At 49.3% G+C, this 135,175-nt stretch overlaps 10 protein-coding genes, 1 long non-coding RNA gene and 2 other non-coding genes across 27 annotated transcripts in view; 9 read left to right on the plus strand and 4 right to left on the minus strand.

Moving 5' to 3' along the window:
• The first annotated feature begins 1,687 nt into the window (after window positions 1-1,687).
• On the plus strand, window positions 1,688-7,622 carry LRRC23 (leucine rich repeat containing 23). Its single transcript, XM_069490881.1, has 7 exons — window positions 1,688-1,769; window positions 2,446-2,608; window positions 2,693-2,802; window positions 3,243-3,496; window positions 4,441-4,571; window positions 5,271-5,407; window positions 7,313-7,622. The coding sequence occupies exons 2-7, from the start codon at window positions 2,483-2,485 to the stop codon at window positions 7,587-7,589; spliced, it is 1,035 nt and encodes a 344-aa protein (XP_069346982.1). The 5' UTR covers window positions 1,688-1,769; window positions 2,446-2,482; the 3' UTR covers window positions 7,590-7,622.
• A 1,240-nt stretch (window positions 7,623-8,862) lies between these two features.
• Window positions 8,863-16,847, plus strand: ENO2 (enolase 2). Of its 2 annotated transcripts, XM_069489574.1 has the most exons (12): window positions 8,863-8,942; window positions 10,089-10,185; window positions 10,662-10,757; window positions 10,896-10,954; window positions 11,257-11,326; window positions 11,750-11,883; window positions 12,115-12,337; window positions 13,201-13,398; window positions 14,812-15,013; window positions 15,277-15,385; window positions 15,564-15,622; window positions 15,919-16,847. In XM_069489574.1, exons 2-12 carry the CDS (start codon window positions 10,101-10,103, stop codon window positions 15,986-15,988), a joined length of 1,305 nt encoding a protein of 434 aa, XP_069345675.1. In that variant the 5' UTR covers window positions 8,863-8,942; window positions 10,089-10,100; the 3' UTR covers window positions 15,989-16,847. The 2 variants fall into 2 exon arrangements, with proteins under 2 accessions (XP_069345675.1, XP_069345676.1); XM_069489575.1 differs by lacking the exons at window positions 8,863-8,942; window positions 10,896-10,954; window positions 11,257-11,326 and having other exon boundaries at window positions 10,101-10,185; window positions 15,919-16,812.
• A 3,865-nt stretch (window positions 16,848-20,712) lies between these two features.
• On the plus strand, window positions 20,713-32,697 carry ATN1 (atrophin 1). 6 transcript variants are annotated; one of them, XM_069489495.1, is made up of 10 exons: window positions 20,713-21,194; window positions 25,413-25,606; window positions 25,760-25,897; window positions 26,040-26,153; window positions 26,814-28,825; window positions 29,065-29,287; window positions 29,670-30,366; window positions 31,269-31,412; window positions 31,764-31,944; window positions 32,120-32,697. In XM_069489495.1, exons 2-10 carry the CDS (start codon window positions 25,580-25,582, stop codon window positions 32,151-32,153), a joined length of 3,570 nt encoding a protein of 1,189 aa, XP_069345596.1. In that variant the 5' UTR covers window positions 20,713-21,194; window positions 25,413-25,579; the 3' UTR covers window positions 32,154-32,697. The 6 variants fall into 6 exon arrangements, with proteins under 6 accessions (XP_069345596.1, XP_069345592.1, XP_069345595.1 ...); XM_069489491.1 differs by having other exon boundaries at window positions 26,811-28,825; window positions 32,120-32,696; XM_069489494.1 differs by having other exon boundaries at window positions 25,429-25,606; window positions 26,811-28,825; window positions 32,120-32,696.
• Window positions 32,698-33,554: 857 nt separating this feature from the next.
• LOC138397747 (U7 small nuclear RNA) lies at window positions 33,555-33,616 on the plus strand. Its single transcript, XR_011235861.1, has one exon. It is a non-coding gene; the product is annotated as a U7 small nuclear RNA (small nuclear RNA).
• C16H12orf57 (chromosome 16 C12orf57 homolog) lies at window positions 33,591-35,633 on the plus strand. Of its 3 annotated transcripts, none has more exons than XM_069490225.1 (3): window positions 33,591-33,947; window positions 34,231-34,407; window positions 35,402-35,633. In XM_069490225.1, exons 1-3 carry the CDS (start codon window positions 33,896-33,898, stop codon window positions 35,551-35,553), a joined length of 381 nt encoding a protein of 126 aa, XP_069346326.1. In that variant the 5' UTR covers window positions 33,591-33,895; the 3' UTR covers window positions 35,554-35,633. The 3 variants fall into 3 exon arrangements, with proteins under 3 accessions (XP_069346326.1, XP_069346327.1, XP_069346328.1); XM_069490226.1 differs by having other exon boundaries at window positions 34,231-34,320; XM_069490227.1 differs by lacking the exon at window positions 33,591-33,947 and adding an exon at window positions 33,954-34,039.
• A 549-nt stretch (window positions 35,634-36,182) lies between these two features.
• PTPN6 (protein tyrosine phosphatase non-receptor type 6) lies at window positions 36,183-50,764 on the plus strand. 2 transcript variants are annotated; one of them, XM_069489286.1, is made up of 16 exons: window positions 36,183-36,348; window positions 41,049-41,171; window positions 41,438-41,632; window positions 44,138-44,327; window positions 44,487-44,603; window positions 44,705-44,818; window positions 44,978-45,074; window positions 45,417-45,496; window positions 45,684-45,833; window positions 46,914-47,045; window positions 47,178-47,332; window positions 49,436-49,503; window positions 49,602-49,753; window positions 49,849-49,940; window positions 50,280-50,420; window positions 50,606-50,764. In XM_069489286.1, exons 1-15 carry the CDS (start codon window positions 36,335-36,337, stop codon window positions 50,392-50,394), a joined length of 1,794 nt encoding a protein of 597 aa, XP_069345387.1. In that variant the 5' UTR covers window positions 36,183-36,334; the 3' UTR covers window positions 50,395-50,420; window positions 50,606-50,764. The 2 variants fall into 2 exon arrangements, with proteins under 2 accessions (XP_069345387.1, XP_069345388.1); XM_069489287.1 differs by lacking the exon at window positions 36,183-36,348 and adding an exon at window positions 40,802-40,964.
• Window positions 50,765-54,651: 3,887 nt separating this feature from the next.
• On the minus strand, window positions 54,652-59,511 carry PHB2 (prohibitin 2). 2 transcript variants are annotated; one of them, XM_069489319.1, is made up of 10 exons: window positions 59,176-59,438; window positions 58,929-59,013; window positions 58,562-58,641; window positions 57,481-57,665; window positions 56,799-56,928; window positions 56,602-56,705; window positions 56,093-56,170; window positions 55,683-55,759; window positions 55,185-55,190; window positions 54,652-55,014 (listed from the first exon to the last, which is right to left on the minus strand). In XM_069489319.1, the coding sequence occupies exons 1-10, from the start codon at window positions 59,300-59,302 to the stop codon at window positions 54,987-54,989; spliced, it is 900 nt and encodes a 299-aa protein (XP_069345420.1). In that variant the 5' UTR covers window positions 59,303-59,438; the 3' UTR covers window positions 54,652-54,986. The 2 variants fall into 2 exon arrangements, with proteins under 2 accessions (XP_069345420.1, XP_069345421.1); XM_069489320.1 differs by lacking the exon at window positions 56,602-56,705 and having other exon boundaries at window positions 56,093-56,160; window positions 59,176-59,511.
• LOC138397813 (small nucleolar RNA U89) lies at window positions 56,261-56,533 on the minus strand. The gene has a single exon (XR_011235913.1). It is a non-coding gene; the product is annotated as a small nucleolar RNA U89 (small nucleolar RNA).
• A 105-nt stretch (window positions 59,512-59,616) lies between the features above and the next one.
• On the plus strand, window positions 59,617-66,093 carry EMG1 (EMG1 N1-specific pseudouridine methyltransferase). Of its 2 annotated transcripts, XM_069489415.1 has the most exons (6): window positions 59,617-59,851; window positions 64,100-64,201; window positions 64,311-64,452; window positions 64,847-64,905; window positions 64,986-65,135; window positions 65,466-66,093. In XM_069489415.1, the coding sequence occupies exons 1-6, from the start codon at window positions 59,684-59,686 to the stop codon at window positions 65,577-65,579; spliced, it is 735 nt and encodes a 244-aa protein (XP_069345516.1). In that variant the 5' UTR covers window positions 59,617-59,683; the 3' UTR covers window positions 65,580-66,093. The 2 variants fall into 2 exon arrangements, with proteins under 2 accessions (XP_069345516.1, XP_069345517.1); XM_069489416.1 differs by lacking the exon at window positions 64,986-65,135.
• Window positions 65,983-99,365, minus strand: LPCAT3 (lysophosphatidylcholine acyltransferase 3). Its single transcript, XM_069489414.1, has 13 exons — window positions 98,940-99,365; window positions 72,098-72,205; window positions 71,481-71,587; window positions 70,824-70,917; window positions 70,634-70,671; window positions 70,035-70,213; window positions 69,136-69,244; window positions 68,260-68,346; window positions 67,998-68,161; window positions 67,085-67,232; window positions 66,854-67,012; window positions 66,620-66,748; window positions 65,983-66,380 (listed from the first exon to the last, which is right to left on the minus strand). The coding sequence occupies exons 1-12, from the start codon at window positions 99,088-99,090 to the stop codon at window positions 66,632-66,634; spliced, it is 1,461 nt and encodes a 486-aa protein (XP_069345515.1). The 5' UTR covers window positions 99,091-99,365; the 3' UTR covers window positions 65,983-66,380; window positions 66,620-66,631.
• On the plus strand, window positions 69,251-71,470 carry LOC138396292 (uncharacterized). Its single transcript, XR_011235689.1, has 3 exons — window positions 69,251-69,662; window positions 69,812-69,991; window positions 71,413-71,470. It is a non-coding gene; the product is annotated as an uncharacterized lncRNA (long non-coding RNA).
• Window positions 99,366-114,087: 14,722 nt separating the features above from the next.
• On the plus strand, window positions 114,088-123,251 carry C1S (complement C1s). Of its 3 annotated transcripts, XM_069491317.1 has the most exons (12): window positions 114,088-114,251; window positions 115,103-115,268; window positions 115,516-115,723; window positions 115,929-116,106; window positions 116,958-117,083; window positions 117,558-117,754; window positions 117,973-118,126; window positions 118,499-118,614; window positions 119,023-119,101; window positions 119,626-119,754; window positions 120,753-120,827; window positions 122,078-123,251. In XM_069491317.1, the coding sequence occupies exons 2-12, from the start codon at window positions 115,246-115,248 to the stop codon at window positions 122,872-122,874; spliced, it is 2,082 nt and encodes a 693-aa protein (XP_069347418.1). In that variant the 5' UTR covers window positions 114,088-114,251; window positions 115,103-115,245; the 3' UTR covers window positions 122,875-123,251. The 3 variants fall into 3 exon arrangements, with proteins under 3 accessions (XP_069347418.1, XP_069347420.1, XP_069347419.1); XM_069491319.1 differs by lacking the exon at window positions 115,516-115,723 and having other exon boundaries at window positions 114,089-114,251; XM_069491318.1 differs by lacking the exons at window positions 114,088-114,251; window positions 115,103-115,268 and adding an exon at window positions 114,637-114,659.
• Window positions 123,252-133,259: 10,008 nt separating this feature from the next.
• The window catches only part of C1R (complement C1r), a 10,117-nt gene continuing 8,201 nt past the window's right edge, over window positions 133,260-135,175 (minus strand). For both annotated transcript variants that reach the window (XM_069491163.1, XM_069491162.1), the window contains exons 10-11: window positions 134,556-134,630; window positions 133,260-134,166 (exon numbers count right to left, since the gene is read on the minus strand). In XM_069491163.1, the coding sequence (XP_069347264.1) occupies window positions 133,400-134,166; window positions 134,556-134,630 (842 nt within the window). In that variant the 3' untranslated portion in view covers window positions 133,260-133,399. The remainder of the gene's footprint in view (window positions 134,167-134,555; window positions 134,631-135,175) is intronic.

Consider the following 135,175-nt stretch of genomic DNA (forward strand, 5'->3'; position numbering starts at 1 on the left):
TGTTGGGTGTCATTATTATACCATCTGTACATATTACTTGTGTATTTAACCCTATCACTAGACTATACACCCCTTGAAGATAGGAACTGTGCTTTGCTGTCGCTGAATGCCCAGCATTTAGAGCCTGGCACAGAGTAAGCACTTAGCAAAATGTTAAATAACACCTTCCTAATTCTTACATCACATCTTTTCCTCCCACCTAATGTGTCTTCCTCTTTCTTCTTGGCCAAGGAAAATCGTATCTTTTCCCTTTGACTACATCAAACCACGTGGATTTTTCCTTTCTCCACATTCCAACAATACAGTAACTTTGATTTGCATAGCACTTCTAACTCTGCAGAGTGTTTTCATATTTACTCTTTCTTTTTCCTCACAACAACCCCAGTGTTGAGGAAACTGAGGCAAGGTGTGGGGAGGAGCAGAATAACATTTACTGAGGGTAAACTAAATGCAAGGCAATTTACCCATATTATCTCTTTTAATTCTCTAACCTACCCTTTGTGGTGAACATTTTTATCCCGATTTCATAAACGTGGAAATTAAACGTAGGTAAAATTATATAACTTGCAGAAGAACACAACAGCTATTAAGTGGTAGAGCTGGGTTTTGAATCTGGTGTCTCTTACTTTAAAGCCCCCGTTAGTTCCATGATACCAAATGAAACAGATGTGTCTGTTAGCTATATTCCTCTAAGCTGGACAAGGCAGGATTTAATATTTCCTGATTTCCAGCTCACCAAATCTTTCATCAGACCACTGTTTTCTAAAGTCTGCAATTGCACAGCAACAATTAATTACATGATATACCTTGTTACCTAGTTGTTTTATTTACGTTAGCCTCTACAAGATTGGTAACATCCCCCTTTCCCCAGGCAGGAATTGTGTCACAAATATTCACCTCCCTAAGTCTTAGTTTCCTCTTCTTTCAAATATCTATCTAATAGGATTGTTGTGGAGATTACATATCATTCATAAAGACATTTGACACAACGTCTGGCACAAACGCTCCAGAAATATTTGCTGCGTTATCAACCTATCTCTTTTTCATCTCCTTCAACACTGAATGCCTGGGTTTGGCTGTATCTGTTCTTGTTGATCCTTGATATAACAAAGTTGCATCAGGAATATTTTAGTGGGCAGATGCTGGATTTTTTCTCCCTTCCTATTCTCTAAAAGGTTTGCTCAAACCGGTCCAGGACAACTCATACTGGATCCCTGTCAGTTGGTATATTAAAGCTTATTTTACAGATGAGAAAGTGGAGTCTCAGGTAAAGTGCTAGTAAACTGCAGATCTGCCAAGACTGTAACCCAGGTTTAAGATACCTGGGCTTCTCACTAGGATGTTGTCTCAGAAATTTAAAAAAGAGAGAGAAAGAAGAAACCTGGGTAGGCTCCTTCCGTCCACCAAAGGTCTACCTGAAAATAACTAATGGGCAGGGCCTATAACCACGAGAACAAGACTCCTTATCTTCGACTTTCTTGCTTTTCCTTGCTCCCCCGACCCCCGCCCCCCCCTTTTGCTTCTGGGGACGGGTTTCTTGTGAATTCTCGCCACTTTTGCATTGAGGACGTCCGGACCCTTTAAGGCCTGGCAAGCGAGACTGGCGCCCTCCCGCGCTCTCTTCGCAGTCCGGCCCCCTGTCTTACGTCCGCCGCCAACCGTCGCCCAGAAGCCCTTTCCGCGCCTCATCCGGGTTCCTGGGTTTGGGACGGTGGGCTCGTAACCAGGCAACTACTGATCCACCTCCTCTGGGGCGGATTGGCGGATCAGTTAGTTAGTCCCGGCTCTCCTCTAAACGGCTGGCGGCTGCGGTAGCCAAGGGCCACGCCCCCGTTGCCATAGCAGCAGTACACAGTCCTTCCCCCTTGCCCCTCTTCCAAAATAACCCTTCTCTCTCAGGACCAAGACCATCTCCAGAACTGCTTCTAGTTAAGCAGAACCAGGATCTGCGTCCCGTGGCGAAGGGGGATTGGGTGGGAGGGTTGGAAACTGCGCGTCAGGCTGGTGTTGCAGAGGGGACAGGGAAATGGGGCCCAGTGAGAGTTAGAAGAAATGAGAGGAGCAGGGATTAGGGAGGGAAGAGGGAGGGGAGGGAAGGAAGGAAGAGGGATTGGTAGGAGAGATTGGAGAAGGTGGCCTTAGGGGGAGGTGGGAAGAACTGGAGAGAGGCAAGCCCAGGAAGCAGGGGGACTGGGCTACTGGAGGAGAGTTGGGGCCACCGTAAAGGACAGGAAAGGTCGGGGCTGTGGGAAGGCATCCCGAAGGGAGAGGGTCCTGGGTGGAAAGTATGAAGTGGAGGTTGGGAGTCTAAATGAGATGTTCACGGGGGAGGAGGAAAGAAGCCTAGTTGGGAGGTCAGGGGTCATGAGGGTGCTGGGACGGGCACCTGTCACTGGAGGTGAAGGAGCTGCAGTTGGCGGGAGCTGAGGAGACCTTCTTTCTCAGGGTGAGGACTGAGCTTGATCTTCGGGCAGGAAGAAAGATGTCAGATGAAGATGATCTGGATGACTTTGAGCCAGACCAGGATGATCTTGAAAAAGAAGATGATGAGAAGGATATAGAGTATTGGGAGGACTACCGAAAAGAGGGGGAAGAATACTCTGAGGAAGTGAGCGCTGGGAAAGGGAGGGGTCCCCGGGCTGAGGGACAGGGCTGGCCAGAAGGGGATGCCTTACTCCACTTCCTCCCGCAGTGGATGCCCACCCTGCTTACGGAGGACATGATGAAGGAAGGGCTTTCTTTGCTCTGTAAGACGGGCAATGGACTGGCTCATGCTTATGTGAAGCTGGAGGTTAAAGAGAGGTGCGTTTACGGGGGACCAGATGAGGACTGTGAGACTCTAGGGCCCCATCTCCTTTCCCACCCTCATTGCTGGGCATTTTGGGTGAGAGTTTGGATCTCTCTTATCCTAGTGGGAAGGGAAAGATAGAATTTATTTTCCAGGAGCTCTAAGACTCCCCATGTCAGAGCTGACCTGGGGAATTAGACACTGAGACTATTGGGGGAATTCTTGTTGGACTCTTTCACTTGTCCTTCAGAGTTTGGGTTCTCTGCCCTTCACAGACACAGGGCCTCTGCCTACTATTAATGACCCACCTACCTTCTCTTCCTCTTCCTCATCTCTCCCATTCTTCTCCCTGTTATAAGCCGTCTCTGTATCGCCCTTTGCTTTAGCACCTCTGCCAGTTCTTGCTGGGTTCTTGGCCCTAACCCTGGTTCTCCCTCCCTCTGCCATCTCCTAGGGACCTGACAGACATCTCCTTGCTGCGCTCCTACATCCATCTGCGCTATGTGGATGTTTCTGAGAACCACCTGACAGACCTGTCTCCACTCAATCACCTCACCCACCTGCTCTGGCTCAAGGCTGATGGCAATCGGCTGCGCAGTGCCCGGTTGAATGAACTGCCCTACCTGCAGATTGCCAGTTTTGCCTATAACCAGATCACTGACACTGAGGGCATCTCTCATCCTCGTCTGGGAAGCCTGGATCTCAAAGGTGGGTCCTTAGGGCCAGGTGCAGTGGCACACGCCTGTAATCCTAGCACTGTGGAAGGCCGAGGCAGAAGGATCACTCAAGGTCAGGAGTGTGAGATTAGCCTGAGCAAGAGCAAGACCCCTGTCTCTACAAAAAGTAGAAAAATTAGCCAGGTGTGGTGGCTTGTTCCTCTAGTCCCAGCTACTTCGGAGGCTGAGGCAGGAGGATCACTTGAGCCCATAAGTGTGAGGTTGCGGTGAGCTATCATGATGCCACCACACTCCAGCCTGGGCGACAGAGTGAGACACTGTCTGGGGGAAAAAAAGGTAGGTCATTAGGATGGGCTACACAAGATTCTTTTCTTCCTAGCCTGGGGCTGACAGAACTTGGCAATATGGTCTTTGGCTATGGCACACAGCAATCTGCGTTCATTCATTCATTCAGTCATTATGATTCATTTTGACATTCATTGTGACTGTTCTATGTGCTGGAGATATAACAGTGTCCACAAAGAAAATGCCTATTCTCTTGTAGTTTACATTCTAGTTGGGGGAGATATACAATTAACAATGAACACAGTAAGTAAATGCTATGAAAAAATAGAACAGGGGAAGGGGAAGGGGGGACACAGGTGGCAATTTCAAACAGGTTGGTTAGGACAAGCATCACTGAGATGACATTTGAGCAAAGACTTGCAGGAGGAACAGGAGTTAATTAGAAATGTGGATTGCTTGGGCACTCTTCATTCACTCCTCAAAGGCTTAGGGAGGCATGTCCATGAGATCCTTGGACTAGCAGACCACTTGCCCCAGGGCCCTGGAGATGTTAAGTTTGGAGCTGTCCTTCTTTACTATCTACCCTGCATTAGAGGGAAAGGATGATTCAGAGGTTCTTGAAATTCAGGCTCAAATACTGAACACTCGAAGTGGCCCTTTGAGCTCTTGCCACCCACTCTTCCTCCCCAGGGAACCGCATCCGCTTTGTGACAGGTCTTGACCCCCAAAAGCTGATCAGCCTGCACACACTGGAGCTTCGGGGGAACCAGCTGGAAAGCACCGTGGGAATCAACCTCCCTAAACTGAAGAACCTCTACCTGGTAGCTCACTGGCTCATAGGGTGGTACAGGGAAGAGGGCACTGTCCTGGATGTAAGAATGCCTGATTTCTAGTAGGCTTAGCTACCAACTTCATCACCATAATGACAACTGGTATCATTTATTGAATCCTTACTTGGTGCCAGATGCTGTGGAGATGCAAAGTTTGAACAGACAAGTGCTTACCAGGCTAGCAGGGCTGATAATACAGTGATTATCTACAGTGTATAGATACTGATTATCTACAGTGTGTAGATAATACAGAGATAATTCACTTAGATATGAGTAGCAGCAAAATGTGGCATAATTGAGGTACAGACATCAAGCTAAGGAGACCACTGAAATGCTTAGTTTTTAGACGTTTGAGCCTTATCATTCTAGGATGGTGCTGATGGCACTTCTCAGTGGAGGAGGGGGCTCCTGGGAACTGGGGGTGGGTTGAAGCATCTCCTCCTTCACCTGAGGTGGCTTTGGTAGGGTGGGTAGTAGGGGGTCACTGTTGACCTTTCTCTGGGGTGGGAGCTTCTCCTGGACTTCTTTACTCTCTATACTCTCTATATCCATCTCTATATCCATCCATTTGCCTTCCCCACCCCTCCCTCTCTACCTCTTGGATTTCCTTCTTTGCTTTATTTCTTTCTGACTTCTCTTCCCTATCCTTGATCCCCTCTCTCAATCAATCTACTGTGTCCTGGGGTCCAGGCCCAGAACTTGCTGAAGAAAGTGGAAGGCTTGGAAAACCTAAGCAATCTTACCACTTTGCATCTTCGAGACAACCATATTGAAACTCTGAGTGGCTTCTCCGGGGAAATGAAATCACTGCAGTACCTCAACCTGAGGTATGCACCCCCCGCCAAGCCCCACCTTGCCCCTACTCCTGACCAGGAGCAGCTTTTGAGCCTGTGTTCCTCTCTGGCCCCATCCTCCAGTCCTCGCCCACAGCCAGGTCCTCACTCCTGCTTCCCATACTTTCTTCTGCATTTAGTCCTAATAGCAACACTAGGACTCCTGAATCCTTCCTTATTCAAACCACAATTATTGAGAATGTGCTATGTGCCAGGCCTTGTGCTGTGTTTTGGGAACACTGAAAGGAATCAGAGGTGGTCTCTGTTCTTAAGGGGCTCACAATGTGGCTTTGGCTCTTTTCCCAGCCCTAGCCTGTGTAAGTGTCCATTGCCCTTCTCTATCCCTGGGCCCCAATGCCCTTTCTCATTTCCTGCCTCTTTTCTCCTGAGCCCCACCTATAAGGGACAGCCCTCTTACTGATATAAAACATAAGATGTACTCAGATTTAGGGAGAGAAGGGTTTTTGTAAGAAAATCGCCAGGTAGGGCCAGGTTCAGTGGTTCATGCCTATAATCCTAGTGACTCAGGAGGCTGAGGTGGGAGGAATGCTTGAGGCCAGGAGTTTGAGGCTGCGGTGAGCTATGATTGTACCACTGCACTCTACCCTGGGAGATAGAATGAGACACCATCTCTTAAAAAAAAAAAGAAAGAAAGAAAAAGAAAAAGACAATCTCCAGGTAGAAAGGCACAGGGGATCAGCAACTCCTGTTTGATGGAAGATTTTATGTGTATTTCTTTAAGCTAAGATATAAGGAAACTGCCACCTTCCTTAGTCAACAAGACCAAATCCTTGAGCTGGCAATGGAAAGAGAATCTTTAAGTAGGACAAGGTGGTTGTGTCTTGAAGCCCTAACTCTCATCCAGAGCCCTGGGGCAATCTCTTGTTAATGAGCTCTGTTGCCTGGCATTGACCTAGGAGGATGTGTATATGTTCCATTACCTATTAAAACTCTAGACAGGGATAATGGACCCTTGGCAGTGACTGTGAACTAGGGATGTTTGGAAGTAAGTAGGGAGTGTGGGGGGTGGGGAGGGGCATGTTGTTTCAATGACTGGGACGTACCTCTGGGGCCAGAGATGCTAAACATCCTGCAATACACAGGACAGTCCAGTACAAAATGCCTGTAGCTTGTAGTTCTCCAGGTGAGAAACACTGCATGAGGTTTAGCGTGTCCATTGAGATCAGGCTGAAACATTTAAATATGATTTCATAAAGGCTTGAAGACAAGTTAGCTGGGTATGGTGGCACATGCCTGCAGTCCTAGCTACTGCACTCCACTCTACCCTGGGCAACAGATCGTCTCTTTAAAAAAAAAAAAAAAAAAAAAAGAAGAAGAAAGAAAGGCTTGAAGACAAGAACATGAAAATAATGAAAATAAATACCAGGTATCATACAATAACGCCTACTAAGAGATGACAATTGGCCTTTAGGCTGGGAGGCCCCAACCCATCCCTAGCTCTAGATTCTTTGCTGTGGGAAGTTCCAACATAGTACCCAGGACCTGAACCTGTGCTAAGATCCTACTTCCTTCTCCACTGACCTAGGTCCTACCTTCTAACCTTTGACACAGAAAACGTGTGTCCGTTCAAGGGAGATTTGTCCCTTCCCCAACTACAGGACGGCTTACAGCCTAGCTTTGCTGCTACAAAAGGATAAACAAACACATTACAGAGTAGAATATGGCACTTAGAGATTCTTCGAAGGGCAGCAGCAGAACGGGTGGGGCTGGACAGCACCTCTGCAGCAAATCTGGCAACGCTTGGCAGGCTGGTACTCACAGTCAGTGTTTCCAGGGAATATGGAACCCCATGGATGAGTCCCCCAGAGGCCCCATTCCTAGAAGCTGGCAACCAAAGCCCATTATTCCTGGGTGAACCCTTGTTGACTGCACCGATAGGGGCAACATGGTGACCGACCTGGGGGAGCTGGCCAAGCTTCGGGACCTGCCCAAGCTGCGAGCCTTGGTGCTGTTGGACAACCCGTGCACGGATGAGACCGACTACCGCCAGGAGGCCCTGGTGCAGATGGCACACCTTGAACGCCTGGACAAGGACTTCTATGAGGAGGAGGAGCGGGCTGAGGCCAGTGAGATCCGTCAGAGGCTGAAGGAGGACCAGGAGCAGGAGGCTGATCCTGAACATGATGAGGAGTCAGACCAGCCATCCAGCCATTGACGTAGCAGAAATTCTTCTGGCCTCCGAAGATAGTAAGGAAGCCAGCAGGGAGGCAGTAAGAGGAGGCCAAGGGCTGGGCAGGGCAGGGAAGGGGCAAGAGGGCAAGTTGCTGTGGAAGGAGGTGAGTGAGGAAGGGATGAAGGGATAAGGAAAGGAGAACCCTTGGAAAGATCAGGGTTAGGAGTCAGGGTCTCAGCATGAGGAGAAAGGACCAGAAGAGGGGCCTGGAAAGAGTTGAGAAAAAGCTTAGGAGACAAGTTAGGAGGCCAGAAGAGTCTGTGAAGAGAATTGGGGTGCAGGCAGAGGGGTTGGTGGGGGGTGGACACAGAGTGGAATCTGCTAGGAAAGGACATGTCTGGTGCGTGGTGGGGGTTGTGGGGGACAGAGGTGGTTGGCGATGTATGAGGAATGCAGCTGGGCCTAGGAGAGAAGGCAGAAGAGGAAGATCCTGTACTAAAAATCTGAAGTTAAAAATAACAGGACACAGGGTGGGGGGAATAAAGGAGGGCAGGGTGAGGCAGAATTCTAGACACTGAGATGAGTGTGGCAGCTGGGCATTTCAGATGCGGGCAGAGGCTTTCCTTCTGTACTCTTCCTCCAGGAGATCAAAGATGCTGGTCCCCACGCCCGACCAGTTCCAATGAGGGGCCATGGCACTCAGACCCCGCCGGTGGAGACAGGATGCCTCCTTCTGCCCCAGATCTCGAAACTCATTACAGCCTAAGGCCCAGGCTCTGTGCCAGTCACCTGGCCAGTGTGGGATGCAGTGTGGGGTGCGCGGGGCTGAGCTCTGCCTCGAGCCTAGGCAGGGGGCAGCCCTCAGCTAGGTGCGGTGGGAGCCAGGCCCTCGTGCCCCACAGGAGTGCAGGTAGGGCAGGCTGGGGTGTTAGGAACAGTTCAGTTTTCCAATAAAGAGACATTTTGATACCCTTGTGTGTGACTGCGTTTGTTTCTTGGGTTTCTCTGGCAGTGTGGGCCTCAGGATCCTGACGACTGGGGCGAGGCTGTGCCTGTCACTCTCGAGTGGGTTAAGGCGTGAGGATGAGCGATGAGCGGGGGAAGGGGGCAGGTATTGGGTCGCCGCATCCCCTCCCCCATCGCTTCCCCAACCCTCTCAGCCAGCGGTTCCCCGCCACTGGTCCCCCACCCGCGCTCGTACGTGCGCCTCCGCCGGCAGCTCCTGACTCATCGGGGGCTCCGGGTCACATGCGCCCGCCCGGCCCTATAGGCGCCTCCCCCCGCCCGCCACTCGGGAGCCGCAGCCGCCGCCGCCGCCACTCCCGCTCTCTCTGCGCCGCAGCCGCCGCCGCCACTTCCACCGTCACCGCCACCGCCTGAGTCTGCAGCCCAGAGGTGAAGCCCTGGCCGGGCCCGGCGCCCCTCCGGCCCGCTCCCCTCGCCGCCGCGCCCCCGCCCCTCGCCCGGCCTAGCGCATCTCTCGCCCCGCGGCGCTGCGCACCTGCTCGGTCACCCGCGCCCGCCGGCGCCCTGCCGGGCCAGCTCCTTCTCGCTTTCTGGCTCTCGCCCCCTCAGCCCTCTCCGCACCTGTTTGCCCCTAACTGCGCCTCTCTCCATCCCTGCCTGCCTCTCTCTGCATCGCATGCCAGTCTTCGCCTCTGGGTCTGTCGATTTGTTTCTTAAGTTCGGATTCTCCCTGGGCTGTGCATTTGTACCCTGGCACGTCCCTTTTGCTTTGCATTTGGGGGAAATGTCTTCTCTCACCCTTCCTCAGCTCCCTCAGACTTCCCTCTCCCGCTCCTTCCCCACGTCGCCCCTCTCCTTTCACATTTCCTCCTCCCAGCTGCTCGAGGGAGGAATGGTACGAGGGTGGATTTGTCTGCGCGCAGGGGAGAGGACGCGCCCAGCCTTGACTGTCCCCACCGGGTCTCTCATCCTCCTCCCTCCCCCTAGGGACTGGAGGGTCTTCCCCAGGACCCTCTCCCAGACCCTTCTTGTACATCTCTCGGGAAGAGGAGGGACACTCGTTTGAGAGAGAGACTGGGATCTTGGGGTCGGGGCAGAGTCCCGGCAGGCTGGGGGTGTCAAGTTGGGGAGGGATGGGGGCTCTGGAGAAGAGGCCCCAGCTTCCCAGGCAACCCATCCCCTTCTTCCTGGGTTCAAGGAGAAATGCAACCCTGGCAGCCATTCTACTCTGAGAAGAGCTGGGGGAACCCCACCTGCTGGCCCAGCTGCTGAGGGGCCTGGGAACCTCTGCTCTACCCCTCCCCTCCTCACTGCGGTGTTCTCCCATCTCATCATTTGGTCGTACCCGCCCCCCACTGCAGTGACCTCCCCTTCCTCACTGCATTGACCTTCTCTCTTCACAGGGGGAGGGGGAATCCCTTTTAAGGCCCAAGACTGCAGCCAGCTCCTCCCCACCCCCCACCCACTGCAGTAACCTCTTTCCCATCCCGCCCAGTCTCTGGCCCCTCCCAGTGATCTCAGGCTCCGCCCCTCTAAGCCTCTTATCTTTCTCCTTCCTTCCCTTCCACCGAGGAGATCCCAGCCATCATGTCCATAGAGAAGATCTGGGCCCGGGAGATCCTGGACTCCCGTGGGAATCCCACGGTGGAGGTGGATCTCTGTACTGCCAAAGGTAATGGGTGGGGCGTGAGCCTTCCCACAGCCCCCTACTTCTCCACCCCCATGCTGGATTTGGCCTGAGTTGGGAGGCTTTCCTTGAGACCCATTGGGGATGGGGTGCTGGGCCAGGCTCAGAAGCCAGACTGTGGGGGTTGGATCCTCCTTGTCTAGGGGAGCCAAGCCAGGCAGGTCTGTGCTGGAGGCTAGTGTGTGAGACATGCCTGTGCGCCAGTGTGTGCATAGGGGTGCTGTTGGGCACAGCTTAATTTCTGTGGGCTCCCACTGTGCATATGGGGCCTCAGATGGGTGGATGAGGAGGCTACTACTTGTGCATCTGGCTCAGAGTGTGTGTGTGAGTGTGTGTGTGCGCGCGCATGTTAGGGAGCAGGGTAGGGAAAGGGATGGATTTGGCAGGCAGCTGGAAGGCTGAAGGAATCCCTGGCTCCCGCGGTGTCCTTCCTCCCTCCTCATTCCCTGTTTCCCTCCCAGGTCTTTTCCGGGCTGCAGTGCCCAGTGGAGCCTCCACGGGCATCTATGAGGCCCTGGAGCTGAGGGATGGGGACAAACAGCGTTACTTAGGCAAAGGTGAGGCCATTTCTCTTTTCCAGGCTTTCCCACCCCTCAACCTTATACCTTGACCTCTTCTAGCATGCCTTCCCCCTCCTCTCCCTTTCCCTGCCTGCCCTCCTGGCCTGACCCAGTCCAGCCTCTTCCTCTCCCCAGGTGTCCTGAAGGCTGTGGACCACATCAACACCACCATCGCACCAGCCCTCATCAGCTCAGTGAGGCCTGCTCTTTGCTGGGGATGGCAGGGCTGGAGTTCTGGAAGGAACCCTGGAGCAGGGGAGGAGGGGAGGGAGAAAGGCCACCTTTCAGGAATATGGTTACAGAGGAAGGGTGGGGAAAAGACTACTTACTGCCCCTTGCTCCCACAGGGGTTCAGGTCCCCTAATCTAGGCAGGCAGCTGTCACAGGGACCTGGGTGGACCCTGGCCAGATGTAAGCCTGTATGTAAATGGGGGGACCCTCTGCCTTAGGGCCCAGCCTCTATCCTGGCCCTGCATGATGGAGGCTCTGCCCACAGGGCCTCTCTGTGGTGGAGCAAGAGAAACTGGACAACCTGATGCTGGAGCTGGATGGGACTGAGAACAAATGTAAGCCGGGGCTGGAGGAAGTGGGGAGGCCCACGGGTGAGGAGCATGGAGCAATGCTGGGGAGGTCCTCAGGAATGACTGTCAGAGGACTTCCTCTGTCCTCCTCCCAAAGCCAGAGCAAGAGAAGACTGACAACTGCAGTGGGAGGGAGGGACATTAGACAGGAGGAAGAACTTCCCTGTAGCATAAAGAGGAGGGATCTGGTGTGAGATAGTTTAGGAAAAGGTGTGGCTCTCTGCTCTTCCCAGTCCCCTCCTCCCCACCTCATTCTATTTTCAGGAGAGAATGGGTGAGAATCGTTGCTGGGGTGAGGAGGCAAGAGGGGATCTCCTTTACTGGCTCCTTTTGGGGAGCATAGGTGGAGGCAGGGGCTAGAAGGGAAGGGGACATTTGTGCTCAGTGCCTTCCTCTGTAATCTCCCAGCCAAGTTTGGGGCCAATGCCATCCTGGGTGTGTCTCTGGCCGTGTGTAAGGCTGGGGCAGCTGAGCGGGAATTGCCCCTCTATCGTCACATTGCTCAGCTGGCCGGGAACTCAGACCTCATCCTGCCTGTGCCGGTGAGCACTGCCCACACCATGCCTGTGCTGCTCCCAGGGGTGGGTGGGGGCGGGAGCAACCTTGACAGGAATGATGGGGGAGGGCAGTGAATTGGGGCAGGTAAAGAGGAAGGCTGGAGACATGAGATTCTGAGTCGGGAAGCTGGGGGAAGTTTGCCATCTTGGGTTCACACTCCCAGGGGCGGGGAGGAATGGGCTCTTTGACCCTTGTGTCATTCTGTGGCTCCCCAGGCCTTCAACGTGATCAATGGTGGCTCTCATGCTGGGAACAAGCTGGCCATGCAAGAGTTCATGATCCTCCCAGTGGGCGCCGAGAGCTTCCGGGATGCCATGCGACTCGGTGCAGAGGTCTACCACACACTCAAGGGGGTCATCAAGGACAAGTATGGCAAAGATGCCACCAATGTGGGTGATGAAGGTGGCTTTGCCCCCAATATCCTGGAGAACAGTGAAGGTGAGGCCAGGAGCCCTATTCCAGCTCTAAGTCTCACTCTATCCTAGGATGTTAAGAAGGGCCACACACTTCACCAAGTCCTGACTATGGATAGAGGGTCCTTGAACTCCTACAAACTTTAAGAGGTATCAGCCCTTGGAGTGGCTTTCAGAGGGCCTGCCAAATTCACATGCAGACCTAAGAGGACAGTCTTTTACCTGCCCAGCCACATCTGTTAGTATCTGTAAGTTGTCACCGGGCCCCTGGGAATACTGGGAGTTGGTCTAGGTGACCAGTGGGATCCATTCCATCCTCCAACTCAGTTTGACGAACTATCCCACACTCCAGGGAATCCATTCCAAATCTATCCTATCTCCACCTCGACCTGTTAGGCTTCTAGGTTCCCTAATTTTTCTGTGCCCCGGGAGAGACTGTGTAGAGAATAGAAACAATATAGGTAGTGGTTATGAGTTAAAGTTCTGGGGCCAAATTGCCTGGATTTATATGAACCTTGACTTGAAGAGTTACTAGCTGGTGATCTTTCTCATTTAACTTCTCTGTGCTTCATTTTTCTTATGTGTACAATGGGAATAATAACAGTATCTACCTCACAGCATCATTGTGAGGATGAAATGAGATCATATATCTAAAGTGTTGAGGTCACATGATACCAATGAAAAAGCAACAACTATTATTAACAGAATTCCATTCCTCTGTCTTTGCAGAAGATGGCCTTTCCCCATCTTTGTGATAAGCCCAGGAAAAACCTTAGCCACGCTTTGCCGGCAACAGTCCTCCACCTCTGCTCTGAGTTTCTTTTCTTTCCCTCCCTCCTTGCCCACTCCTCCTGCTTATACTAGAATCTCACTATATTCTGTCCCTAGCCTTGGAGCTGGTGAAGGAAGCCATCGACAAGGCTGGCTACACAGAAAAGATTGTCATTGGCATGGATGTCGCTGCCTCAGAGTTCTATCGTGATGGCAAATATGACTTGGACTTCAAGTCTCCTGCTGACCCTTCCCGATATATCACAGGGGACCAGCTGGGAGCCCTCTACCAGGACTTTGTCAGGGACTATCCTGGTGAGGGGAAGGGGTGTGGGAGAGAGAGCAGGGGGAGGCCGGGGGTGGGGACATGTTGGGGCAACTCTGGACCTTATGGGGTGCTGACCCAGGTGCCAGGTAGAGGCGTCCTAAGAAGACCTGAGAAATAGGGTGACGGCAGATAGCTGCCTGCAAAGACTGGGTTTTGTATGTAGGGTAAATGTGCAGGTACCCGTGACGAATCTGTTCCCTCTGCTTTCGATCCTGATTAAAGTCTTTGGTTCTGAAAGCTACTGGGGTTATAAGGAGGGCTTTGGAATGGTGAGAGGTTACTGGACCTAGCAGGGAACAGCACATTTCAGTATCTTTTTTTTTAGAGACAAGTTCTTGCTCTGTTGCCCAGGCTGGAGTGCAGTGGTGTGATCATAGCTCACTGCAGCCTCAAATCCCTGGGCTCAAGCCATCCTCCCACTTAAGCCTTCCAAGTAGTTAAGACTACAGGTGTGCCGCCATGTCTGGCTAATTTTTTTTTTTTTTCTTTTGAGATGAAGTCTTGCTATGTTGCCCAGGCTGGTGCCTTGGCTTCCTAAAATATTGGGATTATAGGCATGAGCCATTGTGTCCAACCACATTTCAGTATCTTTGATTGATGAAATTGTGGATGCTGAATGGAGCTGGGACTCATGTATAAATAGGAAAGAGGGCTGAGAAGGAGCTGAATTACCCTTTCCAAGTCTGCTAAGGGCTTTTATCCTGGGATGGGGGCAGTGGTCTCCATCTTCCTAAGACCAAGCAAGAGAAAATAAGCGTAAATTTCAGAGTGGAGGATTTAGACTGGTAATGAGAAAGGACTTCCTGGCAGTGAGAATAGGAAAATGCAAGGTTAGGCTGTGAGAAAGGTTCTGAAACCGTTGTTATTGAAGGTTTTAAGAAATAAGAATCAGGGCTAGGCGCGGTGGCTCACACCTGTAATCTTAGCACTCTGGGAGGCCGAGGTGGGAGGATTGCTCGAGGTCAGGAGTTCGAGACCAGCCTGAGCAAGAGCGAGACCCCATCTCTACTAAAAATAGAAAGAAACGATCTGGACAGCTAAAAATATGTATAGAAAAAAATTAGCCAGGCATGGTGGCACATGCCTGTAGTCCCAGCTACTTGGGAGGCTGAGGCAGAAGGATTGCTTAAGCCCAGGAGTTTGAGGTTGCTGTGAGCTTGATGCCATGGCACTCTAGCCCAGGCAACAGAGCAAGACTCTGTCTCAAAAAAAAAAAAAAAAGAATCAGGATAAGAGGCAGTTAGGGTTGGGTTATTCTGGGGGGCTGAGGTTGGGGTAGTAAGGATAAGCAGGTTTAGTTAGCCAGGGACCTGTCCACTTCAGGGAATCAAAGGGGGGTGTTCCTGCCTGATGCAGAGACCCAGGGAGGATTAACAGCTCCCTCACCACTCCCTCTGCAGTGGTCTCCATTGAGGACCCATTTGACCAGGATGATTGGGCTGCCTGGTCCAAGTTCACTGCCAACGTAGGGATCCAGATTGTGGGTGATGACCTGACAGTGACCAACCCAAAGCGTATTGAGAGGGCAGTGGAGGAAAAGGCTTGCAACTGTCTGCTGCTCAAAGTCAACCAGATCGGCTCGGTCACTGAAGCCATCCAAGCGTGAGTGACTCCTGGCTCTCTCCTGCTCAGCCCATTTCTACATGTCCCCTCTTGCAAGTGCTCCCAGCCTAATCCTACCTGGGGATGCTGAAGAGAGCAGGGAACCTGGAGTTATTATCATTATCACAGTTCTCTTAACTCTGCCCCCTCCATCCCTGATTCTCATTCCAGATAGCTTCCCTCCAGATGTTTCTTGACAAAGACCAAGGCTGGGGCTGGGAAGTGTGGGGGGCTGGGGAATCAGTCCTGGTGTATGGATACAGGTGCAAGCTGGCCCAGGAGAATGGCTGGGGGGTCATGGTGAGTCACCGCTCAGGAGAGACTGAGGACACGTTCATTGCCGACCTGGTGGTGGGGCTGTGCACAGGCCAGGTGAGTGGGAGCAGCCGGTGAGTGAAGGGAGATCTTTTTGGGATTAGTGGGTTCTAGCTCAGGTGAGTCTCTCCTTCCAGGTATTTGAGGGTATCAGGGGAGTTTCAAGAGAGCAGAAGTTTCCTTTCAGGGGATGAAAGGGTAGCCACTAAGCTACATGTCTTTTGGAATGTTTCAGATCAAGACTGGCGCCCCATGTCGTTCTGAGCGTCTGGCTAAGTACAACCAGCTCATGAGGTGAGGGTACCTGGAGAATGGGAATCCATGGCTCAGAAGGTTAAAAGCCCCCTTTGCCTGCTGGTCCACCTCCAGTGCCCAGGGCCTGGAGAACAGCACATGTCCAGAAATAATTGTTTTTGTTTGATGGGTTTACTGATGGCTCGACTGACAAAGCCCTGAGACCACATGGGAAAGCCAGGCAGTGCTTACCCTGAGCATTGGCGTGAGGGCAGTAGGAGTCTGGGTGGGACTCCTAGAGAGAAGCAGGATCCTCCTGTGTCCCTGACCACTTCCTTTCTGGCTCATTCTCTCAGAATTGAGGAAGAGCTTGGGGATGAAGCTCGCTTCGCTGGACATAACTTCCGTAATCCCAGTGTGCTGTGATCCCTCTGCTTGCCTGGAGACGTGGAACCTCTGTCCTATCCTTCTGGAACCTCTTTCTTGCTGTCCTGATCTGTGCTAGTTCACCCCCTGAGGTCCCCTGAGCCCCAGGGTGCCCAGAACTTCCCTGATTGACCTGCTCCGGCTGCTCCTGGGCTTACCCAAGGCACTGCTGTCTCTGCTCTCCCTCCTCTCTTGGCCCTATTGCTAGGGTTCCACACTCTGCACTTCTCCATCCTTTCTCTCCTCCCTCAAAAACTGGAAATGGGAGTGAGGATTATAAGGGGGTCCATGGAAGAATGATCAGTGTCTGTGACGAAGCATTAGGGTTGGTGTGTTCAGAGAGGGACCATGTGTCACTTGTGCTTTGCTCTTATTGCGTGTGTTTTCCATGTTGCACGTGAGCCATGAACTGTGCACAGTGCTGGGGTGGAGGGGAGTGCTGGGTGTGTGGTCATGCCTGGCTAAGGCGTTGGTGTATTTATTTATTTATTTTTATTCATCTTGTTAATTAATCATTTTCCCGTAACTGGCCTGACTTGAGGGGAACCATATGTCTGTATTTCATGTGGCTGTAGACCCCAAGATGACCTGGGGTGGGAGGTCTTGCTAGAACAGGAGGGTAACAGAAAGGGCCTTGCCGTCAGTTCCTTTGTATGTACTAACTGAAGCCTGGGTCGGTCCAGGGTGGAGCGTGTGCCTGGGGGACTCTTCCCCTGTAAATCTCTCCCCAGCCCTAGGTTCCCTTTCTTCCTCCAGCTGCACCAGAGCAACGTCTCATTCCCCCTGCAATGTTCCACAGTTGCCACCACCTCTGTGGCGTTGAAATGAGCACCACCATTAAAGTCTGAGTCACAGTGCACTGTTGTGTTGAGTCTTACTCTAGTCCGTGTGAGGGGAGAGATGATGAAGCAGTCGGCATTTGGTGAAGCTGGAGAGCAGGGCTGGGGAGGGCACAAAAAAAGGAAGACACATTGAACAAATATGGCCAAGGTGGTGGTACTGCCTACCTCATCCTGGCTAGGTGGGGTCCACATCACCTCTACCTTCTCAGCAGCAAGCCTGGCCCCTGGACCCAGGTGAATTAGGGGTTGTTAACCTGGAGTTCAGGAGTCCCTAAAAGCATCAAAAATTGTGTCTGTGTGTTTGTTTACTTTTTGGGGAAAAGAGTCTTAAGGTGTTTTCCAATACCCACAGGGTCCTTGACCAAAGAAGGGATAAAGCTATGGACTGCAGCACCTCCATACTGGGCCTTTCCTGACAGAATCCTGGCTGGTTCTGGAATGGAACAGAACTTCATGGGCATCACGCCCTGCAAGATGGGGAACTGGGGAAGGAAGAATGGTACCAGGGTTTACGGGAGGCCCTGAGGAAACTGAGTCCTCCAGCAAACTGAAAATTCAGGACCTGAAGTTCTCAACAGGCCCCTGGCTGGGTCAGATTGCAAGTCAGGTGCCATTTTGTGGCTAGAGACCCGCTACCTACAACTCAGCACTGTGGAGCCTTGGCATTGAGATGCTCAGCTCAGGGACCACCTAGGGGGACAACTCCCCTTTTAGTGGCTTAGATACAGGACACATCGCAGCAGGTAGGGTCTGCAGCTGGGAGCTATGGCCACTAGAGGGAGTCAAGGCTCCGCAGTACTCCATACTGGATGCCAAGCAGGAGGTGGGGTGGGAGGAATTTTAAGGTTGTCCCCTCTGTGGGCCTCCCACCCTGCTTCTTCCACTTTCTAAGCTCTGGTTCTGGTGCCCTCTGCCATCCTGCCCAGCTCCAGGGCTAAAAGAGGATTCCAGCTCTGTAGGGACAAGGCCCATTTCTCTCCTTGCTCTCCTCCTTCCTGGATCCCTGACACCTCAGCCATTTTCAGTTCAAAGAGCTTCTTGCCCCCTCTCCTGTGTGCTTCTTAATTTCAATGCAGGCATCTCATCTTTCCCTTCTCTCCTATGTTTCCTGGGGCCCCTTTCTGTCTCCCTTGGGGTTTACCATACTTTTCTCTGTGCCTCTCAGTTTTCTCTGGGGTCCAAGATACCCATCTTACCTCAGTAACTCCCAGACTGACCAAGACTATTCTAGTTCGAGCCACATTTTTTAACCTCTGTCCTTTCCTCCCTCCTTACTAGGTGGCCTTTTCAGACAGTCATTCCCCACCCCCCACCAGGTACTGGGTTGGATTGGGTTACAGCTGGCTCTGCTGAGGCCTCCCAGGCCCCTCTCTCCACTTTCTCTTTGTGCCGTTGCCTGGAGACCAGTGGGTTGTGGGGAGCTGGGTGAGAGATGGTGGGGTGTGTGTGTGATGTTCCTGGCTGAGCTGTGAGCCTTGCCCTCAGGTAGGGGAGGAATTGAAGAGGGTAGGTAGACCCTGGCTTCTTCTCTTTGACTCTCCCCATCCCTGATCCCTTCCCATGCCTAATTTTTCTTTTAGGTTCAGACAAGTCACCATCCTAGCTGATTCCTTGGTTTAAAAATAAAGGAGAAGGGCTCAGCCTGAAAGGGATTTAGAAAGGGTCTGGCCAAGGCCCAGTAGGGGACTGAACTGAAAGTGCAGAGAGGACGTGCAATAAGGAGGGGGTGAGGGGGAAGGAGGAGTCTTGGAACAAAGTTGGGGGGTGGGGAGGAGCTGGGCTCTCCTAGAGCACTGGGGGAGTGGGGAGCATAGGGATTGAGAGCAGGTCTGGTCTCTGGGAGGCCCTGGGAGGGGCTTGGAAGGTGCACATGGGGTGGTAAAGCTAGTACCAAGCAGTTGCAGGGACTTCAGAATGGTGATTCATTCCTAGGCCAAGGAAGTGTTCTAGCTCCTGTTCCCAGTTCCCCAGTGCTTTGGAATCTGTTTAGAGCTTTTGGTTAGTCCCAGAACTTGGCTGAGTCTGGCCCAAGGATTGTCAGGCAAAATCTACTGAGCTGCTACACAGCTAACCTTCCTTCCCTGAAAGCAGGTGGGATCCAGCCAGTTCAGGGCCCAACCTTGGCCTCCAGCTATACTGACCCCACCAGTACCCTACCCCCACCCCAAATCTGGAGTGCTACCAAGGGCTCCCAATCCAGACTCCAGCTCCAGCTCTTCCTGTTTTCCAGCCTGCCTTCCTCCCTTTCTCTGGCCTTCCCAATTTCAGCAGCCAAAAATCACCCTGTGTCCGTTCTTTGTCCTGGGAGACGTTGCAGCTTAGTGTGGGGCCAGGGAGGGAGCCCAGAAGGAGCCGGTGGTGGACTGGTGGGAGTGCTGGCTTCAAGGCTGATGCTGGGCATGGCTGGCAGACAGACTGTCTGAGGCTGCCCAGAGGGCAGTGGAGGGAGAAGGCAGGCTTGGGAAAAGCCTGTGTCTGTGGTGGGGATTGTCTCCTCAGAACAAATGGGACTGAAGAACCAGGACACCGAGGGATTAGGGTCCACATTGAGCCTAATTCTCATCTGACCCCTTCCCTGTGACCCAAGGTACCATCATCAGTGATGGCTTCAAACAGATTTGAGAAGGAAAATGGAGATGCCACTAGATAGAGGGGCTTGAGGATGGTATCCCACTCCTATAAGTCACATCCCTTACCGAGCCTGGGGTCTGCCATGCCCCATTTCAATCATTTCCTTCAACTACCCTCCCTTCCCCTCTCCATTCTCTTTCCTTTTCCCCATCAATCACCTTCCCTCCTCCATACTGCCACCAAAGGCCTTTTTCATCTTCCACTTCCTTCCAGTCTTCTTTAATCCTGTCTCCCCCATTCTATCTGCCAAAGGAAATCCTCCTCAGCGCTGCTGGAAGCCCCCACCCCCAGGATCCAGCCACCCCTGTGTCTCCAACCCTCCTTTCCCACCATATCCCAGGCTCCCCCTAGAATACACACCTGGGTGCACCTCCTTCATCCCTTGTTAAGGTTCCATATACTCTCCTTTCTCTCTCATTGACACCTCCTATGGACTCTCTCCAGCTCTCCTTCATCACCCCCAATTCTTATATTTTTGACTTTTTCCCAACACCAATCACCCCGAAACTCTTTAATCCCTTCCAGAAACCCCACTGTCTTTTATGTCTTCATCTTTTCAATTTTTACCCTTCCTTATGAAACCCCAAACTCCCATCCCATTCTAACAGTCCCCCAAACCCCGCCCACTTCATGTCTGACAGAGACCCCTCACCCCAAGCTTCTCTCTCCTCTCCTCACCACACACCTCATTGCCCCCAAAGCCCCCATGCAGCTCCATCTTTTCAATCTAACCCCATTATCCCAGGCTCTGCCCCGGTATCCCCCAAACTCCTCCTATCTCACCTCTGCCACAAACCGTCGCCCCCAAACTTCTCCAGCCTCCCCCATACCTGTCCTCACAACCCACAGCCCCTCCCACTCAGCCCTCTCCCGCGCCAGGCCCGCGGGCTCCCCACATTCCGCCAGGGCGAACCCCTCCCCGCGCGCGCGCCCGGGCCCCCTCAGCCTCGGCCGCGGCCAACTCGCACAGCGCCTCCCCTCTCCGGATCCCCCTCTCTCCCCCCTCGCAGCTTGCCTCGCGCTCCCTCCCTCGCGTCTCCCTCCTGGCCCCTCTCTCCTCCGTTCCTCCGCGCTCCCTCCTTCTCCCTCTTCCTCCCTTCTCCCATCCCCCTCTCCCAAGCTCCCTCCCTTCGCCGTCCGCTTTCCTGTGCGAGTCGCCGGACGCGCCGCCCAGCCTGTCCGCAGCCCGGCGCCGGGCCGGGGCCTCGGGCCGGGACCCATTTCGGAGGGACCGCCGCGGGAGGGGCGGGGAGGGGGCGAGGGAGACGACCGCCCGGGAAGGGGCGGGGGCCGCGGGCGAGGCCGCCGAGGGGGCCTGGGATCGCGCGAGTGCCGGCTGCGCGAGGCGGGCGCGGGCGGCGGCGGGTCAGAGCTGCGCCGAGGGCCGGCGGGGCCGCGGGGGCGAGCGGCGCAGCGGGGGCGGGCGGTGCGGCCCGGAGCATTCCGGGCGGCCGGGGGGAGGCGGCGGGCCTGGGGAGGGAGGAGAGGGGGTAGAGCGAGAGCGGGGATCGAGATTTGCTCCGGGGGCCGGCGGGAGATCCGGGCCAGGTGGGGGAAAAGGGGGGATGGGGGCCACCCTCCGGGGGGGTCGGGGCCGCCGCCGCCGCCGTCGCGGCGGCGACTGAAGCCAGGAAGAGGAGAGGGGGGCGGGGGAGCTGCTGCCGCCGCCCCCCGGAGGCGCCGGAGCCCGGAATCCCGCTCGGAGCCAGCCAGCCGTCCCGAGCTACAACCAGGTAAGATCTGCTGCCGCCCGGGCCCGAGCCCGCCGAGGTTCTGGCCCGCCCGGGTTCCGGCCTACGGCTCCCCACCCCCACCCCTCCCAGTTCCCCCTCCCGCCGCCGCCGCCTCCATTTGTTATTTTCCCAATCCGGTCCCCCCACTGCGGGCACTGCCTGGCGGGAGGCTGGGGGCTCAGGGGGTGGGGCCCGCCCGAGGAGGGATGGGAGCCGGGGCTTCGGGAGGTTCGGGAAGGTGGGGAGAGGGGAGGGTCTCAGGAGGAGGGCTGTGGGGCTAGAAGGTAGCCAGTACCCGCGGACCAAGAGAGGAGGAACACCAAGGTGGAGGGTTGGAAAAACCGGGGATGCTGTGAGGGGGGTTCGGGGCGAAGACAGAATGGATGGGGGAGATGGCAGCGAGGCGGGGCATGAAGGCTCCAGGAAAAACCCCAAAGGCCCAGAACCGGGGTTCCAGAACCGGGGTTTGGGGGTGGTAGGAATAGACGGGAAGTGGGAAAGGGGTGTGGTAGGTGTAAAGGGGATTGTAGCTGATGAGGAGGGGAATTGAAGCTGGGGAAAGGGAGGCTCAGAAAGAGAGGGGCAAGGAGAGGTCCGTCTTTGAGAAGAGCCGGAGATTTTCCAGCGTGGAAGTGGGAAGGACATGTCTTTGTGACTCAATTTCCTTTCCCCTACTCCACGTCACCCCTGACCCTGTTTTCCCAATCCCAGACGTAGTTACTTCTTGGAGAGGGGCATTGGGGCCCAGTAGTGTGGGTCCTCTTAAAGCTAATGAGGAAGACAGGAACACTGAAGGGAGAGTTTAGAAAGAAAGGGTTTCTGGGAGGATGGAAAAGAGGAGAGAATTGGGCAATCTTACAGGCACTCCTAACAAGTTGAGACCTCCACCCTCAAATCCCCAGAGCATCTGTTGCCCTTCTATGGCTGTGATCTCTATAGGGAGGCCTTCATTACTCTTTGAGCTCAAAGATTTCCCTTTGTGCATGGGCTTATTTCTACTGGGGTAGGTACCCTTAAGTTCCCTTCCCTGAGGCTGCTGTAGGAGGGTAGGAGTTGCCTTGGAGGGGGAAGCTGCCAGATAGACCCCTGGGATGGTCCCTTGAGGGGCATGTTGTGCTATTTGGTTGCCATGGCAGTGATCCAGTGGGATATCCAATAGATGGGACTTCAGAATGTTGGACCTCAGCCTGTGCCTATGTCCTTGGGATTCTTGGCTGGATTCTGGAGGATGTTTCTGGTGCTCCTGGTGGATAGGAGTTTCCCCAGGGGGTGCACCTCTTTCATCCAGCAGTCTGTTGGAACAAGTGGATACGTTCCTTGCAGGTCATAGGTGTTTCTCCAAGTCACTCCACCAAGGCATGGTGGGAGGGTGAAAATGCTCCTGTTATATTATACGTTTTGGCTGTTGGTTCTGGCCTCTACCTCCCTAATTTTTATTTTTTTGTACGCAGTAGTCTTTTTGCTTCTTTGCACTAATATTCTTCCATTTTCTTAAACTTGAATTCCTCTTTGAATCTCATTTCCCAAGTATCCCTTTTTCTCTTTCCCAGACAGTCTCCATGGTGACCCCTTCCCTCAACTAACCTTTGACCTTCTTCCCTGACCTTGTAGGAATAGCTGGGCTCTCCAGGCCCATCCTAGGTGAGGGTGGCTCAGGGGAGAGGGCTGTGAAACAGCCTTGTGCAGTGGAAAACTCTGGAATGGCAGCCTAGAGACCTGGGTCTAGTCCTGACTTTGCCTATGTGACCTTGGGCAAGTCTCTTCTTTTTCTTTGAGCCTTGGCTTCTTTGTAAGGTGAAGGGGTTATAGATGAGATGATCTTTGAGGCCCCTCTGACAGCCCTGGATTCTAAGAAGGCTTAGGCCGGTGCATTGTTATCTGCTGGTCTGGGCTGCATTGTTATCTAGGAGTCACTTTGGACTGGTTTGTTAGTCAGCAGGTCCAGAAAGATGATGGGGGCTGGGCCAATGATCCTGAAATTCACCCTGCAGGCCCTTCCCAGACACCCTGTAATGCCATTGTATTCCTTCTGAAATCCTTCCCATGTTTCTCTCTTGATTTCTTTTCCTGTTCTTACTTAGGGGCTGTTTTCCTATTTCTCACATTTCTACTTCCCCAGTCTAGTTTTAATCATTTTCTTTTTGCAGTAAGGTAATGAAGGTGAATGTGCTTAATGTGTTGCCAGATACATAGTAGGTGCTCTATAAATATTAGCTATGGTGACTGCCTGCTAGGGCAGGGTGGAGATAGCTCAGCTAGTTGGTGCTAAAACATGGCCTAGGTTCAGAAAAGTATGTACAGTTCAACCCCAACCCCTACCCTCCCCCGCCACTCCTTATCTCCAGGATTACCTGCTTTTTATGACTGCTTTTCTCCTTCAAAGCTACTCATTGCTAATTTTATCAGATTTCAGCTGATTAAAAAAGTAAGAAGGGGACACTATGATTGCTCTGTTCTTCAGGTACATTCCTGTGTTTCTCTGACCTTTCGGATCTCCTAGCTTTGACTGACTTGGTGAACAGGTTCTGTGATGGGAAGAAGAGATGGGCACCCTGCTCTAGGAGGGCCAGCAAGGATACACCAGTCACAAATAGTCATCTTTGTTGTGCTTATAAGATTGTTTTCTCCTTTTGTTATTTGGGTTTTGTTCTTTGGATTTTTTGATTGATAGTATTTTAAAACCAATCTACACAACTCAAAAAGGGGCAAAATAGCTGTAATTGAAAAAAATGACTAGTCTACTGAACAGAACACGAGTTGGAAGTTCGGAGGACCTGGGGCTCTGCCCTAGCTATATTGTGATTCTAAGTAAATTGTTAAGTTTCCTGGAAAGGTTAGACCCACCTCTTACTGCCTGCATCAGTATGGTTCAGAGAAGGTGAGAAGTAATTATTCCTTGGGAAAAATATGCTATAAAATGTAGTAATGCCATTTCACTAGCAGGCTTCCTAAATAGAGTGGGTGGGTAAGGTTAGTCTTTTCCCACCAACACTTAATTCAAGAAGGATGACCTACTGAAGTTAGTGGGCTTAAAGGTCACTAACAAGAAAAGAACACCCATATATACATGACATCAGTGGAGGATACAGAAAGGAAGAAAACAGTAAGAAAATACTATTTTTGCTCTCAGAAGGTCTTACATGGAGAGACTTGACACTTAGAAATATAAACAAGTACAAATGAAAATAGCGGGCTATAGAGATATAGATACGTAGATACCTATCTATTGATATGGATGGATATATATTATTTATATGTAGAGACATATAGATGAATATATATTATGAAGAGGTATGTATCACTGTCTATGCCAAGTGGAAGGACAGGCTTAAAATTTTGTAAATCTGTATTGTGTGCTTAACTGCTATTTTAAGTCTTTACTTACTAATGTGAAAACCCTGACTTTTCCTCTAGCCTTAGGGCACTCAATCACTAAAGAAAGGGTCTTTGTGAGGCTCTCAAAAATGAAGTTCTACAATTTGGGGTTACCTAGGTTTGGTCTTGGGATTGGTGGGGCTGTGTTCCTTTATTGTGGAATGAGACATTCTTCTTCTACCTACTCTTATGTGAAAAAAGATTCTTTTCATATCTGTGTGACTGATCTAGGCTTTCTGAGAATTCTCCCCACCAACTTCTGAGGGGAGTAGAGCAAAGTATAGAAGACAGAGCATGGGCTTTGAAGTCAGAGACGTGGGCTTGATACTGGTTCTTCACTGTTTGAGGTTGGGCAAGTCACAGTCACAATCTTTGAGCCTCAGTTCCCTCACCTATATCATGAGGATAATACTAAGAATGCCTTCCTTTCAGGGTTAGGTATAAATATTAAATGAAATCATGTATGCAGAGGGCTTGACAAAGGAGGTACTCAATAAATTAATACTTTAATTTCATTTCTTTATGTTCCTTTGTAAGGCTTTGTGGAATTCATGTGTACATAAATATCCTTTAGAGATTATGAAAGGTAAAATAATGTGATCTCTTGGATTGGGGCTCATAGTTATATTAGAATTTTTTTGGCCTCTCCAGAGATGAAAGAGATTATACTGTGAGCAGAATGTGTCTCACTTTTAGATAGCTGAGGCAGCACATGGGGTAAGCCAGCAATGTCTTGGGGTATCTGTACCCCTTGGCCCAAAGGCTCAGCCCTCTGACAAGCACAATAGTACCCCCTTCTGACTTTGTTTTCCAAGTTGGAGACTGACGGTTTCTTTCTAACAGGCTTCACTGAAAACAGATCCTGCAAGTTCCAGGTGCCTACACTGGAAACTTGGAGATCCTCCTTCCTGCTTCCCAGGCCATAGCTGTGGGGAACTTGGGGTGGAGCAGAGAAGTTTCTGTATTCAGCTGCCCAGGCAGAGGAGAATGGGGTCTCCACAGCCTGAAGAATGAAGACACGACAGAATAAAGATTCAGTGAGTAACAGCTAAAATGAGAGACATGAAAGATCAGAGGCACGGGCAGGCAAGCTAGGAAGAAGGGCCTACAGAGGAAGAGTAGAAATGATGTGCCTCATGAAGGTGAGTGCAATGTAAAAAGCATTACCTGCCGCGCCCCTTCTCTCTCAGATGTCAATGAGGAGTGGACGGAAGAAAGAGGCCCCTGGGCCCCGGGAAGAACTGAGATCGAGGGGCCGGGCCTCCCCTGGAGGGGTCAGCACGTCCAGCAGTGATGGCAAAGCTGAGAAGTCCAGGCAGACAGCCAAGGTATTCTGTCCTCAGGTCCTCCCACAGGATGCCCTGCACTTGGGCTTAGGGTGTGTGTGTTGTTGGGGGAACTTCCTGTCTGGCAGAGGCTAACAGTGGAGCTTGAGAGGAAGAAGACAGGAATTTTCTTTCTCTCTGACAGAAGGCCCGAGTAGAGGAAGCCTCTACCCCAAAGGTCAACAAGCAGGGCCGGAGCGAGGAGATCTCAGAGAGTGAAAGTGAGGAGACCAATGCACCGAAAAAGACCAAAACTGAGGTGGGAGACCCTTGAAGCCATCTGACCCGTTTTCTCACCATTCTTTCCCCAAACTTGTTTTTGCTCACTATTCCTACCTCGATCTCTCCCAGAATATAAAAGTAAAGGCAGATCCTAAGTGCTTATTAGAGTAGTCCTATCTATAATATGTCAGACAGATCTTCAGGGCTTTGGCAGACCACTAGATGACCAGGAAGGGCCACAGGGGACTGAAAGTTGGGGGATTCTAGCCTCTGGGTAAGAAGTTGTTCTCAGTAGAAGGAAAAAGTAAATCTTAAGGAAAATGCAGAAGTGGTCTTTCTGAGAACAAAGAGTTTTGGGGATGGTTAGTCAAAGGGGTAAATGAGATGAGGATGGCTATGAGATGGTAGAAGACAGGGCTTTGGAGTCAGCTGTGGATGGGGAGAAGGTGCTTGAGATGGACACTTGAGGAAGGAATAAGGTTTTACAAGGAAGGAAACAAGACTGGCTGCTAGGGAGCTGCTGAGATGTGGGGAGCGTGGGGAAATCCTCAGAGGTGAGAGGTGGGCTTGAACAAGAGCACTCCTCACATCACAGTGCAACGATGTGCTTTGAAGTGGGGATGATTTTGTGCAAGAGGTCTCAAATCTTTGGGACGCAAGAAAAGAGGAAAAAATGGTCCTGCCTTTTCTACAGCAGGAGCTCCCTCGGCCACAGTCTCCCTCGGATCTGGATAGCTTGGATGGGCGGAGCCTCAATGATGATGGCAGCAGTGACCCTAGGGATATTGACCAGGACAACCGAAGCACGTCCCCCAGCATCTACAGCCCTGGAAGTGTGGAGAATGACTCCGACTCATCTTCTGGCCTGTCCCAGGGCCCAGCTCGCCCCTACCACCCACCTCCACTCTTTCCTCCTTCCCCTCCACCGCCAGACAGCACCCCTCGACAGCCAGAGCCTGGCTTTGAACCCCATCCTTCTGTGACACCCACTGGATATCATGCTCCCATGGAGCCCCCCACATCCCGAATGTTCCAGGCTCCCCCTGGGGCCCCTCCCCCTCACCCACAGCTCTACCCTGGGGGGGCTGGTGGAGGAGTTTTGTCGGGACCCACGATGGGTCCCAAGGGGGCTGGGGCTGCCTCATCAGTGGGGGCCACTAGTGGGGGTAAGCAGCACCCCCCACCCACTACCCCTATTTCAATATCAAGCTCTGGGGCTGGTGGTGCTCCCCCAACAAAGCCGCCTAACACTCCAGTGGGTGGTGGGAACCTACCTTCTGCTCCACCACCAGCAACCTTCCCCCATGTGACACCAAACCTGCCTCCCCCACCTGCCCTGAGACCCCTCAACAATGCATCAGCGTCTCCTCCTGGCCTGGGGGCCCAGCCACTACCTGGGCATCTGCCCTCTCCCCATGCCATGGGGCAGGGTATGGGTGGACTTCCACCTGGCCAAGAGAAGGGCCCAACTCTGGCTCCCTCACCCCACCCTCTGCCCCCTGCTTCTTCTTCTGCCCCAGCGCCCCCAATGAGGTATCCTTATTCGTCCTCTACTAGTAGCTCTGCAGCAGCCTCTTCTTCCAGTTCTTCCTCTTCCTCTGCCTCCCAGTACCCAGCTTCCCAGGCATTGCCCAGTTATCCTCATTCTTTCCCTCCCCCAACAAGCCTCTCCGTCTCCAATCAGCCCCCCAAGTATACTCAGCCTTCTCTCCCATCCCAGGCTGTATGGAGCCAGGGTCCCCCCCCACCTCCTCCCTATGGCCGCCTCTTAGCCAACAGCAATGCCCACCCAGGCCCAGGCCTCTTCTCTTCTTCTGCTGGGGGTCAGTCCACTGCCCACCCAGCAGCCCCAACACATCACCATCACCACCAGCAACAGCAGCAGCAGCCGCCACAGCCACAGCCACAGCCACAACAGCAACATCATGGAAGCTCTGGGCCCCCTCCACCTGGAGCATTTCCCCATCCCCTGGAGAGCAGTAGCTCGCACCACGCACATCCTTATGCCATGTCTCCCTCCCTGGGGTCTCTGAGGCCCTACCCACCAGGGCCAGCACACCTGCCCCCACCTCACAGCCAGGTGTCATACAGCCAAGCAGGCCCCAACGGCCCCCCAGTCTCTTCCTCTTCCAACTCTTCCTCTTCCTCCTCTCAAGGGTCCTACCCGTGTTCACACCCCTCCCCTTCCCAGGGCCCCCAAGGGGCGCCCTACCCCTTCCCACCGGTGCCTACTGTCACCACCTCATCAGCCACACTTTCCACTGTCATTGCCACCGTGGCTTCCTCGCCAGCAGGCTACAAAACAGCCTCTCCACCTGGGCCCCCACCATACGGAAAAAGAGCCCCATCCCCAGGGGCCTACAAGACAGCTACCCCACCAGGATACAAGCCGGGGTCGCCTCCCTCTTTCCGAACGGGGACCCCACCGGGCTACCGTGGCACCTCACCGCCTGCAGGCCCAGGGACCTTCAAGCCGGGCTCGCCCACCGTGGGACCGGGGCCCCTGCCACCTGCGGGGCCCTCGGGCCTATCTTCTCTGCCACCACCACCTGCGGCCCCTGCCTCAGGGCCGCCTCTGAGCGCCACGCAGATCAAACAGGAGCCAGCGGAGGAGTATGAGACCCCTGAGAGTCCGGTGCCCCCACCCCGCAGCCCCTCACCCCCTCCCAAGGTGGTAGACGTGCCCAGCCACGCCAGTCAGTCTGCCAGGTGAGTGGCCAGGGTACGGTACAGGTGGGCCTGGAAGTGGGGTCGACGAAATGGCGACAGAGAGAGTAGCACGGATGGGGCCTTGCGTTCGTGTGGTGTTTTTTAAAAAGTACGCGCTCCTCCTTCCTCGCTACTCCCTCACGGCCCTTGAGGTGGGCAGCAGCTTCCAGCCTGCTGGGGGCCTGACCGCCGCGGGCAGCTCGCAGGGGCTGAGCGAGCGCTGCGTCCGCGCCCGGCAGGTTCAACAAACACCTGGACCGCGGCTTCAATTCGTGCGCGCGCAGCGACTTGTACTTCGTGCCGCTGGAGGGCTCCAAGCTGGCCAAGAAGCGGGCCGACCTGGTGGAGAAGGTGCGGCGCGAGGCCGAGCAGCGCGCGCGCGAAGAAAAGGAGCGAGAGCGAGAGCGGGAGCGCGAGAAGGAGCGGGAGCGCGAGAAGGAGCGCGAGCTCGAACGCAGCGTGGTGAGTGCGTCACGAGATGCGCCACCCGCCGCCTTTCCCTCCCTCCTTTGCGCTGCGCTGCGTGGCTCGGGGGTTGGGGGGGGTCACTTCGCCACCTGCCGGAGAGGAGGAGCCACTGCAGCCCAGCAAGTGGCGCCCAAAAGGATTCCAGCGGGAGCAGTCTCCTTGCATTCCTAGGTTGGCGGAAGGCATGCTCAGGGAGGGCAAATATCCGGGAGGTGGTGGTGGTGGGGTGGTGTGTGTGCAGGAAAGTTCCTGGTGGGCAGACTTCCAACGGGTGAGATATTTTGGCATTTAGCTGCTGAGACAAACGGGCAGCTTCGGACCAACCACCTCTTTCCGTAACAGTCTCTTTGATTCTACTTCTCCCTGTACTCCACAGAAGTTGGCTCAGGAGGGCCGTGCTCCAGTGGAGTGCCCATCTCTGGGCCCAGTGCCCCATCGCCCTCCATTTGAACCGGGCAGTGCTGTGGCTACAGTGCCCCCCTACCTGGGTCCTGACACTCCAGCCCTGCGCACTCTCAGTGAATACGCCCGGCCTCATGTCATGTCTCCTGGCAATCGCAACCATCCATTCTACGTGCCCCTGGGGGCAGTGGACCCAGGGCTCCTGGGTTACAACGTCCCGGCCCTGTACAGCAGTGACCCAGCTGCCAGGGAGAGGGAGCGGGAAGCCCGTGAACGAGACCTCCGTGACCGCCTCAAGCCTGGCTTCGAGGTGAAGCCTAGTGAGCTGGAACCCCTACATGGGGTCCCTGGGCCAGGCCTGGATCCTTTCCCCCGCCATGGGGGCCTGGCCCTGCAGCCTGGCCCTCCTGGCCTGCACCCTTTCCCCTTCCATCCAAGCCTGGGGCCCTTGGAGCGAGAACGTCTAGCGTTGGCAGCTGGGCCAGCCCTGAGGCCTGACATGTCCTATGCTGAGCGGCTGGCAGCTGAGAGGCAGCATGCAGAAAGGGTGGCAGCCCTTGGCAATGACCCGCTGGCCCGGCTGCAGATGCTCAATGTGACCCCCCATCACCACCAGCACTCCCATATCCACTCTCACCTGCACTTGCACCAGCAGGATGCCATCCATGCAGGTGAGACCCCTACTTCCTTGCCCTGGCTCTTTGGGGCCACCTCACCCTCTGGCATGATTGGGCTCTTTTGTTCCTCAGGCCAAAGCTTCCCTCCTCTGGTCTAGCATGAACCTCTTTCCTGAGATTGCTGTCCTGATCTGTGCCTCCCTGACATTTCCCAGCCCATCTCCTCATGCCCTAGCCTAGCTGCAGAGCCTGCATTCCCCACACCCAGCCCTCTCCATAGTCTAGTATCCTATCTGTGATAGAGGCCCAAGCTGGGGCCCGTGAAGGAGCACCACCTTTCTACCCAAATAGCCCCGGTCCGCAAGCCCTTCACAGACCTATTTTCTGGTTCCTCTGGATTCAACTCTTGTTTCTTGCCATCCTCTTCTTCCCTCCCAGCTCGAGGTGTTTCATGACCTCAATCTGCCCCATCTCTAGATCTGTAACCTAAAAAGGGCCTTGTAGCTTCAGTTTTGGGTGTCACAGGTGATAATGAGCTTTACTTACTATCCTTCCACCATATTACTTATTGTCCAGAACATTGCCCAGCCTAGTCTTTGTCATGCTCATTCCAGGCTCTGTGCTTTCTCCCTCTTAATCACTTCTCTCATCCTGTCTCATTTTCTAAACTTCTTTGTCCTCTTCCATCTCCTCGAAGCACTCTACCTCTCTCTTTCCTTCTCAGACCCTTCTGGTAACTGTAAGTAATGTCCCATCCTCTGTCATGCATGTCCCTACTCCAGTAGTATCTTGGCCTGTCTGTCTCCCAGGCCTCTAGTTCTTCCATTCTATCTTTGTTCCACTTTGGATCTGTGTTTGACTGTCCCTCTCTTCCCAGGCTTGGATGTCTTCACCCAAATGCATGGTTTTCCCTAAACCTACCTTCTGGTGACACCTTCCTCTTCTCTACCCTCCAGCCTCTGCCTCGGTGCACCCTCTCATCGACCCCCTGGCCTCAGGGTCTCACCTCACCCGGATCCCCTACCCAGCTGGGACCCTCCCTAACCCCCTTCTTCCTCACCCTCTGCACGAGAACGAAGTTCTTCGTCACCAGCTCTTTGGTAAGGATGGAGTTTGGGGTGGGGAAGCTCTAATGAGAGAAGGGCAAAAAGAGAATATGGGTGGTGAGATGGGCCTAGGTGGGCTTGGGGAGGGAAGAGGTGGTGCCTAGAGGAGCTGGGACTGGGCATAGGAGAACTAAGGCTCTGCCCAAGAGAGGCACAGGTTTTAGTGCCCAGCTAAGAGTTTTGAATCCTAATTCCACTCCACTACTGGCAACTTGCAGGACTGGCTGTGTTACTTAACTTTCTAGTCTCCGTTTCCTCTTTTTATAAAGCAGCTGACTATGCCCTGGCCCAGAGCAGGTACTCAGTATCCTTTAGTCATGTGCCCTCTGCCTTTCTTGCTCACAGCTGCCCCTTACCGGGACCTGCCAGCCTCCCTCTCTGCCCCTATGTCAGCAGCTCATCAGCTGCAGGCTATGCACGCACAGTCTGCTGAGCTGCAGCGCTTGGCGCTGGAACAGCAGCAGTGGCTGCATGCCCATCACCCGCTGCACAGCGTGCCGCTGCCTGCCCAGGAGGACTACTACAGGTACTACAGGGCGCCCCAGTAGACCATATCCACAGTGATCCTGGGATGGGCTGTGGGTATGGTACAGCAGGGCACTACGCCCCTCCGGGAGGGAGCCCCTCTTCCCCCATCCCTGTCTGTGAGAGGGAAAAGGTCAGGGTTGATCTCAGTCTCTTTCTGCTGTGCATTTCTCTAGTCACCTGAAGAAGGAAAGCGACAAGCCACTGTAGAATCTGCCATCAAGAGAGTACCCATGGCTCCTGCATCCGGACCTTGGAGGCCCCCCTCCCAGCCTGCCACCCAGAGCCCAGGAGAGGGTGCTGCTCAGTTGCAGGGCCTCTGTAACTGGGCAGAGGGAGGGAGGAAGGGCCAGACAGAAAGCCAAGGCCCGCATGGTGTGCAGCAGTAGGGAGGTGGCAAGGGTGGGGACAGAAAGTGCACAGTATCTTGGACCAGGTCCCTCTTCCTTGTCCCCCCAGCTTTCCTCCTCCCCTGTGCCCAAACCTAGGTGGCCACCGCCCTTCCCCCACCCCATTGGTGTGATTATTTCATCTGTTAGATGTGGCTGTTTTGTGTAGCATCTTGTGCTGCCCCTGCCCCTCCCCAGTCCCTGTGTGCGCGCCCCTCTGCGATGTATGCCCCTTGCCCCACCCCACATTAATAATTTATATATATAAATATCTATATGACGCTCTTTAAAAAACATCCCAACCAAAACCAACGAAACAAAAACATCCTCAGCTCCCCAGGAAGATGACTGTGACTGGTTCTTTGCGGGCTGGGCAAGGGGAAGTGTCTCAGGGCAGTGGTTCCTAGAGAGAGCTGTGCCACCGGAGACTGGTGGGGAAGCTGAAAAGGACAGGACCTTAAGGAACAATGTAGGGGCCCTGAAGAGTTGGCAAGGGGATCTCAGGAAGAGCCCAGAGCTCTGCTGGTATAGGTACCAGTTCCTTCCTGCCGCCCTCTCCAGAAGTTAACTGGAGATCTGGAACTGGCCCACCTCTGACATGGTCAGGTCCAGAGAACTACTCAGACCTTGGAGGCGTTCCTGTCACTGGTCCCACTGCTAGGAGCCACCAGAGTCCTCTGGAACAAGGGCTGCAGAGTCCTGAATCCTTTGCGTAGAATAGTTTGGGAACCGGTTATGAAGCGGGAGTGGGCTGAGCGAAGTTTCAATAGGTCGTTGCGATTACTAATTGGCAGGCTTTACGCAACAGTTTGAAAAGGGAGTGGGTGACAATTTCAAATGCCTGGATGGGAAGAGAAGGAAAATAGGGCATTATGCTCCATCGCCTACCATTGAACAAGTCCATTTTGGGCAAGCGCGAAAGTGCTCTGAGCATTTATTGAGGCGAATCCTGGCCTTGGTTCTTAACAACGAAAGGACTGTGACTGGCTGCTCTCTAGGCCAATCAGCATCGAGCTCATTTGCATAGGCCGGTATCAGGCTTTCACAAACTAGAAACGAATGATTTAAGTAAGTTCTTTAGGATACTGTTTTTCCTAGTGAAAGTTACGGTGTGCCTTGTTACTTATACACTGGTAGGAACAAGAAAAACGCCACTCTGAGCTCACCCTCACCAACAGTGGAGTTCATGCATATCCCAGGTTCTCTCCAGGCGAACTTCCTGCAGTGTTACAGCTCTTTTAGAATTTGTCTAGCAGGTTTTCCGGTCTTTACCGGAAAACCCCCACCACGCGAGTTGTTTCTAACAATAGAGTCGCCTGTTGTGAGTTGCAACTATTTAGTTGTTTAGCATTGATTTTTTTTTTTTTTTTAATCTGTATGGGTTGTGTGGATGAGGTATCGTTCTGAGTTGTGAACTACGTTTCGAGGCTTCCGGCTACGACTGATACTGCTTCCCCTCCGTCCCCATTGGCGTTGGGAAGGGCTATATAGGTGGTGGCTCTCTTTTCTCTGAGCCTTTTTTTTTTTCGTTCATTCTGCTGCACGTGCAGCTTCTGTCGCCATATGACGTCCGCCACGGCCCAGCCTGCGGCCCTGAGCGCTGAACAGGCGAAGGGTGAGAATCATCCTGCCGGGGAGGATGCGGGTGGAAGATACCGAGCGACAGACGTGGCTACATCCTCTGGGAAACGGGGTGGGGGACGCGAGGTACCGTCCCTTTTCTGCGTGGGGTCCTTTTCTGCCTAGAGCGAGGAACTCGGGGGGGGGGGTGTTTATCGGGTTACTTAGGGCCCCAGTCCACTAATTCCCCGCCCTCTTCCCTGCGCTCTGCTGGACCCCACCGCCCGTGTTCCAACGCCTACCCCGGGACGCCTCCCTGGGATGCTTCTGGCGCGCAGTAGTCCTGGCGGAGGTGATCCAGGCGTTCTCGGCGCCGGAGAACGCTGTGCGCATGGACGAGGCTCGGGACAACGCGTGCAACGACATGGGCAAGATGCTGCAGTTCGTGCTGCCTGTGGCAACGCAGATCCAGCAGGAGGTTATCAAAGCCTATGGCTTCAGCTGCGACGGGGAAGGTGGGTCTCACGCGGGATGGCGGTGGGGTGGGTCAGGGAGAGAGCACTGGATCGGTGGGCCCCCTAAGCGGTCGTCTCCTTTCTCACCACACGGCGGCAGCCACAATCTAACAGTTTTGGCACTCCGAGCCCAGGGTCTACCCTTGTGCCTGCGAAGTCCTGAGTGCATTTTGTAGTTTCTGTACAGGTTCCATATCCCTTGTCCGAAATGCTTGAGGCCGGAAATGTTTCAGATTTTGGACTTGTTCGGATTTTGCAATATTTGCATATACATAATGAGATATCTTCCAGATGGGGCCCAAGTCTAAACATGAAATTCATTTATATTTCATATACACTTTACACACATAGCCTGAAGGTAATTTTATACAATAGTCTTAATAATTTTGTGCATGAAACAAAGTTTTTTTTTTTTATTTTTTGTTTGTTTTTCAGCTCATTATGGGGGTACAAAAGATCAGGTTGTATACATTGCCCATGCCTCCTCATGAAACAAAGTTTTGACTGTGGCCTGTCCCATGAGGTCAGATGTGGAATCTTCCATGTGTGGTGTCATGTAGTGCTCAAATAATTTCAGATTTTGGAGCATTTCGGATTTTCCGATCAGGGCGGCTCAACCTGTAGTATTAATATTAACCACACTATTATTCCATTTTGTGATGAGGGAACAGACTCTAAAAGTAAAGTAAGTGCCCAGGGTTATGGCAGAGCTGGACCTGAACGCTGTTCTGCTAGCTTTCAGTGAGATAACTGCATGAGAGCATACTCCTGCAGCCCCTCCAGCGTGTTTCAGCTCATCTCGCACACTGCTTTGGGACTTTTTCATTCACTGCATCCCAACTAGTTGTGCCCAGTGTAGACCAGGAAGTGATCCAGACCACACAGGACAGAGGCCTGCATGTGTCCTGGCCAGAGGAGGAGCAGCTCATGCTCAAACCACCACGCCTTCCTCTGTCGTTTGGCACAGTAGTCGACTCTCCATTCTCTGTTGCAGGTGTCCTTAAATTTGCCCGCTTGGTCAAGTCCTATGAAGCCCAGGATCCTGAGATTGCCAGCCTGTCAGGGAAGCTGAAGGCACTGTTCCTACCGCCCATGACACTGCCACCCCATGGGCCTGCTTCTGGTGGCAGCGTGGCTGCCTCCTGAGAGTTGGCCTTCCCCTGTGCTATTGCCAGGGAAGGGAAGACCTTGGCGTTCCAGAAGATAATAAATGTGCCTGTGGCTTAGCCTTGGTGTCGTCTTTTGTGGTCCTGACAACCCTTGCCTCTCGTTCCCAGATTCCCTCTGCCCCTGGCCAGATTCTTCCCTAAACTCGCGGCTGAGCCCAGCCCTGCTCCGGTGAGGGCCTAAGGCTCCTGCCCTGCCCTCAGGGCAGGCTGAGAAGCTGGACTGGCCCCTCAACACCCTGGCTGGGTGGGCCTGCACAGGTGGACCTCCTTCTCTGAGGGATTCGGCTCCTGGGGCTTTTCCTTAGGCCCCTTGGTTTCCGCTGACTGAGCGGTCCCCCATTGGTTGGTGTTCCCTTGGCCAGGGTTACTTCCTGGTCTTTGCCCCTACCTGCCCTCCTGCTGCTCTGTCAGCTTGGGCTCCAGGTGGAGCTCCAGGTGGCTCCTCCCCTCCCTAGGGACGGCGGCTCTGGACTGGCAGGCAGGCCTACTGGACTACTGATTGGGGCTGCCGGGGGAAGCTGGCTGCTGTGGGCGGTCTCAGGCCAGCCCCGCCCCACCTGTCCTTCCCTGAAGACCATTAGTCCAGGGGCTTGTCCCTGCAGTGCCATTGGCCTGGCGGGCTGGATTGAGGAGGAAGTGGCTGAATTCTGAGCGTTTTTTTCCTCACCTGGCCTGGGCCACTGTGCACAGCTGTGCCACTGGCTCAGCCCCGCCCACTGTGGTCTTCTGCCCGTGACTACCCCCATCCCTCCAGGGAGATGCTGTCCCGTGGGTAAGTCACTGCACCAACTGGGTCCCACAGCCTCCTGTTAGTTTGGGAGGGAGGGGCATGGCCATGACTGCAATCTGCTGCTGTCCCCTGCCCTGGGTCTGCTTCCTCTCCCTGTGTACTTTCTCCTTCCCCCAAGATGTGAAGACCCCCAGGCTCATTCATGCCCCTTTGCACCTTCTTTCCGCAACACTTTTCCCCTGACAAGTGTGTATCTGTTCTCACCATTGCATTTCTACTTCCAGCCTCTGGTCCCCTACTTCTGCCTCCTTCTTAGGGCCTGTACCTGTGGGTAGCTTGTATCACCTCAAACATAACAGTCTGCAAGCAAACCTGAGAAAGCGCTCCCACTCCAAGCCAACTTCCCTGTACTTGCCAGCACCTGCCTTGGTTCCATTTTCTTTTCGTTTCCCTTCACAGTGTTGAGCATCTGTTACATGCCAGGTACTGTTAATGATGCTGGTGATACTGGAATGAACAAGACAGACGTGGTGCCTGCTCCCACCGAGCTTACATTCCAGTGGGAGGCGACAGACTTAACACATAACCCTGATATCTAGGATCATTTTAGATTCTGAAAAATGTTATGCAGAAAATGGAACCGCTTCATATGCTAGCAAGGGCCCGGGGATGCCAGTGCCATTACTAGCTGGAGGGGTCGGGGAGGGCTTCCTGAGGAGGTGACATTTGAGCTGAGACCTGGATGAGGAGGAGGGGCCAGCCCTGTGATGTGATCAAGAGTCAGCACCCCTGGGCAGAGGAAATGGTGAGCACAAAGCCCTGATGTAGGAACAAACACAAAAAGGAGGGGCGCCTGCAGCAGAGGACACCAGTGGAGCAGAGGCAGGGCCGGGGCAGGTCAGACCTCGTTGGAGTTGGGATGCCGTAAGTGAAAGATTGTCAGAGTGTTGGTGAGTTTGTGAGCGAGTCCCTCCACCCCACCCCAATCCTGCTGATTCTTGCTTCTCACTCTGTCACATCTGCCCCTGCCCCCGTACACACCTCATCACAGTCAGCCCCACTGACAGGGCTCTGCGTGGTCTTCTGGTCCCTGATCCCTTCCACACTCCCGCTATGGTCATTTTCCTGCCAGGTGGCTTGGCAAGGCCTCCCCCAGCGCAGACTCTTCCTTGGTCCCTCAGCCGGGCCTTGCATGACCCTTTGCAGCTGGGTCCCAGCCTCTCAGAACAACTTCGCTTCAGCCACATGGCTCTGCTCACACCCAGGCGCTGCCCACGTGGACTGCGCACACCACCTCTGTGCCTCGGCACCTGCTGCTCTGGGGGAGCACATGCTGCTCTGGGGGAGCACATGCTCCCTCCGTCTTCCATCCTGGGCTGGGCCGGGCCCCCATCCGCCCCGCCAAGGCCTTCTGCAGCAGAGCAGTGGGTGTGGTGGAAAGGGCATCAGGCTCTGGTGTCAGACAGCCTTGGTTTGTCCTTCCCACTCACTAGCTTATGACCTTGGGCAAGTTGTTTAACATCTCTGAGTTTTAGTTTGAGTTTCTAAATTGGGTGAATAATATCTACCAAATAGAGTTGGCATGAGGATTTATAATATAATGTAAAAGCTGGTGGCACTGAAACCCTACCACTTATTGGCTTTTCACATCAGTATTTGGAAATATTGTTAAGCCCATTTGTCAGGTGGGGATACTGAGGCTCAGAGAAGTTTAATAACTTTCTAGAGGTTATTTCACCATCTTCACTCTCCCAGACTGCCTATCTTCCGGCGTCACTGTTGATCTTGATCTCTACCTTTATTCTCCCTGCTTCCCAAGGGAATATTCTTCTCTTCTGAATTATCAGGCACTTACTTTTATAACTCTCAGCCTCCCTGAGCCTGTTTCCTCTCTTTAAAAAATGGGGAAAATAGGTTAGTCGAGGTGGCTCACGCCTGTAATCCTAGCACTCTGGGAGGCCGAGGTGGGAGGATCACTTGAGCTCAGGAGTTTGAGACCAGCCTGAGCAAGAGCAAGACCCCGACTCTACAAAATATAGAAAAATTAGCGAGTCATGGTAGCATGCTGAGGGGAGGCTGAGGCAGGAAAATCGCTGCTTGAGCCCCAGAGTTTGAGGTTGCAGTGAGCTATTATGATGCCACTGTACTCCAGCTGGGGTGACAGAGTAAGACCCTATCTCAAAAAGAAAAAAATAGGAAAAATAATTCCTGCATCACAGGCCTGTCTGAGCTCAAATGAGCTTGTGTACATGCAGGTGCTGTGTGAACTCCAGAGCGCTGTGCCAAAGTAAGGGGAGTGTTTTTTTATTTTCCTGCCAAAAGATAGAAGAGACTATACATCTTGTCTGAATTCTGTCTCTTGGCTTGACACCCTTCAGAGGAATTCCTGCCTCTCTCATGGTTCTTGAGTTTCTGGGTGCCTAGTTTCTTCCCACCAAGTGGGTTTAAGCCCTATAAGGAAGGTATCTTGGGGCCAGGGTGCAGCAGGCGTTTGGTGGCGAGCATGGACCTGAAATTTTGTGTGTGGTCAGGATCGTGTGTCCACAGGTGGAGATTAGCACCACACCAGGTGTGTGTGTAGGTAGACATGGGTGATGGGGTGCCTGTCATGGGACTGTGTGTGCATAAGTGGTATACTTGTCTGTACACACTCATCTGTATATGACAAGCAGGCTGTCTTTGACCATGCGTGTGCATGTGTACTGATGAGTTTGCTCACTGGACACTTGGTGCCTGGTGTGGTGCGAGGCTCTGAACACGAGCCTAGTGGATCTCTCTGTGGCGGAGCCAACTCTGCATATGCACTTTCTGCCCCTTGGTATGGGAGGGAGTTCATGGGCGTTCCAGGTCTTTTAGGGCAGTGTCCAAACTAGAGGGGTAGTCAAAGTTGGACCACGCAGTAACAGACCAAGCAAATTCCCCAGGGCACCAGTAAGAGGGGAAACAATCCCCCCCAAAAGAGAGGAAAATCCTTTTTGGGAGTGGAAGTTGATGTTTGATGTTTCTTAAAATGATAAAGTAGTTGTTATGGGAAAATTGGACTTTTCTTGGGCTTTAGAACTTTGTTGTTTATTTTTTTATTTTTTTTATTATATATAATATATAAATATTATATAAATATAAATAATATATATAAAAATATAAATAATATATAAATATATATTATTTTTTTATATTTTTTATTGAGGTATAAATGTGTGTAAATATTAAGCATGTAGCCTGATTGACGTCACATTTATACACACACATGTAAATAGCACCCAGATCAAGACACAAAGCATTCCCAGGACCCAAGAAGTTTCCCAGAAATTTCCATCTCTTGGTCAATATCTTTATTTTTCTAAAGGTAATTCATGCCTGTGATACAACATTCAAAAGGTATATAGGAGAAGCAAGTGTCCCTCTTACCCCCGTCCTCCAGCCACTCAATTTTCCTCCCTAGGGGAAGCCACCAGTATGAGTTGCCCTGTGTCCTCTGTTGGCTTCTTTCCTTGTTTTGGGTTGGTGGTGCTGGTGTTTGTATTTGGAATTACAGACAGGGAGCATCATACGCTTTTTGTGTTTAGCCCCTCTAAAGGGGCAAGGACTTGGCCCCTCGTCCTCCATCCCCCAGGAGACAAGCCCCCTGGTCAGAGCCCTGGGACAGGGCAGAGGCCTAGAGACAAGAAGTAGAAAGGGCCCAAATTTGACAGGGCTATACAGGGGTCATTTGGTTCATCCCTCTGCCACAGTGGCATCTCTTCAGATGGGTATGTTGTTAAGGGGAGGGCACCCTTCCCTCTTGTAATCGTCTGCAAGGTCTTGGCTATTAGGGAGTCTCCCTCTCCCACAGCAGCCCCTTTGGACAAGGAGTCTCCCAAGCGCTGTTCTTTAAGCCTTGAGGGTTGACATATAGTAGTTAAAATCATTAGCTTTAGATCCAGATGGTCTGGGTTTGAATCCTGGCATTGCCGCTTACTAACTGCATGACCTCGGCAATTCCCTGGGCCTCAAGTTTCTTGTCTGTAAAATGGGGCTAAAGAGAATAATAATAGGGCTGTGGTGAGGAATAAGTCAGATAAGGCTTGTAAAGGATGTTATAGCGCAGTGCCTGGCACACGGTAAGACTCTACTGAATGGTAGCTGTCACCTCTTGTCATTGCTATTAGCACTGTATTAGCCAGGGAAGGCTGTGCAGAAGCAGCTGATGGAGGTGGAAGAGATGGCCTGGGACCATGTGTGTTCACGTGCATGACGCATGATCCTGGCGTCATGGGGAGGACAAGGTACACATGTGTCCTTATTTCATGTGTTGTCACACACATGCAGGCCATGCTCCTGAACCTTTGATCACAGACGTGTGGGAAGCGGGCCCCATCCCCACCCCCACTGCCACCCTGCCACATAGCTCTGCTTCTCTTCCCTTGCTCTGCTCTAAAACGAGAAGTACAAGTGAGTTCCCCCAAGGGGTCGGCCGCGCCCCTTCCTGTCCCCGCCCTGCCGGCTGCCCCAGGCCAGTGGAGTGGCAGCCCCAGAACCAGGACCGCCGGGGGTGGCAAGGCGGCCTGGCACCGAGAGCTGGGTCTGAGGCTTAGCCCCAGCGTCCTCCCTGCCCAGACTCGGCTGTGCCACCTCATTCTCTGCACCCCCTTCCTCTCCGGGAGCCCCAAGATGGTGAGGTAAGGGCCTGGGATCCCGGTAGCAGGAGGCAAGGGTGCCTGGGCCCACGGGACCTCCCTCACTGCCATGCCCGGGCCTTCCAGGTGGTTTCACCGAGACCTCAGTGGGGTGGACGCAGAGACTCTGCTCAAGGGCCGGGGCGTCCATGGGAGCTTCCTGGCTCGGCCCAGTCGCAAGAACCAGGGCGACTTCTCCCTGTCTGTCAGGTAGGTCCCTCCAGTGTTCTAGCAGCTCTGTCGTGTGGGTCCAGACCCTGGACCGCTCATTCCCGGTTCTCCCATGGAAGGGCTGACTCCCCAGTCCCTGGCCTTGTCTGTATCCTTGCCCCCAGCCCCAGCTTGTCCCCCCCGCCCCCCGCCCCGCCGTGTGGGCCCCATCCTGTGCGTGCCCCACACTCGGGACCCTCAGTCTGTTCCCACCCGACCTTCCTCTACCGCAGCAAGGCCTGGCCTCACCGCCTGGTATCCTGCAGGGTGGGGGATCAGGTGACCCATATTCGGATCCAGAACTCTGGGGATTTCTACGACCTGTATGGAGGGGAGAAGTTCGCGACGCTGACGGAGCTGGTGGAGTACTACACGCAGCAGCAGGGTGTCCTGCAGGACCGCGATGGCACCATCATCCACCTCAAGTACCCGCTGAACTGCTCCGACCCCACCAATGAGAGGTGAGGGGCTTCGCAGCCCAGCCCACTCCCACAGAGGCGGGCTGGCTCCCGTGGCACTGGCACCACGGCACTGCCCGCGCCCAGTCCCTTCCCCATCCCCGTTCCCCGACAGGCCTCTGTGTCTCTCCTCCATGTCACACTGCGGCCTGGGGGCTCAGAGGATAACCCACCACCCTCTCTGCCCGGCCCCTGAGGAATCTGTGCCTTACTCTAGGGTCCCTGTCTGCTGGCAATCCTGGTCCTGCTGGTGACAGGGAGGCCACTACTCCTGCTGGCATTTCATAGGTCAGCTCTGTTGTTAGAAAGCGCTTCCTTCTATGGAACCGAACCTGGCTTCCTACAGTTCCCCCCTGCCCCTCCCATGTGGGTTGACCCAGGAGGCATTGATGTTGAAGGGATCACAGGGACTAACGCTTACCAGGACTCCTGACGCTTTATCTCCGCAGCCCAGTGAGGATGGGTCGGTCCTCTGGGGCTGGATAGAGCTTGGCTGGTTCCTTGGCCCGAGCACAGATAATTGAAAATGGGGTGCAGTGTGGTCACATGTGCAACCGGCCTAGGACCGGCCTGAGCACTGGGTACTACAAGGCAGTTCCCTCCTCTCACTTCGCTGCCAAGATGTGGTCCCAGAACTGGGCCGGCTGCTCCCCATGTGGTCTCCCCAAAGCCTGCGTGGGGGGATCGGAATGCTCCTCCCTGCACAGTGGCTCACTTCAGCAGCTACAGCCCAGTGACAGGTCCTATTAAAGTCAAGGGCAGCGGGATAATCCTAAGGCTTTTTTCACGTGGACTCCTGAGGCCAAGACAACTGGCCCCGTGCCGTATCTGTGGATCGATTGTTGAAATGGTTCTGAAACTTGGTTCCGTCTGCTTTCATCTATCTGAGATTCAGGCTTCCAAACTGGCACCCATGGTTTTGTTCAAGTCACTGATTAGAACTCAGAACTGGATAAAGCTGAGGTAGAAGCCCTGTGGCCCACCGTGGAGACCCCTTTCCAGTCAACACGAAGCTATCCGTCTGCTTCCGTTGAGGCCTTCCTCTTCGGGATGGCTGGCTCTGCTCATGGTCGCCCTTCAGCACTGTCTAGATGTCTGCTCCCTCTGGCCTGTCCCCTCCCCACCTGAAACGCCCACCAGGGTTTTGACACTGAGACCCCTTTTAAGGCCTCATGTCCTCTCTGTCACCTTGCCCCAAGCCAAGACCAGCCCTGCTGCAGGAGTATGGGTTGGAAGAGGGGAGGAGGCCTCGAGTGGCTCCCTGGACTAAGAGTCTGGGAGAAGCCAGCAGGGAAGGAGGGCAGCGCTGGGAAGGGGATAAAGACCAGGACAGCCACCCTGGAGGACGTTTTGAGTGACCCACACTGAGAAGCCTGTCTCACCCCTGACCCTGAGGTGTGTGGGAAGCTCTGTCTCCAAATGCCTGTGGTGTTCCTGCCTTTGGCCACGGCCCCTCCTCTTCTGTGGGAATTTGCATTTGTCCCCTCGATGGCTTGCTGGCTTTCTTCTTGTGGCCAGCTTGACATTTGCATGGCGACTTCCTCATCCTGGGGCCTGAGGGAAGGGGCTCAGCCCCCTCCCCTGCCTAAGGGCCCTAGCGTGGTGGGGCGGAGCAGCCCAGGGGCTCATGGTGGGAAGGGGGCTCTAGAGGTCTCGCAGCTGGAGCCTCCTCAGGGCAGGGGTGAGATGGTCAGGACAGACTGGCCCCCTCCCTCCTTCCCCCATCCCTGCGGTTGGAAAATGCCCCCCTTCCCCTGGTCCCTGGGCTGAGGAAACCTCACAACCTCACTTCTCACTCTCTCCCCAGAAGGAGTTTTGTGTTTTTTCCATCACGTGGTTTCCTGTGGGGCTGGGCATTGTGGGGCTACAGTTTCCTCCTGGGAAGGGGGTGTGCTTCGGGGAAAGGTCTTAGTTCTGCTTTCTGCCCCAACAGCCCCTTTGAGCCTCTTTGAACCCCGGCCTCCCCCTCAGTGACATCATCCAGGGTACCCTGGAGCCCCCCGAACCACTCTTTCCCCAGTGGGGTTGTCTGTCTTCCCTGCCTCCCTGGGGGAGTTCTCCCCAGTGTTCCCTGTGACTTCCGTCCCTCCCCGTTTCCCATCACTCTCTGCGGTTTGGCCTCCGCATCTCTTAGTCTCTGGCCTCTCCCCAGCCCAGCCCTCTTTCCTATGTTCTGGATATTGCCTGCCCTTCTGCCTTCCAGAGGTGGGCTCTGGGTTTAAAGCCTGGTTAGAACTCCTAAGGCTTGCCTCGTACCAGTCAAGAGCCCTGGGCCATTGTGCAACTGCTCAGCCTCAGTTTCCTCATCTGTAAAATGGGGATAAAACTTGCCTCTCAAGCATTTTTGTGAGACAGTAATGGAACCAAACGTGGTGGTGGATCTGAAAGCATCTAGCACCGTGCCTGACACATAGTAACTACTCAATTTCCCTCCTCCTCTGTGAGTGTCTCTGCCCAGAGCCTTCCCCCATGGCCTGGGTCTCACTGTCCTGATGCTGCCTTCTCTAGGTGGTACCATGGCCACATGTCTGGGGGGCAGGCAGAGACACTGCTGCAGGCCAAGGGTGAGCCCTGGACGTTTCTTGTGCGTGAAAGTCTCAGCCAGCCAGGAGATTTTGTGCTGTCCGTGCTCAGCGACCAGCCCAAGGCTGGCCCAGGCTCCCCGCTCAGGGTCACCCACATCAAGGTCATGTGTGAGGTAAGGCAGCCGGGCGGTGTGGGAAGCACTTATCTGGGGCTCCTGACTGTGCCCACAGCGTGGGCGGTGGGGAGGGTCAGCCTGGACTTGGGTTCAAGGCCAGGGGTGTGGGGAGGGAGGCTCAGGCCCCGCGGGCTGGCCTTACTTGGCATCCCTCAGGGTGGACGCTACACAGTGGGCGGTTCGGAGACCTTTGACAGCCTCACGGACCTGGTGGAGCATTTCAAGAAGACGGGGATTGAGGAGGCCTCAGGTGCCTTTGTCTACCTGCGGCAGGTGAGGGGGTGGGCCCGGCTGCCTCCCTCCTCCCCCACCGAACCCCAGATGTGAGCTTCTAGACCTCTAAGTCACTGACTTCTGGCCCTCCCCCACCCCAGCCATACTATGCCACGCGGGTGAATGCGGCTGACATTGAGAACCGGGTCTTGGAACTGAACAAGAAGAAGGAGTCCGAGGACACAGCCAAGGCTGGCTTCTGGGAGGAGTTTGAGGTACACAGTGGGAACTGCTAGGCTGGGACCGCTGAGGCAGTGGCAGCTGCGTGGTGCCCCAGGCCCTCCCTTCCCCTCTTTGCCCACCTGCCCCACGCTAGCTCCCCCCACGGATGCCCTCTCCAGGGGCCGGTGCTCATTTCCCCTCTTGCGTCCCAGAGTCTGCAGAAGCAGGAGGTGAAGAACTTGCACCAGCGGCTGGAGGGACAGCGGCCAGAGAACAAGGGCAAGAACCGTTACAAGAACATTCTCCCCTGTGAGCACCCAGGCAACTCCCATTCTGCCCCTCCCCAGGCAGCATCCACCCAGGAGACTGCCCCCGCCCCAGCCTGCCTCTCCACTCTCCTCCAAAAGCCCCTACCCTCCCGGTGGAGCCTCCGCACCACTGACAGGCAGGCTGCCCCTGCCCCTCTGGCCTCCTTGTGAAACCCCTGTCCCCCACTCCATACAGATCCCCCTCCCCTGCCGCCCACAGTCCTCTGTGAGCCTCGTGGCTTTTGAGGCCAGAATGGCCTGTCCACTCAGGAAGGGTCCACCCCAGAGGTGGGGAGGGCCTGGCTGACCCAGGCCATCTTGTGTCCTCTCTGCCCACTTCCAGTTGACCACAGCCGGGTGATCCTGCAGGGACGTGACAGTAACATCCCTGGGTCCGACTACATCAATGCCAACTATGTGAAGGTTGGTGCTGTGGGTCCCGTGGGAGGAGATGCTGGGCCCTGGGATTCCCTGTCTCACGGGGGACCCCAGATCCAGAGATCCCTGGGCAAAGCCAAAGAGGGGTCTTGGGTGGGTGGCAGTAGTGCAGGGCCCGTCCCAGGCCAAGGGTCTCACCGTCCTGGGTGCATTTCTGTGTGTTTGCCTTCAGAACCAGCTGCTAGGCCCCGATGAGAACGCTAAGACCTACATCGCCAGCCAGGGCTGTCTGGAGGCCACAGTCAACGACTTCTGGCAGATGGTGTGGCAGGAGAACACCCGTGTCATTGTCATGACCACCCGAGAGGTGGAGAAAGGCCGGGTAGGACACAGCCCTGCGCCGCCACATCCTGGCCCCCCACCCCTCCCCAGTACTTGCTGTTAACCACTGTTAAGCCCAAGAAACTGCAGGTGCCAGGGCAGAAAGGAGTCTCAGAGGGCAAGGACCTGGCCTTTGCTGGGAAAATGGGAAACTGAGGCCTACAGACAGTCTCTACACGCTGTGACTCCCAGATCTCTGTTTCCCACCTGGGCTCTCCTGAGCTCAGGACCCAGGTTTTAAACTGCTTCTTCCTTAATGTGTCTGTCCCAAAGCAAATGTTTCCCCTGCCCCTTCCCCACCTGCCCCTACCGCGGCCCCCTCCTGTCCTCCCCGCTCATAAATGTCTCTGGAGCCTGCCCCTCCCCCAGGAAGCTCCCCCTCTATGGCACCCTCTGCACTGTCATCACAGCGATCCCGTCTGAAGCGCAAACTGTGTCACACTGCTCCCTCTCCGGAAACCCTGCAGTGGCTTCCAGTTGCCTTTGGGATAAAATCACACCTAAGACCTGGCATTCAAGGCCGGGTGTCTTCCCGCCAGCCCCCGTGCTTCCCTGTGACACTCACTGCCTGCAGTGGGCCAGGCCCTTTCGGGTTCCCCTGACTCTCTTTGCATAAGCTCATTTTTTGCTAGGAAATGACTTTCTCTCTCCACACTATCTCTGCCTGGCAGACTCCTCACTGTTGAAGACCCAGCTCAAATGCTACCTCCTCTGCGAAGCCATCTCTGATTTCCTCTGTAACCTAGAGGGAGCATTAACCTCTTCCTCAACCATGCTCCTGCTCACCTGTCCCTCTGTGAGCTCCCAGAGGTGCAGAGGCCTAGACTGGGCCTGGGTCTGATTTGTGTTTGTCACCGCAGCCTGGTTTGCACAGCTGCAGGTTCAGTGTGTGCCAAGCAGTGTTTATGGAATGAATTGCCAGTGGCTGGTCTCATCACATGTTGTTGGCTGATCGAGACCAGATCCCAGGTCTCCCAGCCCTCAGCCAGTGCATCTATTCATCCCACAAGTGTGCAGGCGGCATCAGGGACCCCAGACCTGTGTCTGTGCCTCATTCCCCACCTCTGCTCTCCCTTTTCAGAACAAATGTGTCCCATACTGGCCGGAGGTGGGCACTCAGCGTGTTTATGGGCCCTACTCTGTGACCAACTGTGGGGAGCACGACACGTCTGAGTACAAACTCCGCACCTTGCAGGTCTCCCCGCTGGACAATGTGAGTGTCCCCACCCCCTGCCCCACTCCTCGATCCCCTCCTTGGACCTGTGCTCTTGTCTGGTTGGGTGGGACGAGGCAGGATGGGTGTTGTGTGGGAGCAGGGGACACTGACCTTGTGTCCTTGGCCCAGGGGGACCTGGTTCGGGAGATCTGGCACTACCAGTATCTGAGCTGGCCCGACCACGGGGTCCCTGGCGATCCTGGGGGTGTCCTCAGCTTCCTGGACCAGATCAACCAGCGGCAGGAAAATCTGCCTCATGCAGGGCCCATCATCGTGCATTGCAGGTGAGAATAATCACGACATTGGTAGTAACGATAATTAACAGCTGAGAGGTAACTACAGCCAGTGCCTGTGCTGCTGTAAGCAGCTTATGCATTAGCTCCATTAATGCCGCCCCCTACCCCACCCTAGCCTCTTCTGGGCCCCCTCGTGGCTCCAGACCCCTGGGTGGAGCTTGGCTGGAAGCAGCCCTCCTGTTGGCCCTCTGCCTAGAGTGCCTTCCTCTGTGGCTTCCCTGAATCTAGTCCAGCCTTATAAACACAGGCGAGGAAACACAGACACCTGGTCCTGGCTGCCCCCAGGACCTTCACCTGCACTCTGTGCGGCTCCCCAGCCCTCCTCTTTCCCCACCTGTAGCCCTGGGGGGCTTAGTCTTCTTCCTTGCTCCTCCCTCCCTCCCCCCTCCCCCAGCCATGCCCCGCAGCTTGGCCCCCAGGGTTGTTTAGGGACAGCACTGTCTTTGGGAGGGCCACGTGCACTGCCAGCTCCTCTCCAGACCCTCTTGTTCATGACCAGGAGATCCTGTTCCTGTGGAGTGGAGGGTGGGGCAGCAGCGAGGAGCAGCCGGGGTCCCACAAATGAGCACCCCAGCCGGCCTGGCCAGGACAGGAGGCAGCAGATGCAGGCTCCCAGATGAGGCCATCTGTTTAAATTCCAGTGCCTCCACTTACCAGCTCTGTGACCTTGGGCAGTTAACCTAACTTCTAGGCCAGGTGCGGTGGCTCACCCCTGTAATCTCAGTACTTTGGGAGGCTGAGGCGGTGGATCACTTGAGGCCAGGTGTTCGAGACCAGCCTGGGCATTATGGAGAGACCTCATCTCTAAAAAGACAAAAATAATTAGCTGGGCATGGTGGTTCACGCCTGTAGTCCCAGCTACTTCAGAGGCTGAGGCAGGAGGATCGCTTGCGCCCAGGAGTTGAAGCTGCAGTGAGCTATGATGTTGCCACTGTGCTCCAGCCTGGGCAACAGAACAAGACCCCATCTCTTAAAAAAAAAAAAAAAAGAAAAGAAAAAAGTTACTTAACTTCTCTGACCCTCAGATTCCTCATCTGTAATGTCAGGATCTCATAGGGTGGTTGTGAGGGTTAAATGAGACCCTATCACTGTGTCTGGAATCCTCTAAGCCCTCCAAAGATGGGAGCTGTTGATGGTTTGGTAACTCCCGGCAGCCTTGCCCTCTTCCCTTCCCACTCTCTCCATGTGACCTGGCCTGTGAGGGCCTCAGACTTCCTCCTTCTTCCCTCCAGCAATTATTTGTCCTGGGGCAGGGCTGGGTGGGCTGAATCTGGAGCTGCCCCTACATGCTGTCTTGGGGACCCTGCCCTGCCCTCTGCTCCCCCAAGAACTACCCTCCTGCTGCCCCCTGCCCCCACCACACACACATTCACACACTTCTTGAAAGCCCCGTGGCCTTTATTTAGAAGTTACAGGAAGGAAGTGGGTGATGGGGGGGTTATTTTTGACAATCTGGGTTTGAAATTAGACAGCGCGACTCAGGGCATCGGCCTGACGGGCCCAGTGGAGGGTGGGACTGGAGTCTCTGTGGGGTCTGTCTGGCAGAGGGTGGTGGCAGAAGGTAGAGAAGAAGAGAGACTTCTCACCACGCTACTCCTCCAAGCCCCTGCTTCCCGTTGCCTCAGCGCTGCCCTTCCCCGGCCAGGCTTTGGAGAAAAAGGGAAATGAGGCCCCATAGAAAGAAGCTCCAAATGCAACTCTTGCAGGGAGGGACGGGGAGGGTGCAGAGTGCCTGCGGAGCCGGAGCCGGCCGGACAGCTGTGGGATTTGGGGGTCCCAGATCTTCCGGGATAGGGGGCAGCCACCTGCCAGGAGGGAGGAGTCAGGAAGTGGAGGAGGGTAGCTCTGGGCTGGGAGGAAGGGAAACCTGGAGGCGGCTGTCGGGCCGAGGTCAGCACTTCAGAGCTAGGCCAGATCCCTCGGCTGGCTGACATGCGGAGCACCGGTGCAGAGCTGGGCGCACTCCTGCCCTTGCTCGCCCAGTGATTCTGGGTGCTCCCTCATGTGGCTGGGGGCTCAGGCTCTCAGGGCTGGAGCACTTCCTGGAGAGGGGTTGACTGAGCCTCTGACAGCGCCCCCTTCTCTCCCCAGCGCGGGCATTGGCCGCACAGGCACTATCATTGTCATCGACATGCTCATGGAGAATATATCCACCAAAGGTGAGGGTTACCTGGGGGGGCCTTGGGGGCGGGCAGTGAGCAGCCCCTCGGTATCTGCTCCTGCCTGGGCCTCAGGTCTGACTGCCACCCTTGCCCAGGGCTGGACTGTGACATTGACATCCAGAAGACCATCCAGATGGTGCGGGCGCAGCGCTCGGGCATGGTGCAGACAGAGGCGCAGTACAAGTTCATCTACGTGGCCATTGCCCAGTTCATCGAAACCACCAAGAAGAAGCTGGAGGTCATGCAGGTGCGTGCAGAGCAGGGCCTGGTGGGCTGCAGCGGGAGTGGGTGTCACCTGGGCCTGCTGGGACCACTGTTCTCCCATTGCCTCTCTGCCCACAGTCACAGAAGGGCCAGGAGTCAGAGTATGGGAACATCACCTACCCCCCGGCCATGAAGAATGCCCATGCCAAGGCCTCCCGCACCTCCTCCAGGTGAGTGGTCCCTGCCTGCTACCTCCCCGTATCTACCCCTCTCCTGCCTGACCCGATCCTCCCTTTCTGGGGAGGACGTGTTGTAGTTGGGTTCAAGTTCAAGCTTGGTTCTCATTACCTCTGTTCACAAGTATTTCCCAAGTGCCCACTACTTGTGGGCTTGTGCCAGGTCCCAGCAGTGTACTAATATATGGGATGTAGCCTCTGCCCTCAAGGAGCTTTGTGTCTAGTGTAGGGACAGTGACCGGTGAGTTGGGTGGCCCAGCGGGCTTGCTGGTGCTGGGTCACCCTGCACTGTCTGCTGACCTGCACCAACTGCCTGCACTTGCCCACCCACAGACACAAGGAGGATGTGTACGAGAACCTGCAGAGTAAGGGCAAGAAGGAGGAGAAGGTGAAGAAGCAGCGGTCAGCGGACAAGGAGAAGGGCAAGGGTTCCCTCAAGAGGAAGTGAGCTGGGCGCTGTCCTGAGCGGCCATGGTACGACCCCTTCTGCGAGGTCTCCCTGGGCCTGTCCCCGTGTGCCCTGGCTCCGGTGCTTTCCCCTGGATGAATGGGGTGGCTGCAGCTTCACCCTGTCCTTCCTAGCTGCTCCCAGACCTGATTCTTGTCCCCCCTCCAGGTTCCAGCCACCATCTCACTCCGTCACTCCCTTCTCTTTGCAGCCTCAGCCCTGATCCTGCAGAGGCTTCCAGTGGACACACTGCAGCGTGAACCTGGGAGCCCCCATTCTACTGTAATTTAAATGGCCATGCCCCCCCATCCTGTATATAGCCCAGCAAGGCCCTTCTACTCTTGTAAATAAAGCCCCTGGGATCACTGTGTGTTGCTTCTAACTCTGACTCTGAGTGTCTTGCGGGTGGGCTGGGGGAGCAGGGTGGGTAGCAGTAGGAGCGGCCTAGTGAAAGCTCAGTCTTCACGGTTCTGGACTCTGCTTCACACACAGGAGTGCGATCTGGGCAAGCTTCCTCTGTCTCTTTTCTTTCGAATGGAGGATGATCATAACTGGGTGGTTGTTAAGATCATGGAGCTAGTGAACAACAATAACAATGGCAACAATAATTCATGACGTGCTTGCCATGTGCCCAGGCACTGTTCAAGAGACTCCAGATGTTAATTCAACCCAGGTACCTTTGTTATTCTCACTTTTCAGTGGAAGCACAGAGAAATTAAGTAAATTGCTTAAGGTTACAGGACTATAGAGCAGTGAAGCTGGGATTTTAACCTGGGCCTCCGGGCCCCAGCCCCCACTCTCCTTACCCTGGTGGTACAGTTGGGGCCACCCTGAGGGAGACCCAGCCACACTCCCCTGATGCCGACTCCAGAGTAATAAGGGCCGGGAAGCACAGACCTAAGGCCAGCCTCCTTGCCTCCCCCACCTGGGAGATGGGGACACAGGAGTGCTACTCTCCCTGCCAGCGCCCTGCTGTCCTTACCCTCCTGAATGGCTGGCTGACCTGAAGATTGTTTTACTGTTTAGTCCCCTCTACCCTCCCCTGGGCCCAGGGGTGGGGGTCCTTCTGTATTTAAAAGGCTGGTTTCCTGAGGAGGTGAGCCAGCGAGTCCTACCTCAGGAAGGCCTGGCTCCCACTCCTGCAAGGGCTAAGGAGCAAGGCTGGGTCCCAGAGCACAAAGGCTCGACTTGCGTTATTCAGTAAACTGCAGCGTCAACAGCATTGCACAGTCCCTGTCCTCACGGAACTTAGGAGACTGGTCAGGGAGATAGATCCACAAACATGAAATAATTACAGACAGGTATTAAGAAGGACGCAAACAAAGAGAAGGGAGAGAGCAGCTCTGGGATTGAGCAACATAATAGCTTCCCGGAGCTGTGGCCCTCCAGGGGGTGGGTGGGGCCCTCACCTGCAGGCCTGGCCATGGGGCCCTTCCTAGCAACGCCCTTTCTACACCTGCCTGAGCTGCACAAAAGGACAGCAGGTCCCACCCCTCTAACGGCTCCCGGGCTAACTGCCCTTGGGTTGGGACCTGGACTCCACTGGAGCGCTGTGCTGAGAGGCGGGTGGCACAGCTCCCTAAGCGCTGCTGCGGCCAGTCCGAGGGTCGAAGGAGAGCCGCAGTGCCTGGGAAGGGTCAGGGCCAGCTGGGGTCTCTTGGTGGCACTCTGGGGGCACCCCGCTGGGACCTGCCTGCCCTTCACAGGCCTGGTGGGGCCTCCTCCCTCCCTTTCCCTCAGGGCAGCCCAGCACAGGGTGGGCACTGGCACAGCCCAACCCCTGCTGAGCTGACCCCTCACTGACCTCAGGGATCTCTCTGGCCCTCTAGCTCTCTGGCTGTGGGCAGGGTCTGAGGCCTCAGAGGAGAGGGCTAGGCCTGGGAGAGAAGCCTCCTGTGAGGTGAGGGGGACCCAAGGACAGTCCCTCCCTTTGCTCCTCCGGAGACAGGGGAGAAATCAGGCAGGTAGGAGAAGAGGCCCAGGGGAAAGGGTGGGAGGCCCAGTGGGGTGGCCGGGCCTCTGAGGAGGTGCTCCGTGGCTGGTGCTGGGAGGGAAGGGGTTAAGGCGGTGGGGGGGGCAGCCTATGGCAGGAGGACACACCTGTGCGCAGGGCGGCGGGCGGGGCCCAGGTAAGGAGCCTGCGCTGCTGGCAGGCGGAGAAGGAAAGAGGAAGAGCGAAGTCAGGGCAGGCTCCAGGCCCTTGACTCTGGGTCCTTGATGCCCCTTCCTCTCCTCGGCACTCAGTCTCTGGAGGGCAGGTGGGCCCGGTGACAGGTAAAGGCCACCAGGTGCAGGGTCCTGGGGCTGAGCTGGGACTGCAGAGGGGGATGAAGGCTGGTGAGTTGGTGTGTGTTGGGGGGGACAGGCCATGGGGATGGTGGGGGAAGGGGCTCAGAGGCTGACAGCAGATGAGTGAGGGGCTGCCGAAGTCCTGCCTAGGCCTCAGCCTGGGCCTCAGCGATCCATCGGCACTCAGGGTGGGGCTGGTGGCAGGCGCCTGGGCTCACCCGGAAGTGTCCCCAGGGGCGCGGGTGGTGGGGGGATGGGAGCCAGGGATCTGCAGCTTCTCCGCAGGGAGCCTGGGCCTGGCCCACCTGGCCCACCTGGCCCACCTGGCCTGAGGTGGGCAGGCTGGGTGGGGGCCCCCGTCTTACCCAGCAGTGTTTGGGTGCTGGTCGGGAGTCTCTAATACTGCCGGGTAATGATGGAGGCCCCTGCCCTGTGTCAGCGACATCCATCGCCTCAGGCCCCTGGCCCTTAGCTGGCTGAAACCCCCTCCCCACCTCCCCACAGAGCCTGGGAGCCTGGGCCTGCACCAGAGGTGGCTCTCACTGGCCGGCTGCCACTGAAGGGACACAATGGCCCCAGCCTCTCCTCCCACCGGTATGATTTGTCATCTGGCGGGTCCAGAACCTAAAGCCGACCTTGAGCTTGGGATTGGCTTGTACACTCAAGAGACCTCATCTGGCCTGTGGCCAGGGTCCTGGGCAGCTCTGGCCCGGAGTTCCTTGTTGGCCGGCTCTGGGTCCATCTTCCAGTACAGTGTTGGATGGTCTAATTGTGAAGCTCCTAACACTGTCTGGTAAAGATGGCCCCCGGGTTGGTTCCCTCAGCAGTGACCTTCAGGGAGCCCTGAAGACCATGGAGGCCTCCTGATCAACAACCTCTGACCTTCACCCCTTCGGATGGGGGAGAATCACTAGGAAGAGGGGAACAATGGGAAGGAGACAAAATGGCTGCCTCCAGAGTCGCAGCAAGATTTGCAAACATGCTTGTTCCCTGGGGACCTCCACTGTCTCCCCACCTTGGGGACGTGCAGGAAATAAAGTGTGAAGAAGAATGTGTGGACTGATCCAGGTCACTGGACCTATCTTTTGTCTGTCGATCTCATCTTGGGCTCCCAGCAACTCAGGATTGGGGCTGCCACACCTGCTTCTTCACCTCCCTCTCCTATGGTGACAGTCAACCCGCAGGGCAGGGAAAAATCAGTCTCCCTTCTTCAAAAATTGAAGGAGCTGAAGATTAACCTGAGCCCCTGTTAAGAGTCGTCTGCTCCCCTACCACGTATTTCTTAGTTCCTACACATACTTTGTCCCCAGTGTTTTCTCTTCTGGTTCCAAATCTTGTTTCCCCATAGGGACAGAAATGGGCTGTGGTGGGACTTGGGTATAAACAGTGGCTTCATTTTTCTGGTCCTTGAGATTCCAGAAAGCCGTCTTAGGAAGGACATGAGATGCTTATCTGTGGACGGAAAACAGGCACCTGTTCTGTCAGGGGCCCCAGAGCTGTGGGAGTGAAAACCCCTGTCCTTCCCACCTGGTGACTAAGAAATGGAAAGTTTGGGCAATACAATCCACTGGGCTTCTGAACACGGAAGGCCCTCAACAGGCGCGCATGGTCTCCCTCACAGCTACACGTAGCCCTGTCACCAAGGAAGCAGCTCCTGTTGGGGTCATCAGATTTTTCTTCTGGCTCAGCAAAGCCACAGCTGCTCTAGCCTTAAAAAAGATGTTGGCAAATCAGTCAGTGATGTGGTAGAGGCGGAGGGCGGGGTGAATAGCACAGCTGGGCCTCGGGACCGAGGGTAGAGCTTAGGACCTACTATCTGGAGCCCAGGCCTGCTCCCCCTTAGCCGCCTGCCCGGATTCCCTGCGCCCTCTGCTGGCAGGTACAAAGTCAGACCCCGGGGAGTGCGCATGTACCGTGCGTGCGCATGCGTGCTTCCGTGACCCAGCCAGACACACCTGAAGCCTTGAGTGCAGCTTAAGTAATAAAAATTTATTGAGAATTCCTGGGTTGGTGGTTATCTCCTCCCAACCTTGAGGGAGGGAACAACGCTAGGAAATCACTGAGAAATAACACACTGTCCCAACACCCCTGGCCAACAGGAAGGAGGAAAGTCATTCCCTAGAAGAAGGGCTGGTCTTCAGTCTTCCTTAATCCAAGAGGGGTCGTGAGGCCGGTGCGGGTGCAGGGGACCATCACATGATACTGGGGGTGGGTGGGAGTATGCTGGACCCCTAGCTGGCTCCTCAAAAACTGGAGAAGCAGATCCACTTGCTCTCTGGGGGTGGAGTTCTTGGTTCCCGGGCTCATTTCTTACCCTTGATAAGGCTGTCACTGTGGAAAAAGGGACAGATGATATTATTAGGGGACATAAAATGTGAGAGCACCCCAGGCCATTCCCTCCTCCCCTGATTGTCTGTGGGGAGGTGAGAACGGGGAGTTGGGTTACCCAGAGAAGGTGGCCGGCAGGACCCCATAGAAACAAGGACGTAGTGACAACTTACCTTCCCCTGTGGTCCCAGATCGCCAGATGAACAGGAAACAGAGAAGAGAAATGCACATGTGAATTGACAGCTTTAGGCCCCACCCAGCTCTGACCCCTCCTTTGCTCCCAAGAGAAAGACAAACAGGGTTGGCAGCCAGGAACTTCAGGCTCCTAAAAGGACTTGTGGCATGGCCCCTCTGGTTCTTATTTTCTCCTTTCTTAACACCCTTCCATGCTCTTAAGTAAGAAAACTGTTTATCATCTTTCATCATTTTTCAGTTAGACAAAAACTTTACAATTAAAGTACTTTTTACATGAATAATCCTATTTGATCTCTTAAAATTAATCTAATGAGATGCAAGACAGGAATTGTCAAGTACCTCCTTTTCTAACTTTGGCTCAGAAAAATAGTCTTTCAAGGGTCACATGAGTAGATGTTACAGACTCCAGAGCCTAAGTGACCACATTTAAGCCCCACGTTCTTTGTGTCATCCCACTGTGCAGCCACATCTCTCACCGGGTGAAACTTTCATCCTGTAGGTTCAGCACAAGGTTGTCAGCAGTGAGATAGATTCGGTTCTGTGACGAGGCAATCTACGGGGCAGGGAACAAGACAGATGCCTGCAGTAAGCAAAGACCTGGATCCCCACTCTCGTCTCGCAATTCAACAGCCACTTCATGAAACACATGTGGGTTAGGTCCAGGGATACGTGATGAATAAGACATGGTTTCTGCTCTCACTCAAGGATCCAGAGCAGTGAGCAACTAGGATGTCTTAGTACCACAACAGAGCCATGAACAAAAGGTCGGGGAGGCCAGAGGAATTGTTCTCCAAGGGAAGAGTGTCAGAGGGGACAGTTTGAGTAGAAACCCGAACAGACAAGACTCTAATTCCCTCACTTCCATGTGTGTTAACTGAAAACTAACCGTCTTGGAGATGTTCTGGGCTGCCCGGATCTTTCGAAGTTTGATGTAGCCAGGGTTCTTGCTCAGTGCTTCTCCAAGGTGAGCAGGGTAGGGTTAAGGGTTCACACAAGGGCAGGTCTCATCCTGGCCCCATTCTCACCAGTCCCCCGCTCTAGTCCTCCTCTGGGCTGTCAGATCCAAGGTTGCGCTCAGATAGCTCGTGCCCAGACCTACTTTGGGCCCCACCTGTGGGCCTCCCTGCAGACTGCTACCAGGAACTGGGGGCAGCAGCAGAAATGGAGGCAAGGCCGGTAGTGCTATTGATCTGGCCTTACAGTGGGGAGCCAGCTTCGGGTACCCCCACTAAGACTTCAGATGCCCCCCCCCCCCCCCCCCCCCCCGCAACAAGGAGCCAAGGGTCAGAGAGCACGGAGTCGCATTCGCCTTAGTCTCATCAGCCAGCCCATGAGGGAGGATGGGAAAGCGGGAGCTCTAGGAGCTGGGCCGAGATCACTCTTACAGAAGGATATCATCCTGGCAGCCTCAGCCTCACCCTCAGCCTGCACAATCTTCTGCCGCTGTTCCTGCTTTGCTTTTTCCACCAAGAACTGGGCCCGCTGGGCCTCCTGCTGGGCTGTGGTAGGAGAGAGGCAGGGGGTCTCAGATGTGAGGCGTCTTCTTCCTCCTGCATGGCAGAAGCCCTTGCCCTACTACTCTTGTGACTCACCCACTTGTTTGGCTTCTACAGCAGCTGTGTACTCTCGGCTAAAGCTCAGCTCTGTGATAGCTACATCATCCAGGATGAGGCTGAAGTCCTTGGCCCTTTCTGTCAGCTCCCGTCGGATCAATAGGGATACCTGGGGGCAGGGGTGAGGAGGGGACGGAAGGGGTGGCTTGAGGGGACTGGAGAACTGAAAGTACGTGTTGCCATGACCATCTGAACAGATCCCTTGAGAATGGCACAAAATTCACTAACCCCTTCTTAGTTCCTCACTCTAACATCTGAATTGGAAAGGACTTGGTTCAATCTTTTCATCTGATAGATGAGACAGCCTTAGAGAGGTGATGCGACTGCCTGAGGTCACACTGACTTCCTAATCCTCCACTCTCTCCAATACCAAGTGCATCTCTTTAGCTTCCTGTCAGGCAAACCTGTAACATAAGCTTCTTTGCTGAAAGAGGGGCAGGAAAAGTCAAGACTTTGTATTTTCTCCTATGCTTCCTAACACTGACGGCTATGGAATTGTAATGGTGGCTCTCCTATTTCTCTGTGGCAATTAGTATAGCTTTTAAGTGAAAGTGGACCCAGAGTGACAACCCTTTTCTAATAAGCTGCCTTTGCTAATATATAGTACTCTGGGCCTAGGAGGGAAATGCTATCATCATGCAAATGGTGATGGGAGTCAGACCTGGGCCCGCTGGGTGATCAGCTGTGAGGCATTGAACTTGGCCACCACACTCTTGAGCACCTCGTTGACAATGGATGGTAGCACTCGTTCCTCGTAGTCTAGCCCTAGGCGCTGGTACATGCTAGGAAGCTCCTGGGCATTGGGCCGAGACAGCACTCGCAGGGAGATGTTCACCATCTGCAGGTCTGAGAGTGAGGTGAGCAGTGGCTGGTTAAGGCCAAACCCTTCCCATTTTCTCCTCCATGTGCTTCCCGTGGAGGGGAGAGAATAATCAGGTTGACAAGAAGCTGTGACACAGCACAGGTGAAACACATCCACATCCACATCCACAGTGAAGCCTTCTTTACCCACAACCCCTCCACTAGGAGGGCTGACTGCTTTTTCCCACAGCACCCCATGCAACCTCTAACGAAGGCTCTATAGTGCTGTACCATGACCATCTATCTCCTACAAGGACTTGAGAACAAGGCTTGTTTTATTTTTATGAATCTTTTATTCTCAGGGCCCATGGTTTAGTGAATCAATACGTAGTGACTTGCACTAAAAACAGTACAAATAAGTACATTACAGGTTACAGGTGAGCTACTTTCCTCAGTGTGTACATGTACGGGGATGGGGATGAGGAAGGGATCTGGGAATCTCGAAGGCATGGCTACTAAGTGTAGTCTAGAAGTAGGAAACAGGTGAACTTGTCAAGAGTGGGTCTAACTCCTCCAGAACAGTGTGCACTAGTGGATATAACTGTAGATGTAATTTATAAGTCAAGCAGTTAGGGAAAAAAAAAGGCTTTAAAACAAGGCTTTGATCTAGGCAGTAAGACAAGGGACAGATAATGTTCACTGAGTATACATTAGGAGAGAGGGACAGGAGGGTCATAAAAACATGCAAATGCATAGTGTGTCCAGAATGTACTGCTTTAACCCCAGGAGGGAGGTACTTTTGTTATAGTTCTTGCTTGCAGAGTGGAAACCAAGGCCTAAGAGACCTGACACTACCACTTTCCCCTAGGGTCTCCTGCCAGATTCCCTTGTTTACTTTAGGTATCCCACCTGCCATGTGACTACTGAGTGCCCAGACCTACCTTTGGAGCCCGTGGGGGAGGAGATTTTTCGAGGTCTGGCCCGAATGTCATAGATAATGGGGTACTGGAACCAGGGGATCCTGGAGGGGAGAGGACAGGGATAGGTATCAGGAAACTGCAGTTGCACTAGCTTTGCCTCGCCACAGTGTTTTTTGGCCTGTTTCTCCCCATACTGACCACGGACAAGGAGAGATTCTCTTCTCTTTTTGGATAACAGTTTATGTGCTTCAGGAGTCTGGGGCAGCACCCACTGTCCTGGGAGCGCGCGTGAGGGGGGAAGGAGCAGCGCTGGATCCTGTTTCAAGTCTGACTACGGCCTTGGTGGGGTGGCGTCAAGGGTGAAGGGTCAGGGTCAGTCGGCCATTACCTGAAGTGAAGGCCCTCGGCCAGGATGGTGTCCTGCTGCACGCCACCGATCCGATTAAAGAAGATGGCTCTGTGCCCGCCTTCCACTGTGGGGAGAGGGGTGGGGATCAGACCACGCCGCTGCTCAAAGAGCTAGGCTCTGGTGGGGCGGGGTGAGGGGCTAGGTGAGCGCGAGGACCCGGAGAGCCGGGGCAGGGGGTGTGGGGAGGGGCGGGAAGGGTCCCACGAGCGGGAGGAGGTTTTCTCACCGGTGAACACGGACTCGCGGACACCGTAGGCCACGGCGCCAGCCCCCAGCAGCAGCTTCAGAGCCGTGCCCATGCCCCGGGGGCCGGCAGGCAGCCGCCCCGCTAAGTCCTTCAAGTTCTGGGCCATGTCTGATCCTGAGGCCGGCGGCACCAGAGATCAGAAGTGGGTGCTGGCCCGCCTCTACCCTACTCCAGTTTTGGGATCGCACCCTTCACACGAGGGTTCGGGCCAGCACTGCTGGCGGGAGAAAGGGCACCGGAAGTGCGCTCTCTTCAAAGTCCTCCCCCTTTTCCACAGCCGACCTGAACTTCGCGCACAGGAATCGCGCATCCGGAAGTCCCGCCCCTTTCTGGAACCCTGCCCTCCCAGGGAAGGTAGCGCAACAGCAAGCCATCGCCATTTCCAAGCGCCCACTTTCAAAATGGCAGCCGGAAGGAAGTTTTGCGATTAGGACAGCGCGAAGTTCTAAGTTAAAGGCGTTAGCGCAATTTCCGGTCCGGTTGCAAGATGGCCGCGCCCAGAGGTGGATTCAAACCTCGTGAGCGGAGCTGTGGGGAGCAGGAACAGGACTGGGATGCTGCGGCCCCCAAGAGGCCCCGAGTCGGGGCAGGAAACAAGATCGGAGGCCGTAGGCTCATTGTGGTGCTGGAAGGGGCCAGTCTGGAGACAGTCAAGGTAGTTTCGGACAGGAAGTAGAGAGCTGGTAGATCAATAGGGTGGGACTCTGGGATGAGGGCGAGGGGCTTAAAGTGGATGGAGAAAGTAGAGAGGTGAAACATGCTTTTGGTGGAAGGGTAGCCTAATTCGCTGTCTCTTGCTTTGATATCCTGGGTTGGCAGTATTCATTTTCTTTCGCCTTTCTTGAATCCTATTCTAGCCCTCACCACCTTGCATCCAGTTGATTTACCAGGATTCTGTGATACAGAGTCATCTAGGGGAGGGGAGTTTTGTACATCGTGTCATTCTACATCCCAGGACTAGTTACTGGGAAAACGAAACGAGAAAGGTAGTAGCTGTAGCTTAGTCTGCCCACTCTTATTTCGTAAGGTCTTCATGTTTCAGTTCATTAAAGGGTGTCCACTGTCACCTCTCTGTACTATCCACCTCTATATTATCTCCAGTTATCATTTAATACTTTTACATCTTTATTTATTTTTTTTTTTTACTTATCATTTGTCTCTTTTCCCGAATGTAACAGAACCAGCAAATTCTCTGTCTTAACACCCTGTGGAATGTTCTTATTCCCTCTGTTTCTTCTACTTTTTAGAGCTATACCTATTCATTGAGTAGGCTCAGAAGAAATAGCATTGGTTTAGAAGTCAGGCCTGGATTTTAATCTTGGTTCCTTTTTTCCCCCTAGAGACAGGGTCTCACTTTGTAATCTTGGCTAGAGTCCAGTGTCACTGTCACAGGTCACTGCAGCCTCATTCCTGGCCTCAAGCAATCAATCCTCTTGCCTTGGCCTCCCGAGTTGCTGGTATTACAGGTGTGAGCCACTGTGCCCAGCTTAATCTTGGTTCTTACACTTATTTTAAGTGGTGATAATGAGAAAACAAGTTTGTTTTCAGTTTGTAAAATGGGGATAATACCTTAACTGTGAACCACACAGGAGGACTGTAATGAAAGTCCTTTAAAAGTAGTACATTTTCATTAACAATCTAAGGTGACAATTTTTTTCGATCTGTTCTTCCTCAACCACTGTGGCACTTAATTAAGCTTGCAGTCTACAAAACCTGTTATTTAAATGACCAGCTAATCAGGTTTTCTCTTCATTTTCTTCTGTAATTATTTCTAACCTAATTATAGGCTCTTATATTCATTTTTCAGTAATTGCCTATTATTTTTCTAGCCTATTATCTCTGAATGTTAATTTTGACATTTGTGAAGTCAGCTATAACTAACTTGCAAATGTGAAAAGCATGTCTGTTTCAGCAGAGCAGAGTGGTTGAGGATGTACACGTGCATTAGACTGCTTGGGTTCAAATCTCTTCTAACTACTAGTTATAGGACCTTAGTTAGACAAATCACTTAACCACTTAGTTTCCTCATATATTCCATGGGGATAATAATAGTACCTGCCTTACTGGGTTGTTGGAAGGATTAAATAAGTTAATATGTATAAAGCATTTAGAATAATGTCTGGCACTTAGAATCAGTTATTTGTTCTAGGTTACTTATTAAGAAGTTGAAAATTAACTTTTACTTGCCAAATTAAAAGTCCCTAGAGTAGCTGTGGAAGAATTTAGGCCAAATTGTCATCAATGGTACTTTAGTAGTGATAGAAGTATTCATAAATGGTTGAATTTTTTTTTTTTTTTTTTTAAGGCAAGCACAAGGTGAAATTTATTGAGGGGGAGCAAGATAGGATTATATAGCAAGAATAGGTTTACAGAGCAAGATACATATGCCGCAGATGATGACTGGACCCCTTGTCATAGCAAAACAGGTGGTTGAAATGTTTATTGGACTATACTGTTATCTTTTGTCTTCCTTGTACTGGCACCTTTTGCTTCTGCCAGCATTTAACAATTATTGAGTTTTTATCAGGCTGCTCATTCTTTTAATTATTAGGTTAAATGTTACTTTGTCAGAGGAATGACTCCTTGCATATGAATTAGGTCCTCTTGTTATAATCCTTTTTTTTCCTAAGAGAGGTGGGGTCTTACTGTCACCCAGGCTGGAGATCATAGCTCACTGTAGCCTTGAACTACTGAGCTTGAATGATCCTCCTGGTTCGGCCTCTTGAGTAGCCAGTACTGTAAGATTTTAAGACTGGAGTCTACGGGAGGGGCGGCACAGCCGAAAGTCAAAGTACCGTCCCGGGTTTTGGCACCAAATGTAAGGTTTTTTGGAGTGGCTGGCGCCAGAGAAAGACAGACAAGCAGAGTTGAAAGGGATAAGTAAAGAGGCTTTACTGGGGTGTTCCCGGGTGGGGGTAACGAGTCCCAAGAGGGAACCGGGCAAGTTTCACGGGACCCACGGAGTGGTACCAGAGAAGTCGCCCCGCCCAGAAGTCTGAGTGGGTTTATATGCGTTTTTAGGGCTGGGGGATGGGAGTTTTTCCGGAGGGAAGGTTTTGGCTGGAAGAGTGAGGAATTTCTTTGTTTCAACTTTAGGGTGGGTACTGAGGAATAGGAGGGACTTCTTCTTTTTTCATTAGGGAAGGGAAGGATGTCTACCACCAGCCTTACAAGTACTACAGGTGTGCGCCACCACGCCCAGCTAATTTTTAAAAATTTTTTTGTAGGGATAAGGTCTCACTATGTTGCCCAGGCTGGTTTTGAACTCCTGGCCTCAAGCAATCGTCCTGCCTCAGCCTCCCAAATTGTTGGGATTACAGGTGTGAGCCACTATGCCCAGGCTTGTACATAATCCTTTATTGAACCATTTATTTTTCTTCCATGTTCATTACAATTTAAGTATTCATGTGTTTGTTTACTGTTTGTCTCTGTGAGAACAGAGAATAAGGTTTTAAAAATTCTTTCCTATTTATCTTCAATACCTTTTATAGTCATGACACATAGTATTCATTCTCAGATTATTCTAGTTTATGGTTTTCAAGCTTATTAACCACAAACCACAACAAAAAAGTTACATTGTGAGCCAGTATACACATTCAACTATATAAAACCAAAAGTTCATAAACAATTACTTACCATTACTATATACGAATCTGATGTTTTCTGTTTCATTAAAAGAACAAAAACCCTGGTTATATTCTACTAATCAGTTGAAACTGAATTATTCTATTCAAGGGATTCTTTTCCTTTTGTAACTAAGGGTGTCCCATGGACTTAGCTCTTGGTCCTTTATTCTTTGTGCTGTCTGACATTCTTGTTATTTCAACTACAATTAATTTCAAAATCTGTATCCCTTTCCTCTTAGAGCCATATATCTCCACATGTTGCTAGACATACAAGTGTTCTAGTGATACATAAAATCTTAGCCTTTCAAAACCTGTATTTATACTTAACAGTATGTTTTCACACTTTTTACTGACCACCCTAATGCTCTTTAGGACTCCAAATTGCAACCTGCAATTATTTTTTTTTAGCTGCTACAGATGTAGTGCAGCTCTTTATATCAAACTTCCCGTGAGTGTCTTTTCTGGTATACACACAGGTGCCAGGAGAGTGTTTCTCAGGCATTCTCATCCTTTCCCTCTTACTCCAGAATTATTTCTGGCTCTGTGCTTGACACATTAGGATTCTGCAGTTTACAAAGCAGTTTCATATATAATCACTGCCCTTCAGTGTCTCATTTCCCACTTTTTCCCAAAATTTCCTTTCTCCATTTCTTCTTTTTCTTGATTCTGTCCGTACCTTTGCTCATGGCCAGTCTCAAAACTGGGAGTAACTTCTTTGTTTTACTTCAGAGAGTATTCCTTGATTAAACTACCTCCTGCATCATTAGAATTTTCACACTTCTTCCTGTTCAGATTGGCAGCTTTTCCCTTAGTGCATGTTTGTTTTGTTATAAGCAAACTGAGGGTAGTGACTGTGTATGTGTATTTGCCCAGTGCATACATATTACTCCTGTGACAAACACAAGCATTCATCCTTGCTCACTAACCTAACTCCTGCCTGGTTCCGACATCTCTCACTGGCCTTGCCTAATAGCCTCGGGTTCAAACTTAAATCCAGGGTAGATAATGTGAAATCACAGGGTGTGCCCTTCCCTCCCTTTCCCTCTGAGACCAGTTACGTGAGGGGTGCAAATATGGCCCCACAGTAATCTCACGAAGGGCTTGCTGGGCCCCACCCCCAGAGCGTCTATCTAGCACGTCTAGAGTGGGCCTGAGAACTTGCCTAAGAAGCTTCCAGATGGTGATGCTGCTGCTGGCTTGGGGACCACACTTTGACAATCACGGGGTTAGGTAGTAGAAGCTTATGTTGCTCTCTCATTATGTTCCTTGTCCTTCAGGTAGGGAAGACATATGAGCTACTTAACTGTGACAAGCACAAGTCTATGTTGTTGAAGAACGGACGGGACCCTGGGGAAGTGAGACCAGACATAGCCCACCAGGTAACTCCAGGGACAGAGCTCACAGCCCTTTAAGCCTGTGTGGAAGGCAAGGCAGCGGAGAGCTGCTTTTCTTCAGCCTTAACCGTGCCTCGGTTTCTGCCTTCCTCAGAGTTTGCTGATGCTGATGGACAGTCCCCTGAACCGAGCTGGCTTGCTACAGGTTTACATCCACACACAAAAGAATGTTCTGATTGAAGTGAACCCCCAGACTCGAATTCCGAGAACCTTTGACCGCTTTTGTGGCCTCATGGGTGAGAAGCCTAAGTTCAGCACAAACTTGGCAATAGTGAAGAAGGGAGGAAGGGCAAAGGGAGAATTAAAGGTGGAACTTTTAAGCGAGGGGAGGGAGGAACAACACGGTTGATACCAGGACAAGGCTCTTCTCCATTATTTCCCACGTGCACGGAGGTACCACTCTCCTGTTGTTGCACTGGGTTCCTGGCTGAGTGTAAAAGGGAGAGTCTGAACCCTTCACTGTCCTACTGGTCACATGCTTGACAACCGTGTTTGTAACATTTCAGGAGTCCATTCTGGATATAAAAGACATGTGGAATCCATCTTACCTGTGGGTTTTCTTGGTTAGGTTGCTGGGCTGAAGGAGTGCGGCCTTCACCTAGCTCTGAACTCTTTTTTTTCCCCTCCTAGTTCAGCTTTTACACAAACTCAGTGTTCGAGCAGCTGATGGCCCCCAGAAGCTCTTGAAGGTGAGGTATTAAAACCTACTGGTAGAAGGTAGGGTTCTGGGTATGTTTCTGGGGCTGATTTTTCTCTTTTTTTTATTTAGGTAATTAAGAATCCAGTGTCAGATCACTTCCCAGTTGGGTGTATGAAAATTGGCACTTCTTTCTCCATCCCAGTCGTCAGCGACGTGCGAGAGTTGGTGCCCAGCAGTGATCCTGTTGTTTTCGTGGTGGGGGCCTTTGCCCATGGCAAGGTAGGGTTTGGGCTTAGCCCTTCCGTTCTTCATAGAGCTGAATTCCAGCGCAGCGTTCCCGGGGCTGATAGCACCTTGTCCTCACAAGTTGGGAAACCGAGGGTATGAAACAAATGCTGGTTTCACACCTTGCCCCAGGGCACATCCTCCTTTGAGGACTGCTGCCGTATTTGTAATAGTCACATCTAGGACTTTCTTCATCCTTTGTAGAAATTTGATATTAAATAGCACTGTTGAAATACTAGCTCAGCCATAGTTTTCCTGCCCTAAAGAAGGGTTGAACCTGCTACAGAGTGACGGTGTCGGCTAACAAAAATCTTCTCTCCTTAGGTCAGTGTGGAGTATACAGAGAAGATGGTGTCCATCAGCAACTACCCGCTTTCTGCTGCCCTTACCTGTGCAAAACTTACCACAGCCTTTGAAGAGGTGTGGGGGGTCATTTGACAGCGGTAGAACCTTACTCTGAAACCAAAGACTGTTGACATGGCGTCCCTTGGCCCTATTCTGAGCCGACCGCTGGAAGATGTGCTTCCTGAACTGAGACTGGAGGCTGGGGAAGCCAAGGTTGTACATTTGCTATTTGTGTCCCTATAAATACCATTCTTACAAACCAGGTTGTTGTGGGGTTCCTAAACTTAGCAGCGTCTAATGGTGTGAACTGCTTGTTCCCCGTAGATTTTAGGGACTGATGTGAGGTTATAGAGTTAGCAGTTTGATTCTAGGCTTTAGCTCCAGATTTCCTAGGTTCCTGTGCTCTAAAGGAGAGACCCCTGATTATTTCAGCCATGGCCCGCGCGGAGAAGAACCAGGTCAAAAGAAAGCAGTCGGGAATGCTAGTGGTGAAAAACTGAACAACAGAAGTGATTTTATCTGGTACAGTTCCAAGGTAGAAAAAGTGAGCAGGCGGGGCCTTGCACCCATTCCCTCCCCCCATGGGGGGGGTGGCGGTAGCGGCACATATACAATCATAGTAAATTGGCAGAAGAAAAACACAACAGATTCCTGGCTGGAGGGGGAGAGATAAGGCAACGTGCATGGGGGAGCCCGGGAGACGTGGGCCCCTCTGCTCCTCCCAAAAGAGTTTTCCCCTTTGGCCCCGAATGAAGACTTGGCTGGCAGCAGAGGCACAGCTGGGAGTGCTGTGTCTTCCAACTCCCTGGCCTTTCTGTTCTCTGTGCTCTGGGGCGAGGGAGTGTTGTCAAAAGGGAGACGAGTAGTTTCTGCACCAGTCCTGCTGTAGGCCACCTGCAAGATAAGACATCTGGTTGGAAGGCTGGGCAGTCACTCTTATTCCCTGGTGTGTGGCCCTTCCAGCTTCTTCCTAGTGTGCCTCATCAGTCAGAGCAGCCAGCGCCCAGGCTGTGTTCCCGAGGAGCCAGGCTACCTTGACATTCAGTCCTGTTTCCAATACTGCCTTTTCCCCCAGTCTGTTACTCTATTTCCTCACCTGGTAGTTTTAGCTCAGCTGTAGGACATTTACTTACCAGGGAAATAGATTATTCTACTTTCTTTAACTTCTCTTTCCTTGGCACCATTGCTTTGTGAATATAAGGCAGTATGAATAGAAGGCTCAAGAAGAAGACGTGGCCAAGAAAATAGATGGATTTATACACCTGTAGGGGGAGAGAGAGGCCACTGAGGTAGATGTCAGGTACTGAGAATCCCTTGCTGCTCAAGGGTGCGGTGATTCCCGGCCTCGCAAGCAGGCCTTCACTTGCCTTGATCCATTTGTCCCATGTGAAGAGGCAGAAGGCAGTCATCGAGTAACCCATAAAGAGCCAGTGGATGGTCTGTTGCACCAAATAGAAGAAAGGCTGTAGGACCCTAATGGAGGCCAGGTGGCTCAGGGCTGGGCTCTCTCGTATTAGCCTGGCAGCCTGGGGAGGAAGGAGAGAGGTCACCAGTGTCTTGTCTCCCATTCCCCCTTCACCCACACCCTTGAGGCCTACCTGTCTTTCCACAATAACAATGAGGAATTCCATCTGGAAGCAGACCAGGTATCCTGAGTGCAGGCCATGCCAGAGGGCCAGGAATAGCAATGAGAGACCCTGGGATAGTTCTTTATTTCCAAGGAACTTGAGTCGTTTGTAGACATAACTGAAGAAAAGGGTGAGTAAGGATGAGCCTCAGATGGACTAGTGCGTGGAGCCCTCCATGCCACTGTCTTGCCTGTGGTTCTCGTGCCCTGAGGAATGGATGGTAGCCCCGGGGGGTATGGGAGGTGGCACTAATTGATTAGTGTTAGAGATGGAAGGCCGTCTTGGTTTAGAAACAGAAAACAGACCCAAGGTGTAGCTGGTGACCGTGGCCAAGCCACTTGGCTCAGCAGGTAATGACCGAGTGCCTACTAAGTGCCTGACACTGAAGGTCAGTGGTGAATGGGACAGACTGTTTCCTATTTGTGCTGTTCATGCTCTAAAGGTGGGCACAAGTGAGTAAACCAAGATGTTTATAAACAGGGCAACGGAAGACATAAAACCAGTGGCAAAACTAGGATTAACACCCAAGACTCAAAGCACTTTTTTATTTTTTTGAGATGGGTTTCCCTGTGTTGCCCAGGCTGGCCTTGGACTCCTAGGCTCACACCATCCTCTCACCTCAGCCTGCTGAGTAGCTGGGACTGCAGGTGTGTGCATCCACGCCCAGCATCAAGGCACTTTTCTATTTTGCTTTTGTTTTCCTAATACGACAGGAACAGTTTTTTGGGGCAGGGGTGGGGACAAAACTCAGCGTATGTGAGAGCGACTGCAGGTTCTGCCCACGTGGGAAAGACTGACGGAGGTGACACGATACATCCCTGCCTGCCTCATGTGGGAAAGCAGTGGAAGTTCCGGGGTCCAGACCTCCCCTCCAGAGGCTTACCGGGCCACCCAGGCATTGGTGTTGATGTTGAAGGAGGCGATGGTGCCGGTGAAGCGGGGGGTTGTTTCGAAGAGCCACACCTTCATGTTGGCACAGGCATCCCACTTTGCCTTGCCCTCTTCAAAGCCATTGAAGCCCAGCCCCGTCAAAATGCATACTCCTTCCTGACGGAGAGAACAGCTCGTTAGGGTTCCCGCCACCCTCCCCCAACCACGGGCACCGACAATGTGTCTAAATAGGACTCTGTTTCATCTCTACTTACTGTAACCAGCCAACAGGTGACGTATTTGTACAGCACAAACTTGCCCCAGAGCAGCATGTACATGCAGCGGAACCAGAAAGCGTGGTTCTTGAGAGAAGAAAGAGCACACGTGCGTTAGGGACGTCGCGCAGGCACGGCAGTTTCCCTCAGCACTCCTCCTTGTCACACTTGTGGCTGGCTACTTCTCACCTCAAAGTCCGGCTGCCAGATGTCCCCTGACAGTCTGGCCTGACTGCCTTCACAGAGGCGGGGGGAATAGGCAGGGGGCCCAGGGAACACCGTTCACCGCCTTTTCCTGGGAGAGTCCCAGGGACAGCACTGTCCTTAACTCTTCTGTCACTGGCCTTCATTCCTAAAGCACTGAGCATTTGAAATACTACGTAGAGGGACTTGACATATCCACGTTTGATGTTAATTTAAGCAGAGAAACCTACCCAGGATGGTTACGGAACTGTTTCAAGCCTTTCATCTGGGCAGGAGCAAAGGCCAGCATTCCCCCTTCCCTTGGTTTCTGAATTCCCTAGAAGCCCCCCAAATCTACCAGTCGAGAGAAGAAAACAAGCTGGAGAATCGGAAGCTGCTGGGCTCCGAGGACTATCTGGATATAATAAAGCAAGCTAAGAGCTGCTCCTGGGGAAGATAAGGGGTGCAAAAAGTGCACCTGGCACAGCCCTGTGCCCACGAAGGTTGTTCAGTGCTGGCTGACGAGCGTGGCCTGGCTCGGCTGGCATTGACACCAACTCTCACAGATCTAGAGCAAAGCCAACACGCATTTGTAGATGGCATTACCCACTTCTCTGCTATCTACAGGGATCCTTGCCTGTGCATTTCTAGCTCTGGTGCAGTCAGACTGCTGCTGCTTTAGTAACCACTCACTTCATAGTCTTCAGTGACGAGATAGTCTTCTGTGATGTGGGGGCTGAGCAGAGTGTAGCCCACCAGGTAGACAAGGCCCAGACTCAGGCGCTTGAGAGCAGGTAGGGTGCTGGAAAGGAACAAGCGGGGTCACAGAGGGCAGAGTCCATTCCCGTCACCCTCTGACCTTCAGCTACGGAGAGGAGTGTTTCGGGGTGTGGTTATCCACCTGGAACAGGATGAGGAGCTCTGCTGCCCAAAGTCTACACTGTGTCAGGGGAAGACTTCTCCACGGCCGTGTGAGCCTGCAAGCCCCTGAGAGCCGTGGGAAGGTCGGGGCAGCGAGGGAGCGTGTGGATGAGTCTCGTGGTGTTTACCCCACAGGGCTGCTGCTGATCTTGAGGTGTCACCAGGTTCTCAGTCTCCACTGGGACTGAAACCCACTGGAGATAAGATAATAACAACTAATTTGAATCTGCTTCTTGCTATCTTGGTTGAATTGATGTCGAGACACAGCTGGACAAGTTCACAGTGAAGGAATTCTTTCGGTAACTTTTAAATTTTCTACTGATATATATTTATATAGATTTTTAAAAATTTAACAAAAAAAATTTTTTTTTAAGTGAGAAAAAGGGCTTTAAAGGCAGGGATGTGACTGGTTCAGGCACAAAAGTGCATTTTTATGTTTGTGCTACAGGGTCAGAATGGCTGGCTGGAAGGAACCCAAGCTGTACAGGGCCCACTCCCAGCAGTGAGCAAGTAGAGTGCCCGTCACAACAGTCCAGGGCTTGTGTGACACAGGTCTCTGTGCCAGGACCATGCTGGAGAATGCAGCCAGGGCCGGTCTTCAGGAAAGTCACTTCAGAGTGACTACTGGGTGAGACACCTACACAGAGGTCTTGACCAAGAGGGGCAATTACCTGTTTGGCATTTTTCCTGGTATGTCAGTCAGCTGTCCCTGCACCAGCTTCATGTAGTGGTTCATTGAGAACTGGGGCCCTACCAAGAAGGCCCCATAGAAGTAGGAGAAACCAGCAACTTCCAGCAGGGAAGGGACACCCCGTATGGCATATTTCTGTTGCTCAGAGGACAAGGAATTCTATGCCGAGAAGAGAATGAATGGTTCAGGATGGCCTCGAATCTCCCCCCAGGAGCCAGTTTGAGTGTTCCCCACCCTTGTGCCCCACTGACTGGGGTTCTTAAAATAGCCTTCTCTTTGGGGGACGAAAAATAGTTGTTTGTTGTGGAAATGCGTCTGTGTGGGGGTAGCTTAATAACAGCTGGCTGTTACTGCTTTAGCAAATGCCTCGCTGGCACTGATCTCTGGACTTTGTGCAAGAGCTGGATCCTGGGCTAATTAGCTTTGTTGATCCTTGCTCAATGCTGTCTGAAATGGAGATCACACAGGCTGGGGAATGAGGCTCTGCCCTGATATTTGGGTCCAGTCTTTTGGTAACAACAGCCTTTTCCTTCCCTCTGGTTAAATGCTTAAGCTCTCTGCAGAGGAATGGGTACTTACCTGAACTTTCCCTCCGTCAAAGTAGTCAATAGCCAAACCTGAGCAGAGAGAGAAGGGGTGGGTAGAGTGGAGGGAGCGGACACGCTGAGCACGTGGCCCATGGACGGAGTGTACGAGGAGCACCGAGCAGGTTTGTGAGGGGTGGGGAGGGGCCTAGATGAAAAGGAAGAAGGCAGTGACCAACACTCACCAATCAGCTTCAAAGTCAGAACACAATGTGGCATTGTCCACTTGATATCATAGTTGCCCGTGGCTGTGTAATAATATCCAGCAAGAAGGTAGGCCTAGGAGAGGAGGAGGTATTTATTCTACCCTCTATTCTGCCATTTATTTTCTCCCTGCTCTGAAATCCAATGTATTCTTTCATTTTCCCTTTGTCCTGGTCCCATCATCAAAAGCCTTAAGAAATTCCTACAAATGGAGATGCTGAACCTCTAATGGGAAGAGAGTTGCTCAAGCTTCTCAGCTAAACAGATGAGAATTCAGATGCTTAGTGTCTTTAGCTCATTCTAAGTTGGTTTTCTGCCTTGCCTCTAAGGGACTCCCCTCATGGACAGCTGGGCTGATCCTGGTAAGGATCAGAGAGGCTTAATGGCACAGTCTCGAGCAAAGGATTAGCTGGCACCCCTTCCTGGAGGCAGGTCAGGAGTTACTGTTAGAATCTGCAGATGAAACACCTGGGGCCTGTGATGAGTGACCTGCCCAGAGTCGCACTGAGAAATGCTGGGAGAAGGGGTAGAAGTGAGGTCTCCTAGTTCACCGCTTTGTCTCCACCACAGGCCCTTGCCTACCCGTCCCCTGAACTGCTGTCAGCTGCAGCCTGAGCTGCCGAGGGAGAGACGTTTACCATCTGGAAGCAGATGGTGGTGAGGACGGCAGTGATGGTGCGGCCCATCAGTCGCAGGATGAGGAACTGAAGCACAACACATAGCAGAGAGTGGTAGAGCTGCGTTCCTGGATGCGGAGGAGAGCAGAATTGAGCCTGGTTTTTCACACTCCCACCCTTCCTGAGACTTCCAACCATAAAAAGAATATATAAAGAAAAAACTTTGGTATTAGGATCTTTTTTCAGAATAACCTCATGTTTTGGAGGAAGGGATGGAAATTAATTGTACAAACGTAAGGGATTGTTAGGGTGTTACTGTATTTCTGAGTGTTTGAACTGAGGCATGATTCTGAGCAGGGACTGCCTGGACTGGGCGTTCAGTCACAGCCACAGCAGAGAGGAACTGACGCTTCTCTGCTGATGGGGTCTTGCAAAGGGAACCACCCTCAAAATGCTTTGATCGGACACAGGAATGTAAAGGAACAGTTAAGCCGTGTTCCTGTCCACACAACCCTCTCTATGCAAGCAGAACACTGTAACTTCTCCCTCCATCAAATGCTCTCAAGGAAATTTTGTTCAAGTTTGTTCTTTTCCAGGTCCCCCTAATCACAGAGCCGCTGCTAGCTCAGTTTACTCACCAAAGTTAAAATAAGCAATTGAGAGGCCTGTAAAGGTGTGGAAGAGGTGGATGAGGTAGCTGTCCTTGTAGAAAAGGTAATGCCGATAAAACAAAGCCAAGGGATAACCTAGAGGGGAGGAAGGTAAGAAGAGGGTTACTCTTGCCTGGTGCCATCCCAGTTTTATTTCTTTTGAGACAGGCTCTCACCATGTTGCCCATGCTGGTCCATTTCTTACAGCTTGTCTGCCCCCTTCCTTGCTATTCTGGGATCAATAGCACTCTTGAGCTTTCAGAGTGCCTGCCAAGAATAGTTCCTTTCCCTACTCCCAATTTACTGCAGGCCTTAGAAACCATAACTTTGTTTTAAAGGTGCAAAAAAACCCATATAAAACAAAAGCAAGGAGCTTGGGTGCTTTCCTCATGGACTTAGTACACAGGCCTGCTAACCCCCATTCTGGCCACTCAAAGGCCCCCCCCCCTTTTTAAGACAGAGTCTCGCTCTGTCCCCCAGGCTAGAGTGCCCTGGTGTCAGCCTAGCTCACAGCAACCTCAAACTCCTGGGCTCAAGCGATCCTCCTGCCTCAGCCTCCCGAGTAGCTGGGACTACAGTCACGTGTCACCATGCCCGACTAATTTTTTCTATTTTTACTAGAGACAGGTCTTGCTCTTGCTCAGGCTGGTCTCAAACTCCTGAGCTCAAGTGATCCTCCTGCCTTGGCTTCCCTGAGTGCCTGGCCCAAAGGCCCTTTTTGCTATGTCCTGTTTTCAGGTGTATTTTGGGAGAGGGGAGGTTGTTGAGTTCCGAGCAGGTAAAGTATCGCACACCAGCAAACAGATGAGAAGGAGATGGAGGAACTGGCAGAAAATAAAGAGGATGCAGCAGGCCAGGTCACCAGAACGTTAAGACAATGACGGAGAATGGCAAAGCCTGGAAGGAAGCTGCAGTGGGAAGGAGGAACTGTGCTGGGGTGAGTTGCTGTGACAACCAGGCTGATTTTGAGTATATAAACACCAAAGCTTGCTCTTGGCTGCTGCTCAGCTCAGCAGGCTTGGAGCCTGGCTGCCCAGCCACCCCTTCAGGGATGCGCTGTTTTTAGGGAGGGTGTTGTCCTACAAGCTGTTTCTGAGTCTTAATGCTTTTCTGCAGGAGCCAGTGCTTAATATAGTGGCTACAGTTACCTGGAGAATCTATGAAAAACAAGCAAGGCACCCCCCACTCGCCTGCCCACTCATCAGAGTCTGATTCAGTGGGTCTGAGTGGGAAAGGGACCTACTTTAAAAGGTGCCACAAGCGATTCTGATATGCAGCTATAAGCACTCAGTCCTGATGATAAAATTCTCAGCTTGAAGATTGGGGGTTGCTGTCTTTTCTTTAATAGCACCAACAGGGTCTTTAAATTAAAAAAAAGTATTTTAGAGATGGGGTCTTACTCTGTCACCAGCTCACTGCAGCCTAGAACTCCTTGGGTCAAGTGATCTTCCCACCTCAGCCCCCTGCGTAGCTGGGACTACTGGTATGCGCCATCATGTCCGGCTCCCAAACAGGGGTTTTGCAAAGCTGGTCCAGGGGTTTTTAAGAACTTGTCTGGCAATACTGTAACTGTTTCTTCCTTTTTTTTTCCTTCAAGATAGAGTCTTGCCCCGTCACCTAGGCTAGAGTGTCATGGCATCAGCCTAGCTCACAGCAACCTCAAACTCCTGGGCTCAAGCAATCCTCCTGCCTCAGCCTCCCAAGTAGCTGGGACTACAGGCGCGCACCACGCCTGGCTAATTCTTTTCTATTTTTAGTAGAGACGGGGTCTTGCTCTTGCTCAGGCTGGACTCGAACTCCTGACCTCAAGCGATCCTCCTGCCTTAGTCTGCCAAAGTGCTAGGATTACAGGCGTAAGCCACTGTGCCTGGCCCTGTTTCTTTATTTTGATTGTTTAAAGGAGGCCCTTCAGAAGCTTATTATCAGCAGATGAAGGATGATGACCTACAGTACGCTCTGTATAACTAAAGCATAACTTTCTCCCTAAATCAGCCTTCTCTGAGCTTCCTTTTTTTTGTTTATTAATGGGGTTACCATTCTCCAGGTCACACAGCAACATTTAAAAACCTTCCCTTTCCTTGCTTTCCTGTACCTAGTCATCAAAGCCTGTTGATTCCTCCTTTCTGATGTCTCTCACCATCACCATCAGCACCCCCTTTTTTCTGTGCTAATTTGCAGTTAAGACCCTCAAGGATGTCACCTTTCAGCTCCTACAATGCTCCTACCTGATCTCCCCCTGCAGCTGCATCCTCCCAGCAATCTTACTCCAGGGTAATCTTCCTTCAACTCCTGCTCAGGAACCATCACTGGCTCCCAGGTGACTAAATAGCATCCCAATTCCTAGGCCTAAGATTAAAAATCTATCTTCTAAACTATATTTCCAGTTAAAGCTTTCATTTCTCTGCTTTAGTTAAAACTGATCTGCTTGCTTTTGCCCAAACATGCCTTATGTCTTTTGTGTCTACACCTTAGCTGATGCCAATTCTTTTGTGTGGAATATCTTCTCCAGCCACGCCTCGACCAAGTGACATCATATCCATGCTTCACACCCAGTTCCAGTGTCTCCTTCTCTAAAACTACTTCAGGCCACAATGAACTCGTGGCCCTGGTATTATGGACTGATGACTTAAGTACATGGCACTTAGGACTAAGAGGCTCATTTGGCAAATCATTATGTACTATTAGACTATATGCCATTGCTTACATTTTTGTTTTGTACTAAAATTTTCATACGTTCACAATCCCTTTTCCTAAAGGCCTCCTAGGTCTTTGGCTCTCCCATAACACACTATACTATATTTTTTGATTGACATCAGTTATCGACACTTAATAGCTATTTGATCTTGAGCACCAGTTTCCTTCATACGTAAATGGGGATATTAATAGTACCTGCCTCAGTGAGTTGTTTTAAGGACTGAAGAAAATAATACACACAACTAGTTAGCACAGCACCTAAAATATCGTAAGTATTCACTAAATTATGTATATATACACACTCACAGAAAGTTAGAGGGCAGTAAAGCAGGCCTTAGCTGAGAAATTCTGGTGCAAATGAATATCAGAGCTTCTAAATCTAATCTTCATACAGTATGACAATCAAATGACTAAGGGATTTCAACTCTATCTCCAATTCTAAAGAAGATTCATAGCATATTTATTTTATAAGATACTGATTATGGCTTACCAACAGCACTTTCTAAATTGTAATATGCTTTTTTTTTTTTTTTTTTTAAAAAGAAGGTCTTGCTGTCTCCCAGCCCGGAGTGCAGTGGTGTCATAGCTCACTGTAGCCTTAAACTCCTAGGCTCAAGCGATCCTCCTGCCTCAGCCTCCCAAGTAGCTGGGACTACAGGCATGTGCCACCATGCCCAGCTGTAATATACTATTAAATTATGGCACTGGATAGATAGAAGACTTTGGAGTTAAGGAGAGCTCAGTTTGAATCCTAGCTCTGCTACTTACTAGCTGTCACTTCAAGCTGGTTGATGAGTCAACTTGTTTGGTCCTCAGTTTCAGTAGTAAAATGAATATCTACCTTAGGATTATTTATTTATTTTTTGGACACAGAGTCTTGCTCTGTTACCCAGGCTAGGGTGCTGTGGTGTCATCACAGATCACAGCAACCTCAAACTCCTGAGCTCAAGTGATCCTCCTGGGGCCAAAAAAAGAAAAAGAAAAAAAAAACAAAGTGATCCTCCTGCCTCAGCCTCCCCAGTAGCTGGGACTACAGATGCACACTAACATGCCCGGCTAGTTTTTTTCTATTTTTAGTTAACCGGCTAATTTTTTTTTCTAGTTTTAGTAGAGAGGGGGTTTCACTCTTGCTCAGGCTGGTTTCGAACTCCTGAGCTCCAGCGACCCTTCCACCTCGGCCTCCCAGAGTGCTAGGATTACAGGTGTGAGCCACCACACCCGGCCCTACCTTAGCGTTTGTATATTAAGCATGAAATATAACAAATGCTCAATAAATATGAGATTGCTTCATCTTTGCTGGAACAGTGACATGCCCAGTCATCTCATCTCGTCACGTGGTTTTAAATACCACCTGTAAGATGATTTCTCCCAAATTTTCATCTCTAGCCTAGACTTCTTCCCTGAACTCCACGCTTGTATAGACTCCCTGACACCTTGAATGGGTGCATGCTTAACGGATATCTCAAACTTAACACGTCCCACACTGAACTGCTGACTTCCCTCCCTTGCTGCACCTGCTCCTCTTAGCCCTCCTGGTTTCAGCAAACAGTAGCTTACCCTCTGTTTACTCAGCACTGAAATCTTCCAACCATTCTTGACCTCCCTCCCCTCTGCCCTCAATCCAACCACTCAGCAAATACTGTCTGTTTTACTCTCAAAATAAATCCAGAATCTGACCACTTGCCTCCACCTCTACTGCTCCCTCAGTCCAAGTCTCCACTATCTCTGGCCTCAAGACTGATCTTCCTGTTTCCACTCATCTCCCTTCCGTTTCTTCTTCTTTTGTTTAATAGAGTCTCACTCTGTCACCCTGGGTATAGTGCAGTGGCATCATCACAGCTCACAGCAACCTCAAACTCCTGCACTCAAGTGATCCTCTTGCCGCAGCCTCCAGAGTAGCTGGTACAACAGAGTAGCTGGGACTACAGGTGTGCATCATGACACCTGGCTAATTTTTCTATTTTTAGTAGAGATGGGATCTCATTCTTGCTCAGGTTGGTCTTGAACTCCTGAGCTCAAGTGATCCTCCTGCCTCGGCCTCCCAGAGTGCTAGGATTACAGGCATGAACCCAGCCCCTTCAGTCTATTCTTTACGCAGTCTCCAGAGGGATTCTACTATAACGTAAGTTACAACATAGGGGCAGTTCGTTGCTCTGCCCAAAACCCTCTGAAGCCTCCAATCTCACACAGAGCAAAAGCCCAAGGCCAGCGAGAGCCCACAGGTTCTGTCCACCCCAGCCCTGCCCCGCTGTCCTCTGACTCATCTCTCACTCTGCCCTTCACCACTCCGCCCAGCCTCAAAGCTCTGCCTTCCCGGAATGCCAGGCAGGCCCAGCCTTGGCGCCTTCACACACGGAGTTCCTGGCCTGAAAGGCTTTTTCCAGAGATGAGCTCAAGTCCTTCCCGCACTTGAGATCTTTAGTAAAGATCTTTAGTCACCTTCTCAGGGAGGACTATCTTATTGAGAACTGCACACAACACTACCCCCCCACCCCTGTAAAACTCCCCCTGACACACACTTCTAATTCTTTCCTGTTTCATTTTTCTGTTTTTCTCTTCAGCACTTATTGCTCTTTAACATACTATGTATTTTACTTATCAATTTTTTTAAATTCTTCTTTTTTTACTTTAATAGAGATGGGGGTCTCGCTTTTGCTCAGGCTGGTCTCGAACTCCTGATCTCAAGTGATCGGCCCGCCTCGGCCTCCCAGACTGCTAGGATAATAGGCATGAGCCACCAAACCTGGCCTTATTGATCAATTTTTGAAAGCAGAGATTGTTGTCTATTTTGGTCTTTCCTGTACACCAGTGCCTAGTACAGTTCTTGGTACACAAAAGTTCTCATAAAGTATTTGTTAATAGATGACAGAATGAATGAATGAATGCTCTGTACTCTAGGTAGTCAATAAAATATTAAGCACCCATTATGTAGTTAGCATTGCATTAGGCATTAAGGGGAATATGGTAGAATTTAATAGGTGCTTTCTACGGTTAAGGAGCAAAATCAAAGGGCGACACTTTATGATAAGTGCTAATCTAATTGTATGGAACAGCCAGGGCTGCAGAGGTTAGAGAAAAGAGAAACCAATCCTGACCGGAGTAGTCTCCAGGAGCAGGATTTGAATGGAAAGGAGATAAGGGGGTTCCAAGGGAGGATAATGACATAGTAAAGACACAGAGGTGGGAAAGAGCATGGAACACTCACTCCAAGAGACCAGGCTAAGTACAAGAGGGGAAAATAGCACAACAAAAATGGACAGGAAGGTTTGGAAAACCAGGTAGAGTCTGAAATGGCTATAACAGGGGGAAAAAAAATAGAGTCCACTTGCTCAAGACTTCTTGGGCATGGCTCTGGGAAAAAAATTAAATTAAAAAAAGAAAAGAAGTTAAAAAAAATCAGAATTGGCTGGATGTGGGGGAAGAAGGAAAAGGACAAATCAAAGATGGTTAAGCCACTAATGTAATGGTCTTCAAAAGTTTTTGCTGGTATAGTCCCTAAAAGAATTTTGAAAAACTATTATGTCTGGCTGGGGGCGGTGGCTCACGCCTGTAATCCTAGCACTCTGGGAGGCCGAGGCGGGCGGATAGTTTGAGTTTAGGAGTTCGAGACCAGCCTGAAAAAGAGCGAGACCCCGTCTTTAATAAAAATAGAAAAAAATCAGCTGGACAACTAAAAATATATATAGAAAAAATTAACCTATTAGCTGGGCACGGTGGCGCATGCCTGTAGTCCCAGCTACTTGGGAGGCTGAGGCAGGAGGATTGCTTGAGCCCAGGAGTTTGAGGTTGCTGTGAGCTAGGCTGATGCCACGGCACTCTAGCCTGGGGAACAGAGTGAGACTCTGTCTCAAAAAACAAAAAAAAGAAAGAAAAACTATATGTCCTCCTCTCACATTTAAAGTTGCCATCTAAAATTTACATGTTTAAACAACAGCAAGTGATGTGTGTGTGTTTTTAATGCCTATGGAAGACATGCTTTAAGTACATAGGGAAAATGTCTGCCATGCAATCCAAACGACAAACCAATCAGCTGGATCAGACTTACTTTCTGTTAAAAAAGGTCTAATTTTATTTTTTAATTTAAATGAACATGTTAATACTTCTCTGTCATGACAACCACCTTATTTCTGAATTCTGCTTCTAAGACGGGTAGACAGGGCCGGGCGTGGTGGCTCATGCCTGTGATTCCAGCACTCACTGACCTCAAGGTTCCTTGGCTCAGTGGTTGAGAGGCTGCCACTGACAGGGACAAAAAGATTGGAGAGAACTGGCTCTGGTGGTGGTGTTGCTGGTGATAGTTGAAGCCAGGAAAAAAGATAAACTCTTACACGGACAGATCATGAAGGAAGGGCACACCAAGGGCTGAATCTTGCAAAATGCCTATATTTAAGGGAGTGGAAGCAAAGGAAACCAAGATAAGACAGAAAAACAAGGAGGTTAATCAGGATAGTATATACGTGAGAAAGGAACAATAATATTTCAGGTAGGAAAAGAGCTTAATAACACCCAACATTACAAAGTCGAAGGAGTGAGGAAAAGGAAAACTCATGGCTGTAGTTCACAATAAAGTCATTACTATGAAATAGCAGTAGCATGATGGATGAGGATAGTATCTGAGCTGTAGAAAGGGGGAAAGCTCTGGCTATTCCCTTCAGATTGGAGGAAAAGGCAAGGAGACTGGTATAAAAACATAGCAGGCAGGTGAGGAATTGTGAGAAGAACCTTCCTCTTCTGAACCGTAGTGTGGGTGAAGCAGAATGTGACTGTGGCTTGAGGGAGAGCACGGCCTGTCCCTGGGGAACCAACCAAGCAAGTACAGTGGGAAGTTTGCTTTGGACAGTATCAGATGGCCACATTCAAGGTCTATCAAATAGCTGTCTGCTCTTCTAATCAAATTTCAGATAGATTTCCCCCAAGAATCACAGACTAGAATATAAAAAGGGACTGGTCTTGAAAATGGCTTACTTGTAGTCTTTTTCCCCCAAAATATTTTCATATGGTAATTTTATCATTATTTCTACTTTGAAGACTTGTCGCTCAACTTTTTTTCCCTATTCTTTCAACAGAATGGAAATTGCCTTGTGCTAGAGAACTTACAGGGAAAAAGAAGACAGATACGTAAAGATAGGAAGGAGAGCTAAACCCTGAGAGACCCAGTCTATTTAAGTCCCCACAGTCCCCAACCTTTTTGGGACCAGAGACTGGTTTCATGGAAGACAGTTTTTCCATGGACCAGGGGTGAGGGTGTGGGAGGATGGTTTTAGGATGATTCAAGTCCCTTACATTTATTGTGCACTTTATTATTACATTGTAATATATAATGAAATAATTATACAACTCACCATAATGCAGAAGCAGTGGAGCCCTGAGCTTGTTTTCCTGCAACTAGATGGTCCCATCTGGGGATGATAGGAGATGGTGACACCCGAAGTGTGTTGCTTAGGTCCAGTCTACTCCATAATCTGGTTTTGGTTCCTGTCATTTCGGAAAACCCTGCTTCATAAAGATAGGATGTTGGAAATGGAAGCAGGCCTTTCAGTGCTTTTGTGGCAATCTCAGGATATTCCGCCTTGACTTTAACCAGAATGTATGGAGATTTGAAGTTGTCTTAAACATATTTTTAAGGCCACTGTCATTTGTGATCTCAAGCATTTGATTCACTTCTAGCAATGACAAAGTCGCTTCACCTGGCTTATTCACAAATGGTTCGCAGATCCACTCCTTCCCAGTCTGGGGGTCCTTTGTGGTAGGGAAGTGATGCTCAAACTCTTTTGAAAGCTGAGATGGGTCATTGTGCACCAGCTGGGAGAAAGAAGGCCCTGGCTCAGTCTCTTTCAAAATCTCTGCTAATGTTTGAAACATGTCAAAAATCCCAATGCTCACTCGTCACCCCCATAATTCCAGTTTGGCTTGGAATGCAGCCACTTTATCTGCCGACTTGAACACAGTTGTTGTTCTCCCCTGAAGTGACAGATTGAATTCATTGAGCAGGTTAAATATGCCACATAAGTAAGCAAGTTTTGTGACCCATTCTGTGTCACAGAAATGTGCTGCCAGTGGTGACTGTTTTTCTAAAAGGAATCTCTGGAACGGCTGTCGTAACTCAAAAACTCTGGCCAGTGATCTACGTTTAGAAAGCCATCTCACTTCAGAAGACGTACATGTGTGCTCTGTGTCCATCTCCTCACCGAGCTGTGTGAACAGATGTGAGTTAAGAGTATGTAATTTAATGTGGTTGATAATTTTAATCACATCCTGCAAACTGATGCTTAGTTCAGGTGACATTTTTTGGCTAGCCAACATTTCTCTATGGAGACACAATGCGTAGACTCACATTCAGAAGTGACTTCCTTGACCCGAGTAGTGAAACCAGAAAGCCACCAGTTATGGCAGGCGCTCCGTCTGTACATATACCAACACAAATGATCAATTCAGTTTTCCTGATATGTGATCATTCAAAGACTTGCATAGTTCTGCAGCTGTGGTGCCGGTTGGCAACAAAAGTGCACATAACATATCCTCATGCGCACCTCTTGAAAAATATATTGCACACCAAAAAAGCATTGTTGCCTGTTGTCAACATCAGTAGACTCGTCAACCTGGATTGTGTACCATGGTGACACATTAATCCTCTCTAACAATTGTGCCTCAGTATCCTCTGCCATTTCATCAATTCATCTCGTTATGGTGCTAGCCAAAAAAGGAACACGTGCCACCTTTTGAACTACTGTCTCTCCTGAAGGTTCACGGCAAATGTCCTTAGCAGCAGGCAGGATCAACTCTTCACCAATAGTAAAGGGCTTCTTGGCTTTAGCAATGTGGTTAGCCACTAAGAATGATGCTCTCAGTGCAGACACATTTGATGAATGGCCTTCAATAATTGCTTCTGTTCTTTGTGTTCATGTTTTTTTCTTTTGAACAACTCCAAAGGCTTGTCTTTTAAAGCAGGGCACTTGGTCTCCACGTGGTGAAGCAGCTTTGAAGGTTTCATGGCTTTGTTGCATAGCTGGTCGCCACATATTATACAAACAGGCTTGGAGAATGTGAATGACCTGTTGCAATGAACCTGTAATTTAAGTAGAACTCCTGGTATTTTCTTTTAAATGCAGCTTTCATTTTTTTGGCAGTCTTAGAGTCTTCTGCTGTCTCATCATTGGGTCTTTCCCCTTTTGCAAAGAAGCTCTCCAGTGACGTTTGTTTTTTGCTCACTTTTGCTAGGGTTAGCGTGTGGGCTTACCAGAACTGTGACTGAGACAAGTGCGCAGTGCGGGAAACAGCGCGGACGGAAGTGGTAAATAAAATAATGGGTGGGCCACACGCAGACTAAAATAAGTGTCGGATTCTGGCTTAAAGCCTGCAACCAGATGCAGCCATACACCTGAAGTAAGATGCTCACTTGCTACTAAAAAGCCTGCCACCAGATGCAGCTTGTCACTTGTCACTCACTGATAGGGTTTTGATATAAGTCTGCAAGCAACTGATTTATTACAGTCTCTGTGCAGTCATACCTCTCTGCTACTGATAATCTGTATTTGCAGCTGCTCCCCAGCGCTAGCATCACTGCCCCAGCTCCACCTTAGATCACCAGGCGTTAGATTCTCATAAGGAGCGCACGACCTAGATTCCGCGCATGCGCAGTTTACAGTAGGGTTTGTGCTCCTCTGAGAATCTAATGCCCTGGCTGGTCTGACAGGAGGCGGAGCATATGTAGTGATGCAAGATGGGTATCAGGCTGTAAATACAAATGAAGCTTCCCTCACTGGCCCAACGCTCACCTCCTGCTGTGAGGCTCTGGGTGGGGGGATTAGGGACCGCAGACTTCAGTGATCAGGCACTCACTGCCTAAAACCTCATTACTGATCTGCTCTGTCAGCTGGAAGAGCACTTGTAAATCAAGGACATTTACGTGGGGATGTAGCTCACCTTTGGAATTTGCTCAGTACTGGTCCTTTCTGTTCACAAGATTAAGCCTTGTTGCTAGTAAGGGCAGGGTGCCAACATGCCTCCTACACTCCAACAATCCTGCCCTCCTTGGGCTCAGTCATGTGCTCAACGGTTACTCATGAATAAACAATTCTTAGAACTGAAGAAACTTCAGAAACCTATTCCAAACCATTCATTCGATAGATAAGAAGAGGAGACCCACGGGGATAACCGGCATGCCAAAGGTTAACAGAGCTGAGTTCAAATCAAAATCCCTATCACCTGATTTCCATGCTAATATTCTTGCCACATAACTTGGCACTTGGCAGTGACCTGAGAAGGAATCACTAATAACTAGCTGTGTGCTCTTTTAAAGCTACAGCTTTAAAATAATACAGCTGTATTATTCTTTGATTTCAAGATTAACAATCTATATGCCAGCACCTGTTTGTAACATAGGCACACCCATTTTTATGTTTGCTTCCCTTCCTACCTAAAAAAATTTAAAAACTTTATTGTAATGCATTCTCCTTTGCTTCCTTAATCTAATTCTTGGGCACTCCACCATCTAACCCCACCGTGTGGTAAGAACATAACAGTTAATTTCTGAAAGTTACCTCCAGCTGAACATCTCAAGCATTTTGACAACTGTGATCTAGGACTCACGGAAACTGGGACAAGTGGTCGAAATGTCCTGGGATGAAGAATAGAGGATCATTTTACAGGTAAACTAGTGGGCGGTGGTTACTTGTGAGAAGAAAAAGGGTTAGAGAGGTTCAGAAATACTAGTTTTTTAGGCACTTAACCCAACCAACCTAAACCTGAACCGCCCCAAAGTCCTACCAAAAGTAAAATTCTTTAGTTTCTCCATTTAAGCCAAGTGCTTTTAGTAAGCAAGGCTTCTTAAATGCAGTGCTAGCGACTGATGTTATACATACACACATGTTGTTGACTGGTGAAACCTGCTGCAAAGGCTGAAAAATTATGATACAACATAGAGAAATTAGGCACTCAAGTTCTCACTAGCTTCTGAGCCCAGGAAAAAGTTCATCATTCTCAGTGGCAGCCCTCAGGAGTACTTTAAGTCTGATCAGATGGCAAAGAGATGTCAAGAACGTTATCCTTGCCGGGCGCGGTGGCTCACGCCTGTAATCCTAGCACTCTGGGAGGCCGAGGCGGGTGGATCGCTCGAGGTCAGGAGTTTGAGACCAGCCTGAGCAAGAGTGAGACCCCATCTCTACTAAAAATAGAAAAAAATTCTCTGGCCAACTAAAAAAAAAAAAAAAAATATATATATATATATATATATATATATATATATATAAAATTAGCTGGGCATGGTGGCACATGCCTGTAGTCCCAGCTACTCGGGAGGCTGAGGCAGTAGGATTGCTTGAGACAGAGCGAGACTCTGTCTCAAAAAAAAAAAAAAAAAAAAGTTATCCTGAACATCTGGGTTACAGTATTTTTCTCTACTACTACAGTTTGCTCAAATGGTTACATACTTATTTTTACTTTAGTTCAGGTTTTTTTCCTAAAAATTGTTCTTTAAAAATTTATAGATGGAAAGAATGTTTAGCTTTAGAGGCTGTTGACTGTCACTTTTTTTATATTAGCAGAGCAGGGACAACAGATATTCAGACTGACTTTGAGGCACTTTAAGACACCTAAATGCCTTTACTAGCAAAGATAAAATGACACCCCAGGTGCCTCTATTCAGGGCATTTTATCACATTTTAATTCTTTGTAAATTAAATGCAATTGTAAACTAGTAAACCAAGTGGTGGCAACTTCTAGCCAGATTATCTGGGCTCTGGAACCAGGATGATCTAGTTAAGAAATTCAGCTCTGCAGCTTGAGCAAATTATGTACATTCTTTGTACTTTAATTTTTTCATCTGTGAAAGAGGGCAAAGACCACCCATTCTGCAGGGCTGGTGTGCAGATCAAAAGTGAAAGTATCTGCAAAAGCATCATAAGCATGATACATGTACTTCTTTAGGCCACTTGGAAAATATTTACTGTACGTACAGCCAAATATTTTATGTGAGCATATATACACCTAACTTTTTTTTTTTAAAGAGACAATGTCTCGCTCTGTCACTCAGAGTGGAGTGCAGTGGTGTGATCATAGCTCACTGCAACCTCGAACTCCTGGACTCAAGCGATCTTCCTGCCTCAGCCTCCCAAGTGGCTGGGACTATTGGCATGTGACCCGGCTTACACCTAACTTCTTAAAAATGGAGTATTCTTTTAGTTAGTTTTAAGCTATAAAATCTTAGGCTCAAAAATTTGAGCCACCTAGGGGTGGGCAGTTTTGGCTCTTGCCCACCTCCAACTGATTTAACTAAATGAAGCCTATAGAAAGTTTCAAAAATAAAGGTCTGTAAGTTGTACCCAGTACTCCCAGGAAGAAGCATATTTGCTATGAAGATAATAAAGCTTCAGTTTTAACCCCCTTTTAAGGCTCTGGGGGGTGGAGTGGGAGCTAGCAACATGTTCACATGGTCATATATTTTTGTAAAACTTGTGGAAGTGTTACAAAAATATTCTTTTTCTTAAAGTCCCCAAGATTGTATAAGCTCAGGTCCCGCAAATCCTGGATTATTTAAAAAAAAATAACCAATAACCACTACAATAAAACTAGGCATATGCCTGAAAATTCTGCGGCTACTCTCTGAATTCTGTGGGTACCAGGCTTCATCCAGGGTCTTCCCAATAACAGGCACATTCCCCACGTTAGTTGTTGGGGGCTTGGCGGGCAGGAGGTAGGGGTGTTTGGCCATCAGCAGCACAGCAGGCCCTGGAGGGGTGAGGCTGAGCAGGCTTCAGCAGGGCTGCGACCGACCGCCAGGCAGGGAGAGCGAGAGCCAGCAGCAAGTTCTGAAGAGAAGGGACAGCAGGACTGCGAGTTTGGACTTTGGGATGTGCTGCCACCCCAGTATGCGTGGTCAGGGAGAATCACGTAGCATTGAACACGTCTTCCTTTTTCGTCAACACTTTCACCTACAGTGGTTGAAACCCAGTGCTCATCACAAGAGACTGCACACGGCAAGAACAGAAAGCAGCCAGAGCTGGGGCCGCAGGAAAGCAGGGGTGGCAGGCAGGGGTTGGGGGAGTTGAGGGAAGCTGCAGCTTCTGGGCCAGGGCTTTGTATTTTGGACAGCAGTGCATTTTAGACTGTTTACTGAGAGGTGAAAGCACCGTGGCAGCCACCTGGCACAGCTGATGCTCTCCTGGGAAGACTGCGGCCCACCAGAGGCACAGGGAGAGGAGGGGAGCAGCCAGCCCCAGCTCCCCTCCCTGGCTTCCTGGCTTCTCTCATGCTCTGTATTATTGTTCCCTCCTTTTCTTGCCCTTATATAAACTTGAAGGGTTTTATCACCATTTTTTATGCTTGTTGGATTGTACACTTTATGGTTCTCTCCCAAATAAGTCCAAGTAGTGTGTGGTACATGTACCCTCCACTCCGCCCTTTATGGACTGGTTTTCAGTGGAGAAAAGGTTCTTCGCCCCTGTTCTAACCTGACCTGCACTAGGGTTGCCCAGGGGTTGCCCTGCCACACAGCCGAGAGGCTAAGCAGCTGCTGGCTCTCCAACCGGCTCAAATGCTGGTCATGATAATTTCTCTCTTGTCTTTAGCCAAATCTAATCTCTGTAAATACAAACAAGGTAGGTTAGAGTTCTTTTTCTCAGTAAGTGTTTCAGCAAATGAAACAATAAACTCCTTTACCCAGCTAAGATTCCAACAGGAGAAAAGGTAACAGTGAGAACAACCCTAATTGTCCTTACAAATGTGAAGAGGTGTAATTATTGGGTTCTCACTCCCTTTCTACATATCCCTTCAAAAGGAATTAGAAAAGAAAGGTTCAATCCCATAAAAATATTTTCCTGCTACTATTTTTGCAATGCACTCTTACATACCCTTAAAAATGGGCTAAGCACAAAAGTTAAACATTGGATTTTGTTAAGGTTTATGTGTCACCTGAAGAACTTGAAACTGGCCTGAATAAAAACCATCTTAATTGGCTACTATAATGAGACTTAAAAACTTAAAACAAAACAAGATTTTATAGGCAATGTAGCGCAAAAAGCTCTTCTTTTTCTTCTCATAGAATTTATTAATTTGAGTGCTTAGGGAGTAGGCTTTTTTTTTTTAAACTAATTTTCAATTCAATTAAGCAAAAACAGCTTATTGTTTCATGTCTCACTGAAATGAATACATTCTAGTATTCACTGGTTTTCAATTTTTTACAACCTACTACAGTATGCTAAATACAACTGACTCTTTCATAAGTCACTTTACCTATCTCTGAAAACTGCAGCATGCATAAAGATTACCTGGGATGCTTATTAAAAGTGGAGATTCTCAATTCCTGAAGTGAGGCCATGCGTTGGCATCACACTAAGGAACAGTGCTATGCAGAAAGTATGAGGGAATGGTTCACGCCAAAGAATAGAACCACTGTCAAACTCAACATTGTGTCTGTTAACGTATACAAAACCTGTTTTCTGGCTAAGAATTATCATTTTTGTCACTTCCACTTCGTTATTAGTATATGGGTTTTCTTTTTAGGATCACTTTCACAAAAAAAAATTTGTTTTGTTTTTTAACACTTTATGATTGTTACTTCTTGTGCTATCAGGAGCAGAGAACAAAGACGAGGACAACTTGGGGCTACTCTCACACCTGCACTGGAGTCTCAGACGGGTTGGTGGCTGACACTCTGGGACCTTTCTTTGAGCTAGACATCGTAAGCACTTGCATACATTAACTCACTGAATCCTCACAACTCTGTGAAGTGTCTCCATTTTGCAGAAGAGAAAGCTGAAGCACAGAGAGGTGGTCACAGAGCTGGTAGGCAGCAGATTTGAAGCCAGACAGCCTGGGTCCAGGGTCTGTTTTTAAACTGCTCTGTTGTATTACCTCTTTAGTTTTCAGTATTCATATTGGAGCCTCAGCCTACCCAAGATGACTGCATATTCCATACCTAGGTGTACACCGCCCCCCACCCCCAGGGTCATTCATAAGGATCTGAAACCTTGGGTTTAAATCCTTAAGTTAAACCTGACTTTTCTGGCTGCTAGTATCTTTCCTTTCCATTTCACAAGTTAAACTTCCTGTAACACTGCTTTGAACATACCACTCCCTGCTCAAAATACTCCAGTGGCTTCCTACCATCCACAAGATGAAAACCAACTTCTTAGCTTGGCACTCAGGCCCTTCACAATCTGTTTTACCAATCTGACTGTGCATTCAATCCCTATGTGAACCCAAGGCATTTTTTCCCCCAGTGATCATACAGAGTCCCTCTTTTTTTTTTTAAGTGTACAATTCAGTGGATTTTAGTATATTCACAATGTTATGCAACATCTCCACTATTTAATGGCAGAACACTTCCATTACCCCAACAAGAAACCCTGTACCTCGTAGCAGTCACTTCCAATTCACTCCTCCTTTTATTCTTTAGCAACCACCAAAAATCTATTTTCTGTCTTTATGGACTTGCTTATTCTGGGTATTTCTTGTAAATGGAATCATACAATATGTGGCCATTTGTTTCCTGATTGTTTCACTTAGTGTAATGTTTTTAAGGTTCATCCCTGTTGCAGCATGTACAGTACTTCATTCTTTATTATGGCTGAATCACGTTCCATTGTGATGGGTATAACATCTTGCTTATTCATCAATTGGTGGACAATTGGGTTGTTTCCACTTTTTGGCTATTATAATAATGCTATGAACATTTGTGTACAAGTTTTTGTGTCAACTTATGCTTTCAGTTCTCTTGGGTATACCCCAGGAGTGGAATTGCTGGGGTCATATGGTAACTTTTTGAGGAATTGCCAAACTGTTTTCCATAGTGGCTGTACCATTTTACATTCCCACTAGCAATGCATGAGGGTCCTAATTTCTCCATATCCTCACCGATACTTGTTTTTGTTCCTGTTGTATTATTGATTATTGCCGTCCTAATCGGTGTGAAGTAGTATGTCATCATGGTTTTGATTTGCATTTCCCTAATGACTAATAATATTGAACATCTTTCCATATCCTTACTGGCTATGTTTATGTCTTCTTTAGAGAACTGACTATTCATATCCTTTGTCTATTTTAAAACTGGGTTGTCTTTTTATGGCTGAGTTCTAAGAGTTCTCTATATATCTGACTACTAGGCCCTTACCAGATCAGATATCTGATTTACAAATATTTTCTCCCATTCTGTGGGTTATCTTTTCATTTTCTTGATAGCGTCCTTTGATGGACAAAAGTTTTAAGTTTTGATGAAGTCCTATTTATCACTGACCATCCCAGCTGGAAATGCTCTACTTCCTTTTACATCAGCAACTCAATATTATTGATACTTAAAGATTTGGGGAGAATTTTGGAAAATATTAAAAAAGACATATTTTAGAATATAATAAAAATATACATCAAATTTTGATATAAAACAAGGGGGCAAAACTTGAAGAAATCTGGAGCTTCTGGTGAGATGATGAGCTGGGTCCCCATGATTACTCTGTTAGGCTTTTAGCAGACTTAGTGGAAAGGCTGAGAAGCACTGTCCTGCAGCCACTTCTGCGGTAAGACTGAACCTAAACTGACACTGGGCATACTTGGGAAGTTGGCTGTGTTTTAAAAATAAATGTGTGCTATCCAGGAGTTCCTATGTTTTGCTTTTATTTCCTATTCTTTCAGAAAGCCAATCATCAATGAAGAATTAAAAAGTGGAGTCAGATTATTCTTTAGCTAAAGAATGAGAACTTCTGGTAGCTCTTATGGTTCAGTATTTTTGGGCGGGTCCCCAGTATGTCTGGACTCCAACTTCAAGGGATATGCCGTAGGAGCCTTAAAGGGCACAGTCCTAGTTGGCCTCTGCTTGCTGGCTTGTACACAGCAGTTTGATATTTAGGGACAGTAATCCAGAGTCGTGGCCAAGTCTATCTGAGTTCTGCTATCACAGCAGAAACTGGAAACCTCAAGAGCTATAAGCCACGTACCACATCTACATGGGTGCCACTTCTCATTAGAGCATATATCAACATACGGAGACCAGAACTTTGAACTTTTGGGATCTAATATCTTCATAGGAATTGCATACAATATACGCACACAAATCTTCTATTTTTTATAGTGAATTCTTAAGTGCCTGCAAAATTACTATCTCACTATATATAATTTTAGGTAGCAGATATGACCATGTACAGTTTGCTTATGAAAATGCCATAGCAACTTGAATACTTGGTACTAAAAAACATCTTTAATTAATTGACAAAAGCTTTTTATTTTTAATTTAAACTTTGGACTATGGTCAGAGTGAGGCATTTTAAATAGTCTACATGATGACTTAATGTGAGCCAAGAACAAAACCTGGATTTGATAGTCTTCTCACTCTCTGACAAACTGTCCCTACAGTTATAATGAAATGACATTTCTATCAGAAGCCTCTATGATTGACAATTATCGTACATATGGTGCTTATACAGGATCCTTCATTCAAGGCATCCAGGGCTTCATGTGTCTTATCTTCAAAGCTTCCGCTTGAATAGGTAAGAACTTAGATGAAAAAACCAGTCCATTTTGAGCTAAAAGGAAATTCTTATCTAGAAATTACTTATGCTTTTTTTGGTGTCTTACTTTCCACACCCCCTTCTTGTTTTGAAAACAGGCAGAAATAAAGATGCATACAACACCTTTTGGGTTATACAAATTATAGATAAGTTTTGAAGGTCTCTAGGAAGCTATTATTGTTTCACCAAGAGAACTCCAAGTGGGCCCTAATCTCCTGGTCCCCGACTTCAGCAACTACTGGGAAAATGTGGAGACATACGCACACACCCTACCTTAAAAACTCTGTGCTTGAGAAGGATAGTTTGCTTTGATATCAGAACAGCTTTCTGGCCCTTTCGTTACGACGGAGGAGTCTGTTTGCCATTCTGTGGTGAACACATCTTACTCCTACTCTGTAAACCTATCTTGTCCTTCCTCAGTAAACTTCGTTTCATGCTAACAACAACAACAACAACAGCCCCCCCCCAGCTTTCCCTGCCAGCTGCAACTAGGGCACCTAATTTTTATTAAAGTTACAAGTCACAAGTTATTAATTATGTTAAAAAATGCAAGGCGATCAATTAGGAGAATGCTATATTACTCAAGGGTGTCGATGCAATTCCTTCTTATCTATCCTTTTCATGAAAAGTGTGAAGCAGATGGTGCACGTAATAATGATGATAGTTATGATAATGAACATAATGATATTAACAGTATGATTCAACAGTAATAATATTTGAAGAATAACAAGATATGTCACCAAATGGGAGAAACTAAGCCATAAAGAATCTGAGAGTTTTGTTTATTCCAAAGATCACAGGATACAATGACATTTCAAAAAGTTTAAGGTACTACCAGTACATCAAGTTTTACAAAACAGATACATGAAGAAATACACTAAACCAGGGGCCCTCAAACTCTAGGGTATTACGTACAACCTGGAGGGCCTGTTAAAACACAGATTACTGGGCCTCACTGTCAGAGTTTCTTATTTAGTAGGTCTGGGCTAGACCCAAGGATCTGCATTTCTAACAGGTTTCCAAGAGATGCAGATGAATCCCAAGACCACACTTTGAGTCGCCTTGGGAAGAGGGAGATGAATATTTATTGAGAGGGAAGAGAAAGAACAATTATGTAAAACTATCTTGGGTCAGACTTGGTCAAATGTTTACACAGTTTATCCCATTTAGTCCTCACAGCATCCCAATGAGCAATGGTTCTCGAACTTCTCTAGAGCAAAGGAGAATGAACCCACCGCCCAAAGGGTATGCCTAAGCGGTCCTCTAGAAATAGAAAATTTCTTTGATGACTGTATTATTTAAAAATTCATACAAATTTTGCATTATTTCAAAATATTGCTGCCTGTTATGAATTCAATATAAGTCTAAAAATTATTTATCAGATATATTGCTTAACTCTTAACTTTATTTTTTTAATAAAATTGGTCTTTGGGAACATGAAGAAATGGATGGCTGAAGTTTGGTAATTGGTTTGTGGTGAAACAACTAGTACATATTTGATCCAGAACTGGAACTAGGCCTGCAGGTCTCTAAAGACTGCACGTGTTATACCTTACTGCTTCCCGCTCCCACTCACCTGAAAGGTCTATCAGGGTTTTCTCTATTACTCTTTTATGGATCCAGCTCTTGTTCTAGCTAAAGAGGATTACTTGTTGCAGTAGTCCTTTTTTTTTTTTTTTGAGACAGAGTCTTGATCTGTTGCCTGGGCTAGAGTGCCGTGGCATCAGCCTAGCTCACAGTAACCTCAAACTCCTGGGCTCAAGGGATCCTCCTGCCTCAGCCTCCCCAGTAGCTGGGACTATAGGCACTTGCCACCACACTGGCCTAAATTTTTTTTTGTTTCTATTTTTAGTTGCTCAGCTAATTTTTTTCTATTTTTAGTAGAGACGGGGGTCTCACTCTTGCTCAGGCTGGTCTTGAACTCCTGACCTCAAGGGATCCCCCCGCCTCAGCCTCCCAGAATGTTAGGGTTACAGGCGTCAGCCACCGAGCCTGGCCTGCAGTATTCCTTTCAAAAATGGTATTTGGTCTTCAGGTCTACTTGCTGTTCCTCAGATTTTTCTCACTTTTAACCTGATCTCCACATATATGTTCAGTTTTTTTTTTTTTTTTTTGAGACAGAGTCTCACTTTGTTGCCCAGGCTAGAGTGCCGTGGCGTCAGCCTAGCTCACAGCAACCTCAAACTCCTGGGCTCGAGCAATCTTCCTGCCTCAGCCTCCCGAGTAGTTGGGACTACAGGCATGCGCCACCATGCCCGGCTAATTTTTCTATATATATATTTTTAGCTGTCCATATAATTTCTTTCTAGTTTTAGTAGAGACAGGGTCTCACTCTTGCTCAGGCTGGTCTTGAACTCCTGAGCTCAAACAATCCGCCCGCCTCGGCCTCCCAGAGTGCTAGGATTACAGGCATGAGCCACCGCGCCCGGCCCAAATATCATTTTTAAAAGGCTGCTGGACTGGATACCTCAGTGAGTTCACATGGCTGCCCAGATATGCTTTAATGTCAGTGGATATGTAACTTTTTTGTAAATCAGCTTGTGTAAATAACCCCATGGGTTCTAATTTATACAAGCCTCTGCAAAGAAATGATTCTGTTTGACAATAAAGTTATACTGGAATTCAAAACATGAAGTTTTGCGTGATGTAAGCTACTGGAGCACAGATAAAAAGTAGTTGGAAAAATATATTTAAAAGAAATCCCCTGGGCATGTTGGCTCATGCCTGCAATCCCAGCATTTTGGGAGGCCGAGGTGGAAGGATTGCTTGAGGCCAGGAGTTCAAGACCAGCCTGGACAACACAGTGAGACCATGCCTCTACAAAAAAACAAAAAAGAAATTCCCAAACAGAAAGCTTTAGATTATGATGAAATTTGTGGCTATAAATTAGAATAAAGTAAAAAAAAAAAATTGTAGAATATACCTAGACTTTTATAATTGGAAGGGGCCTTGAAAGTCATTTAGGACAATCCCCTTATAGTAGTAGAAATTTGGGACCCTGCTTTGTATTATGGTTAGAAGTCCAATTTGTTTAGTTAATGTTGTTTAATTTCCACCTAGCTTAGCTTTGGTCTCTTTTTATTGTGATTTCCATGCTACCTGAAGAAAGCTTTTTGTACTGAATAATGGATTCTTTCCTGAAGGGCCAGACCTGACTTTGGTCCAAAGGGAAATAAACTGTAGGACCTCCTTTGATTTTAAAGGTCGCTAACTTTAGTGATGCTAATTTTGAACCTCTGAGGAATGAATTCTTACCCCCAGCTGCAATTTTTGATCAGTCCAACAGCCAAGCCACAGTCATAGCCAAGACTAGAGAACACTCACACTAAGTGGGGTAGCCATCTGCTCCATTTGGCCCGCTCTAGCTTGGGACGCTGAGAGGTAGCTCACATGCTGATTGCGTCTTGGTTTAACCATGGAGAGTGAAAACAGAAAATGACACCAAGGACATTTAACTTTCCACCCCACGTGCTCCTCCCAATCCCAGTATGGTAAAGAGCAGGAACCCTGGAGTGGGGCAGAACTGAGTGTGGCTTTACGTAAGTTACTTAACCTTTGTAGGCCCTAGTTTCCTATCTGTACAAGGGCCATCACAACAGTACGGAAATTATCTTATGGGGAATTTGCGGGTTTAAATTGCCTGTTGAGCATCTAGGACAATGTCTGGCACACAGAAATCCTTAATAAATGCCAGCTGTTATTATTATCAAGGAGTAGAAACATGAACATAATCAACTGAATTAAATTATCTTCTTTGCATTAAGCTCTTCCATGGCATTTCATTCGATCTCTGATTCAGTTATGATACCAATACTCATTCCTTAAAATTGTATCTGTAGCCCAGCTTCTTTCCTGTGCTCAAGACTAGGCGCCACAACTCCCAAGATACCCAGAAGTGCCCTTGGAACCTAAAATAAATCCCAAACCAGACCATTACCTGGCACTGAGCAATATAAGACCCTCCTTTTGACCTCTGGCATTTATGAAAGATACCATTATCTTTCTACCTACCCAGGCAGGAGAATGGAGTCTCTTTTTTTTTTTTTTTTTTTACTACTTCTTTATCCTCCAGTCAATCAGTTGCCAAGTCATTTAATCATACATTCACTTATACAACAGGTACTTAAGCCTTTTCTATAAGCCAAGTACTGTGATGCTGGGTACACTGTGGAGGACAAAACTTCCATGGTTCCTGCCCTCAACTACAAATATATGATTACAAATTGTAATATATTAATGTACCTGGGAAGAAATTCCAGTCCTTATGAGAAAGTGTAACAGGGGACATAATTTAAAATGAGAGTCAGGAAAGAACTCTCAGAGGAAGTGACAATTTGAACTGAGGCTGGAGAGATGAAAAGGGGTCTGTCAGGTGAGTGACGGAGTGAAGAGCACCCCAGGCAGCGGGCCAGCATGTGCAAGGTCCTGAGGCAGGGAGGGCTTCATGCCTTTCCTGAGGAACTGAAAGGCCACATGGCTAACAGGTAGTGAGCTGGCGTGGGACGAGGCTGGAGCAGCAGGCAGGGGCTTACCAGCCACATCTGGAAGCCCCTGAAGGGTTCTGAGCAGGAGAGGCACAGGATCGGATCGCTCTGGCTGCTTTTGGAGAGTGGACTGGAGGGGGCAAGAACAGAATTAGAGATCGGTCAGGAGGCTACTTGGTGGTTCTGATGACAGATGGATGGTGGCTGTGGTGATGGAGAAAAGTAGATGAATTTAGACACAATTTGGACGTTGTATTGATAGGGCTTGGTGACTGGGAGGTGGGGAGTGAGTGAAAGGGAGGCGACAAGTCTCGTTCTTAGGTTTCTGGCATGAATGGGGCTATGTGGGTGACAGTGCTTGCAGATTCTACCTTTTTTCAAAAGAGTCGGTATTGCTAGAATATCCCACAGGAGGTCCCTACTTCCCCCTCTCAGTGAACCACCTTGCCTCCAAGTCATCATAACTTCCTATCTAGATCACCGTCCCTTCTCCTTAGTGTCACTACCTCTTGTCTATGCCAACTTCAAATCACCTGTGGCTGTTTTATCTTGCAAAATACAGCTCAAGTCACAATACTCCCCATTCAAAAGTCTCCAATGGTTCCTTATCATCCTCTCAAATACAAATTCCTTACCTTGACTTCCAAGATTCCACAACCTATACAGTCCTAGCCTTGTTTCCCACCACTTCGTTATTTAAGTCTTGTTTCAGCTGAACTGGAGACTTACTATTCCTTGAGCATGTCACCACATGCTCCTGCCTCAGTGCTTTTTCGCTCATGCTATTCTCATGTCTTACCATCTCAGTCCACTCAACTTTCAAGGTTCCTTATTTGTGAAATGTCCCATCTGTCCCATCTTTTACAGCGCCTGTGTTTCTGCTGTTTATCGGGGTTAGGAGTGCACTTATCCCAGGCCCACAGTCTGCCCCTCAGCTGTTTATTGGCGTTATGAGTGCACTTATCACATGCCCACAGTCTGCCCCTCACAGACCACAATACCTTTGAGTGCCTGGCTCCTGCGCTCCCACTGCTCCTACTGCTCCCACTACCCCTGTCCAGCAGGGTCAAGAATACTGCTTTACCCACAGTAGGAACATTTCATTAAATTTATTGTTATTAATTATATTAAGGAGTGATGGGACACAAGCTGTGGAAGGGGAGATGTTTTCCAGCAGCATTTGCCAGCAGCAGGGCTCACAGCAAAATTCCTCTTCAGTACCCTTCCGCCAGACTCCTTGCGATTGTGTCACACGCAACACAAACATGCACACATCCCTTTAATAGAGTCTTCTGGTTGTTCAAAATACTCCAAAGTAGTGGTCTACAAAGAGTAACAGCCTCTAACTCAGGATTTTTCAAACTGTCTGTTGTAACTCATTAATAAGTCAAGAAATCAACTTAGTCATAAACGATACTAAAAAATAAAATAGTAAGGGCAAGTATTGTTTCCTGAAACAAGTTTCAAATACATATATACGTATATATATACATATGTGTATATATATGTATGTGTGTTCTGAGTTGCAACATAAATCATATTTCTTACCATGGGTCCCAGTCAAAAAGGTTTAAAAGCTACTGCTTTGATGCTTTGTGCCCCACCCCCAGATCAAACCACAGAACTTAAGCAGAGAAAGTAAGATGTTAAGAAAATAGTAATGAGACTATCTGATTAAAAATTATTTACGATTAAAAATGTGAATGATATATCTAACGCTTCCCTTGGGGTATCTGCATTTAGAGAGAGGGACTTTTAACCCAAATTAATCTCTAATCAGTAGAAAGTGAATGGGAAATCATTTTGGACTACAGGCCTTCTTGGCACGTCTAGCAAGGATTTGCTCTAGTATCCCAGTTCCCTGAGAGAGCTGGGCTCAGGAACTGGGAACTCCACTGCTTAAAGGCTACTTGTTTCTAGGTTACAACACACATAAGTGGTAATACAAAATGTACACCTTCTTCCATGCACATTTCAAGCTTATCAATTTATATTTATATGCGTGTATTTAATCTATGCCTAGAAATACAATCTTACATATCCACACGAATGAGCTATACTTGACATAAGGCAACAAGAAGCCCCAAGTTGATCTAAAAATGAGAAATACTGTGAGTTACTGAACAATAGTATATGTGAGATAGGAAGGGGGATATGGGAAATCGTAGAACGGGCAAGGGGACTTGGGAGCATGGTAGATGTATTACACCAAGTGTATATTACTTTGATGATTGATGGTAATGAAAGAAGATGAGAGAAGAGGGGTAGGATAGGGGCAAAACAATTTCCTGGTCAGCTGTGTGTCCCATGACAGTACATAGCAGTAGCCCACCAAAAGTGCACAGGCAGTATTTGATTATGTCAGCACATAAAAGTTAAATCCCAAGTCCTAATTCCAGCCCTAGCTTCATTTAACAGGTTGCCCCTTATAATTTGATGCTACATGTATTATACTGTCAATTTATAGATCAGAAACCAAGAGTGAGCTTCCTAACTAATGGATGTAGACACTATTAATTGTTAATTACTATCTCAACAAATAACTGGGTCAGAAACAAGGTTGAAAGAATAGGAAGTTCAATGCTAGTGTAAAGAACCCTAGATTGGGGTGTCAATAAATTTGGGTTATACCTGGGTGACACTGAACAAACTGTACAACCTAAGGACCTTTCCACCTTTAAAATCTTACAATACCACAGGGCAGGGAAAAGGTGACCTTTATTTGGACGAAAGGAAGATCATCTTTGTTTGATATGTAATAGGCAAACAATGCTATTACCCAAGGTTGTTTAAATATGAATTAATGCCTCTTCCATTATCTAGATTGGATTAACACCCTTTGATGATATCATATGTCAATGTCACTACGGACAACCGGATAAATTCCAAACTATGTAAACGACTCTACTGACAACTGCATAAATTCCAAACTTCTTTCTGGTATTTAAGGCTTTCCACATGTGCCCAACTTCTCTCAAACTATTATGGAGAAAGCTACTTATGGTGTTTGAGATAAAGCTGGGCAGATGTGGAACTGCTCTTGCCCCAGGCCTGTTTCCTTATCGTTACTTTAGTTTTTATTTAATTCTTCCCCACTCTCCTAGCTAAAGTTCTATAATCTTCATAAAACCTTCCAACTACTCAAATGACTTATGTATCTCTGATATTGATCTTGGAATTCCTATAGAACTTTACAGCAATCCCACATGTAGGCATTGTTGTCCTCATTTCATAGATAAGAAAATTAGGCCAGAAGAAGTTAAGTGGCTTGGCTAGGTCTTCTCAGTTTGTGCCCTGCAGCAAGGCTGGGTCTGATCTGTTTGCCTTCAAAGCCCACACCTTTTACCATTGTACCATGCTATCTCCAGGTACTCAAACACCAGGGAGTAAGGATGTGGTAAAAAAAGCCTATAAACCAGTTATCATACAGCTTGTGGTGGCAGAAATTCAGATGTACCATATCCTTTGAACCATACGGGTAATAAACTTTGGAATAGCATGGATCATTTTTAAGTGGGTTGTCAGACCTGTTTCCCAAGCCCAGTATTAAAATGATATCCCAGGGTAAATGACAGGTGGGTGGCTAAGGAAAAAATAAAGCAACATGGTATAAGAAGAAAATATTAGAAATGGGACAGAAAAGACACAAAAGTGTAACATAAGCCAGTAAGTAATGCACAAAATAGAGACTCAGAATAAGTAACTATGGAATATGGGTCTGAAAAGGCCCCAAGGTCTAAGTTAGGTGGCCTATGCCTACCGACGAGACGCGCGCGCGCGCGTGTGGGTTGTTATTAATAACAGACAGCAGGACACATGGACAGAAAGTGGAACTCAAGAGAGCGACAAAGATAGGTCGTGGGGGCAAGGGTAGAACATGGCATGATGAGAGAAGGTGGGGACGCGAAAAGATGGGCCAGAGGGCACAGCAGGGGTCGAAGAGCAAGGTGAAGAGGTTCAGAGGGCACGGCGCCCCTACACTCCAGGCAGGACTTCTGTCTTCCCCTCAATAGCTGGCTGGGGGGCTTCAGAATTCACACCCGCACCCCACCAAGCCCTCGGGGGTGGCTCCGGGAAGAGAGGGGGGTCCGGTCCCCAGTCCTCCCCAGTTCCCCGGGGACTCCGCGACGGGGCGGACGGAGGCAGGAGGGTCCTTACCCAGGAAGATGGAGATGATGAGCCGCAGCGCCTGTTCTGACGCGCCCAGGGACGTCGCCAACTTGTTAAGGCTCAGCTCCTGGAAGGCCGACCGCAGCACCGCCGCCAGCTCCACTACCGATCCCACGTCCCCCTCCGCTGCGGACGCCATCTTAACTGCGGGCGCCCCCCAGGGACCCCCAGCTCCGCGCGCCCCGAATGCGGGCAAAACACTGTAGCTTCACCCCCAATTCCGGCCCGGGGACCGCCCACGGCGTGCGCATTGGCTGCAGGCCCGCCCAGCGGCTCCAGGCTCACCCCGTTATTGGTAGATCCGAGCAAAGGGCGGGGCCTAGCGCAGCAAGGTAGGAAGAGGGCGGGTCCGAACGTTTGTAAGGCAAAGGTGACTCCTGCCGGAACGAGAACGGGGCATCGGAAAAGTCCGAGCCTGCGGCCTGGTGATTGAACAACTCTGTTCTAACTGCTCGGGGGAGGAGTCGGTCCGCTAGTGTCCGGCCGGCTCGTTCGCGGCCTTCCCATTGGCTGAAGCGGGAGCAGGCGAGAGTCGGGGCGGGGTGCGGGGGGGGGGGGGGCCGTCACCAGACCGCGAGGTTACTCTCGGTCACCGGCGCGCTGGGGTTACTGGGGCATGTAACGGAGAGGCGGGAATTCCTGCTGCCGCTTCGCGAGCGCCTCCTAACGGCACGCGTGGGCTGTTCTTAAGTGCTTAAGCTGCTGAAGGGTCTGGGGAGAGCCCAATGCCCGAGGAACACTATTTGCCTGCTACTTTTATTTCAGGGATCCCTTTCCCGTGCAATTTCCTATAGCAAAACGTGACCTTCCCCTGAGAGGCGATGAAATGAAGATATGCCTTTTTAACACTATAATTTTAATTAAAAAAATCCAACTAGTTTTGTCACTAGTTAAGTAATACATGTTCGTGTGAAGAGTTTAAACAGTATAGAAACATGAATCAGAAAATAAGAGTCCTTTCTTCCCACCCTGCTTCCCATTATTACTTCCTACAGGTAATCCTGTTCAGATGACACTAAAAAAGTGTGTTGAGCATTTAGCTTGAGCCAGGGACTGTGCCAGGTTTGGGAATATGAGCCCAAAGCAATGGACTGGGATGGTGCACAGCTAGTTAATAGCATTAATGAATGTGTAATTTGCAAGGTAAGTGCACTAAAGGAAAGGATGAAGGTTCTATGAGAGTATGTAACAAAGGAACACTAAGGATTTCTTTAATAACTGGAATTTGCAGAGCATTCTGGTACAATTACAGCTTATAAAAGCGCTTTTATTCATATTATTTCACTTAATCTGGCTGTGCAACAGGATATTTATTATTATGATGTCCTCTTACAGATACAGAGGCTTGGAGAAATTAAGGAACTTGCTATAAGTGACAGACAGAATTTAAACCTAGGTCTGTCAAATTCCCTGCTCCCCTTTCCTTCCTTTTTGGGCAAAATTAAAAAAAAAAAAATTCATTCATACAGAAAAGTAGAGAATTATATAATTTCCCCAGGTTAGGAAACAAACTACATATATAGTTGAAGAGCCTGGTATATCCCTTTCTGGGGACATTTCTCTCCTTCCATTCTCAAGGTTACCACTTTGCTGACTTTGGAATTTATCAATCTCATGCCTATTTTAATATTTTGCATACTGTGTATATATAGTATATACATGATATATAATAATGTTTTGCATGTTTTTAGACTTCATAGTAATGGTATTACAATAAATGTAACATTTACCACTTGTTTTTATGCTCAACATCTTTACTGAGATGTATTCATACTGTTACATGTAGCTCTAATCTGTTCATTTTGTGATTTAACATTCCATTATATGATTATACCACAATTAATTTTTCATGGTCATATTGAGGAATACTTGGATCGTTTTCTATTTATTTCTTCTTAGAACATTGCTGCAGTGGACATACTCCTTTAAGCAACAGCAGGAGTTTCTCTAGGTCTGTGACTTCTTTCTTTTTTAATTTTTCTTGTGATCTACTGTAAGAAACATATTGCTACTCAGTAATACACATATTTAGACAGTACACAACAAATACATATACAGTTATACACCGTATAACAATGTTTCAGTAAACAAGAGACTGCATGTATGACACTGGTCCCCTAAGATTATAATGGAGCTGAAAAATTCCCATGACCTAGTGATATTGCAGCCGCCTAACATCATAGTGCAACGTGTAACTCACATGTTTGTGGTGATACTGGTGTAAACAAACCTGTGCTGCCAGTCATATGGTACATAATAATAATGATAATAAATGACTATGTTACTGGTTTGTGTATTTAATATACTATACTTTTAATCGTTATTTTAGAGTGTACTCCTTCTACTTATAAAAAAAGTTAGCTATGAAACGGCTTCAGGGAGACCCTTCAAGAGGTTTTCCAAAAGAAGTCATTGTTGTCATAGGAGATGACAGCTCCATGCTTGTATTATTGCTCCTGAAGACCTTCCAGTAGGACAAGATGCAGAGGTGGAAGACAGTGATATTGATAATCTTGACCCTGTGTAGGCCTAGGCTAATGTGTGTGTTTGCATCTTAGTTTTTAACAAAACATTTTAAAAAGTAAAAAAAGAATTCTGAAAACTTATAGAAAGAAACTTTATAGACTAAGAATATGAAGAAACATGCAGCAGCTCACACCTGTAATCCCAGCACTTTGGGAGGCTGAGGCTGGAGGATATTTTGAGACCAGGAGTTCAAGAGCAGCCTGAGCAACATAGCAACATAGCGAGACCCCTGTCTCTACAAACAATAGTAAAATCAGTCAGGCATAGTGGCATGTGCCTGTAGTCTCAGCTACTTGGGAGGCTGAGGCAGGAGCATCACTTGAATCGAGTGGTTTTAGGCTGCACGAGCTTGAGCTATGATTGTACCACTGCATTCCAGCCTGGGTGACATAGTGACACCCTGTCTCTGGGAAAAAAAAAAAAAAAAGAAAACAAAATAAAGTATTTTTTGTATGGCTATATGATGTATTTGTGTTTTTTTTTTCTTTTACTGTTATTTGCATTTGTTTTATGTTGCATCTATTCCCATGCCATAAGTTTTTGTTTCTTCAGTTTCTTCTGGGACATCTTTTTCTTCTGTGCAACCTCCTCTTCTGGAACAATTTGTTCCTTTTCAGTGAGGATCATCTCGATGTGGCAGGGGAAGCTCACGTATGGGTTAATCCGACCATGAGCTCTGTAAGTTCGGCGACGCATCTTGGGTGCTTTGTTCACCTGGATATGCTCAATGACCAGAGAATCTACATTCAAACCCTTAAGTTCAGCATTACTCTCTGCATTTTTAAGCATGTGCAGCAAAAACTAAGCACTCTTTTTGGGCCACTGACCCTGTGTCCAGCCCCACTGTTTGGCCTGGGCACACCTACCAACTCTACCATTGTAACGTAGGAATGGTACACATTGTTTCTTTAAAGTGACATCTTTCAGATACTTGGTGGCTTTTCGTATATGCATACCCTTGATGGCCTGAGCAGTTTCACGAGTGTTCTTGAAGTGAACATGAAGATTTGAACCTCTTGACTTGTATGATTTTGTGAGGTTTTCTGGGTCAAGTGAATAGCGAACCATTTTCACAGATCATGGTTTTTGAGACAGAGTCTCGCTGTGTTGCCCGGGCTAGAGTGAGTGCCGTGGCGTCAGCCTAGCTCACAGCAACCTCAGACTCCTGGGCTTAAGCAATCCTTCTGCCTCAGCCTCCCAAGTAGCTGGAACTACAGGCATGTGCCACCATGCCCGGCTAATTTTTTCTATATACATTTTAGTTGGCCAGATAATTTCTTCCTATTTTTAGAAGAGACGGGGTCTCGCTCTTGCTCAGGCTGGTCTCGAACTCCTGACCTCGAGAGATCCACCCGCCTCGGCCTCCCAGAGTGCTAGGATTACAGGCGTGAGCCACCGCGCCCGGCCATGTATTTGTGTTTTAAGCTAAGTGTTATTACAAAAGAGTCAAAAATTTAAAAAAAATGAAAAAATTTATAAAGTAAAAAAGCTACAGTAAGCTAAGGGTACTTTATTATTGAAGAATGAAAAAAGTTTTAAATAAATTTGTGTGGCCTAAGTATACACTGTTTGTAAAGTCTATAGCAGTGTATAGTAGTGTCCTAGGCCTTCACATTCACTCACCGCTCACTCACTGACTCACCCAGAACAACTTCCAGTCCTGCAAGCGCCATTCATAATAAGTGCCCTGTGCAGTTGTATCATTTTCTATCTTTTATACCATGTTTTGATTGTACCTTTTCTATGTTTAGACATGTTTAGATACACAAATACATAGCACTATGTTACAGTTGCCTACAGTGTTCAGCACAGTAACATGCTGTACAGATATGTAGTCTAGGAGCCCTAGGCCTATAGCCTAGGTGTGTAGTAGGCACACCGTCTTTGGTTTGTGTAAGTGCACTCTGATGTTCCCACAACGATGAAATTGCCTAATGGCGCATTTCTCAGAATGTATCTCCATTGTTAATTGACCCATAACTGTACATATATCTCATATATGTATCTCCTATTGGCTCTGTTTCTCTGAAGAACCCAAACTAATACAGACTTTTGGTACAAGAGTGGTTCCAGAGGAACAAAATTTTCAGGATGAATTTTCCGAATGATTCTGAATTGTCTGGCATGGGCTCTCTAATCTGGTTGGATTGAAAGATGATGATAACTCTATTTCCCACAGTAAAGAGAGCACTGATGATCTAGGTGTGATCTGGCAATAGAGATAAGCTAAATATCTCCCCAGGGCACTCCTGATCGACCACTTAGAAGTAGCAAGGGGCTGGGTGACTGTGTGTATGACACTGTCAAACATTTTTGGAAAACTAACATATAATGCAGTTGGCTGGTTGCTCCTGTTGTCACCAAAGTGATAAAAGAAAAGGATGAGCACAGGGATTTGAATTCCCAGTTCAAGAGCCGCCTAAATTACCGGAACAGTCTATGTCTGCCCTACAGGAGACCCTTATCTCCTGTAGCTGTAGGGCTGAGATTGCTGGAATTTAAACACAGAACCTCATCCTGTGGTTGGCTGCATTCCAACACAATTGGAACTCCCAGCCTCAAGGGTGTCTGCAGTTAAAGCAAGGGCACTGATTGGGAAAGAATGGGATCCGGTTCCTTGGAAAGGGGACCCGTGGGAAGACTGTGATGGAGCTGTGGCATTGCGGCCCTAAATTCTTCTCTCCCCTGAAAGGGGTCTCCTCACCCCCAGTGGAAGCATCCTGTCTGAGGGCGTCAGCTCTGCATTGCCTGAGGAGACTGAAATAGCCTCCCCTGAGGCAGTTGCCATGCGCGACAACGTGATTCCTGCAGGAATCATGTCACTGGAAACTCTGTAAGGCGTTGGGAGCACTTTCACACTGCCTTGGCACTCCGAAAAGAATAACCAAAAAGGAAAGACACGTTCTACTCTCTTATTTATTTATTTATTTATTTATTTTTTGAGACAGAGTCTCACTCTGTTGCCCGGGCTGGAGTGCCGTGGCATCAGCCTAGCTCACAGCAACCTCAAACTCTTGGGCTCAAGCGATCCTCCTGCCTCAGCCTCCCGAGTCACTGGGACTACAGGCATGTGCCACTATGCCCGGCTAATTTTTCTATATATATGTATATATATATTTTAGCTGTCCATATAATTTCTTTCTATTTTTAGTAGAGACGGGGTCTCGCTCTTGGTCAGGCTGGTCTCGAACTCCTAACCCCAAGTGACCCTCCTACCTCGGCCTCCCAGAGTGCTAGGATTACAGGCGTGACCCCCTGCGCCCGGCCGCATTCTGCTCTCTTTACGCTCCTGTCCTCACTCTGCATCACTGTGCAGTTTTCATCCCTAGTGGGCTTCTGTGTAATGGCAGGGGCTTCCGCCCAGGAGAGGGCACTGCTGGGGTGTTACAGTCCTCCCAGCTGTGGAAGTTGTTGGGTGGCAGCCGCAGGAGTTTTTGTAAACATGGGGCTAGAGATCCTGTGCAAGTGGGGAGAAGGGAGAACCAAAGAGATGTTGATGGGACCCCGTGTGTATCCGCAGGCTGGGAAAATATGGGTTATATTTGGGGTTGTGGAAGAGGCTACTAGCTGCCCACCAAATCCTAATTTCTAATTCTTTCTGGGCACACACCCTGCAGTTAGGTGTAACCTGTTGTTGCGTCCTAGCCAATAGAATGTGAGTGGAGGTTATGTGTACCACGTGGGGGCCTGGCCATAGAAACCTCCTACTGTGTGATCTTCCATATGTTCTTTCCTCACAGTGACCCTGGAAGGAATGTTCTGAGGTTAGCAGGGCCTTTGCTGTCCCAGATCTGCGTAGAACAAGCTCCACTGACAAACAGGAACCATTTTGGACTGTTTGTGTGGTTGAACAATAAACTTCCATTATGTTTTGGCCAAAATAGTTTTTAGACATATTTGTAATAGAAGTTAGCCTACCTAATTAATCCAGGGGCTCCTCTAAGATTTTATATAAACTGCTACCATGTATACCTGCAACGTGGGTGTTCAGCAATGGAAACGGAGGCTCAGAGATCACTGCAGATTTTTGAGAACACTAGTCAGCTATGATGAGACTGAACCTGAAAATGCCTTGGGCCGGTGCAGGGTGCTTGGCAGGATTTTCAAAAGGGAAGAAAACATGACTGCAGCTAACAGAGCTTTCTAGGAATGGTAGCAGGAAGTGGGGCTTCCTGTAAAGTATTCATTAAGTCCTTTAACTTGGACACGGAATTCAAAAAAGCCAAAGCTCTTCCTAGAGAAAGAGATGCAAAGTGTGTGAGAGGGAGCCAGTTCAATTTATTGCTGAATAATGAAATTGCCCTAAAACTTAGTGCTTAAAACATCAATATTCATTTTTTAAAAAATTATCTCTCATAGTTCTGGGTGCTCACTGGGCTCAGCTAGATGGTTGTCATTTTGGGTGTCTTGTGCAGCTGTGGTCAGAAGGGGCTGGAGGTATCTTGACAACTTCTCACCTCAGATGCCTGGTGTTGTGATTGATGCTTATTGACAGCTGCAACCTGGGGGCCGGGGGTTGGGGGCTCAGCCAGAACCCCTACATGTGGCCTGGGCTTGGCATCTGGGTTCTGAGGAGTGTCCTAAGAAGACTGGGCGGGTGCTGGCTGGCCTTTTCTGTTAATAATCTAACTTTGGAAGTCATGCAGAGTCCACTGTGCTCTTTACTGGTTGCAGCCATCACAACCCCCCCAGCCACATTCAAGGGAAGAGGTGACATAGGCCCCACCTCTCAATGGAAGGAGTGTCAAGAAATTTTGGGACATGTTTAAAAACTATTAAACTATTACAGCTACTATCATTGGACGTTAACACAATTTTCTTGTCTTTTTCCTCCACTAGAAAGCAAGTTCCTTGAGGGCACTGGGGACTCATTTGTGTTTGGGTCCGCACTATGGAGTAGGCATTGGATACATGCTTGCTGGGTGAATGAATGAATTAGCATAGGAACATCGGAAGTTTCAATAAGGTATCACTAGAGAATGGATGTTCAATTTGTGAGTAGTAAAATACTTGAAGGAACTGCCTTCTGCAACCTAATTTTGAAGTCAAAGGGAGCCATTAAAGTTTTAAAAATGTGGAGTTGTCATTAACAAAGATTAATGTTTCAGTTTGCGAGGATTAGATTCGGGGATGCTGAGAGAGGAGGGAGGGGAGAGTTTGGAGTGTCTGTCCAGATGAGATGTGATGAGGATCTGGTTTAGACTAGAGCAGCTCATGTGAAAGATGTTGAAAAGAGAGAATCAGCAGGCCTGGCAAGGACTGAGGCAGTGGAGAGAGAGGGTAAAAGACAGCTGAGCTTTGGACCCGGATGGCTGGGAGAATGGTAAGGTCATAACAGAAATAGGGAAGCGGGGTGGGTAGGAGCGCCACTGAAATGCTAACGTCCCGTTTCCAGTCTAGACTCTTCCAAGCAGCTTCTTGGATATCCTCTTAACCAGACGCAGTATCTTTCTCCTTTCGACTCCCAAGCCCTTTGTTATACTTCTTTCATGTTGCCTAACTTAGGTTACCTTGTACTGTGGCTCTGACCCTCTCATCTTTGTATCCCGAGCAGCACCTAATCTAGCCTTTGTGTGCTTTGCAAGCCATGGATGTGGCTTGAGTTATTAGTGCTGCTTGGGTGGGGACCATGGTGAGCAGCTCTCCCAAACGGGCTTTACCTTTTTACTGCTCTTTTTCCACATGTCCTTTCTTTTATTTTTCCCTGCAGTCACTTTATTTCTTCTGATAGATTGTTTTTTTTTTTTTTTTTTGAGACAGAGTCTTGCTCTTTTGCCCTGGCTAGAGTGCCGTGGCGTCAGCCTAGCTCACAGCAACCTCAAACTCCTGGGCTCAAGCGATCCTCCTGTCTCAGCCTCCCGAGTAGCTGGGACTACAGGCATGCACCACCATGCCCGGATAATTTTTTGTATATGTTTTTAGTTGTCCAGATAATTTCTTTCTATTTTTTTAGTAGAGATGGGATCACGCTCTTGCTCAGGCTGGTCTCGAACTCCTGACCTCGAGTGATCCTCCTGCCTCGGCCTCCCAGAGTGCTAGGATTACAGGCGTGAGCCACCGCGCCCAGCCTTCTGATAGATTCTTACATTCTTTTCTTATAACTTTTCTAGGTCAAAAAAGCATATCAATAAACTATCCCGTTTTAGTTTTATTGAACAATATATGAATTGATACTTTGGCAAGCACTGTTTCTGCCTAGAGTCCTTGGCAATAGTCCAGATCTGACGTGTGTTGTCAGGGGGGATTCTCTTCCTTACTCTGGATGTTTCCTTGTGGAAATACCTCCTGCCGGGGAGCTGAGTTCTGTGTGAGCCACAGAGAACTAGGGAGAGCCTCGCTTTAATTTGTGAGCACCCCGCTTCGGTAGAGAGTGCTAGGCTGGCAAATTCCACCTATACTCAGGGCCGAGGAAGAAATTGTGGAAGGACTGACCTTAAATTCAAGTGGCTTGTTCACAGGCTTGCGAGTGGAAAATTCTCCAAAAGTTACGGGGTGGGTTTCAGGGTGATACAGTCATTGTAGGTGGGTTTGCTGGTATTGCCTGTGTCCTTAAGGTCACCCTAACTTGTTATTGAAATTAAAAAGTGGAAGAAAATCTAGTGTCAGGGCATCTGGCAGAGGTATTTGTCCTTACCTAGGGGTACAGGCTTCAGAGGGTCAGCAACAGCCTCAGTTCAAGAACCCGCTGAGGGTGCTTTTTCCAGCCCAAACACACATGGGGATGAAAGGAAAGCCCTCCCTAGGAGGAAGGCTTTTTAGGTCTTAGTGATTCCATAAAAGAGGCTGCGGCAGAAGCCATAAAAGAAGCACATGATTGAAAACGTCTGTCCTCTTCACATTGTGGAATAAATGTGGAGATTGGGCTAGGAGAGCTCACCAGCGAGGAGAGCTCGGGACTCATGGGGAAATGGGAAGTAAAAAGTGCCACAGACGAGGGTCCCCATGTGGCAAGTACAGAATGCCCAGACTGACCTTTTCCTACATGCTTTGCCTGTGGTGTTTATGTTCACAGGACATGGGATCTGAACAGGTGGCATAGGCTGTCTGGCATCGAGGTGAGGTTTTTAAGTAAGATTAAGATTTTCTCCTCTTTCGCTATGACAAGGGGGTCTTGTGGGCATCTGTGGAGTATGAATCTTGTTCTGTAAACTGTGTCTTTTTCTTGCTCTATATTCCTATCTTGCTCCCCCTCAGTAAATTTCACCTCGTGCTTGCCTTAAAAAAAATTTTTTTTCTTCTTCCTTTAGATACTGTTGAATTTCTTCTTCAGGCTTTGGCAACATTAAGTACTGTGTTCTGGACATACAATTTTAATTTTGTCTCATATGATTGCTTTGGGGTCTGGGAGTGGTTGGTTTTCTAAATTTTGTGGTTGTGGGGCTGGTGTTGTGATATTCTGGTGTCTCATTAACTCTTTGGACTTTTAAAAACCGAGGTTCTTCGAAGGTGGCCTTGGAACTCATCCTGTCTCTGGAGGCTTGGAGGAACTAACCCAGTCCAGCCCAGGCTGCAGCTGCTGAAAGAACCACACCTCGGCCCACAGGGTTGGAGACCCTCTAGCTAAGATTAAATACAAATACAAATTGGGATTGATGGTCTTGTGACTTTAACAAAGGAATTTTGGACTTCCGTTACTTTTGACTCTAATGTCTTCGTTTCAGTTTGCGATGGGATTTGAACTGTAATTTTGGAGTTTGATAATGGGAGAGTTTTCTATTATTGTTCAGATTAGAGACACCTCTTTATTGTTGGCATTTCATTGTTGGAGCTTCTTTGTTGTTTTTTTTTTTTTTTGAGACAGAATTTCCCTCTGTCACCCAGATTAGGGTGCAGTAACATCATTGTAGCTCACAACAACCTCAAACTTCTGAGCTCAAGTGATCCTCCTGTTTCAGCCTCCTGAGTAGCTGGGACTACAGGTGCATACCACCATCCCCAGTGAATTGTTATATTTTAATTAAATTAATTAATTAATTAATTTTTGAGACAGAATCTTGCTCTGTTGCCCTGGGTAGAGTGCAGTGACATCACTGTCGCTCACAGCAACCTCAAACTCCTGAGCTCAAGCGTTCTTCTTGTCTCAGACTCCCGAGTAGCTGGGACTACAGGTGCACCACAACACCTGGCTAATTTTTTCTATTTTTAGTAGAGATGGGGATCTCACTCTTGCTCAGGCTGGTCTCGAACTCCTGAGCTCAAGTGATCCTCCCACCTTGGCTTCCCAGAGTGCTAGGATTACAGGTGTGAGCCACCATGCCCGGCCTGTGAGCTGCATTTTTTTTTTTTTTTTTTTTTTTTTTTGAGACAGAGTCTCACTCTGTTGCCTGGGCTAGAGTGCCGTGGCATCAGCCCAGCTCACAGCAACCTCAAACTCCTGGGCTCAAGTGATCCTCCTTCTGCCTCAGCTTCCCGAGTAGCTGGGACTACAGGCATGTGCCATCATGCCCGGCTAATTTTTCCTATATATATTTTTAGCTGTCCAAATAATTTCTTTCTATTTTTTAGTAGAGACGGGGTCTCGCTCCTGCTCAGACTGGTCTCGAACTCCTGAGTTCAAGCGATCCTCCTGCCTTGGCCTCCCAGAGTGCTAGGATTACAGGTGTGAGCCACCGCGCCCAGCTTGTGAACTTCTTAATACCATTTTTAAATCTCATTTCTGATCTCTGATAACTATCTTAGATAACATGGCTGGATGAAATTTGAGATGGGATATGGAACAGGAAGTGAATTTTCTTGGATGAAGAATAAATGTAATGTTACCATATTGTTTGGAATCACTTTGGAGCTTCTGGGGCCGGCAGCGTGGACGATGCAGAAGAGGAGCGGGCTGGCGTTGGTGCGTGGCTCTGTGAGTGCCAGAACAGGGCTGCCCCTGTTAGCTTCCTGATCACCTCCTGCAGGTGGACGGCTATGCCCTGGGTGATCATGTCTTCTTAATTGCCAAGACTGTCAGGTTCAAAAAGAAAAACCTTGGGAATGTTAGTGGGGAAATGTTCCTACTGGTGCTGACAGATCTTTCCTGCAGGGGAGAGCTCCCTGGCATGACTCTCTCAGCCACTCTCTGTCCCTCACTTTGCCCTGGGAAGGTGGAGTAACTTCTCCAACTGTAAAGATGGGAAGAGTAACCGGCTTAGCCCGCCTCCCTCCTGGGAGGGCTGTCTGCAGGGAGGCGTGTTCTCTACGTGGGGAGGCCTCACCTGGCCCAGCCTTGCCTGGGTCTAGAAGGGTAATTCTGTCTAATTCTAGGGTTCAGTTAGCCCCCATTTGGCTTCCATACTAAGCTACTTCCTCTATCTTGGCCTTTATTGCTATTGAAGATGATATTTTGACCTCATTTGCTGCCTTTGTTTTATTTCTCCATTTCTCTAGAACTTGGAAGGGGAAGAGGGATGCTCTTTATTTAGGCCCCTCAGAGACCCTAACATTGTGAATATGATAGTTACTCCGAGTAACACTAGTGATTATTTTCTAAATGTCCTATTCATATTTATATATACCTGTGTCACTGATTAATGTTCACATGTAAGGTTTTAATTTCTGGTTTGTATATCGGCATTATCACATCAGCTGGGGTTCCGGTGACCCTCAGGGTTATAATAGGCACCTCATTTTAATGAATCCCCATAATACTGGGCAGATTATGTAACATGCCCCCTGCTCTTTCTAGGCCGTCATTGTGAGAGGTCTTGGCCTTAGTTCTTGTTGAACTGGGGAAGGAGGCGGGGGCCAGAGATGCCGTTACATGTGACGTTCTTGAGATTTAGAGAGAGGAGAATATATTTCACTTTGAAGGCAAAATTGCAGACGGGAAGACAAAACACAGGAGAGGGTAGGAGAGAGTCTAACTCTTCCAGCATGATCAGAAAGTACTGAACTCAGAAGGAAAAGGAGAAAGAGCCCTGGACAATTTGATAAGATGCCCTTTTTTTCCTTGCTGTATACTGAAGCATGCTTTTGATGAGGATGCTGCTGCTGCTACTGCTGCTGTTGGTGTTTGGAGATAATGTTGGTTGTTATTTATTAAGGCTGACTACTGAGTATCAGATAAATGCTAATGCTTAGTGTACATTATTTTGTTTAACCTTGGCTGCAATAAGCCCTGACAGTAATAGCTGTGTCTGATAGTAGGTGATATTATTCCCATTTTACACAGGATGAAGCTGAAGCTCAGAGAGGCAAAGTAACTTTTTCAAGGTGACACAGCTAGAGGTCTCTAGTGAATGGTTAGAATTCACTTTGGCTCATTCATTCAATCAACCATTTCCCAGGTACTCACAGAGCATGTTGTGTCAGCCGTTGTTCTTAGTGCAGGCAACAGAAACCAAGTCTGGTAGATTTTAGCAGAAGAGGAATTTAGCAAAGTGATTCGAATTGCTCACAGAAACGCCAGGAGAGCCGTGTGTGGAAGCTTCATAGCAGGGACAGTGGTCAGAACCTGGCTGCCTCTCTTGCCACGACCTTGGTCCTGTCGCGGACTCTTCAGCGTGCAATGCCCACCCACTGCCACTGGAATCTGGGTGCCGCTGTGAACATCACCTCCTCCTCCATTTTGCTGCAGCTGTGTCCCCAGAGGCTCCGTGGTCCCTGCTTCTTGGCATCTCTGCCTCTGGATTCAAAGCCTGGGCCTGTCATGAATGCAGCGTGCATGGGCCTGCTCCAGAGCTGCTGGGGCGGGGTGGGGACACGTTTCCTGCACCCTCCTCTTCTCTCTTGGGAGGTTGGCTCTGCTTCCAAGACTCATATGACGAGGAACTCCCCAAATGTGGCAGAGGTTCGGTGGTAGGTAGCCGAAGGAACAACACATGTATGTCTGCCGTGTGTGTGACACTGTTAGACATGGTGGACAATACAAAGATGAATCTGACCCAGAGCCTGCCGTCAGAGACCTTACTGCTCACAATTATCTTCCTGGGAGCACGCACATTTATTCGGTGTCATAGTGTCCAAAGTTTGTTCACTCTGATTGTTTTATTGGGTTCCCCGACAGCCAGGTAGGGTAGGCAGAACTGACGTGATGTCTGCTTTATCTTCGAAGACACGGGGAAGTTGGGTGATGGGCCTAAGGCCTCGCCACTGGTGAGCAGCAGGGCGAGGACTGGAGCCGGTCTCCTGACTCGAGGGCGGGTGCTGAGCCCCCCAGCGGTAAGACTCGCGCACAGACACCACGCTTCCCTGCTTCTAAGGCACACGGTCTCCCCCGAGTTTCTCACTCCCGAGATCAGGGTGCATCTTATAATCCCTGGCATAGCATCGTTTAATTGGCAGCTTTTTTGTTCCTGGTGGGATATAAAATAATGACGCATCTTCGGTTCGTGAAGTCTTAGATTCATCGGAATGCAGTCACTAAAGATGGGAGTAGAAGGGACATAAAGGAGGCCTGAGAGATGGGGAGGCTTGTGGAGGAATTGTGCGGCCCACAGGCCCTTATCTGCAATTCTAAACTCCAAAGGACTCCGGAAAAAAATGGAGTTTTTTTTTTTTTTTTTTTTTTTCTTTTCCAAATTTGGCACCAAAACTCATTTGGCAACAAAACCTGACTTGAACTGATGTCAAGTAATTTATAATCTTTAGTTATTCTACTTATCGTGAAGATCGATATGTTTAGCTGCAGACATGTTAATGTTTGACGGTGGAGCGTTATCCCAGTCCCTGGGGGCAGGTGGAGGAGCAGGTGTTACCTAATTTTGGGTCCGTGCCTTTTAAAAATCTGTAAAATTCTGTATTTCAAAACACATCTGGACCCAAGGGTTATAGATATGGGGTTGTATCTGAAGTGGGGCTTGAATGGTGGGTAGAGTTTATTTATTTTTAATTGTTATTTTTTTAGAGACAGGATCTTGCTTTGTCACCCCAGCAGGGGTGCAGTGGTTTGATCACAGCTCACTGCAACCTTGAACTCCTGGGCTCAATTGATCCTCCTGCCTCAGCCTCTTGAGTAGCTGGGACTACAGGTGTGCACCACCAGGCCTGGATAATTTATTGTTTTTTGCAGAGATGGGATCTCACTATGTTGTCCAGGCTGGTTTCTAACTCCCGTCTCTAGTGATCTTCCCACCTTGGCCTTCCAAAGTGGTGAGATTACAGGTGTGAGCCACCGCACCTGGCCCAGTGGGTAGTATTTAGATGTTTGGAGATGTGGAAGGGATTTTAGGAAGAGGAAAAAGCATCACCCCATACCAGCTTGGGTCTAGATGTAAGTCATTATCCAACCATTAAATATGCCTTAAAGCAGAGATGACTTGCATTTCTGATAATTACGCTCCTTTAATTCATGATTCATACACAACTGGAGGCTTGGACCTTCTGGGTTTGGCTTTCCCCTTTAGTATCAATCCCCTCCTTTTCCCACAAATCACCTGACTTCCCCGAAAACTCTGAAACACACCCTTTGGCTGAAAAAGAGCATTAGGCAATCGGTGAAATTCCCCATTCCTCCTTTCTCCTCTGCAGCCCTGGCTAGAGGAATGTCACGCCAGGGGAGGAGGACACTGTCCTTGTTTCAAAAGCAGAGGGAGCTCCAAGATCAAGGCTGAGCTACCCTTTCCCCATGTCACAGTCTCCCAGCCCCCTCTGTTTAGATCAGAGAATTTCGGACATGCACACTCGGGTAGGGAATTGCATGAACAGAACCGGGCCGGGGAGGCCAGCGGGAGGTTCCTGCAGAGGGAGCATCCAGGCCCCGTGCTGCCGTCGCTGGGAGCCGGCGGGGTCACCCAGCATGCCCACTGGCAGGAGCGAGAGGACTGGCCCGCTTGCTCCCATCAGCTTCTGAAGGTAAAACCTTAAAAACAAAGAGCAGAGCTTTGATGGAGGAGAAGAGAAAGGCAGAAAACCTCACGCAGGGGGGTCTGGGCAAAGCTGGAGCTCCGAAAAGGGCAGAATCAAAAACGGCTGAATATAGATAGACAGCGTCTTTCTCTTAGGCTCGCCCCGTCTATCCCCACTTCACCCTCCTACCAACCAGTTTCCAGGGTTAGAAACAATTTTGGCATGATTTTTCTAGGAACTGTGAGAAGATAGCTTGTCTTTTTAGTAAAAGGGGGGAAAAAACCCAAAGAAACCCTGGAAAACTCATGCAGGACCTTTCCCACCTCCTTTCCTGTCATGCTCCTTGTCACTTGGCTGCCCCTTTTCTCCTTCCCCACGCAAGCCTGCCTCAATGGGCAGCACCCCCCTTCTCTGGTCACTTGTCCCACGGTCCCTGCCTTCGCCTAGTGACAGAAGCTCACGCCTCCATCAGTGGTCGTTGGGAGCATCAGCAGAGATTACATGCAGTAAAAGCACAGCAAAAGGAGCAGGTTCGAAGCCATAAGGGGTGTGGAAGGGGAGGGAGGACTGTCCCAGATGGACGGTCATGATGTGCAGAGACCCTGAAAACCAGGGTGGAAATGGGGACGTTGTTCTGTGAGGGCAGGAGAGAGGCGGATAGAACGGGGGTGGGGGTGGAGGAGGAGAGCAGAGGAGAACTGGGGCAAGGTCCAGAGAAGCAATGGGACAAGGATAGGATTTAGTTCTAGTCTTGAAAATTAGCTGCAGTCAGACCAGGGAGGGTGTGAGGGGCCTGGTGCCCTGTGGTGATGATTAGTGACATGGCTCTGCTTAACCTCTATGTTATTCTCATGAAGGTGACACTGAACCGCAGGTGACCCCTCGCCACCAAAGCAGGTGCCTGTGTTTGTCACATAAGTACATCCAGGCCTGCCACCCCTTCAGCTCCAAAGTCCAGAGGTGCAGAGGGCTGGCACCAAGAGGCGGGCAGCTCACCAGGATGGACACATCACTAGAGATGTGGTAAGTGGTTGGGGTCTCCGGAGATGTATGTGGACTCCATTCCCTTCATCTTCTCCAGAAAAGGGCTCCTATCTAAGCCTGGGTTTTGGTTTGACCTAAGCCTTTTCATTACTCCAACTTGAGATTCTCCTCCATGGCCTGTTGACCACCCTGCTCCTTTCCCCTTCCTTGCACCTGTGACAAAGGCGAGAGCTCTGCCCTAGGCTTCTGGTACCTGGGTCACCCACCTCTCTCTGCCTTTTTTCAGGTGCGTTGTCCTGTTTTCCCTTTTGGTGTCAGTTTGTGCTGAGCCTACCATGTACGGGGAGATCCTGTCCCCTAACTATCCTCAGGCATACCCCAACGAGGTAGAGAAATCTTGGAACATAGAAGTTCCAGAAGGGTACGGGATTCACCTCTACTTCACCCACGTGGACATGGAGCTGTCAGAGAACTGCGCATACGACTCGGTGCAGGTAAGTATGAGCACACGAGGAACAGAGGTGGGAGACCGGGGCCGGGCGGTGGAGTAAGGACGTGGGAGGGAGTGGCACAGGCACACCCGGGACTGGTGTCAGGTAGTCCTAAGGGGGTAAGCGTTCTACTCTTTCTGTCCCCTTTTCTGTCCCCTCCATACCAAAATATTACCCCCTTCTAGCTTCATTTTGACTCTTCTCTTAGATAATGTCAGGAGGCATTGAAGAAGGGAGACTCTGTGGAAAAAGGACCAGCAAGAATCCCAACTCCCCAATTGTGGAAGAGTTCCAAGTCCCATACAATAAACTCCAGGTGATCTTTAAGTCAGACTTCTCCAATGAAGAGCGTTTTACTGGGTTTGCTGCATACTACGCTGCCATAGGTAAGGCTCGCCCTTCTGCGTGTGCCTTACTGACTTAGCTCAAAGACTAGAAGCGGGAAGAGCACCGAGCAACACATTAAATGAGAATTCTGTTCATAATTCTTACAAAGTGTTGCCTTGCGCTGGGTCCCATTGTGGAATTCAAACACATGATCATATCTTAGTGGCTACGATGATATGCATGACGATAGTAGATAATAAACAGTAGGCTATTGAGAACCACTATGAACTGGGTACTATATTGGGGATTTTACTTATTTTAATATAGTCTTCACTTCAACTCTTCAAGGTAGGTATTATTATCTTTATATAAAGATAAGGAAAGTGAAGACTAGGAAAGTTAATAACTTGCCAAGAATCACACAAGTAAGGTGTGGTATTCCAACCCATTCCCCATGTGGCATTCGAACCTTCAAATTCTGGGTGCTTCTACATCTATATCCAGGTTAGAATGAAGTTAGAACACAAAGGCAAACCATTGTTTAGATTTGGCAGAAGTACTGACATCTTGTAAAGCAATGACTGCACTAATTATTCCTCCCTGCGGAAGACACTGTCACAACGCTGGGCCTGCAGAGTGTTGTCTCGGGAGCTGACAATCTCGTACGTGAGCACAGTCAAGGGTCTCTGGCGTTAAGAGCTCCCTTATGGCTGTGCAATGGTAGGGCTCAACTCTGGCACCGTATTTCAGGAGAGGAATGTGGGATAATCTCATCCTGGAATGTGGTTCCTTGAGGGTCTTCAGGCAATGGGCCTTTCCTACTTTTTCTTCCCCTTGCAGTTTTGGGTTTAACTTCGTTCTCCCTTCTCAGTGTTTGTTCTTGACCTCAGTCTCTCTCTCCTCTTTGTAGATGTAAATGAGTGCACAGATTTTGTCGATGCTCCTTGTAGCCACTTCTGTAACAACTTCATTGGTGGTTACTTCTGCTCCTGCCCTCCGGAATACTTCCTCCATGACGACATGAGGAATTGTGGAGGTGAGCGTGCCGTCGAGAGCCTGTGTGCTTCCTGGGATTTGGAATGGCTTGAAGCTGCAGAAAAAGCTTTGTCCGCCTTTCCAGTTTTGACTAGGCCCAGCCTTCTTTTGGTGTCTACTCTTAGTTACTTGTAAGCTGAGGGGGAGCCACAGACGGGAGGAAGAGAGGACCACAGGGTGGAGTTAGCTAAGCGGAGAAGAGAGAGAGATGCCTGGAAGAGTCTACCGGGGGCCGTTCATAACCACAATGGGCTCCCTCCGGCATAAGCACGGAGGGGAAGCCTAATGGGCGCTGTCCATTCCTCCCGGTATGGGTGGGTGTGTAACTGCCCCGCGAGGGCGCTGGTCAAGGTGCAGAGCTCAGGCTAGTCTGGACGGAGGACTGTCAGCGCATGGGAGAAGGAATCCTAGAACAGGGCAGGAGCTCCTTTGCTTCACTCCACATTTCATTCTTCTTTCTCTTTTTCTCCCTCAGTCAATTGTAGTGGCGACGTATTCACTGCACTCATTGGGGAGATTGCAAGTCCCAATTATCCCAATCAATACCCAGAGAACTCACGGTGTGAATACCAGGTCCTGCTGGAGCAGGGGTTCCAAATAGTGGTGACTGTGCAGAGAGATTTTGACGTGGAACCAGCCGGTTCAGATGGAAACTGCCCTGACAGTTTAGTTGTGCGTGATGGTTGGTTAATTCCCCCACCCCCAACTCACACGGAGAGAGTTCTCCTTGAAGACAAAATTGTCTTTTCTCCTGCCCCCATTTCCTTTTTTTCCTTCTCCTTATTTTATGTTACATTTAGTACCTCCCTTCTTTTTACCCCCTCCCCCTATTTTACTTCTTCTCTTTAGTTCTTTCTCTCTTCTCATTTCATCATTTTGTTTCCTTTCAGTTTATTGCAGGAGATCGGCAATATGGTCCTTACTGTGGTGATGGATTCCCTGGGCCACTAAATATTGAAACCGGGAGTAATGCTCTGGTTATCATATTCCAAACCGACCTAACAGGGCAAGGAAAAGGATGGAAACTTCGTTACCATGGAGAACGTGAGTAACCTAGAAGTGGCTCTTTGGTTGGGGATACCAAAGTCCCTGGACGATGTAGAATCAAAGCAGGTAGATTGTTATTTGGATAGAATCCTGAGATACTTCACTTCCTCAGGAAAATCTAAACCTGTCAATGGTTTCTAGAAATCCCTCTAGCTCTAGTAATCCCTCAACTGGACCTGCAAGTGCAGACAGCTTGGGGTTAGTTAGTAATGCCATGTTACCGTAGACATCTGCCATATTGGAATGTTAAGCATCAGGACTGAGGACAACTGGATGATTTTGGAAAGCGTGAAAATGATGTAAATTGAATAGAGAGTCTCCAACTATTTAGTAAAAATTTTTTCTGTCCCAATTTGTGTTGTTCCCAAGCAATCCCCTGTCCTAAGGAAGACACTGCCAATTCTGTTTGGGAGCCTGAGAAGGCAAAATACGTATTTAAAGATGTGGTGAAGATAAGCTGCCTGGAAGGGTTTGAAGTTGTGGAGGTAAAGTACCGTCTGGGCTTCTCCCCATCCCGCCCCAGGTCAGGGTGAGCACACTGAAACTGCTGAGTCATTTGCCTAATGTACTTGTTTGGTCAAAGGATCATATCTTTCCATAGGCAGAATAGCTTAAAATCTTTAGTTCTTCCTTGTGAGCTCTGGAGCCCCTTGGCTAGCTTGGCATTGTCTCTCTCCTCAGTCTTCCTGGGGGTGGGAGCTGACTGACACCCTGGGGCAAAGCTGTCTTTCAGCCCCGTCTCCTGGGTCCTTTGGGTTGTTCTGCTAAGATACCTGCAGGCTTCTTGTGATGAGGACTCCTCGTGGATCCGAGGCCAGAGATCAATTCTATTTTTGATTTTGCTTTTCCACATCTCTCTTTATAAATTAATAGTGATGTCTATTACTCTCCAGGGAAATGCTGGCTCAACGTCTTTCTATTCTACTTGTCAAAGCAATGGAAAGTGGAGTAATTTTGAACTGAAGTGTCAACGTACGTATCTCCTCAAAGGGGAACTTTTTTTCCCCTCTCAAAGGGAATTGAAAGAGCAGCACATCTAAATTCAAACGCATGGTTTCCTCTTAGGCTTGTGAGAGAGTGGCTTGGTTTTTGAAGGGAAGCCAGTCGTGGAGGCTTTTCTAGTCCCAGCCCTGATCTGGTCCCAGGCCAGCTAGACAGGCAGGTTTCTTCCCAAGAAAGGCACTGTGGGGTTGGTAGAGCTCACAGCCCCCTGTGGGGGCATTCCTGGCTTCCATGGGGCCCTCCACCGACCACTGAGAACCAAGTTCCTTCTTGAAGCTTTCAAGAGGCCATCTGGGTTGGCAAGTCTCAGTGGCGAGGGAGTTGAGTGCCGCCAGTTGGGAAGGATGGCCAGAGGGAGGCTGGTGTGGGGAGAGTCATCCCAGGTGTGCTTATGGGTACGGAGTGGGGAAGGAGTGACATTGGAACTGGCCCCGTGACTCTTCCTGGGAGGAAGTGGCTGTCCTGACCATCAATCTCCTGCCTTCCTCTTGTAGCTGTGGACTGTGGCATCCCTGAACCCATTCAGCATGGTAAAGCCGAAGATCCAGAAAGCACTTTGTTTGGTTCTGTCACTCGCTACACTTGTGAGGAGCCGCATTACTACATGGAAAATGAAGGCAGTGGTATGTTTCTTCTACTAGAAAAAGGAGAGAGAAAGAGTGAGAAGGTGTTGGATGGCGAATTGCAGAGTCTTTCTGGGTCAGAGAGAATTTGTAGAGAAATGAGGGAGATAGGACAGACATTGTTCATTCCCTGGCGTGGTCTAAGGATACAGTTTTCATAGGGAACAGGATGCACCGTCTCTAGGATCATTCCTAGGGAGTCATAGACTTCACAGCTGCAGCAGGTATTCCCCTACAGCATCCATTTCATATGGTTATCCATTCTCTGGCCAGTTAGTTCATGTAAAACCCAGAGGAGCAATGCTTCCAGCTTCAAGTCACCATGCTGGCGTTCTTGATATAGAGCCTTGGTTGTGCTAGATGAAGGGCTGGATTAGACACAATACATCTCACTACATCACTTTTTATTTGATTCAGTTTTTTTTTTTTTTTTTTTGAATCTCGCTCTGTTGCCCGGGCTAGAGTACAGTGGCGTCTTTATGGCTCACAGCAACCTCAAACTCCTGGGCTCAAGTGATCCTCCTGCCTCAGCCTCCCGAGTAGCTGGGACTACAGGTGCACCACCACACCTGGCTAATTTTTCTATTTTTTGTAGAGATGGGGTCTTGCTCTTGCTCAGGCTGGTGTGAACTTCTGATCACAAGCGATTCTCCTGTCTTGGCCTCTCAGAGTGCTGGGATTACAGGCATGAGCCACCATGCCTGGCCTTTGATTTGATTTTGTTTTATTTGATTTTTGTTTTCTTTTCCCACTTGAAGCATTTTGCCAATCTCTACCATAACCCTTCTTCCTTCTGCTTTTGAGACTTTTCCTTCCCCTCTCCTGGCAGGCTAGAGGCCTGAGGGATTGTTTGGGGGATGATCTCAAGAGTTTTTTCTAGCTGATTTGATCCGATCCCTTACTCACATCCCGGAGGAACTGAGGCTCTGAATGAAAGGAGGGATGGAGGAGACAAGATGTGGTGGCGCGTGTGACCTGTGTTCTCCGTGCTATTCCAGGAGAGTATCGCTGTGCCGGTAATGGGAGCTGGGTGAACGAGGTGCTGGGCGCGGAGCTGCCGAAATGTGTTCCAGGTAATCAGGGCTGGGGCTGAGGTGGAGACATAGCCGCAGGTGCAGGCGAGTGGGTGTCACCTTCTGAAAGCAGCCGTAATCCTCTTGGGAAAGAATTTAAGGGTCCAGGCCTACCGCAGTGCAGCTCAGTGAGGAGGCAGCAACGCTGGGCGGGGGCCGGCCGGGCCCTGGGGAAGTCCTTCAGCCACACTGAGTCAGGCTGGCTGGGAGCAAACAGAAAAGCCAGTTGGTGGCAGAGTCAGGGCCAGTTAGGTCTGGTAGCGCGGTGGTGAAGGGACGTAGAATTGCTAAGACCAGGGCCTGAAAGTTGAGAGTGAGGAATCAATACTCGGAAACAAGACTAGGTAAATCACCTAGATATTAGATGAAAAGTTTACATGGCAACAAGATACAGAGGACACAACAAATGGGGCGTGCAGGAAGCTAAGAGTTGAGTAGAAGGCCGGGGCAAAGCCAGGATATTAATAGTCATCCTGGGAGTAACAGCATTATCAGGAGCCAGGGACTGGGCTGATTGGTTGCATTTAGTGTCTCATTCACGTCCTTGTAACAGCCCTGTGAGGAAGGTGTTCCTGGTCTCATTTGAGAGATGAGTGGATTGAGTGCAAGCCCTGGAGTTAGCAAGTAGCAGGGGTGGGCTTTGATCAACTCGGGTCCATCCACGCTGTCCGATGAGGGATTTGGGTAAGTGGCTTTGTCTAAAATCCAGTTATATGGGGAATGGCAAAGCCATCACACCTGGAACCAGGCAATGGGGAGTGAGAGGCCAAGACCAAAGCAGGGCACCGCGCCCTCTCTTCACTTCCCAGGCTGACCTGTGGGTTACCAGGAGGGACGCAGAGGCAATCAGCACTCCAGTGAAGAAGGCGACAAAGGTTTGGTCTGGGCATCAGAAGGAGGTAGAGAGGACAGAGTTTCCCAGCACTGGCTCCCGGTTGGGGCCTTGGCCTCATATGCTGAGCCTGGGGTGAGATGTGCCTCCAGAGAGCCTGAGTGTGAGGCGCTAGTGCATTTGGACAAGTCCTGCGCACACGGCCTCCATTCAACCAACCTCGCCCATGCGCCCACCCGCTTGTGGCATTGGCAAAGTGGGAAGTTTAGGTAAGGCCAGGACAAGTCAGGTATTGAGAAGGTCAGCCAAATAGGGTTGACCATGTCATACTAGAGACCTCTGCAGCCCATACTACAGGATTTGCAGGAGAACGGCGTCTTTCCTGCTCCTTCCCTACCTCTCTCTTATTCCTTCCTAGTCTGTGGAGTCCCCAGTGAGCCCTTTGAAGAAAAACAGAGGATCTTTGGCGGATCTGACGCGAAGATTCAAAGTTTCCCCTGGCAAGTCTTCTTTAAGAACCCGTGGGCTGGTGGGGCTCTTATTGGTGAGCACTGGGTGCTGACGGCTGCCCACGTCGTGGAGGGAAACCAGCAGCCGCTCATGTACGCCGGGTCCACCTTGGTGCAGACCTCACGTCTGGACGCCGCGCAGATGCTCGTTGCTGAACGTGTGTTTATTCATCCGGGCTGGGAGGTGATGGATGACACAGACAAACGGAAGAATTTTGATAATGACATTGCACTGGTGCAGCTGAAAGACCCGGTGAAAATGGGACCCACTGTCTCCCCCATCTGCCTACCGGGCACCTCCTCCGAATACAACCCTTCAATCGGAGACCTGGGGATGATCTCAGGTTGGGGCCGAACGGAGAAAAGAGATCGTGCTATCCACCTCAAAGGGGCAAAGTTACCTATAGTTCCTTTATCAAATTGCCAACAAGTGAAAAAGAAAAAATCCAATGTGGATGTAGAGTCCTACATTTTCACTGAAAACATGATCTGTGCTGGAGGAGAGAAGGGTGTTGATAGCTGTAAAGGGGACAGTGGTGGGGCCTTTGTTCTACAGGACCCCAGTGAAAAGAATCCCAAATTCTATGTAGCTGGCCTGGTGTCCTGGGGACCCGAGTGTGGGACCTATGGGCTCTACACACGGGTAAAGAACTACGTTGACTGGATAATGAAGACTATGCAGGAAAATAGCCCCGGTAAGGACTAAGCCATACACATGCCACCAGCCTCCCCACGGGGCACGACCGATCCATTGCTCTCAGTTCCTCTCAATAGTTCTATTATTTCATTATAACTGAGAGAAGACATGGGAGTATGATTTAAATAGAACTTGATTGTCACAATACCTGGCTGGAGGTAGAGTTTGATCACAGAACTGTGTTGGTCCTTTAGCTGTGGTTTGAATCTGTGAGGTCCTCTCCCCTGAATACCTACTGTAGATATATGGGAGGGGCACTCCTATTTTGAACTATTCCACAGGGACACCTTAATTTTTTGTTTCCTCTTTACCTGTTTGCAATTCCATTTACTTTATCATTTTTGGTATCCATTGTCTACTTAGAATAAAGCATGTTTATAATCCAATTCTGGCTGACTTACCTTATTCCACGTCGAGATCTCAGAACCACAGTGGGACGAGGTGACTGAGTTCGGCTGTTATGTCACTGAACTCAGGCCTCTAGTAACTAATATTTAATTGTCATGAAAATAGGGAATTCAGCTTCTCTCCTCTCTTCCAACTGAGATTTACTGAGTACTGTGGATTAGCGTGAACATCACCAGCGCAAGACACCATATTCTGCTTTTGAAACTCATTAAACATACATGAATCTCATTCAGAAGTCCATGTACAGCAGTTAGCATTGTATACTTAAGATCTTCTTTAAGTATAAATGGTTTAGGCCGGGCGCGGTGGCTCACGCCTGTAATCCTAGCACTCTGGGAGGCCGAGGCGGGTGGATCGCTCAAGGTCAGGAGTTCGAGACCAGCCTGAGCAAGAGTGAGATCCCGTCTCTACTAAAAAAAATAGAAAGAAATTATCTGGCCAACTAAAATATATATAGAAAAAATTAGCCGGGCATGGTGGCGCATGCCTGTAGTCCCAGCTACTCGGGAGGCTGAGGCGGTAGGATCGCTTAAGCCCAGGAGTTTGAGGTTGCTGTGAGCTAGGCTGACGCCATGGCACTCACTCTAGCCCGGGCAACAAAGCGAGACTCTGTCTCAAAAAAAAAAAAAAAAAAAAGTATAAATGGTTTTCATATGTCACCTGAAAATTAATTTCCCTTTACTCATTTGTGTAATATAATGCAATATTATGACTTCGTAAAAAAAGAAAAACCAAAGAAGTTTAAATTGCTCTTGTCTGCTTTCCTGGTGGTTTTGATCGATTTGTCAGTCGGGCACCAATGTCCTCATTAGCTAGAACCCTGTACCAAATGTTACAGTTGAAAGCCCTAGTGAGGGTGGGCCCCAAGAATCTCCTGTCTGCTGTGCAGGGGAAGGAAGAGAACAATTCTTCCCCAAAGAACGATTAGTGATGAAAATGACCACAGAGTAGAGACTTGGCATGTTTTAGGCTGAGGACAGGAGAGCTATCTTAGGGTGTCTTATGAAAGCTGAGGATTCAGAATAAGTGTTGAGGAGGACACTGGCCTATTTGATGTGACACATGGCTTTCAGGAGAGCAGTTTTTACCAGAAGCCAAAAAAGGTGTGTTTGGGGCCCATCAAGAAAGGACTTTGATCTTCTGCAGACTAAGAGGGCTAAATTTGCTAGTCGACCTTAGGCTGGTAAACAGATGGCCAGGTAACCAGAGGAACTCTAACTGAAGGGTCTGAAGAATCAAAGGGAATTGCAACAGGAGCCTTTGGAAGGATGGTGTCAAGTCAATCAAGCGGCATGGAGCCATTGTGTCATCCCTTAACTGCACATTTCATAACTGCCTACCCCCACCTGTCATGGCAGGTGCAATGGAACGTGCCCTGGACAGCAGTGTTCTGGGTGGGAGAAGGAATACTCCTCTAGGGATAAAAAGACACTGGAGAAATACTAAGATTTAGAAACATGAACTGTGATAGAGACATTTTCCTTTCTTTTGATATTTGGGGTAATAGTAAAAAATTAACCTGGAATATAACAAGTAAGAGAAAAAGGATGTTCATCCCTCCCAGAGAGAATCTTCAGTCTGTGTGGGCTCTGCCCTTGCTGTGTGCTGAGACCTCGGTGAAAGAAATTCCTCTTTGCTTTACTGCTGCCTCGTCGTACAGTATGACGGGAGTGGGTCTGGTGTCATTAGCTGTCCTGCACGATCACTTCCTGGGCGAATGGCAGGGAGAGATCCAAACGAGTCAGCAGCAGAGACCTCAGAGCTGGGAAGAGCTCATCACCAGGGCCGAGAGGGGCTGGAAAATCATTCATTGTGGCTTACAGGGTATCAGTTGCAGTGCCTTGCAAATCATTTGCGTCTGCTTCCTCTGAAACTCAGGAAAAGACACCTTTTTAAAGCGGGTGAATTGGCACTTTTCTCTGGTCAGAAGAAAACGGACTGGTGGATCAACAGCTCATGCCAGGGAGGAAAGAGTGTCCAGCAGTCAAGAAGACTTGATGGGAAGGAACCTCATTGAAACTGGACAGGCCCAGAGGGGCTAGAAGGGATTCTGGGACTCTCTAAAGTTGCTTTTACTGTGATTCCTAGAATCAGAAACATATTCTGTGGAAATATGACTTTTTCCCTCTGAATATTTGTTATTTGTTTAAAATTAAAAATATGAGAAAGCTTTATTTAATCTTGATCAAATCCACAAACTCTGCCATTATTTAATTAAATTAATTAATTTATTTTATTTTTGAAACAGAGTCTTGCTCTGTTGCCCGGGCTAGAGTGCCGTGGCATCAGCCTAGCTCACAGCAACCTCAAACTCCTGGGCTCAAGCAATCCTCCTGCCTCAGCCTCCTGAGTAGCTGGAACTACAGGCATGCGCCACCATGCCCGGCTAATTTTTTCTATATATTTTTTTAATTGTCCAGATAATTTCTTTCTATTTTTAGTAGAGACGGGGTCTTGCTCTTGCTCAGGCTGGTCTTGAACTACTGACCTTGAGCCATCCTCCTGCCTCGGCCTCCCAGAGTGCTAGGATTGCAGGTGTGAGCCACCGTGCCCAGCCTCTGTCATTATATTATTTTTTTATGATGATTTAACAAAAACCCTTTTTCTTTTGGACTAGAGAGTCATAGGAAGTTGCAAAGACAGTACAGAGAGGTGCTGTGATTCCTTCGCCAGTTTCCCCTAATGGTCGCATCTTACGTAACCACAGTATAATGTCAAAACCAGGAACCTGATATTGGCACAATGAGTGTGAATAGTTTTGTGTTGTTTTATCACACTGAAGGTTCATGTAACTACCACTGCAACTGAGACACAAAACTATTCTAGCACCGCAAAGATCTCCCTCATGCTACCTCTTTATAGTCACACCCTTTTTTATTTTCTCTTACAGTTATAAAAAGATACTTTAAAAAAATTTTTTTTTTTTTTAATGAGTGTGCTGATCGTTTCTTTTCTTTTTTTTGAGACAGAGTCTCACTCTGTTGCCCAGGCTAGAGTGAGTGCCGTGGCGTCAGCCTAGCTCACAGCAACCTCAAACTCCTGAGCTCAAGGGATCCTTCTGCCTCAGCCTCCCGAGTAGCTGGGACTACAGGCATGCACCACTATGCCCGGCTATTTTTTTCTATATATATTTTTAGCTGTCCATATAATTTCTTTCTATTTTTAGTAGAGATGGGGTCTCGCTCTTGCTCAGGCTGGTCTTGAACTCCTGAGCTCAAACGATCCACCCACCTTGGCCTCCCAGAGTGCTAGGATTACAGGCGTGAGCCACCGCGCCTGGCCTAAAAAAATTTTTTTTTTAATTAAAAAATTTATTATTATTTTTTTAGAGACAGGATCTCTTCCTGTTGCCCGGGCTGGAGCGCAGTGGTATGATCACAGCTCATTGCAGTCTCCAACTCCTGGGCTCATGCGATCCTCCTGCCTCAGCCTCCCAAGTGGCTGGGACTATAGGTGTGTACCACCACGCCCGGCCAAAAGATACTTTTGAAAGATCCAGCTTCTCTCAGTCGTGCTAAGAGGATCAAGGAAAATGGATTTGGGGTATATCCACCCTTGAACCAAGAAAAGGAGTGACTGGACAAATGGGGATGCCGGATGAAGATTTGGCAACAGGAACCACAGTGGGGGAACCCCAGAGAGGGTGGCAAAACCTAAACGGAGAGTCCCTTGATGGACTTTTGTTTCCTGGGGGTGCAGCTTGTGTTTTAAAAAATCTATCTTCTTCTACAAGGGAATACAAAGGACATAGAAGATCACCAACTGCCAGGAAGGAGCTCGTTCTAATTTTAACATTGTATCTGCCTGACCTCCAAATGGGCTGTTTGCAATCTGTATCCACCTCCCTTTACGTTTACTGTGGAAGCAAATTATTTCTTCTGTCTTCATTGCTTGGGATTGAGTATGAAATATTTTTGGCATAATATGTGCAGGTTTTTCTGAGTATCTGCCTATTTATGGATAAAATGAAAATATTTCTTGATCTCTCTTAGAAAGCAAGAAGAACCTGATAGAAAAAAAAGAGGATGGTTAGAATAAAAATTGACAGAAACTGGGATGAAAGCAAAGAAGGGCCTCAGTACAGAGTGGATGGAGGACTCGGGACAAAAGAGAAACCGAATCCTGGGCCACTGGAGGCTCTCGCTCTGGGCCCGAGTGGACTGGAACAGACCCACAGAGAGGGTTTGGTCCTCTCATGGGGCCAAGCAGAGGCTGAGTGTGGGGCAGGGCTGACCCCAAGAGGCTTGACAGCGATGCTCCGAGAGGGATTTTGGGAAACACTGATCACCTAGGCTAGACAGAGGTGACCGCTATCTGCTCTGGGGGGGTCCTTACTTGTGACACAGTTTATGTAGGAAAAAAATTTCCATTAATTTACAAAGTTGACCGAGCTTGTCTTGGGTGGCTCTAAGCCCTTTGAAATCTCCGTTCCTGGTTCTTGGTGGCTTGCTCCCCTTATGGCATCCTGTGCTGTCCTCGCTGTCATCGTTTATCCTTCACTGGGAATGGATACAAGTCACGCGTCGGGCTGACCTAGGAAGGTGTGAAGGGCATTTGCTCCTTATTAACAGCGTTTCAATCAGCCAGAAATGGGAGGGATCATTTGGGTGGGTGGGTGGGAGAGCTCAAAATTGTCCTGGGACCTTGAAAATCATACCACTTTTCTGTCCCTGTACCTTTAATGACCGTAGCACTTTTCATTGCATTGTATCAGACTGGCTGAAAGGTGTGTTGGGAGGGAAAAAATGGCAAAAAGTGGGTGATTCTAAGTTCAGTCACAGAAAAGGATGCTACCTTCTGACTGTGGATGTCCAGGCTATACGGTACCAGAAGGATATCTCCCCAGTATAGCAACAGTGTGCCTGGCACTGCATTAAGCCTGTTATAGAGGTATAGGGCTACTCTCCCTATACCCCACAACATCAGGAACCCCCATAGGTTTACCCTATTGCACATTTACTGCCCATCAACACTCTTAGTACTTGATCTCCTCTTTACCGAGCTTAAGTTCCATATGACAGCCTGGGCATGGTGACACTTGGAGCTGGATCTTTCAAAAGTATCTTTTGGCCAGGCTGGTGGTGCACACCTTTCTATTCTAAAAATAGAAAGAAATTAGCCGAGCAACTAAAAATAGAAAAACTTAGCCAGACATGGTCGTGCATGCCTGTGGTCCCAGCTGCTTGGGAGGCTGAGGCAGGAGGATCGCTTGAGCCCAGGAGTTTGAGGTTGCTGTGAGCTAGGCTGATGTCACGGCACCCTAGCCTGGGCAACAGAGCAAGACTCTGTCTAAAAAAAAAAGTTCCAAATGCCAACTGTCTTGCATGCACCCTGGGCTCTGTTGCCCTTCTGTGGTTTCTTTCTTTCTTTTTTTTTTTTTTTGAGACAGGGTCTCACTTTGTCACCTGGGCTAGAGTACAGTGGTATCATCATAGCTCGCTGCAAACTCAAACTCCTGGGCTCCAGTGATTCTCCTGCCTCAGCCTCCCAAGTAGCTGGGACTACAGGCATGTGCCACCACACCTGGTTAATTTTTTTATTTTTGTAGAGATGGGGTCTCGCTTTGGCTCAGGCTGGTCTCGAACTCCTGGCCCCAACCAATCCTCCCACCTTGACTTCCCAAAGTGATGGCATTACAGGTGTCCCTTCTATGGTTTCAACATACTCACTTGACGAAATCAAACCCTACCTTCTCTAAGCCTATCCTGGTGCAGCTGCTAGATGCTGGGGGAAACACACAACCAAGCTCACACAACTGGTTCAAAGAAAGTGAGATTGTCTCACAGAAGAACAACTGTCTCACTTTTAATTTTAAAATTCCCTAACCCATTTTCAATCCCACTCTTCTAGATGACTGTTTCATTCCTCTCTCTCCTCAACCCCCCTGATGACCTTATTACCTTATTTTCTCCTTCACCAAGAAAACTCAAGACTAGAAGAGAATTCCTATCTCCACCACGTCTATGAAATACCAGCATCTGTTCCCTTCGCCCCGGCTTGCCTGCGTGTTACCCTGGATAACGGATCCAGCTTCCAGCTAGATTCCATCTCGCTCCCTCCCCCACCCAGCGTCACCATGTCCCTCTCTATTGTGTAATTCCCATCAGCACAGAAACATGTTGTTGATATTCCTCTAAACTTAAAACAAACTTTTCTTGACCACAGTTCCTCTAACTGCTTGCCCTATTTCTTTGTTCCCCTTTGCAGCAAATTCCTTAAAATAATTGATTATGTTCTGTCTTCAGTTCCTCTTCTCCCACTCTCTCTCTCCAGCTCCAGTCTGGCTTTTGCCCCTATCATTCCACCAAACTGTGCTTTTCTGGGTCAACCATGACTTTGATGTGGCTCTATCCAAGGGCCCATCCTCAGTCTTCATCTCCATCTTGGCGCACTTCCTTTCCTTGGCTTCTGGAATACTGAACTCTCCAGGTTTTCCTCCTACCTCAGCGGTCACTGTTGCAGTCAGCTTGGACTCTCCAAGGGCGGCAAGACCCTTCTGCATTCTCTACCCAGTGCCCTGTGAATCACTGGGCTTTCCAGCCTGGCCAGTAGGGGCGGCGGGTGTTCCCGGCCCCCGTGATTGCCGGGTACTCTTCCCTCTAATGAGCTCATGTGTTTTTCCCCATCCTTAGGTACTTTTCTCACAAATGAGAGTGGAGTGCTGATCAGGACTCTGCTGAGTCCTCGGCACGGGTCTGCAGATCTCCGGAGTTCTCTCTCCGCGCAGCTTTCTCCTCTCTGATACTCGGTTTTGTGAATTCGAGTGGCCCTGGTCTCCCTGGACTTTTTGGCTGTGTGTCCTCAAGTCAGGGAGTTGAGCAAACCCTCCCTGGGTTTCTCCTTCTGGCGACTCAGCTTGGAAACTCTCTCAAGGCAGTAAACGGGGGTAATTGTAGGGCTTGGTCTCTCAGAGACCATTGTCTTTTGTTTCCTAATGTCCAGTGTCTTGAAAACTATCGTTTCATGTACTTGGTCTGCCTTCTTTTTTTTCCTGAGACAGAGTCTCACTCTGCCACCCTGGGTAGAGTGCAATTGCGTCATCATAGCTCAACTGCCACCTCCATCTCCTGGGCTCAAGCGATCCTCCTGCCTCAGCCTCCCAAATAGCTAAGACTACATGTGTGCACCACCACGCTCGGCTAATTTTTTCTATTTGTGGTAGAGACGGGGTCTCGCTTTTGCTTAGGCTGGTTTTGAACTCCTGGCTTCAAGCCATCCTCCCTCCTCGGGCTCCCAGAGTGCTAGGATTACAGGTGTGAGCCACTGCACCGGCCTTAGTTCTGCTTTTTGTTGTTGTTTGTTTCAGGTGGGGGTGAATCTCCTCCATCTTGGCTCTAACCTAACAGGCATCTGAAAATCAACATGCCCCAAATGGGACTCGTGGTTTTCATTAGACTTGCCCCTCTTGTGACCTTCCCCATCAATCTGACGTCTCTCTTTTTCTCACCCCGTCCCCTCCAGTATCTATTCCATCAGGAAATCCTCTGGCTCTTCCTTCCAGTCTTATCTATGCTCACTCCACTTCTAGTAACCTCCACTGTATCTCCTGATCTGAGCTGCCATGGCTTCTGTCCTGGATTACTGCAATTGCCACCCAACTGGTCCCTTTTATGCCTTTTTCCACCTGGAGTCTATCCTCAATTCAGCAGCCAGAGTGAGCCTTTCAAAACGTGAGCGCTCGTACTCTGATGGCGTTGGCTGCCTCAGCGATTCCCCTGTGGATCAGGCACGTTCTGGCTTCAGGGCCCTTGCCTGCTTCCCGGATGCCTTTCCCCCAGATCTCTTATGTCTAACTTGCTCTATAAATAGCAGCTTTTTCAATGAAGCTACTCCTTTACATTTTTTTATTTAAAAAATATTTTAGTAGAGCTCCATCTCTTTATTTTTTGAATAGATAAAACACCTACATGGTTAAAAAATTGAAAGATCAAAAGATAACTTTTCCTCCCACTCCTGTCTCCCCCCAGAGACCACGAATATTTCCCGTATACCCTTCCAGGGATCTTGTATACACGCGCAAGCGACATGCACCCACTCCTCTTTTTTATACAAATAGTAGCATCTTATACAAATAGTAGCATCTTATACACACTGTCGGCTTCTTATTTTTTTCACTTATCACTCTGTCTTGGAGATTGAGTGGCTACATTGCATTCCATTATTCAGATATTCCATAATTTACCCGAACCTTTGGGACCAGATACTTTGCCAAGTCCAGGATTCTAATACTTTGCTGTCATAAACAACGCTGCAATGACTAAACTTGCACATGTGTCATTTACCTCATAAGTGAGAAAATGTGAGATAAATTCATGGAAGTGGAATTGCTGGGTGAAAAGGCATGTGCCTTTGTAATTTTGATTACCTGTTACCAAATTGCTCTCCCATGGAGTTTGTACCCACTGATGTTCCAAAAAGCAATGTATGAGAGTAACTGTCTCTCTACACCTTCACCAACATGATACATTATCTTTACGAGTATTATAAGTAAAAAGATGACATTCAATTTAAATATTTTCCTTATTATGGTTAAAGTTAAGGTTTTAAACCCCAAAGCAATTTGTGTTTTCTTTTCTGTGAACTGTCTATTCATAGAGCATGGGTTTTGTCTGTGTTCTACTCCAGTGAACTTGAGGAATAAGACACATATATGACTTTGGGGGAAGCGGAGTCATCTGACTCTCCTGGGGACCCCTCTGCTGAAATAAGGACGAGGGACTCAGAATCTTACATTTACCTGGGAACTTTGGAAATAAAATGGTTCAATGCTCTTTTGTTTGCTTGTTTTGTTTTTACCACCTCTGTCTCCTCCATTCCACTCATCTCCAGTGGAATCCCGGAGGTACCTCACTTTTGAAAACATTTCTAAATTTCGAATCATTAAAAATTTGCAATAAACGTATCCTCAAGTGCATCACACACCATTTGTGTATGCTTTTGTGTAGACTATGAGAAAAAGTTTTGTTCCGTCATTTCTGCCATTCACAATTCATCCACAATCCTGAAATCCAAGATGCTCTAAAAACTGCAAGTGTTTTTTGTAAACTTGGCACCAAAACCTATTTAGTGGCAAAATTTGACCTGAACTGATGGATAACTATTTAGCATCTTCATCTTGCTGTGAATATTTAAATGTTTTTCCAAATAATTATTCATCTGTTTTATTAGCGGGTGTTGCCTTGGACCCTGCTGGGGATATTACATAACAGACAGTGTATTACATTTCTATAAAATCTTGAATACTGAAAAGCACTTGGCTCTGAGGGTGTCAGATGAGGGAACTGCATTTGGACTTAAAAATTCATCATTACTTGGGACTGTTTTAAGTCTGCACTGGTCTTTTCCAAATCAGGCCTATGTGTGTTGGGTCATATAAAGTTGTTCAAACAAGTTCAGAACAGTCAGTTGTGCAATAATATCATGATACTGCTCTAGTGTAAATATTTGCAATTCTTATTCTAAGTTTTGGGTCCTTCTATGACCTTTAAATATACCTTAAAGAATGTAAGAGATTTAAAATTATTATAAGTGGTTCAACTTGGAAATCAAAATTTCATGTCACTCCTCTTTTCTTATTTAGAGATCATAGGCTGAGCTGTTAAGAAAGCTGCTATATTTACAACTATGCATGTGGGAAAATTAGGATTTTCTTTATGTTACACAATCAAAACAAAACACATATGTATTGTTATTCGTAACCTTAATTGTAAATGTATGTGTAAACTTCATTGTTCCCATTGCCTTCTTAAGTAAATATTTTAAATATGACCTTACTAAATATTTTCTACTAATTAAATACAACTTTTGACTCATTTTACTCACTAGAATTTCTCAAAACAATTTTATTTGGAAAGGATTTTATTCAATTACCCAATGGTAAAAATATGGACAAGGATAACCGGAGACTGAGAACTATATCCTCTGCAATCCTTGGAGGAAAGAAAGCTGCCCTGTGGGTTGTTTCAGGTAAAGAACCTGGGTGGGACTATAGGAAAGAGAGTTTATTTCACACAGCGTCTTTCTGCATCAGTGATTTTAATAAAGACTCTCAGTGGTTATCGACAACTGGTCAGACAATGTTTTTGAACACACTGCTCTCTGCATTCTGACCTCGTGAATTCTGGGCTCAGCCCTCCTGCTCCATCTCTTTCTTGATCCAGTCCACATAGTTGAGCAGTTTGGTGTAGAAGCCATACCCCCTGCTGCACCCGATGCCCCAGGACACGATGCCCGTGGCCACCCAGCGATCGTCCTGGTCCTTCACTGCAAAAACACTCCCACTGTCCCCCTGACAGGCATCCTGCTTCAGACTTGGGTCCCCAGCACAGAACATGTTCTGAGAAAACACATCATTCCTCTTATTTTTCCGGAGCCAGCTCTCACACGCCTCGCGCTTAGCTACGGGCAGACGGACAAACCTGAGGTCATAAGAGAGCTTCTCCTCCATTATCCCAAAGCCACTGACATAGCCCATGAGGCCCCTGTCATAGAAGGTCTCATTGTCGGGGAGGCAGATGGGGAGGAGGTTAGGGCCCAGGGTGACACTATTTTCCAGCTCCAGCAGGGCAATGTCCCCCTCAAAATTGTGGGACTCGTCCTGACGGTAGTCTGGGTGGATGCTGACCCTGCGGATGGGGTGATTCGCCATCTTTGTGATCTCTTCCACACTAGTGTGGCCCAGGAACACGTCCACGGTGGCGTTGTTTTGCATGTCCTGGTCCTTGGGGTAGAGGGTGTGGGCTGCCGTGAGGATCCAGCGGTCGCCCAGCAGGGCCCCGCCCCCGCGCCCGTAGATGTTGGTGAACGCCTGCCAGGGGAAGTTGCCCAGCTGGGCCTTTTGCCCTCCGATGATGCGCTGCTTCTGTTCCACGGGGTGGACAGGCTTCCCGCATACTGAGGAGGAGGGAGGGGAAGACACGGAGGAGTCAGCTCCAGCTCCTGCCCCTCTTCCCTATGTGGTCAGTCAGGCCCCTCATCCCCCCTCCTGGCTCTCGGCCCTTTCTTCTTCCCTCCCATTCCCGCACCCCTTCCCTGGCCTACTGTCAGCTGCTTCTCCTTGCTCTTGTTTATTTCTTCCCGGGGTTTTCTCTTACTGTTTGTCTTCCCTGATTTCCAATCTGTTCCGTGAAAATGCTGGAATGTCAGGACTGCATCCAGTTCTCTGTCCCTCCGTCCCTCTCTCCCCTCCCCTGTCCTTGCTCTGTCTCCTTTCTCTGCCATGCTTCTGAGGCCCTGCAGCGCTGCGAAAGACCCTGGGGATGGCCCAGAGGGTTCCCGCTCACCTGGCAAGCACCGAGGGATCTTCTCTCCCTCCTGCTCATTCTTCCAAATGCCCTGGGCCGTGCAAGTGTATATCCCTGAGGGGAGAGGAGGCTAGAATCAAGCTGGGAGGTGGTGGGTAAGAAACCAGAGGCCAATGGGCACTGAGTGTGCTCTACAGGGAGTGGGGCCATGAGGACTCAACATGGGCAGGGGTCAAAGACCAAAGGTTCAAATCTGGAAGGATAGAATATCGAAAGTGATAAGAAGTTCCACACATATATTTTTGTTTTAATGATAAGTGAAAAAAATCAGAATACTTAACCATATATATATATATATATTTTTTGAGACAGGATCTTGCATTGTTGTCCAGGCTGGAGTGCAGTAGCACTATCGTAGCTCACTGCAGCTTTGAACTCCTGAGCTCAAGAGATCCTCCTGCCCCAGCCTCCCGAGTAGCTGAGACTATAGGTGCATGCCACCACACCAGTTAATTTTTAAAAAATTTTTTGTAGAGATGGGGTCTCACTATGTTGCTCAGGCTGGACTTAACTATATGTTTGATGTGATCCCTGTTTGTGAAAGTAGACATGAAAACCAGAGGAATATACCAAAATCTTATCAGTGATTACAATCTTGG

The sequence above is a fragment of the Eulemur rufifrons genome, chromosome 16, assembly GCF_041146395.1.
Source record: "Eulemur rufifrons isolate Redbay chromosome 16, OSU_ERuf_1, whole genome shotgun sequence".
Taxonomy (NCBI): Eukaryota; Metazoa; Chordata; class Mammalia; order Primates; family Lemuridae; genus Eulemur; species Eulemur rufifrons.

What these genes read in the sequence shown, in the direction of transcription:
- LRRC23 (XM_069490881.1), top strand. Translation starts at nt 2,483, where the DNA reads ATGTCAGATGAAGATGATCTGGATGACTTTGAGCCAGACCAGGATGAT. An exon ending in AAGCTGGAGGTTAAAGAGAG is followed by an intron (nt 2,803 to 3,242) that starts GTGCGTTTACGG and finishes GCCATCTCCTAG; the next exon opens with GGACCTGACAGACATCTCCT. An exon ending in CTGCAGTACCTCAACCTGAG is followed by an intron (nt 5,408 to 7,312) that starts GTATGCACCCCC and finishes CTGCACCGATAG; the next exon opens with GGGCAACATGGTGACCGACC.
- ENO2 (XM_069489574.1), top strand. Translation starts at nt 10,101, where the DNA reads ATGTCCATAGAGAAGATCTGGGCCCGGGAGATCCTGGACTCCCGTGGG. An exon ending in CTTTGTCAGGGACTATCCTG is followed by an intron (nt 13,399 to 14,811) that starts GTGAGGGGAAGG and finishes CTCCCTCTGCAG; the next exon opens with TGGTCTCCATTGAGGACCCA. An exon ending in GTCACTGAAGCCATCCAAGC is followed by an intron (nt 15,014 to 15,276) that starts GTGAGTGACTCC and finishes GTATGGATACAG; the next exon opens with GTGCAAGCTGGCCCAGGAGA.
- ATN1 (XM_069489491.1), top strand. Translation starts at nt 25,580, where the DNA reads ATGAAGACACGACAGAATAAAGATTCA. An exon ending in CACGACAGAATAAAGATTCA is followed by an intron (nt 25,607 to 25,759) that starts GTGAGTAACAGC and finishes CTTCTCTCTCAG; the next exon opens with ATGTCAATGAGGAGTGGACG. An exon ending in CACGCCAGTCAGTCTGCCAG is followed by an intron (nt 28,826 to 29,064) that starts GTGAGTGGCCAG and finishes CGCGCCCGGCAG; the next exon opens with GTTCAACAAACACCTGGACC.
- C16H12orf57 (XM_069490225.1), top strand. Translation starts at nt 33,896, where the DNA reads ATGACGTCCGCCACGGCCCAGCCTGCGGCCCTGAGCGCTGAACAGGCG. An exon ending in GAGCGCTGAACAGGCGAAGG is followed by an intron (nt 33,948 to 34,230) that starts GTGAGAATCATC and finishes TCTGGCGCGCAG; the next exon opens with TAGTCCTGGCGGAGGTGATC. An exon ending in CTTCAGCTGCGACGGGGAAG is followed by an intron (nt 34,408 to 35,401) that starts GTGGGTCTCACG and finishes TCTCTGTTGCAG; the next exon opens with GTGTCCTTAAATTTGCCCGC.
- PTPN6 (XM_069489286.1), top strand. An exon ending in TTACAAGAACATTCTCCCCT is followed by an intron (nt 45,075 to 45,416) that starts GTGAGCACCCAG and finishes GCCCACTTCCAG; the next exon opens with TTGACCACAGCCGGGTGATC. An exon ending in TCAATGCCAACTATGTGAAG is followed by an intron (nt 45,497 to 45,683) that starts GTTGGTGCTGTG and finishes GTTTGCCTTCAG; the next exon opens with AACCAGCTGCTAGGCCCCGA.
- PHB2 (XM_069489319.1), bottom strand. Translation starts at nt 59,302, where the DNA reads ATGGCCCAGAACTTGAAGGACTTAGCGGGGCGGCTGCCTGCCGGCCCC. An exon ending in TGATCACCCAGCGGGCCCAG is followed by an intron (nt 56,929 to 57,480) that starts GTCTGACTCCCA and finishes CCCTGCCCCCAG; the next exon opens with GTATCCCTATTGATCCGACG. An exon ending in AGGCTGAGGCTGCCAGGATG is followed by an intron (nt 56,171 to 56,601) that starts ATATCCTTCTGT and finishes TACCCTGCTCAC; the next exon opens with CTTGGAGAAGCACTGAGCAA.
- EMG1 (XM_069489415.1), top strand. Translation starts at nt 59,684, where the DNA reads ATGGCCGCGCCCAGAGGTGGATTCAAACCTCGTGAGCGGAGCTGTGGG. An exon ending in CCAGTCTGGAGACAGTCAAG is followed by an intron (nt 59,852 to 64,099) that starts GTAGTTTCGGAC and finishes CTTGTCCTTCAG; the next exon opens with GTAGGGAAGACATATGAGCT. An exon ending in GACCAGACATAGCCCACCAG is followed by an intron (nt 64,202 to 64,310) that starts GTAACTCCAGGG and finishes TGCCTTCCTCAG; the next exon opens with AGTTTGCTGATGCTGATGGA.
- LPCAT3 (XM_069489414.1), bottom strand. Translation starts at nt 99,090, where the DNA reads ATGGCGTCCGCAGCGGAGGGGGACGTGGGATCGGTAGTGGAGCTGGCG. An exon ending in AATTGCTTATTTTAACTTTG is followed by an intron (nt 71,588 to 72,097) that starts GTGAGTAAACTG and finishes CTCCGCATCCAG; the next exon opens with GAACGCAGCTCTACCACTCT. An exon ending in TTGACGGAGGGAAAGTTCAG is followed by an intron (nt 70,214 to 70,633) that starts GTAAGTACCCAT and finishes TTCTCGGCATAG; the next exon opens with AATTCCTTGTCCTCTGAGCA.
- C1S (XM_069491317.1), top strand. Translation starts at nt 115,246, where the DNA reads ATGGACACATCACTAGAGATGTG. An exon ending in TTTTGAACTGAAGTGTCAAC is followed by an intron (nt 119,102 to 119,625) that starts GTACGTATCTCC and finishes TTCCTCTTGTAG; the next exon opens with CTGTGGACTGTGGCATCCCT. An exon ending in GCTGCCGAAATGTGTTCCAG is followed by an intron (nt 120,828 to 122,077) that starts GTAATCAGGGCT and finishes ATTCCTTCCTAG; the next exon opens with TCTGTGGAGTCCCCAGTGAG.